The 140,403-nt window shown below is 31.2% G+C and overlaps 10 protein-coding genes, 1 long non-coding RNA gene, 1 other non-coding gene and 2 pseudogenes across 27 annotated transcripts; 4 read left to right on the plus strand and 10 right to left on the minus strand.

The window, feature by feature from the left end:
• Positions 1 to 15,942: 15,942 nt before the first annotated feature.
• On the minus strand, positions 15,943 to 21,891 carry LOC114384098 (annotated as a pseudogene). Its single transcript, XR_003660606.1, has 8 exons — positions 21,488 to 21,891; positions 20,451 to 20,541; positions 19,834 to 20,060; positions 19,226 to 19,301; positions 18,547 to 18,670; positions 18,167 to 18,333; positions 16,555 to 16,794; positions 15,943 to 16,395 (listed from the first exon to the last, which is right to left on the minus strand). The product of XR_003660606.1 is annotated as a 5-formyltetrahydrofolate cyclo-ligase-like protein COG0212 (transcript).
• A 1,190-nt stretch (positions 21,892 to 23,081) lies between these two features.
• Positions 23,082 to 28,624, minus strand: LOC114384106 (polypyrimidine tract-binding protein homolog 3-like). 2 transcript variants are annotated; one of them, XM_028343777.1, is made up of 15 exons: positions 28,534 to 28,624; positions 27,975 to 28,041; positions 27,413 to 27,484; positions 27,226 to 27,302; positions 26,740 to 26,818; positions 26,335 to 26,458; positions 25,991 to 26,055; positions 25,844 to 25,893; positions 25,640 to 25,681; positions 25,481 to 25,532; positions 25,325 to 25,370; positions 25,219 to 25,232; positions 24,469 to 24,576; positions 24,237 to 24,380; positions 23,082 to 23,951 (listed from the first exon to the last, which is right to left on the minus strand). In XM_028343777.1, exons 2-15 carry the CDS (start codon positions 28,029 to 28,031, stop codon positions 23,562 to 23,564), a joined length of 1,320 nt encoding a protein of 439 aa, XP_028199578.1. In that variant the 5' UTR covers positions 28,032 to 28,041; positions 28,534 to 28,624; the 3' UTR covers positions 23,082 to 23,561. The 2 variants fall into 2 exon arrangements, with proteins under 2 accessions (XP_028199578.1, XP_028199581.1); XM_028343780.1 differs by lacking the exon at positions 27,975 to 28,041 and having other exon boundaries at positions 28,534 to 28,621.
• A 6,701-nt stretch (positions 28,625 to 35,325) lies between these two features.
• Positions 35,326 to 41,728, plus strand: LOC114384114 (notchless protein homolog). 2 transcript variants are annotated; one of them, XM_028343787.1, is made up of 14 exons: positions 35,326 to 35,495; positions 35,807 to 36,040; positions 36,147 to 36,228; positions 36,440 to 36,529; positions 36,726 to 36,851; positions 37,417 to 37,544; positions 38,054 to 38,253; positions 38,572 to 38,635; positions 39,488 to 39,598; positions 40,342 to 40,479; positions 40,894 to 41,036; positions 41,132 to 41,186; positions 41,286 to 41,342; positions 41,438 to 41,728. In XM_028343787.1, exons 2-14 carry the CDS (start codon positions 35,876 to 35,878, stop codon positions 41,519 to 41,521), a joined length of 1,443 nt encoding a protein of 480 aa, XP_028199588.1. In that variant the 5' UTR covers positions 35,326 to 35,495; positions 35,807 to 35,875; the 3' UTR covers positions 41,522 to 41,728. The 2 variants fall into 2 exon arrangements, with proteins under 2 accessions (XP_028199588.1, XP_028199590.1); XM_028343789.1 differs by lacking the exon at positions 35,326 to 35,495 and adding an exon at positions 35,504 to 35,646.
• Positions 41,729 to 45,101: 3,373 nt separating this feature from the next.
• LOC114384125 lies at positions 45,102 to 49,587 on the minus strand. Its single transcript, XM_028343792.1, has 5 exons — positions 49,252 to 49,587; positions 47,961 to 49,056; positions 47,520 to 47,858; positions 45,864 to 47,390; positions 45,102 to 45,748 (listed from the first exon to the last, which is right to left on the minus strand). Exons 1-5 carry the CDS (start codon positions 49,372 to 49,374, stop codon positions 45,459 to 45,461), a joined length of 3,375 nt encoding a protein of 1,124 aa, XP_028199593.1. The 5' UTR covers positions 49,375 to 49,587; the 3' UTR covers positions 45,102 to 45,458.
• Positions 49,588 to 51,019: 1,432 nt separating this feature from the next.
• On the plus strand, positions 51,020 to 51,985 carry LOC114384130 (annotated as a pseudogene). The gene has a single exon (XR_003660607.1). The product of XR_003660607.1 is annotated as a chlorophyll a-b binding protein 2, chloroplastic-like (transcript).
• Positions 51,986 to 54,305: 2,320 nt separating this feature from the next.
• On the minus strand, positions 54,306 to 62,513 carry LOC114384136 (cellulose synthase A catalytic subunit 2 [UDP-forming]-like). The gene is made up of 14 exons (XM_028343802.1): positions 61,966 to 62,513; positions 61,072 to 61,264; positions 60,519 to 60,712; positions 60,325 to 60,427; positions 59,845 to 60,016; positions 58,366 to 58,632; positions 57,941 to 58,286; positions 57,381 to 57,518; positions 57,144 to 57,269; positions 56,832 to 57,044; positions 56,454 to 56,727; positions 56,047 to 56,243; positions 55,607 to 55,957; positions 54,306 to 55,296 (listed from the first exon to the last, which is right to left on the minus strand). Exons 1-14 carry the CDS (start codon positions 62,044 to 62,046, stop codon positions 54,715 to 54,717), a joined length of 3,237 nt encoding a protein of 1,078 aa, XP_028199603.1. The 5' UTR covers positions 62,047 to 62,513; the 3' UTR covers positions 54,306 to 54,714.
• A 12,143-nt stretch (positions 62,514 to 74,656) lies between these two features.
• LOC114370626 lies at positions 74,657 to 75,741 on the minus strand. Its single transcript, XR_003657887.1, has 3 exons — positions 75,662 to 75,741; positions 75,225 to 75,286; positions 74,657 to 75,125 (listed from the first exon to the last, which is right to left on the minus strand). It is a non-coding gene; the product is annotated as an uncharacterized LOC114370626 (long non-coding RNA).
• Positions 75,742 to 78,385: 2,644 nt separating this feature from the next.
• Positions 78,386 to 90,183, plus strand: LOC114384144 (sterol 3-beta-glucosyltransferase UGT80B1-like). 9 transcript variants are annotated; one of them, XM_028343818.1, is made up of 16 exons: positions 78,386 to 78,619; positions 78,718 to 78,805; positions 79,145 to 79,376; positions 80,295 to 80,443; positions 80,984 to 81,253; positions 82,512 to 82,623; positions 84,090 to 84,260; positions 84,853 to 84,916; positions 85,886 to 85,943; positions 86,021 to 86,198; positions 86,673 to 86,803; positions 87,388 to 87,490; positions 88,247 to 88,323; positions 88,563 to 88,610; positions 88,800 to 88,949; positions 89,711 to 90,183. In XM_028343818.1, the coding sequence occupies exons 3-16, from the start codon at positions 79,163 to 79,165 to the stop codon at positions 89,912 to 89,914; spliced, it is 1,929 nt and encodes a 642-aa protein (XP_028199619.1). In that variant the 5' UTR covers positions 78,386 to 78,619; positions 78,718 to 78,805; positions 79,145 to 79,162; the 3' UTR covers positions 89,915 to 90,183. The 9 variants fall into 9 exon arrangements, with proteins under 9 accessions (XP_028199619.1, XP_028199629.1, XP_028199635.1 ...); XM_028343828.1 differs by having other exon boundaries at positions 79,203 to 79,376; XM_028343834.1 differs by having other exon boundaries at positions 78,386 to 79,376; positions 84,090 to 84,107; positions 84,186 to 84,260.
• A 2,368-nt stretch (positions 90,184 to 92,551) lies between these two features.
• On the minus strand, positions 92,552 to 94,483 carry LOC114384187 (steroid 5-alpha-reductase DET2-like). The gene is made up of 2 exons (XM_028343846.1): positions 94,077 to 94,483; positions 92,552 to 93,151 (listed from the first exon to the last, which is right to left on the minus strand). The coding sequence occupies exons 1-2, from the start codon at positions 94,404 to 94,406 to the stop codon at positions 92,681 to 92,683; spliced, it is 801 nt and encodes a 266-aa protein (XP_028199647.1). The 5' UTR covers positions 94,407 to 94,483; the 3' UTR covers positions 92,552 to 92,680.
• A 7,507-nt stretch (positions 94,484 to 101,990) lies between these two features.
• LOC114384196 (very-long-chain enoyl-CoA reductase-like) lies at positions 101,991 to 103,919 on the minus strand. The gene is made up of 2 exons (XM_028343853.1): positions 103,562 to 103,919; positions 101,991 to 102,703 (listed from the first exon to the last, which is right to left on the minus strand). Exons 1-2 carry the CDS (start codon positions 103,889 to 103,891, stop codon positions 102,233 to 102,235), a joined length of 801 nt encoding a protein of 266 aa, XP_028199654.1. The 5' UTR covers positions 103,892 to 103,919; the 3' UTR covers positions 101,991 to 102,232.
• A 2,285-nt stretch (positions 103,920 to 106,204) lies between these two features.
• On the plus strand, positions 106,205 to 115,694 carry LOC114384204 (centromere-associated protein E-like). 3 transcript variants are annotated; one of them, XM_028343860.1, is made up of 6 exons: positions 106,205 to 106,459; positions 106,970 to 113,513; positions 113,596 to 113,722; positions 113,951 to 114,044; positions 114,940 to 115,111; positions 115,205 to 115,694. In XM_028343860.1, the coding sequence occupies exons 1-3, from the start codon at positions 106,318 to 106,320 to the stop codon at positions 113,603 to 113,605; spliced, it is 6,696 nt and encodes a 2,231-aa protein (XP_028199661.1). In that variant the 5' UTR covers positions 106,205 to 106,317; the 3' UTR covers positions 113,606 to 113,722; positions 113,951 to 114,044; positions 114,940 to 115,111; positions 115,205 to 115,694. The 3 variants fall into 3 exon arrangements, with proteins under 3 accessions (XP_028199661.1, XP_028199677.1, XP_028199670.1); XM_028343876.1 differs by having other exon boundaries at positions 115,000 to 115,111; XM_028343869.1 differs by having other exon boundaries at positions 113,960 to 114,044.
• Positions 115,695 to 118,652: 2,958 nt separating this feature from the next.
• On the minus strand, positions 118,653 to 120,750 carry LOC114384224. The gene has a single exon (XM_028343886.1). The coding sequence runs from the start codon at positions 120,286 to 120,288 to the stop codon at positions 119,152 to 119,154; it is 1,137 nt and encodes a 378-aa protein (XP_028199687.1). The 5' UTR covers positions 120,289 to 120,750; the 3' UTR covers positions 118,653 to 119,151.
• An 8,330-nt stretch (positions 120,751 to 129,080) lies between these two features.
• Positions 129,081 to 137,022, minus strand: LOC114384232. 2 transcript variants are annotated; one of them, XM_028343891.1, is made up of 13 exons: positions 136,784 to 137,019; positions 136,636 to 136,701; positions 135,848 to 135,913; positions 135,675 to 135,750; positions 135,481 to 135,558; positions 134,950 to 135,047; positions 134,449 to 134,522; positions 133,798 to 133,885; positions 132,927 to 133,084; positions 132,696 to 132,738; positions 131,765 to 131,830; positions 131,222 to 131,299; positions 129,081 to 129,532 (listed from the first exon to the last, which is right to left on the minus strand). In XM_028343891.1, exons 1-13 carry the CDS (start codon positions 136,880 to 136,882, stop codon positions 129,455 to 129,457), a joined length of 1,068 nt encoding a protein of 355 aa, XP_028199692.1. In that variant the 5' UTR covers positions 136,883 to 137,019; the 3' UTR covers positions 129,081 to 129,454. The 2 variants fall into 2 exon arrangements, with proteins under 2 accessions (XP_028199692.1, XP_028199697.1); XM_028343896.1 differs by lacking the exon at positions 129,081 to 129,532 and having other exon boundaries at positions 131,235 to 131,338; positions 136,784 to 137,022.
• Positions 137,023 to 138,960: 1,938 nt separating this feature from the next.
• Positions 138,961 to 139,045, minus strand: LOC114404477. Its single transcript, XR_003664996.1, has one exon. It is a non-coding gene; the product is annotated as a small nucleolar RNA snoR118 (small nucleolar RNA).
• Positions 139,046 to 140,403: the final 1,358 nt, after the last annotated feature.

Genomic DNA, 140,403 nt, shown 5'->3' on the forward strand with positions numbered 1-140,403 from the left:
AGAACGTGAAATTTCCCCTCTAAGATTCAAATTCCGTACCTACACCTTTGACACCATATTGGTTTCACAATCACCTACAGTTATTTATTACACAAATTCTTTACCATGTATTACCTTTTAAGTTTAGGTAAATATTTTATAGTTTACTAATATTTATATAGTATATTTTGTTTACCAATTCAAACTTGAAAAATTAAAGACCACAATCGCACATATTCCAAACTTAAAAAAAAATAGCGAACCCTTTGAAACTGAGGATATCGAATTTAAGGGCAAAATCCAATGTCTGTTTTTTTTTTTTTTTTCATTTTATCAATTTGCACTCTTGTTTATAATCATGGAAGATCAGACATGAAGCGATAGATATTCAACTTTGTAACCTTTTCACACATAAGCTTGAAGCACTTGAGTAGTTGAGTTGATGTTCATGCGTCAACTTAATTGATACGCATGTTAACATATAAGTTTAAACGTAATTATATTCTTTCTATTTTGTTTAATATGTGTGAGATATCAGTTCCTGAGAAGAGGGAAGTTTGATATGCAACGGATTCTTTATGCATCTGCAGTGGGGAAGTTTGATATATGCAATGGTATGCACAAGTAGTACTTAGAGCATGTGAGTTCTAATGACTATTATAAAATATTTGTGGATGATAATGACTTTCATTGGAGAGAGATTATCATGTGGAAAAAGACTCACACTTGAAAAAGAGATGGTTAAAGTATAAGTATGATATGAAGTCCTACATCAAGTAAAAATAAAAAAATTGAACAACATATATATGAGAAGAAGACTGATAAATTTGAGTCTTAAGATTTTGGATTAATATAAACATGACTTAAATTTGACATAAAGAATTAATACTTACAAAATAATAAATTAGAGCTTAAATTTCTCGCAGAAGAGACAATCACATTTGTACTTAAAAGAAAATGATCTCTCATAAAGGTGTTAAGGAAAGAGAAAAGAGTAAGCATATCTAATTTTCCAAAGTGTCTAATCATTTCAAAATTTGTTGAGTGAAGAAGCTGTATGACAGACAAGTAGCCAAACAATTCTTCACAAATTGAAGGGTGCAAAACGTTGGGTATAAGTATAACTACCAAAACACTCATTCTTTATTTGGCCACTTTAATTTTCCTATTCTTCTAAGTAGACTGATAACTAAACAAGTCAATCCCTGCCTGACCTTTCAAAACCAACAACCATCATTGGTCCACGCGTGTACATTGTGGTAATTTTTTGCCCTACAAAAGTCTAATGTTTCATTTTCATGACCCCATAACATGTCTTCGTTTTGTGTTACCTCTCTTTCATTTTGTTGATTGCCTTATACACAAAGAGAATTAAACCAAACTCATGCTTATCACGAGGGCCCTGAAAGCATGCGGTTGTTATCATTCTCCGTCTTGCGTAATTTATATATATGCTTTGATGTTATTGAAATAAAATATGTTTAGATTGATTTCAATTTAAACGGAATATGATTTACAAAATAAAATTATTTAATGTTATTATTTTTACCAATAGTATTTCTATACATTATCCTTTCCTTTTCAATTTACTTGACATTAAAATATGCATAAATTATCGAATACTGCTGGATGTTCCCAAAAACAATAAAAAGTTTTGTTATTTAGTACAATTTTTTTAAAGACTTTGAAAATTAATTTACCAAACAACATCCTAATTCATATAAAGATTTTACAAAAAAAATTGTAATGACTTATTATTATTATTATTAATTTATAACAATACGATACACCATTTTGGCTTATATTTTCTTTTACTATTTTACTCTTTAATTACAAAATATAACTGATTTTACTTTTTTTCATTGTCTATTTAATCTTCATGTTCTCTCTCCCCTGTTTCTCATTTTCGATTCTTAACTTTCCATTTGTTATGACTAATTATAATTATGAGTTTAATTTAATATATTATTATAAAAATATTTTTTAATTGATTAAAAATCATTTTAAATATAATAGTATGATTATTACAAATTTCAATAAATTTTAATTACAAAAAATTATGATCAACTAATAATATAAAAATTATTATTAAATTATTTATTTATTCATTCTTTTATAACCGTGGCCATTAGAATTAAATTTAAAACCTTAAGTAAATTTTTTAAGTTCATATTTACAAAAACAATTCAAAAAACGCTCTTTGAGAAGAGATTAATTGGTATTGTGAGAATCGATGTGCAATTAAATTTAAGTAGGTGTACATAAAATTCTTGTAAATATACCTAAAATTAATTATGGAATACGCAAGCAAATAATTTATCTTCTTAATTTAGACTTTCAGTTGTTTATTTCGTAAGAAATTTGTTTTTTTTTTCTTAAGTCTAATTTTGGTATTTTAATTTTAAAATTCATAATTTTATTCATTCAATTTTAAAATATGAAGTTGATAAGAAAAGGAATTCTCTTAAAAGACATTTATATCCAACGGACCCTTTATTTGCTATACAATTTGATTAGAAAAAATGAAGGAATAGGCTGAGGGATGAGGGCTGAGCCAGTGAGACAACTTGAAAATTAGATTAGGAATATAGGGTTTCTTTCCTTACTAATTAATATATATATATATTAGGATAGTTTTGTAATTTAACAAATAACGGATACCTATGAGTACAAATAGCCCGCTACTATGATACACATGCATATTGTATCCTTTAACTATCAGGTAAAAACTTACCTTTTACTCGTTAATATCCATTTAAATTATTCATCTTTTATACATGATGAATTTTATCCAGGGACTTAAATTTTTTTATCATCTATAGATGGAGGAAGTAGCTAAAAATTATTTCATGTTTTTGTCAAATTGTTTTTTGTTTTAATTTATATATGTCTTAAAAGAATATTATTGAAAAATAAACTTATACTTATTCATTTGTAAAGGCAATATTCTTTTTTTCATTTTCTCAAAATCTGATTTTAATTAATGTGAGTAATATTTAAATCTCACACGCGGGTGTCTGCTTTCTTCCCCCTTCTTCAAGGAATTGGATTACATTGGTAGTTAATTACTAGTACAATGTAGGTTTGATTAAGTAGTTGAATTTAGTTAACCCATGTGAATCTTTCATACTTATTATGACATGACCTAAACAATCAAAGTGACTGCTCCTGCTAGGAATTGTAGCTAGATTAAAAAATGAACCCAATTAGACGTTTCACACACTTAATCATGATCAACATCATCAACGTTTAGTTTTAAAATCAAATTACATAGTTAAATTATTTTGATTCAATTAAACTATGTCGTCAGAAATACGGAATGAAAAGTTTGTTGAACTTATTAATATGACCAGTTAAATTAAATTACTATAAATTTATTATTTCGTATATTAAATACGTGTCAACGAAGTTAAATCGGTTTGCTGTTTTTACAACTCCCTTTTAGTTTAATTTTAGCAACAGCGCTAACTTACATAAATATTAATTAATTAAATTATAGTACATTGTAATATATCAATATTTAAAATACAACAATGACATCTTTAAAAAGTAATCTAAACTCCCGAGTGATGTTTCACATGAAAAATATTTTAGAGACCTAAACATATAGTACAAGAACTATGAAAACTTTGTTCTTTGAGTTTTACATAGTACAAAATCTTTTTAAGGTTTTTTATTTGAAAAAGTAAGTTATTTTTGTATATTTTTTCTTCAAAAAAATTAAAATGAGAGTAGAAAAGTAAATTTGGAGGGAAAGAAAGGAAATTTAAAACAAGTCAATTACAATGATTAAAATATTTATACATGTTTTTAAATTTAAAATTATAAGAATGAAAAAGTAAATTAATATTTAAGATCTCTTTCATGTTTTTGTGTATTAAACAAGATTTGTTTTACCTCCCTCTTCATTAAAATCTCTCCCCTCCCTTTCCATCAATTAAACAAAATCTCTTATCAAAATTCATTCATTCTCTCTCATTCCCTTCCCTCAGTTGTTGTATATAAGTGTGGATTTTTTTTAATGTAGATACTCTTCTTTTTTTATAATACGAGCGTATTAACACGTTATACTTTTAATGTATTTTAAGATAATCTTTAATTTAATTATAACTTTCTAATACATTCATACTAAAAATAAAAGTATGTACATTAATAAATTCTATATATATTTACTAATATACATACACTTATATTTTTTAATATGAATACATTAATAAGTTATAACTAAAAATCATCTTAAAATAAAAGAACATGGTTAATAAATGTGCTTTTAACGAAATTGACAGCAAACATTGAGGTATGAATTCTGTAGAAGCCATCTTTGATTAAATTTGGGGAAAATACACGTATGTCCATTATTTCTTTTATTTTGAAGACTTTCATAATTATTTTCGTTTTAGATTAGGATGATTAATTAAAGTAAACACAGCCACTTTGTTTTTAACTTGCATTACGGATAACTTAATCCCCTTGCTTTGCATCTATGATCTAACTAAAAAGTAATACAGTCACGCGGTGTTATGAGAGTGACTAAGATTTGGGGAAGAGAAAAGGAAAAAGTAAATGACGACATGGATAAGTACATATATTGGTCCTCACACATATTAGTCACCACCAAATATTCCACGGAAAAATAAGGTGCACCCAAAAATCTCGAAATGGGAATGGGGTTATTAGGTTGTAGCTTTGGTGGCTTGAAAAGAGAGAATGAGGCCAGGTTCAATGGTGATCTAGAAGGGGCCCATAGCAAGATCAATAGGGGGACCCACAACTTGGCTTGATAGTATTTTTATTGCATAATTAAAATGTTTGATTTCTCAGTAAGATTTTAAAGTATTTCTATAAACTCTAATTCTTTGGATTAGTTATAAAACTAAATTTTTATTTTAATTCCACTTGTTACTTTTCTTTAAAAATATATTTTGTGAGAATCATGCTTGATGATGCATACTTTTATATTATAGTGATTGGAACCAAAGATATATGAGACTAAAACGTGGACGCGTGGCCAACACCCAATTCTGAAAAGTTAGTTGCCAAAGAAAGAGGATCAATGAAAAATGAGCCAGAATATATTGGCGGCAAACGGCAGGGAAATCAGGACAAGAAAGCGCGTTTAATTGCTTTATTTAGTTGCTAATTTTCTTTTTATGAATAATGGGGATGTTGATAATACCCATTACAAATATGGTAATGCAATATGTACGGAATTATTTGGTTTATTTTACACGAGAGAATGTGATAGAGTTGTATTTGGATGGAGGTGCTGATTAGACAAATTAATTGATACATTATTTCATGTTTTACTTAGAGAAAATATGTAACGCCAACTTCAATACAGTTTCTTAGGTTGATTTTTAAAGTTAAATAACTTAAAAATACCATAAAATCAAATGAGCTGTTATAAAAAAAATATTGAAAATGTTTATATAAATAATTACAATTAAAGTTGCTTGACTATTAAAAGTAGTTTTTTTAGTTAAAATGAGAGTTATGAGTGAAGAAATTAAATAATCAGATACTTAAGTTTGTTATGAATTTTTTTATACTTATTTTCGATTCTTAAAAAAAATAACAATAAATAAGACTCACTATAAAAAAAATTAAGAATTCAAGTTAAATTCTATCTTTGAAGTAAAGATGAATAAATGTTCTTAAATCTTATGAGGTAAAAAGATACCAACTAAAAAAATCAAAATTGAATTTTTGCAGTAATGATACTCAAAGATAAGATTTTTCTTTCGTAAGGGAGGGAATGATTTTAGATACGGGTATGATTTCCAATCATTGTGTAAATCTCACCCATAGATAAAGTTAAATTATATTTTGATGCAAACATATATAATTGGTTTGAATTTTTAAAATTGCACGGGATATTTTGCATAATATTAATTAGTGCATAAAAATATTGGTTGAAAATTTTGAGCGTCAACTCATAAAACCAATTAATATAACTGGCTCAGAAAAACAAATTTCACCATAATCAATCTCAACAACTATATGACTAGCCAACAACCACAGGTAGAAAGTTAGTTATTCTATTAGATGAATCTAGGGCATTTTCTTGATATATAGGATCCGAGCTAGGCTTTCATTGCATGAACAACATTCTCTCTGATTTTCATGGCAAATAATGCTCACAAATTCAACTGCAGATATTTTGGCAAAATCTATTGATCCCACTTTTAGATCCGAATGAAAATCCATCTACGGTTTAGGTTCCCCTGATCATACATGCATGATCTATCATTCGTATGTGGTCCAAAAGCCATGAAGATTGTTGTTATGAAAGAACATGATGGAATTTTTTAATTGGTCGATTACTCCTTTCTAATGCCTATGATGGATTTGACAATAATCTCATTCTTCTTAGCCTAGTTAAGAGGGAAGCAATAGTACGTTCTCTCATGCTTCACTCATCTTAATTACTAGTTGTTATCACCTTCAATTGCTAAAACTTTTCTGTAATGTATGCAAGGATCTTTGAAATTAATTGGACAAATTACACTTAATTTATCCCCCACCCCCCTAGTTAAACATTTTGCTGACAAAAAAAAATCTTCTTAAACATTTTTGTCTCTATTTTTTTTTTTAAAAAAACTGATTTTCTCGAAGGGATAATTCTTAGATTTTAGATATATAAGAAGAAAATGTTTTCAATATACATAGAGGGATATTTATTTATGAGGAGCTTCATTGGATTAAGGCTTGTGAGAAGAATTATACAATTACTTTTATTAATCTTTTATCTCTAAACTATTTTAGATTTATGTTTTTAATCATTAATCTAAATTTTGAGCGGTCAAAGTCTTTAACTATTTTCTCCATTATTAATTTTAGTACTTATTGTTAAATAATTAATTTTGTGAATCTGACAATATTTAAGACATGACTAGATGAACCCGACTTGTTAAGGCAATATAGTAATTTTAACACAGTAGATTCTTGCAAGTTGGAAAATATTATTTACGCTACTTGTTTACTTTCTTAGAGTTTTTGTTATTGTGTTACATTCCCCGTCAACATCAGCTAACAAATTAAGTTACATCTATCGTTATTTTCCTTTTCAAAATTAATTCCTCAAATCTGTAACGAATCTGGAGTTGTAAAATGTCCCATTGAAAGATACGTAGTACCAAAGTTCTCTTTTGTACTGGTCAAGTACATTTTTTTAACTTCCTTTAAATCAGAAATATTCTCTCGATTAAGCATATAAAAACAAAAGAAACAATAAAGAATGCACTTGTGACACAATATATGCTCTCAAATTGCAATGCAAAAGTCAATCTAATGATTATGATTTGTGCGAAAAAACACTTATAAGATATATTCAACTATGACAATTAAACAAACTGTTTTTCAGTCATGGAAAGCTATGGTAGGTGAGTGTGCACTTAAGCACGCGAGAACAAATTCCTTATATATATGAAGCATGCATGTGTGCTTTTGGCTTCCTGTGTTGCAGTCACGCTTCAAGGTCTTGAGAATAATTAGAAAATCTTTGGAATATAAACCCTATGAATTGAAGTTGGCCGTTGTGCAGTACCACTTTCCAAAAAGAAACATTCTCTTCCTTCGTCTTTAGCCAATACAAAAGCTTACTTTCATTCTATATTCTCGTAAATTTAAACACCTAAATGAAAGTGAATTTCAATACTGAATAATTGCATGGTTTTGTCTCACTCATAATAATTGCAATGCACTTGATGAGTTGATGTTGAGTTTGATTTCTAATATATTTTGTTTCTATTTATGACATTTGTGATTGAAAGCAAAGTAAATGTACAGTTTATTTGATTTTAGATTTTCGAACACCTTAATATTTTCTATCAGAGGTCTGTCTAGTACGATCAAACACATAGATTAATTGACACAACATTATTTCTATTTAATTAATAATTTAATTTTGAGTTTAAATTTTATATATGCAATTATATTAAAAATTTTAAGAAATTTTTTTAACCTCATAGTAGTCTCACTTAATTCAAATATGATTGCCTCTAATGGAAAAGATTGTAGTCTAAAAAGAAGACTAATACTCATACTTATTGTAATCAAGTTGGTTAATTAATATAAATTCTAATTAAAAAAAAAAAAACTTTGCCTTCATTTTGATGAGTGATCAAGTATTTCTCTAAAAGAATATCCTTCCCCAAATATTACAAATAATTAATATTAACAATTAAGACTAAAACTTCTTTGAAAAAATCCTTTAAGAATGTGGTAAAATAAGTTATTATAATATTTAAGAAATAATCTATTGTTTTTACTAACTTATTTAGTACATGTTTAATGTGTGTTTAGTGTATGTTTGGTTTAATTTATTTTTTGGATATATAATAATTTTGTTTTTACTAACTTTCAAGAGAGTTTTTTAAAAAATAAATAAGTAACAGTAACTTTTTAGAAAGAAAAACTCAACATGTGCTTATAATACAATACAAACAAACTCATACATAATTGAGTTCACTTAATCTTAAAATAAACTTCATTTAAAAGTGAAAAACAATGTGAATAACCAAACGTACTTTGATTAGCGAAGATGAAATTAACATGTAGCACGAACAAATTAAAGTTGTCTAGAAAAAGAAAAAGAAAACGGTGGGATTTACTTTGAGTTCCAGGATATATAGTATCTTACAAGCAACTAATTAAAACGTACAAATGAATCATGACAATGTGGAAATATGCACACGTACGTGATATTCGAAAAGAGATTAACTTTTGGTGATACTGCTACTATTATTCTTCCACGCAGGTGGACCATGATGAGTTAATTATGCATGCATGGGTCCTGCAAAAGCTGCTTGGCACAAAGATCAAGCTTCATGTTAAAACTACTTCACTCATAAAGTTGCCACGTTAAGTGATTCGTATGATTATTGAAGTGCTTTTCTTTTCATTTTGCCAACATGTGCAAGGCTTGATGATACTTTTGTCACGCACGTTCGATACTCAAAATTCACGTGTTTATATTTTTGCGGTTTTTCTCCCAGTTGGATTGCCATGTTATAGATTTTGTATTTTGACTTATTCTCCAGCATAATTCTTTTTTTTTAATTAATCGTAAATATATTGTAATTATTTTTTTGGACATAAATATTATAATTATTTTTACCAGTCAACTTTTGTTTAGACTAAAAAATGAATTTCTAAAATACTTTTGTCAACCCTTTCAACAATGAATAATACTTTTGTTAACCCTTTCGCTTAAGGTATATAGTTAAGGATTCAATATCATGTTTGTCCCTAAGAATAAATATTTGTCAGAAGAAATTAACCCCTTAAATAAATAATAACCTCTGAGAATTTGTTTTCAACTTCGGTTAGGGATAGCTTGGGTCACCCAAAATAAAAGAGAGCAATATTATAATTTTTACAATTTTGTCTATAAATTATCTTACTGTATAACGAATTCCTAAAAAAAGAATTAATGAAAAAGTAAATTTATAAAATGTCTTAGAAATGGAAAAAGAAAAAATACATTTAATAGTAGTACTTAATGACCATACAAAAGAAATAAGATTTATAGTAGTAGATTTTAAAACTATTCTTTTTACGATTGAAGGAGCAAATTGTTGAATCAATAAGCCGATTACAGTCAACTTTTATGCTTTGGTATTCCACAATACTCTCTTCCCAAATCTAGATTAATACTTTAAAAAATAAAGAATGGAATAATAAATTACTTTTTCTCGATAGCCTTGTCATCCAAAACCTTTCGGTTCACTCTTTTTCTAGACATAGTCTACAAAACCTTTCCTTTTCTAGAATCATATTAGGGTAGATGAGTTCCCCTTAACTATCATTGTCATTCATGATATGCTACGCCCGCGATCTTGTCTGCCTAAGGTCCTAGATCAAACTAAAACTGATTATATATGTGCATCTAAATTGAATGAACTTAATCCACTTTTAATCTCATAAGGAAGTTTCAAGTCCATAAAATGGAAGAGGAATGAATTATAGAATTTTAAGTCAAAAGATAAGGTGCATACATATTGAAAATTAAATTTTTATTATTAAGATTTAGATGACTTAAATGCAAAGTGAAAGATTATATTTTATTAAGTGAACCTTAATTAAATGGATGTATTTAAAATTGTTTTTTTTTTAACTTTCAAGAAAGCTTATTTATTATAGTTGGTAATAATTTTTACTATAAATAGAGAAGAGGGAACACACATGTAAAGAGAGTGTGTGAGAAGATAAATTGTGAAACAAAGTCACTTTATTGATAAAAAAATGTATTTGTGTAAGAGTGTTATCATTTCTTGTAACAATTGAGTGTGATATTTGAGTTTGTAGAATGATACATTATTTGGAGTGAGTTACAATTTTGTAATCATTTTTATAATAGTGAAATACTTTTTGAGTCGGTTCCATGACGTAGGCAAGAAGTGTCAAACTATATTAAATTCTTGTGTTTGTTATTATTTTTATTTTTGCTATCGTGTAATTTTTGTGTGTTCTCACGATCCTTTATGGATGTGAATAATTTATTTATAAGAGTGTTGATTACCCAAACCGTGTAACATCAAAGCGCTTATTTTCCATCAGCAATATCAACGTTGATTTTCCAACATAACCTTAGTAACAAAATATAGAACAAAATTGTAGTTAAAAATAAACCTAGTACATAAAAGAATCTTGGTCAGAAAACTATATATTGAGGGAAAGATTAATTAACTCAATGTCTTGGGCATTTTTTATATATAAAAAAAGAAAATAGTAAATCTAACGAACTAAAATGTATATATTAATGTTTCCACAAGATGAACTTGATCCGCTAGTATCGCATGATGGAGTTCCAAGTACATAAAATCAGCTAGAACGTGACAAATTCCGTACAAAGTTATAGTTAAAATTAAAATTAAAAATCAACTTGGTAGTGGTACTTACAGACACACACAAAAAAATTGATTCCATAAACTCTCTTTCGGCATAAAATAACTCAATTTTTTGATGCTTTAAAAAAAATGAGTGTAATGTAGAGTTTTAATTAAGGTAATAATCAAAGAACTAAAAGTACTTTTTGTTATAATTTTTACTGTAAATTTTACCAAAATTTTCAACAAATTTATTATTTATTATTTTTCTAATGAACGTTTTTTTTAAGAAAGCTTGTCAGGAACAAAAAAATATTGAATTGAATAAGCCCTGATGTATTACTGTCTGTCTCCACAAGTCGGGATTAGAGCTTGAAAATTGTTAGAAATGAGATGAATACAACTTTGTTTTTTTTTTTAGAGGCGTGCCTACGTCTGTCTGTCATTACAAATCTCTCTGTCATTACTTTCTTCAGGAAAATGTATCTGTCTCTTTTTTCTTATATATAAAAATTAAAGATAATAATAAAAGAAAAATTCTAGCAACCCATTTTGTTTAATTGTTTGTTCTTCAAAAATTTATGGCCAGTCAAAAGCAGGACAAACTTCTCGGATTCAAAGAACGTTTATATATTACAACATTATTCTTTTGATACATTTCATAACACTTGAATACTATTATATGGGTCATCATGTTGCAGATGTAAATAAGCTTTTATTGTTTCTTGAGAAATTTGATTAATCACTTTTTAGTGAAGTATTTTTTTTAACCACAATTTTTATCTATAAAATATAAACTCTCAGATATTTTATTTAACAATTTTGAATCCAACTTTACTTAAACAATGACGTGTTGATTATATTTTTTTATTATTAATTAAATTTATTAAAAATCATTAAATCTTATGAGTCTAGCTTTAAAAATTTCAGTCTTACGGTAAAAAAATCTTTTATTTTATTTTTGAAAGGCCATCTAACTTTTTATTTCATGAGTCTTACACATGATTTTGTAGATTTTAATAAATTTTATTAATAAATAATGTGTTAGAAAAAATATTAAATAACAGTATATTGTTTGCACTTCTCTTAAAAAACAGTATCCTTGGTTTCAATTTATGTAAAAGGAATATATATATATATATATATATATATATATATATATATATATATATATATATATATATATATATATATATAGGAAAACAATATTGCAATTTACAAAGATAGTGAAACGTGGAGCATGAATAGATACAGTGTTTCCAGCAAACCTTCTTCAGGTCCTAAAAAAAATATTCGAAAAGATTTATGTATATTTGTGGATGGATTCACAATTGTATCCATGCGTCTTGGGAAATACGGAAGTCTGACTATTATATTAACATGAATTTGTTTGTATCTAGGTAGGTAGATGAATATGAATATTTAATTAAGAAAAAAGATTTAGAAAAAATAACAAAAAACAATAAATTAAATTGTTGAAAATTAAATCAAATAAGAAAAAGAATTAAGCATAAATTTAAATTAATTAATTAATTAAAGACATGAAAGATGAAAAAATTCAATCTAAAAGGAAATTTCAAAGATGAAAATGTTAGAAACTTAGTCTATCAAAATTACTTTTTATTTAATGCTAATGATTTTTTTATTTATAATTATTTTAATTTCCACAAGCATCTATTAGTATATTGTAACTTTGGTCCTCGCATAAAACAGCCTAATTTATTTATTTTTTCTCCTAAATTCCTTTACAGAGTTAAAATAGTAAATTACATTAAGAATAACGTTTTCCAACGCTACCACTAAAACTTACCATGCAAATGGGTAATCAAACTACCAAGTTTCCAACAAAGGAAGTTTAGCATCTCATTGTTATGGATGTTTTACATTTGAAAAAGGGAAATATTTAGTAAAAGAGAAAAAGATAAGAAAGAGAATGAGAAGGAATAATTCTCATTACTAGTTTCTCTTTCTTTTAGCTTTCTATAAAGAATTGTATTCTCTTAGAATTTATGTGTTTTGTCCTTCTTCTATCTTCTTATTTTATAGGTGTAGATTAGTGAGTTTTTCTGAATTAGTCTGATTTTCTTAATTAGTCTTTCTTTTCTTAGTTGGTCTTCTTTCTTTAATTAGTTTTGTTTTTTTTAATTAGTCATATTTTTCTTAATTAGTTTACTTTCCTTAATTATCTATGATTTTCTTAAATATTCTTGCTTTTTTGTGTTTTATTTTACTCACTAAACTTCATAAATTCATCACTTTAATATTTTCTGTACAAAAACTTAAATGTTGTTAATTTAATAATTATTTATTCAAAAAGAAAAATTTATGGAAAAAAATTACAAATTCTTATATAATTTAACCCCTAAAATATACTTATAATTATCAATTATCAATATTTTGATTCAAATTGCCATCTTTTTTTTTTCCAACATATTTTTAAAATAAACAACCAGTTCGCTCTATAATGTTGTCGACTTTCGGTAGTAGTAGTAGTATTATTTATAGAGACTTCTCATGCATGCTGAAGTCTAATATGTGTTACTATATATATATATATATATATATATATATATATTCACTTTGTCTATCCTTGTCTTACATGTTTACATTTATTACGTATTGGAGTACTTTGTACTTTCTAATAATTTCTTTTTCTTTGATGATAATATATATTCACACACCGACACACGTGTAGTGTACTATTTAACAGAAGGGAGTGTGTACGTGTGATATTTCAATAGAAGTTTTAAGAAATTTGATGATATCAGACCAGGACCACCTGTATGCAAAAATATGCTTATATATGATAATAATAAATAAAAATGTTATACACACCAAAGTGGCATTGCTTTTACTATTTTTTTTTATTTTACAATTGTTAATTTATTTATTTTTTATGTAAAAGTGAGATTTGAATTCTCTTGAGTTTATAGATAAGATGGTCAAGGGTAGAGAAAGATCCATTCAAAACTTTGAACAGAACCACAATTTTTTTTAATAGAGGTCCACATAGGAGACGTGCGCCTCATCCTCCTTCCACATTCTGCAAATCTAATACTATTTTCAAATATCATAAGATAAATTATTGCAATATTTTGCACTCGTGACAATATTAAAGGAGTTTGGAAGCAAAAATCGAGTTAAAGCCTAGAAAGTTTGAAACAAATCCATGTAAATAATTAAGTGGAAAAGAAATGGAAACAAAAAATCTCTAAAAGCTATTAATTAATCAAGTTTTAGCTATTAATTCTACATGATACTGAACATAGGACAAACATTGTTAGTCGTATTGTCTCTCAAATTTATTGTCTTGTATTTATGCTTTTCTTTTCTACAACTACTTTCAATGGTTAGATTCTTGGCTATCTTCTTACGCACGAGTATGTTTGATGTTGCCTCTTCTTTACCAACTCATTCGTTCACATTGTTCAACGGAACGAGCGTGTTATAAAATTAATTGTCATAAATTTAGAGGAGGGATTGTGACAAAATTAAGTCAAATTGTTTGCGGAGATTTATGATCTAGCCCGTAACAAATCTAGATCATGTTAAACCTATTTACTAAATGTTTTGAATCAAAGCCTTATAAACTCTGAGAGATCACTTGCATTAATGCGATAAATTCCCAGAAAAAACCAAGAAATTAGATACACTTAAGATTAGGCTTTGTGGCATCCAATTATTTATCTGCTCATAAATGTAGGTCAATCTTAAGTTCTTCCTAAATTCTCCGTATTAAATATGCTCTGCTAATCGATCCCAACAAGTATTTTGTTTTTTTTTTAAGAAAACAATATACGTCCCTTCACTTTGAAAAAAAAATGGAAAGTAAAAAAAAAAAAAAGGTATTGAACTGTAAATTGACTTTAAATTTATTTCGCCCATGCATATATTGTCTGGTGGCAGATTCATTGGAACTTAAACCCCTAACACAAGATAAAGATTTTCACACAACCAAAAGGGATGAAAATACAACCAGTTCTACTTGGGCCTTAAATAACGACATAGTTGTGGTGGGTATCTACATACTTTAGAACCAGAATACAAAACAAGACAATTACCAAGTAGCAATCAAAATAATCAACCAATGTACTGCAAAAGATTAAATTGAACACTTCAACATCATGAATCAACGTCAACTATAGCCATTGGGTAGAAAGTATTGCAACTTGTCCTTTTTGGCAGTTTTCACGTTTTATCTTCTCAAACCTTTTTATCCGGTTCAACAAACACCCCAGTAAAACAACTTAGACTTATAATGTGATATTTATTATATGATCACATCCTTTCACCCCACACCACAAAAGTCTTGTCTTCCTAGTGTATCAAATTGCTTATTTCAAATGTCGTATCATATCATATCTCTTCATCAACCTGTAGTGATTATATTTTCTAACACAATGTCTCTTAACTTTTTGTACGAGGTGATCAATAGAGATTATCACTTGAGTATTTAGAAAACAATGGGTGAATTATTGTGGTAGTGATAATAAAGTATCACTTGTCTAGCTTTTGAACTCACTTCAGAACTATAAATTTATGCACAAAATTTGTGATCAATCTAGTGGACAACTACATAGCCAAAATTGTATTTATTTTGAACATTGGCAAAACATGGCAGGGTAGAATCATTGATCCTCCTAGCACTCAAAAATCTACTTTGGATAAATAAATAAAATAAAAGCATAGTTCAAATAGAGCAAGAAACCTACATTGACAAGTGACAACTTTAGCACTCCCAATTGTACAGTATACACATGATCTACATCTAAGTATAATAGTAACTTGGTGCCTTAATGGGGCCACTTGAATTTAGATGAAGGTAGTTGTACATTTCAGCATAATGGTGAATGCAAGTGTTGTGTGAATAGTATTATTCCTTGTAGAATAACTATTAACAAATGGAAAATTTCTTTAGGAAAAGGATAATGTATAGTTGCTTGTGCATTTGACCAATTGAAAATGATTATTTGTCTGACGTTTTCAAAGTTGGATTCCACCAAATAGATTTTGTCAAACCAGCTAAATTCACTAACTGATCCATGCACAAACTAACTATGCACCGTGTTTATCTATAAGCTTGTTCCATGCAACTAATATAATATTTATAGCAATGATGTCTGTAGAAGTAAAATGAAGGGGTAGAAACTAAAAACTTGGGTAACATTTATAATTTTTGACGCAGTGCAGTACCTTTCAAACTCAATTCTTATATGCCTCAAATGGCAAAGTTCCTTGGATACTTCAAGATAGATTTTGACTACTATACGTTTAAGTGGCGAGTCTTTTTACATTCCACATTTATGCTTCAAAAGCATGATAGATTTGCCTTAACAATATGATATCAATACATTTTTATCGTACAACTGGAACCCAGTGGACAATGATAGTTGAAAAAGGCTTGAAGAGCATTCTATCTCTGGTCACATCATGAAATTTTTTAATAGATTCACGTGTTTGTATCCACGTCACATTTGACTTATGTAATAAGATCTTAAAAGAAATCCAAGTCGTCGTAAAAGACATCCAATGATATTCCGCAGTCGGTTTGGAGTGGACAAATGAACCATTACGTGGAGCTTCCTTCCTATCATTATCAAAGCTTCAAAACTTTAGAACTCATCACATGACTTCAGTTTTAAGAAAAATATCTAACCACAAAAAGTAAAATAAAGCAACAAAAAATTCAAATGAAGGAAAAGAAAACAAGCTGACAAGAAAAAATATTAGCAGGAATGAAACGTACCTTTCATGGGGACCAAGGAAATCTGTAATTCATTGTATATAACTCTCCACATTTGACTTCTGAACAAAAGCAATATCCTTCCACTCAAGACCCATCATTCTCATGCACCAAAAAAAGTTAAGAAAAGTAAGTCTTGCATTTTTGGCCCGCTCTAGCTATGTCTAAAGTACCCACACCAACCAAAGTACCAAACTGGTGTGATGACCACTATTTCAAGCATAATTTTTCAAAGCTCACTTCCTTCAAAGAATACATCAGTTATCAATCTCATATTCTGATTATAGAGTGTAATTAAAGGAAGAGGATCATACACTTATAATGTGCTAAATTACGTAGAAATAGAAAGTAACTAACAGGAAGTACAGGATATGATCATTTCAATAGGAGCTCTAATAATAATGAAATGGATTAGTCCAAGCTATGTGACACAAGATATAAACAAGTATTTTTCAAAGACCAGTTACACCAAGGTCCAAGGTCAAAAAGAAGCCTTACAGAGAATGGTCTATGAGTTAATAGATTTTGATACCGTGACTACACATGAAATAATTGGACTGAAAGATGCTCAAGAAAGGAACACAATGATTGTCACAAACCATGTAACAGGAATTGCATTCGACACTGATAACTAACAATCATGGTCATTTTAACCCAAACAGCAGAAAAGGAAAAGTTATGCTTCAAAACTATTCCTAGTTTATTATATGATGAACAATGATTTTATATAAGTGTCACTTATCTTGAGGGAGCACTACCTTGGGAAGAGAGAGGGGGGAGTTAGATTAACACCTAAAATATTTCCCTTATTATAATTGATGATTGAACAAAAACGACAATTTGGATTTTGGCTTCAAACATATTGACTCCACAAACTGAGATTCTGAAGTTAAGCACTTAGTAGAGTGAATTGAAAGAACTGTTGTGGTCTAGAATAGTTATTACCATTGGATATTAAGTTCCAATGATTGTTGTTTTTATTATTGAAGTTCATTTACATTGTTTTAAGCTGTTACTCTAAACAAAACCCCTATTTATCCGCATATTTTTCATATTTGTGATAGGTAAGTTTAAGTAGAGTGAAAAAAAGTTAAAAGTACCAAGTTCAAGTAAAATTATCTTAAAATCAAATATATAAATAATATTAATGAACCAAATTTCAATTGTACAATAAAATTCTAAATAAAAAGATAATTATCATAATTTTTTTTTTACTTTTTAATGCATTTTATAACTATTAATTTTCTAATTTAAAAATTTGAAATACATGTACGTCTATATCTATATCTAGTTTAGGTAAGCTAAATGATCCTATCAAAATTTGAAATTAGGCAGAGACTAAGATGAATTCGTCCCTACTTGCCTAAAGAACACATTTACAAATAAGAAAGGGAGTCCCCCCCGCACCCCTAAATTTACAGTCAGGCTTCATAAGCAATATTCAGATAGGTTAAATGCCTGAATGGATTTCTTTAGAATTGGTATTCTTATAGCCTTTATTGCTAAAACATCAAGACCATATGCAGGTAAACAATTTTAAAATTAATCAGTTACTTTTCTCAGTACATAACTCGCTAAACATCTGTAATATATATACAAATCCATCAAAACTTACATGTACATGATCAACCCCTTCTACTTCGTTGAGCAATAGGGGGTAATTTCTCTGATGGACCAGTAGGAAGCTTCTGTCCAGTCTCTTGTTCAATCCTCTTCTTGAACTCCCTCAGTATACGAATTTGTCCCAACTTCTCAGGAGACAACTTGTCCCAATAAATTCCTGCAGCAGAGATAACATGTTGGTTAGTTTTTTAACAAATATCATAAGTTATGAACATCCAACAAGGAAAAGAGAAACTGAAGCTACAGCATTCAAGGTTGAACACTTGTGCACAAATTACATCTTTGCAAGGGCTTCTCAATGATTTACAGATTAAAAGGTAATAAGAAAATGTGAAGTCAGATAGGTACTAGATAGCATTGTTTAACCAAACTTGAGGCTTTGGCATAAATGTATTTGTGAAAATGACCTGTGTTGGAGTACAAATGATATCCACTGGTACGTCATGGATTAACAGCTTTTCAACAGGAATATCGTCCACCAATTGGCAGTCATGCACTGCAAGGGTAGTTCTCAATATGTTATATACCAAAAGAAGACAAATTGCAAATTTTACACATGGCAAGAATAAGCAGATAATAAATATGACTGCACATTACAAAATGGTATGGAGGGACTGCCTAGGGCATATACTGCATTAAATTCAGTTAGCATATCAGTAATAGTGCAAGGAAATTATTTTACTTTCAGGCGCTTACCCTGCCCCACTATCACTTTCTAAAACCAACCAAAGGATCATTTTGCAACTGAGATAATGTTCAACCCAAATAAACCTTTATATAATATTATAGAGGCTAGATAATCATGTGAAAAAAGAAATAATATCAGGCATCCAGTATTTTTTTTTTAAAGAATTATTTTTTTAATAAATAAAAAACGAGGTTCCATAAACAAGTTGTGTCATACCAATGTTTGAAAATTGAAACATGAAATAAGTATGTATATACATGAAGTTACTCTAGCTGTTGGAATTGTGTTTCCAAAATGTTCAAGAGAAACTTTTAAAGGAAAGGCTAACAAAACTGGTAAAGGCAGGTTAGGAACCAAAACTACCAGAGGTAACAACTGGTGTTGAATCATCGATGGCTCCCATGTACCTCAGCATACCATATTCAAGTTCTGCAATTCCCTGCACTTCAATCCTCTTAGTTGAAGGAAAATTCGAGTTCAAAGTCCATTTATAGATTTAAAGTTCGCCCATCTGCTAAATTAACTATTTGTACATTACTATTGGTATACAATGTCAACCCAACACGAGGCTCACTACTAGTGAGGTCTCAGGAGGGTAGATATACTCAGCTCCACCCTCGTAAGCTGAGAGGCTGTCTGTAGGATTTGAATCCATGAGCACTAGGTCACAAGGCAGCAACCTTACCGTTGCACCAAGGTTCACTCATGCAATGTCAGAGAAAAGTAGGGAATCTATTTTCTGTTTCATAGGAGGCCTTGAAACTAGACTGTGGTTGGTTTCCTTCCACAAGCCATATTTGATTGACTAGAAATATTATGATATCTAAACAAAGTCAAAGGGAACTTTTAAACCCTGGATCATAAAGGTTCCCAAGAAATATAAATCTAATTTTATAGTTCTAGCCTTTTAATGGATAAGTAAACAAAGATTAAACATGGCCATAAGAGAAGTAAAAGACATGTATCTTTACCTCTCCCTTTCCCAATCAAGCACCTGTCCTTGGGTCAACAGCAACAGATCCAATAACAATAAGATCTACCTTTATCTTTTTGTCTAACCCAATCGGCTGTCCATGCTTGGCAACCCCAACAGAAGTGCAGGCTTCCTTGATGGTATCCAAAGTTAACATATTGGAATCAAGTACAGAGAAGAAACCTGTTCTCGGCCGAGGTTGAGGAGTCAACAACTTCTTGCCATCTGCAATATATTGAAGATACAGTCAGAAGAGAACCAGAGAAGAAGAAGACAAGAACCACACAGGCTTTGAATTAATTAAATTCTTAAAGTCTTATTTTATTAATTATAATTTTTTTAAATTGATCACAAATTCTGCTTTAGCCGGTTAAAGTTTCTTAGTGTTATTCTCATTATGCATTTATGCTCAGTTTAGATCATAAAGGGACAGTAGCAAATTAGTCTCATACAGTTACTTATCAAAATAGTAAGGCAAATCAAGTGCAAGTACAGCAGGCCATAACAATCACCAAAAGTTAAATATAACCCTTTCAACAAAAAAGACAGAAGGAGAATCCTGGAACAATAAAATGTTGGACAACTTAAATCTTATTCATTGCTGTAGTATCTGACCTGAAAGAGTGAGAAACCTGACTTGTTTCTGAGGAGAGTCTGGATTAACCTTTACACATTGTGCTACCTGAAACACATCTAGCTCCCTCATCTGCCAAAACCCACATCAAACAATTCAACTAACCTGTTTCAAATCCAGAGTGAATATATTCTTACTTTTTTTTTACTTCATGCGCTTCCTTAGCACTGCTAAATCAAATCAAATTCTATCTCATTCATTTCCTGTTACCCTATTTTAAACAATCTCATTTCATTCAATTTCCATATACTTGATCCTATAAGCATGTTTATTTTCTGAACATCAGTTACATTTTGTTTCAAAAGATGCCTCTTAAAAAGACAATTTTTTTAAACTAAGCATTCAACTAATCAGACTCTAAATGTTAAGGGATTAGGATCCTCTCATTATATTCATGTAAACTCCATCAATTAAGTTAAACTTGTTGCTGCATTGTCATTTCCCTACTAATACGAAAGTAAATAATTATAATAAAGAGTTTAATTTCTGTGGTACATATGACTTTTAAATTAGTTATTATAAAGAGTATAAAGTCTGTGTAGTGTCCGGGTAAAGAGTTTTTATATTATCATCTAATCACAAATGGGCATGTCTAGTAAGTTTATTGATTTTTAGAATAACTATCTTCAAATTTATACCAACAATCATGTCTGATTGGTTGAAAGTTGTAAACTTTTTTAAATTCACAATGCATACAAAAATTTTCAAACTGACTTTAGGTTATGCACTGAGTGTAAAGCAATTTTATAGAGATCCAATCAAAAACCAAAATTCAACCTGTATGACAAGTTTGTTGACTTTTACAACAACTACCTTGCAGGTTATACCAATAGCGATTTTGATTCGTTGACAGTGTATTACACTGACAGTACATAGCCATCAACTCTTATTATAAAAGCAAATAATCTCATTTCATATAGAAAAAAATAGCTTATGCATGAAGGTCTAAAGCAGTGTAATACGACTTTTACACTGAATGCAAGCATAGGATACTTGCTACTCTTTATTAAGAGGGTACCTTTTCAGCCGCAACAGAGGCGCCAACGAAATTGGGAATGCGGTGGTGAACGGGCCGGGGGTTGTTGGCGAAGTTGCGAGCTTCCATCACATCCCATATTCTCTTACGGATTACCCATTTCCAGGCCTTGGGGTAGGCAGCCTCCGCCATGGCTCGCCGGGACTCCGCGTCGAGGGCCAACCGCTCCGCCTCGAACGCCGCCGCATCGAAGGCCTTGTTGCTGTTGTTCTTCTGGCTGCCGGCGGCGGCTTCCACCTTGAACCAGCTGCTGCGGAGAACGAAGGGTGAAGAGAGAGGAGGGGTAGGGGATGTTGGTGCTGAGCATCCATTTTACCAGAAAGAACGTTGGGTTGTATGGTCGAGTTACATGTGTACAACTAAACCAACATTTAGACTCAGTTTCTCTCAAGTTTGAGACTTCAGAATCAACAAAAAAAAGTGCTTAAAGAAGAGAATTAACAATTATTTCTCAGAAAAAAATTATCATTAACAAATTTGATAATTTTTAATTTAATAATAAATAATAAATTTAAATGTTTTATATCTTCTCCTTTTTAGTTGATGGCTAGATAATTCCATTGACAATGAAGTATTATATTTTTTCTATTTATAAAATTCAAATTCAAAACTTGCTTAAAGAATCTGGGCTCAATTCATTCGCCAACACAATGGTTGTAAAGCTGCATTTTTTTAATTTTATGTTTTTATAAAATTATATATTGTATAAAAAAATCTGTTTTAATCTTTCACGTCAAAATGATGATGTGGTAAACAAAAGTTTGAAATACACTTAATATTATCTAAATAATATCAAATGAAATGAAAATCTAGTAATAGTTTTTTTTGGTAAAGAAAAATCTAGTAACATATTAAATAACATGTATCAAAAAAATATAATTTTATAAGAATTGAAACAAGTAGAGGAAAACAAATGAAGGAAAAGAAGAGAAAGAGATCAAGTTAGGGAGAATCCAGGCTAATGAATCAAGTGTCACGTCAAATTTTTGTTTTAAAAAAATAAAGATATAAAAAGAAAAAGAAAAATGCATATTTTATAAGACCTTAAAAAAGCCTTCAATTGTTTGCTACTGACTAAGCTACGTTTAGATATACGTTTCTCAATTAATATCATGCGATGTGAGTAATCAACAAGACATTTGTATAATCAAAACTTAAGTGTGCCTATAGTGGCCTTGATCTCGTAGTAGGGTAATTAATTAACTTTAAGCAAGTTCAAAGATTAAAGTTGATTACCTCATTTTGGAAACAATAGGACCACGGTGCATATCTGCAAAGATTGCACCTACTTAAGAATCTCTGGACAAGACTACATAAAATACAAGGTCCCTTTATTTTTATATTCAATGTCATTTTTTTTTCCAATCTTTCATTGAAGGTCAAAATGCTCGTATATGGAAAGAAGGAAGGAAGAAGGAAGGTAAGATGGGAATATCTACAAAGAAATAATGCAGCATGTTCTCAATCCATGAGCATACAAGGTAGAAGAAAGAAAGGGGAGAAAAGGGAAGGAGATGAAAGAAAAGGAGGAAGAGAGAAACATGTAGCTGCAACAAAGTACAGATAGGAATAAAAATGAACCAAAAACAAAAATGTAGTAGCATTTTACTTAGTTGGACAAGAAAATTGAAATGGATTGAGAATACAACAGAAAAGGCCTACTTAGCCTGAATTACAGAAAATATACAACAATCATTATAAAAAACCCTAAGGCAATCCCTCAACCCCGAAGAAGGTAGTAACTTCCCTCCTCCTTTTTCTATTCTTTAAGACTACATCCATCTGCAATAATAAAGCTTGCCCCACAATATTATGTTAGAAACCTAAATATCTAGTAGAGGCAATGGAGATGAAAAGATAAATGATTCAAAGAGAAAAAAAAAGTAGTTCAGGTTTTATCAGTAAATTAGCAAGCAAAGAGACCATTACAATGACAATGAAGGTGACATTATCTGCATAAAATTATCCTTCCCAAATTCAGAATTCCTTGTCCCTAATAAGCCGAGCAAGTTGCAACCATAAAACTGTTTCCCTTCAGCCCTTATCAAAGTCTGGCTCATATATTCTGCAACTGGGAAAAGGAGATGCGAACAACCGATCCAGAAAGTGGGCTTGCATGCTTGCACACAAGGGCTTCAGTAGCCTGCTCCTCAGTCTCAAACTGAACAAGTGCCTGCTTTTTTCCATTCATCTCAAAGACCTTGCTGTTGACAATGGTTCCATGCTCCTCCAAAAGGCTCACAATCTCCTCTTCGGTTATGTCTTGCGGGAGGGTGGACAAGTGGATCATCTTTGTTGGAGAGCAGCAATACCGGTAGTTCTTAGCAGCATTACGATTGAATCGATTGAGATTTGAATTGGCGTACTCGTGTGTATCAGCACCTTGGGTTATGTTTGCATGCTTTGAATAGTTGACCTCCAATCGCTTTCCAAACAACATGGCTCCCTATATTTCAAATTGACAAGGTTTTAGTGACCAGTTCAAAACTAGAGCAGAAAAAATACATAACGATTAATCTGCATGCCACAATGAAAATATATGCAGAATAAATAATATAACCTAGTACTCCTATTTATACTAACATTTAGGTCAAGTACTAGTAGTAAAACCATAATTATAAAAATAGTAAAACCATAATATATCTTCAGGCACAATTATAACAAACAACAATAACCTTTCACATTAGTAAAGATATCACATGATCCAGCATAAGGTGTACAAGAAACAAACCTTCAGAAAATGTACTGCCAATTCAGCTTGAAAACCATCTCCCATCTGGATAAGTGCATGATCTGGCTTATTTCGGAGAAGTTTAATTCTGACAATGTTCCCATAAATGGAGAACAAGTTGAACATTTTATCCTCATCTATTCTCTGGAAAAAAATTCAAGCCAAATATATTTAATAAAAATGGAGAGAACTTTCTAGAAAAAAGGCAGAAATATCAAGGCAGCATACTCACATCGGGATTGAGATTTGCGACAAGAACTGTACACCTTTCATTTGTTCCAGTTATGCCAGGAGGCAAACCTCCCCCAAAGGCAGCTGCAATTGCTGCAGCATTGGCCATCTAAAATTCAAAACAAATTAATACGCAGGATTGATTTGTCATATTTTGTGTCCGGTATAGCATATAATCAAAACCTACAGAGAAAGCTTAAAATAAAAACTGATTTTCTTTTTTACAAACAATTAAGATAAGCCAAACATGCATTAAATAGAAATGAAAAGAAGAATTCATTTACATGCATGTCAACAAAAAGTCATAGCAATAGGGTTTTTTTTACACAAATCATAGCAATAGGTTAGTAATATAATGATTGTCCTTTACCACTAAATGGAATCCCAAACTGTTAAAAAAGAAAGCCCAACAAATTCCTCTTTTCTAATGAAACTCCATTTTTTAAAAAAATTAAAAAATATAAAGTCCCATCAGGAAATTATTTTGCTAAAGATCAGCAAACTCAAATTCCACCATTTGGTTGGGTACAATCATGCAAACCCAAGTATTCAGATTTAAGAATATATATATATATATATATATATATATATATAAAGTAAATGAAGAGAAAACAACTACTAACTCACTAGACATTTATGGTGCTACTTTTCATAAGATGCAGATTGATAATAAATTAATTATTTCCTCATATATTCAACTGTGTATCAATAATTGCAAACAAAACTTCAACTTGGCTTGAAAAACATCCACCTGAGAGAATCCACCTGTAAAAGGAAAATTACAGATATTAGTTATACCAAAAAAACAATAAGATAAACAAAGCAAACCAACCAAAGCAAATTAAAATATGTAGCACCTGCCCTGGCTCCAGAATGCATGCCTCCTGCATCACCATATCCAGGCTATTTCATAGGAGACAAAGAATGAAGTGACAAAGTATTAGAAACAACTTGACAAAGGTCAACGAGGAGATCTGATTCATAAGTACACAGAAAAGTATCATAGAACATACTTGTGAAGATCGACCTTTCTGCTCTGTAGGCAGATTAGGGTTTGTGAAGTCCCTGTGGAACATGAGTAAACTCAGTAATAATTATTACAATGTTATAAAAGGGATCAAGTTAAAAAAAATGAATGAATGAATAAATAAATAAAGAACCAACTGAGTCACCTTGAACGGTCATTATTGTAGTTCACTTGTAGTTCATCAAGGCTGCAATAAACATGAATTAATGTCCAACCAAAAATAAATAAATAAATGGCAAAGACAGATAGATGGGGGATACAAGATTGATCAACTGCATAGAAGCATAACATAAGTCTCTAAACCCAGAAACGACTAAAGGATGAAATTTCTGAGATAAATTTAACCTACTTTGAGAACTGAATGTCCAGCTGACAACAACCATCATAAATATTGCGTCCCTAGAAATTGCAAGAAGTACAATCAGCATATCAGAAAAATAATATCAGAATTAACTAGCCAAGTAATGCCACAAGCTCCATGTAAACGAAAAACAACCTGAAGAGTACTTCTGGCAGTAACAGCACTTTGACGGGATTGATACTGGATGAGAGCCTGAAAGCCTACACAGTTTTTAAACATGGGATGAAACAAGTAATAGAACACGTGCACAAATCAAATATAAAGATAGTCTTCTTCCATAAAAAGCTAGAAACATAATTTCGTCAATATCAAATAACTCATTTTCCTATTTATCTAAAAAAAAAAGGATTTATATATCTCAAAATAAATTATTACATGAACCAAATATATCCTCAATTCACCCCGTGAAGGCCCCTAAGACAAAAAAAAAATCTTAATAGGAAAAGAAAGAGAGAGGAAGAAATCTGAGAGAATCTGACCAGCTGACTTCTGGAATGTTACAATCTTTTCCACAAATCCATGGGGAGAAAACACTTGATGTAGCACATCCGCTGTTATAGGATACAGCATGTGATGAACTGTAACTAAGAGAATTCGATTTGGCTGTGCATCCAGAGAGTTGCCGACAGCAGACAGCATAGAGAAAGAGAAGAGAGAGAGAGAAAGGAGAATAAATAGAGAAGTTTGTGATAAAGAGAAAGAAAACTACAGAAAAAAAAAATTACACTAAACTTGTTGCAATGGAAGTCTAAGAACAATGTAAATATTATAGGGGCGAAAACATCACATAAAAAAATAAAGAATACAAATTTTCTGTTTTTACCACAACAAACAGGTTGAGGCATATATTTTTCCATTTAAAGAAAAAACCACAAAATACCAACCTCATCTTCTCGTGCTTGATTTTGATCCATTGTAGTTAGTTCTTGATGTGAGGAAAACTGGACATAAACATTTCTCCCCCTAGAATGAAACAATAAGATAAGATAACTATGTAATGAATAATGATTTCTTAACATCAACAGGAACCAATATCCCTTTTACAAATCTCTAAACAAGACATCCAAGATCAAGTTATCAAAACACTACCCTTTTACTATGAGTTTTTATTTTAATTATGAATAGCTTTAGTTTATCAATTTTGACTATTTTTTAGTATGTGTGTGTTAAAAATATTAGAATAGCAGTTGTCCCACTATCCGCGGTGTCGCTATCCCATTTCCAGAGTCGGCAGCCCTGTGCCACTATCCAGGATTGACAACTATTCATTTGAGAGGGGGCTATGTTTCTTATAATTAGGCCTAGAGGTAGTAGTATTCAAGGCAATCACATAAAGGTTTTAAAAGAGAAAGTACATAATCTATTAATACCTTATGCTTGGCTGGACATTTGCATAAAATTGTAAAGCATTAACTGCAGAAGGAATATCTTGCATTTGAAGAAGAGCCTGCAAGAGCAATAGATTATACAAATAAAAGAAAATATTTAGTAATAATTCAGCCTTGAATTCTAAGAATCTAAGGAAAACAGAAAATACATTGAATGCATGAAGAAAACCTGATTTTTGGCACGCAACATCACAAGCTTTGTTATTACTCCAAAAGGCTGAAATAGTTGAAGCAAATCATTCTGCAACCAGATGAGTTATGATTTATAAATCACTGAAGAAATTTGAAAAGTAACATTTTATATGTGATTAGCAGAATTTTCTTTTCTGACATGATCTTGCAGCTTCCTTTTATATACACATAGCCATTAATGTTGAATAGAACAAGCAATTTTTTAGTTTATAATGTCCAACTTTGTTTTATATACCCAATACTCTACACAATATAGAAGGCTCAGAAATCAAGGATTGGTTTTACTTTTGCATCTAGAGATCCAAAGTAGAGCTAACAAAAACTGTTACAATCAATAACAGAACCAATAAGAGAAATAGAAAGTATAGAACTGAAGACAAGAAGAGCTAGAAATGTCACTTTCTTTCCCGGACGAGTACATACTACAGAAATTACCATTCTGGCCATGACAGAGCTAAAGCTAGTGCAACTGAGCCATGGTAAAGCCATGACACAATCATATAACAAAAAGAAGAGTAAGAAATAGAGAAATAATATACTTCAGATATCTCATGCCCCACATTTCGAACGTGAATGACCTTGGAAGGTTCAGCCATTGCAAATTACCTAGACAAAACAAACAACAAAAAGTTTTAAAAATTAAAATAAAAAACATAATCAATATTTTTGCATCTGTTGCTGTTTTGTTTTCATTACAATTCAAACATGCAAGAAAACGCTCACTCAGAAACTCAACAACAGTCATTCATTCCAATTGTTTTTCAAAACCCAATTCACAGCAAATCAAGATTCAAATGGATAAATTTTGGGGCTTTCTGAAACCAATTGCAAATCGCGTAAAAAATTCAAACTTTATCTCCTACTCAATCGAACTCACGAAAAACTCAGATACCCAATTGAGGAGGTGAATCTACGAGTGAGTAGAACAAAAAGTGATAAACAAAAAAATGACACGCGGCAAAAGGGCATATCCGAATCACAAAAAAGAGCACAAAAAGCTCATCAAATTCGCATCACGTTGGCACACGCTGCAAATCGTACAGAATGAGAAGATAACACTCAGAAGCAGATAGAGAGAGAGAGAGAGAGAGTACTTGCCTCAAAATATTGAGTGAGAGAGAGACGGAGAGAAGGGGGAAGAGAGAAACAGAACAAGGTTAACAAGAGGAGGTGCTAACGGTGTCGTGAATTTCTTGCCCTATGTATGTAATCATATTTAAGCCCAAAAAAACATAAGAATTGACCGAAAAATAATTCCTATTTTTTTAATTTCTCATTAATTTTCTATAAAATTTAATACAAAACATTTATACTAATATTTTGATATCTGGATTGCATAAGAAAAAAATATTGAATTATCAATTAATTTCTTAAAATTGTAATGGTAGCTCAAATTAATTTCTAAAACTAGTAAAGTAGTAAAATTATGTTTGAACCCATTAATTTAGTCTCTAAAAAAATTGTAATGAATGGTCAAACAAATATTTATTGAGTGAATCATAAGTTTATTTCTTGAAAAATTGTTGGTCAGATCTCTAAAATTAATAAAATGACAAAAAAAATCTCTAAAATTGTATATTATCAATTATTTTAGTCTTTAAATTATAATGGATCATTAAATTAGTCCCTAAAATAAATGAAATATAAAAATAATTCCTAAATCAATTTATAGTAATATTTTAATTCAGGAATCGCATAAGGAAAATATTTATTGACTCAATTATCAATTTATTTCCTGAAATTATAATGTCAGACAAATTGGTATCCAAAATTAATAAAATGATAAAATAATTCTTAAAATTGTACATATGGTTATTTTAATCCCTAGATTGGTAACTAACATTCAAACAATTATTTATATTTATTGGGTGAATCATCAATCATTTCTTGAAATTATAATGGCCAAATAAATTCATCTCTAAAATTATAATGGCCGGTGAAATTGATTCCTAAAATTAAAAATTGCTATAAAAAAATTTCGCGCATTTTGTCCATGGACTTATATATATATAGATTTGAAAAGTTTATCCTAAAGTTTTTATTATTAATTGTCTTTTGATTTTGATGTGGTACTTCGTTGCTGAAATAGTACTATAGTAGTTTAGACCTCCAACTTCTTCTTTCTTCACAATCAACAAATTACTTTCTCAGTTTATTATATATAAATGCATTGGTAATTGTATTCTCCAAAGGTATGTTTACATTTATTATGTAAAAAACATATTAAAGTTAAGTTGATAAATTTATTTATAATTTTTTATTGTAATTCTACAAAATTATTCATTACATATAAGAAAATTAATTATTAGTTAAATTAACAAAATCTTACGAAATTATTTATTAAATAATTTTATTTCTAAATAACTATCTTGGTAATAAAAGTTCGAAATTTATACATAATAAATAATTTTATATGGTTAGATAAATAAAATTATATAGAAATATTTAATAAATAAATTTATCATTTTAACGTATAATATTTTTTATATAAATATAAACATATACTTAGGAGATAAAATTACAATTAACAAGCACAATAATGATATTACAATAGGCAAAATATTCTTAATTTGGATTATATTTTTCAATTTTATTGGGTGTAATTTGATAGCATGATGCATGGAAAATCATTAATTGAACCTATGGGTTGCAAGTGGTTGAGTTTGTGCACAATGTTTGTATGAGGCATATAATGGTTAAGCAACTAAAATATTGGTTATGAATATTGATTATTTTTTTTTATGGAATCCATTGGCATGACCATAACTTTATGACTTCAGTTTTTAATATGTAACTAGAATTCTATTTTCCTTAATTTTCTGTGTGAATTATAACAGTTTTTATATTATATCATATTCATTGAAGAGATAAAATCGAGGTTCATGCTTTATGGAATGAATATGTCTCCATGTAATGCGTTAAATATTTTATGTTATTTTGGAGTGAACTTAAGGATGAACTTGACAAACTTGAAATGATATTGATTGATTTAAAAGAGAGTGATTAAAAAAAAGTCTAAGAAATAATTGTGAAATGATTCCAACAACAACAAGATTTAGTTCCCAAATTAGACTAATAACTAATGTTAGTAAATTATACATAAAACTAAGGTGTTGTGTTTATATGTTGATAGGTTTTCCCATAAAGGGCTAGTCTAGATTTAATTTTTCTTATTTGCTAAATTTTTCACACCATAGACTTGTTAAAATTTTAATAAAATTTTGGTAAAAATGGAAACAAATTCATCATAGATTGAACTTTATTTTCACTTAATCAAGTTTTTACTTTTGATAAAATTTTCATATTATTGATTATGTATATATATTAAACTATTGTGTTATAGAAGTATAATAATTATTATTTCATGATTTGATAAGTAAAATTGAACTACACATTACTAAGAATATTTATTAAAGTTTCATGGAATGTTTAATATATTCTCTAATTAAGAAGTGAAAATATCTTTTCAAATATCAATCAAAACATAACTATTATTAATATGGTTTAATTTCATCTCTATTTTTATAAGTACACAAGTTTCTTTTAGAAGATTGGAGTGGGATGCTTTGAATGTGAAAGTGAGATGGTAAGGTAAATTCTATGAGACATTGTTGTAAACTAACTGTATAAAATGTATTGTACCATTCATTAATAAAGAAAAAGAGATATAATTCTCTTATGCATGATATGTATAAATTTTGACAATTTGTGTGATGAAAACTAACATTTGCAGGCATCGCAAAGACTCCGAGTGGGAGGAATATAAGCACAATATATATTGAGAGTGCACAAGTATTTCAGACTAAGAAAAAAATAAGAAAGAAAGGATAGGATTAATCTTAAGATGCATAAGATATAACAAAAACTTCAAGGACAATTAGGGGGAAAATTAAGTCTAAATTTAATATATATTTACTTTCTCTTTGTGAATTAACAAAATTAAAATTTAGATCTACTTATCCTAAAGATTACTTGTACCTATTGGTGCAACACCTAATAATGTAAAAAAAAAGTCGTTTAACAATGCAATATCATTTTTGTGATAGTAACTAAATATTTTTTTTATTAAATTTAGAAATTGATTTTCATCAATATGTATACATTTATTATAGTGTACAAACTTTTTAAAATGATTAATATTTCATGTAAATGTATCATTGATTAACTCATCACTCTCTAGTATAAATAATTCTTTTTTTCTTTTCTATTGATTTTGACTTCTAAATTATACATTTGAAACAAAAAAAGAATGATCATATATATGTTATGAATATTGTTAGTTCTTAAGACTAATATGCAGTTTTGAAGTTGTAACACTTGCATAGGTTAACTATATTGTCAACCTTTTAAACAATGTATTTATGCACATATATTTTGTGTTATAGTAATATGTCTATGTGATTTGCAAATAAACATATTTATCTCATTTTTTATTTTGTTTTATGAATCAAAATATAAATTATTACAAAATGAAATACTTAAGCGGATATATGTTAAATAACTAAATAGAAATCCAACTTTGTAAAGGAATAAAAAAAAATGGCTGGGGTAAATTAATAATAAAATACATTTTTTCATCCAAATCCCTATAAACATATGCAACGTCTCAAATAAGTCATTTTTCTCCCAAATTATGTGAGGAGCCGACTATTTTTTTTATCAACATGTGCAATTAGGAAAATTGTTGATTCAAAAGTTAAAGAATAATATCAAGGAAATATGACAATTGGTAAATCTGATTATTGTTAGGCATTTTTAATTTTTAATGGTGCGTTGGGACTCTTGAGACACAAATGTAATCATTCATGATGGATTCCAAGTTAGAATTCAAGGAAACTTTGCGTGGATACAATTTTAGTAGTGCAAGTTGGTAACAATCTTTTTATACTTAAATTAACTTGTTTTTTTTCTATTTTTATGTAAATTTACTTTAAACTTATTTTTTTCCTCTTTTCCAAGCATTATTTCTGAGTTAATATCCAAAATATAGGACAGTAGGAAACTCTAACACATACACTAGACATGAACATCATGACACAATTAATGTCCAAAATATAGGACACTTGGAAATTACATATGTGTGAGTAGAGAGATAATTAAATTTTTATGTATTAACTTTCTAAAAGCAAATTTGTCAAGTTTTACAATTTTCATATGACAATGACCATCACAAAAATAAATGAAAATACTAAGAAGGGGTTGAGCAAAACAAATTGAGACATGACGAAAATGTGTTTAGATTCATGAACAAACTGTGTCGAAAAGTGTCCAAGTCGGGTCGTGTATGAGTCAACAAATATATATGTTTAATTATGACACAGAGAAAGGGTATTTGACACATGTTGAAGGCATGTCCAACAAGTGTTGGTGTCAAACATGCCAATACACCATTTAATAGGTGTGTATGTGTTTCATAGATTGCACCATTTTGATTATGTTATACTCATGTATTCGTGATTTCACATACTTCTTTCTTGTTTCTCTTCTTAATGTCTTTCAACAATTTCATTTCTTGAGATATGCTCCAACAATGTATGCATTAAGTATTACATAAAAGTAGAAAATATGTGTGTATTTAAAAGGAGTCAAACTATTCTCCAACTGAGATATGCAATTCTCAAACTATTTTTCTAGTGAAGTGTGCATTGAAATTTGCATGCGCAACGCAATAATATGAATCGATTCAGTGCATTGTATAAAATTGATGTGAGATTGCAATTTTGGCATGTCATGAACTTGTACTATACCTTTTAATTGTATTTTTTAGTTAATAGCATTAAATTCATTAGCAATTTATACTTTTTCTTCTCTAACTACCCTTAAAATTATTGGGACTCGTCATCTTTCTCTTCCCACTGAATTACTCTCTAACCTAAATAATTATTGTATGTTAGTCTCATTCTTCAATCCTTATGAGAGAGAATGCAATTATCTTTTTAATTCATAACATTTTTTGTAAAGTAATTAATGATATTTTGGTAAAAAAATAATTAATACAAAAAAAACTTGAAAAGAGTCCTATAAAAATGACAAATAAATGTGAGAAAATAATATTATATTTAGTGATGGGGAGTGCATGATATAAGAGTTAGTTAAAGTAAAACTAGATAAAAATACAATAAGATCATATTATCCAATATTTTATGAATTAGATAATTTATTTGTTTTTAAATAGGGTTCCTCCATTAGGGTTTGAGACCTTTTACTATAGAACAAAGTATTTTTGTCCATCTCTTTGAATTGAAAGTGGAATATATAAAGCTCGATAATTACACAAAGATCTAATCAAGATATGACTAATTAGGCAAGATATGACAAAATATGGTTAAGATACAATCAAAATATACTTAGATTGGACTTCATTAATTCAAGGTATAAGATAAGGTATACACCCTGGGTTGAGTCAATCGACATTTGACCCATCAAAATAGATTTAGGGTTTGATTTATTGGGCTCGACTTAATGAAGACCAAATGATACATAATCCTGAGACTGAGTGCAATGACATGAAGAGACTAAAATATAGAGTTCTTAACCATTAAATTCAACTTGATAAAATTCAAATGATACATTATAAAATAATACATATTATTTATAATTATAATTATATATAAAATTATTTTCATCATGGTGTATACATCTTTTTATCCCATTTTATCCTTATGTAACTATCTTCATAAATATAATTTTTTTTTTAAATATAACTCTACTCTTCATGCAACTAATACCAATAGTTACATCCTACAAAGAACTCCTACCAAAAATACTATAATAAACATATCTAATATTAGGTATATGCAATATTTATTAAATATAGTGGTAAATTACAAAATATAGTAAAGAATGCAGGAATATATTATAAGATATATTATTGTATTTCTTTTCTTTTACCTGATCTCTAATAAAAAAGAGAAATTAACTTATAATTTTGGTCTTTATAATTTTCTAAATATATGATTTTAATTCCTCTATTTTTAACTGTAATATTTGATTCATTTATTTTATAAATTATCAATTTTGGTTTCCTTGATAGATTATTAACTAACAATTATTATTAATAAAATCATTAAGTTAATTATAAATTAAATAAAATTATTAATCATTAAAAAACTTTAATAAAAATACTATTAATTCTAATGTGATGTTAATATTGATGGAGTGACATGTAATGATGAAGGTGGAAGAGGTAATTATGAAGGAGAAGAGAAACATGATGTTTTGAAGGATTAAGATTAATAATTTTTTTATTAAAGTTTTAATAATTAATAATTTTTAATTAACCAAATAACTCTATTAATCATAATTTTTTATTAATAGTTTATCAGAATATCAAAATGGGAAATTTAAAAAATTAGGAAAAAATATTATAATTAAAAATCAAAAGGATCAAAATTTTAAATTTGAGAAATTAAAGAGATTAGAGTACAATTTAGTAAAAAAATATATTACAAAATATACTCATTATCTCTAAAAAAAAAATACTCTTCTAACTATCTCTTTGCATTCTTTATTTGCGTTGGATTTTGATTGTAATAACTTCCATTATCTACGTTTAAAAAATATTTCTTTTGACGGAATCTACGTTTGAAAATATTAAAACCAACGTTATCAAATATCTCTTAAGAATATAAACTTATCTAAAAGTATTAAAAAATATTAAGTTTAATTATAATAAACTTACAAATAAACTGTTATCAATTTAAAAAAAATATAAATTAAAATTAATTATCCAGTTTCTTTATAAAATTAATAATTAATTATATAAATTTAAGGTTAACCAACAACACAGGTTCGAGAGACTAACACCTACAGGTTTGATCGAAGCAACAGACCCTCCTACCTCACTCCACATCACTTCTTTCTTAACGGGACGGATGTTATCGAATCAAAGCCATCGAATTTTTAATAATTATATCTGACGGCTTAAATTTGAAAACACGGGGTCCCACCGTGGTTCTCTCTTTTGAGGTACCCACGCAAGAATTGGCCCTGAAACCCTAACTAAAGCATCAACCTCAGTCGTCATTGCCGTCGCACGGTGAGACTCGCACCAACACCAGGCAAGTTTTGTTTTTGAATCTTCGTCGAAGAATATCCCAAAAGGAACAATTTTGAAGCTTTTTTCTCTAAGAGTCAGAGAAACAACAAATTTTAGAAGAATTAGTATTTTTGTTTTATTGAAGAACCGAGTGGCAGTGCTTGCTTAGTTGGGTTGGAACAATTTTCAAGTTTTTCTTGTGAATTTCTGTTTTAACATTAACAAAATGTTTGATCCTAATAACAGTATTAGGATATTGGCTTTTTGCAGCTATGCTATTGCTATTGCTATTCATACACGTTATTAGATATTTGGGAATTTGTTTTGTTTCAGCACTTCAAAGAAGACAGAATCAAGCAGAACTTGGAGTTGGAGAGAGAGAATTCCGACCCTAATTGTAAAATGGAGGACGAGACAGAGACTATGGTGGAGAAGAGGGAGATAATCAACAACGTAATGTGTCTTTTGACAGACCCTGATGGAACTCCTTTGGGTGCTCCTATGTACCTACCTCAGAATGCTGGTCCTCAACACCTCATCCAGATTGTTAATAAGCTTCTAAACAATGTAACTAAACCCCTTTCTCCTATTCCCAAATTTTATTTTACATTTATTATTTTTATTTTTATTATTATTAAATAACATTGAGTAATTGTCTATGCTCTCATTTTAGGAGGAGAAATTGCCGTATTCTTTCTATATATCAGATGAGGAGCTCCTCGTGCCACTTGAAACATACTTGTTGAAAAACAAAGGCTAGTCATGTTTGGTTACAACAAATTAGTCCTTTTTTCCCCCTTAATTCATTGATTTCATTCACTTATTTGCTCGACTTAACACACATTTGGTTTGACTATTTTTCATAGAAATAATTCCTTATTTTTCTAAAGAATTGAGCCAAAGAAAAGACACACTTATACTGATGTTTTTCTTTTCCTTTGCAATGTTACTTTAACATTATTTCAGCCTCGGTGGAGAAGGCATTGCCTATAGTTTGTCAACCTCAAGCTATTTTCCGGATTCGTCCTGTGAATCGCTGTACGGCAACTATTTCTGGTAAGACATGATGGATTGTGTTTTCCATTCAAATAGTGGCACAATGTTGTATGCAGAATTTTTATCCTAAAAAAAGATTATGCATGCTAAATTGTGAAAACAGCAATGTGGTTTGGTTGTTGAAGATTTAGCATGAATTTGTCTTATTGTCATATTCTCTGGAATTCATGTTGTTGGGATTGTTTGTATTCTATAGGTCATGCTGAAGCTGTACTAAGTGTTGCCTTCAGTCCTGATGGGCGACAACTGGCAAGTGGTTCTGGTGATACTGCTGTTCGATTTTGGGACTTGACCACTCAGACACCATTGTACACTTGCACAGGTTTGACATTTAAAGTTAATAAGTTACTCCAGTATCTGCTAATTAAATCAAGAAAAAATCAATTGATGTTTTGTTATCCTTCTCTCAGTACAAGAATAAAAATGATCAATTTCACTCATGCAAAAAATAGTTAGAATTGTTGGAGGTTGGTAATGCCCATGATTGCGTTGCTAGAAAAAAAAAAATCTCAATAGATTGTGTAATCTGTTATTACCCAGTACTATGCTACAAGGAAGGGGATGAGAATGAACAATGGGTAAGGAGAAAAAAGGGGCAATAAAGGGAATGTTCATGCTATTAAATCTTGGGCATTACCAAATGCTGAGCTGGCAAGGAATAGTGGGAGGTGGGATTTTGTTTGCAAAGTAATGAGAAAATAAGAGGGAAGGATAGGGAATGTGAAGGCGGGAAATTACAGCATAAGGATTTGGTATTGGGAACTGTAGAGGTCTATCTCTGCTGTAAGGAGCTATTCTTCATGTTCCTTAAACTATTATCAGTTTCTATAGTTTCATGATGTTTAATGAGTCATATATAGCATTATAGCTGTTTACATTTTATGCAGGACACAAGAATTGGGTCCTTAGTATTGCATGGTCACCAGATGGAAAGTATCTTGTAAGTGGGAGCAAGACTGGAGAACTTATTTGTTGGGACCCACAAACTGGAAAGTCATTAGGCAATCCACTAATCGTAAGATCTTCAACCTTGAATACCAATTTCTATTAAAAAGCTTGTTTCATTTTTTCCTCTTAATTTTACATTGAAGTTAATTGAGATCATGCCAAACTTCCAAGTTTCAACATTTGAAGATTCAAACAAAGATTTAAAAACAAAGAAACTTGAAGCTCTGAACACTGAATAGTCAATTGTGGTAGTGAAGTAAAGATTGAAAACAGTAGTGGGCAATGGAGCAGTGGTTGCACCAGGGCAGCACTCATTTAGTTATAAGAATTACTCAACTCTGGTTAATACTGATTGAACTTCCCTCCTCTTCCTACTCCAATTCCAAAATAAATAAAAGAACATCAAGCTTTATTGTGGAGATGTTTTAGATGAATTGCTATTTATTTATTTTTGGGTGCATAGTGGAAACATTATTTTGGTTTGTTGAGTATTTACTTTGACAACTGATGTTAATTGAAGAGTTTTGTCATTATAATGTTTCTTGGATAACAAAATTCAAAGTATACTAAATGTAGGGCCACAAGAAATGGATTACTGGTATCTCTTGGGAACCTGTCCACCTGAATGCTCCATGCCGTCGCTTTGTAAGTGCCAGCAAAGATGGGGATGCTCGTATATGGGATGTTTCTTTAAAGAAATGTGTTATGTGTCTCAGTGGCCACACACTTGCAATAACATGTGTAAAATGGGGTGGAGACGGCGTGATTTATACTGGGTATTCTCTCCCTCTTTCCTTCCAGTTTCTGTGATGTTTAGTCTGAGTTTTTATTTGTACTAATTCTTATTGTTATATTGCATATTCCTGCATACCCCTGTTGGAAATAGAAACTCGTTTAGGTTAAATTCTCATTTTGTGATATAAACTCATGTTTTTATCTAAGAGATCTTATTTTCAGTCCCTTAACTCAAATGATCCTAATGTTGACTAATGGTATGCAGCAGGGATTTCCCCCTTTTAATTAAATTGATGTCTTAATTATCATTCTGTAATTCTGTTCACTGCTTGGAGCCTAACTATGTTGTTTTATTGCAGCTCGCAGGATTGTACAATTAAAGTCTGGGAAACCACACAAGGGAAGCTAATCCGTGAATTGAGGGTGAGCCTCATCCCTTTGCAGTTGAATACTTGAACTTTTTATCTTCATTTTTTTAAACATGGTTTTAGTTATGCATGACTCATGTTTCTCATCTGGTGTCAACTTTTTCTTCATTTGAGTTATTTGATAATATCTTTCATGTCGCTTTTATGCTTATCAAATGTAGCTAGCTACCAATTGGTATTTTACTATTTCAATCTTGAAGGAATTATACTTACTGTTTTAATTTGATTCATTGTTAGAATGTTAGTGTAAATTTTTTATACAATCATTTATGTGTGAATACCTCTTTTAAAAGTTTGATTCTCCAGGTATGATGACCAAACTTATGTTCATCCATGTTGCATATGAAACTTTTTTATTTTAATTTTATTTCAATAATTTTTTTTGTGTGGAATTCTTTCTTTTCTTTTCCTGAAATTTTAATAAGTTATGTTGTATATTTTTTGTGTGGATTTTTTTTTATCCATGTTGAGCGATTGGGTAATTTTGCATTTTGCTCCTTTGAATTTCTTTTTTTTTTTCTTGGTTGTTTTCTGTTTGTTCTTTTGTTTAGGAGGATTCCACTACCGTCATTCTCCTTGTAATATTTTCTTAGTCTACATGAATTTCTTTGTTTATGAAAAAAGAAAGGAACTCCATCATGAAATAACAAAAGAACAATTCTGGTATAGATGGATATGATGATTGATAGTGAGTTTTTTATTCTTATTTTTGCATCAGATACATGCCTTGTATTTTCTGTCTAAAACTTCCTGCTGATATTCAACTCCTATTTTGTTTTAGTGATGATGTCATTATACTGTCTTTACTTTCCAATACTTTTTTTTAATACTTTGGTGTTAATTTTAGGGACATGGCCATTGGGTTAATTCGTTGGCATTGAGCACTGAGTATGTTCTTCGCACTGGAGCTTTTGATCATACTGGAAAACAGTATTCATCTCCAGAGGAAATGAAGAAGGTAACTGTTATTTTGTTTAATGGTATTGTTTGCCCTTTTAACAATAGTTACTAGACCTGGCCTGCCTTGACTGGTCAGATTGATAAGCCCAAACTCTGACTATGCGTCTGTTGAATTGGATCACGATTCATGTGACCATGCCAAACCCTGTGGTTTCGGCAGGCAGGGTTGCATTAGTTCTACATGCAACTTTTGTATTGAATCAATAAAATAAAGATTAAGAACTAACATTCATATTCTTGCTTATCCCATAACAGTATTTTCGATAGAGCTTGATGACATTGTTTTGGTCATGTATACAACTCCATGTAATGGGATTAGGCTTGATTGTATAAAAATGTTACTTCAAGTTACTTTGAAATTATTCATAATAATTAAGAATTTTAATAACTAATTTAATGTTATTCAAGTTTGTAATTTTGTATACTTTAAAGTTTGAACTATTGTTCTGCTTCATACCTTCCATAAAGTGATTTGCATGGTTCTTAATTTAGAAAGTTGCTTTTTGTTCTTTTATATTACATTTTTCTTATGTTGTTAATTAATATGTTGGACCTTTGGCGTAAGCTGATTTATCTCTGAATTCATTTCTCCTTTTAGTTGTGTATTTTGCATTCATAATTATTATTAGAGTAGTTTCAATCCATTTTTTTTTCAGGTTTTAACCCTTACAAGTTCCTTCCTCTCGGAAATTCTTCCATCTCTGTTTTATTAATACCCGTTTATGCTGCTGATGAATGTAGGTTGCTCTTGAAAGGTATCAAGCAATGAGAGGCAATGCCCCTGAAAGATTGGTCTCTGGATCTGATGATTTCACTATGTTCCTTTGGGAACCTTTCATCAACAAGCACCCCAAAACTCGCATGACAGGTCATCAGCAGGTACAACTTTTTTTCTTTATTTTTCTTTACTTTTAAAGTAGTTAAAATGTTAATGAGAATAAGCCAAAATGATCTTGAAAGTGCAATGCAACCTCTGTTTGTATCAGTGTTATTGAGCATAGCTAAATAGGCTTAGAAAGAACATTCTCTGATATCGGACCATTTCTAGGTACTCAAAAAATGGGAAAAAAATTCTAATAAACCTATTGAGATCCTTTTCTTGTCCTGCTGCTTGCTCTATCCAAATTATAATGAATATTTGCTGATGTCCATTTCTTAGTGTTCATTGCTGCTGGTTTAAATTTGTTTTATTGTTATTCAGATCTTATTAGAAAATTAAGTTATGACTTTGTTTGTATGCACATTCCATCTTTTAGGCTTAATGATTAAGTGTTTAACTTGGTTTTCTGACAGCTTGTGAACCATGTCTATTTTTCACCTGATGGGCAATGGGTGGCAAGTGCATCTTTTGATAAATCTGTGAAGTTATGGAATGGCACCACAGGGAAATTTGTTACTGCCTTCCGTGGTCATGTTGGGCCTGTTTACCAGATCAGGTACCGCATAAGTGATTCCATCTTACTTAAAACTTGAAGCCAAAGACATTTCATTCATAACTGTAATCAAGTGTGTATTGGGTTTTACTGTACAGCTGGTCTGCGGACAGTAGACTTCTTTTAAGCGGCAGCAAAGATTCAACACTTAAGGTAAGCATAGTTTTCCTTTAGTTTGGTTTGTACACCAGAATACATCAATTTTCATTTGGAAAACTTGAACTTGACCTTTCATTATGTTTGGTTTTCAAGGTTTGGGATATTCGAACTCGTAAGTTGAAGCAAGATCTTCCTGGTCATGCTGATGAAGTATGTCTATTCACATGCCAAATGCCTTAGTATTTATTTTTCCAAATATTTTTCCTTTCTAGTCCCTGACCTAAGTCTATTTTCTTGCTGTAAAGGTTTTTTCTGTCGATTGGAGTCCAGATGGAGAGAAGGTAGCCTCTGGTGGTAAGGATAAAGTGTTGAAGTTGTGGATGGGCTAGGCTAATTTTTGGATGAATATTGCATAGGGTTCATTAGTATGAACTCAGAAATTTTTGGGCATTTTGACCCAGGATGATTTTTTGTTGTCCCTGTCACTATAGTAGTGTTTAAATGGAGTATTTTAATTTAAGATGGAAGAAAATTAAGTTGTGTCTACTTAGTTCTTTTCATTTTATAAAATTGTGTTTGGATTGTTATTTGTTAAATTAAAACTCCATACATGAAAAATAAATGTGAAAAGGCTTGGAAATCTAGATCTCTTGCATAGTAGTGAGCAAGGGCTATGGATGCTCCTCAAGGAGCCAAGGCAACCATTCTTTCACCAAATTGTAGATGACTGGTTGGTAGAGCATCTTGAGAGGATCAAAGTTGAGGCTACACTAGTTCATCCCTTAGATGAAGAGTAAATATTGCAAATTAAAAATTGAGTAAAAATTTAATAGATTTTTAAGTTTGATTTGACAGAAAAAGAGAAGTACAGCGGAAAGGAATTTAAGTTTTCTTTTCATTTTTTGGTTAGATAACATGAAAAAAAAATAATATAAAGATGTTTTTGGTTGGATCAACTTACACTAAGAATAATTTTTTAGAGTAATTCTTTTGAAATCTAATGGACGTAATAAATCACTAATCTTTTATGATGTAATATAATATGTATTTATTGTTGTTTTTTAAAAGTAATGTATTGTGAGAACATTTTAAATAAAAATCACAACTTTCAACAAATCTTTCTTCATCAAGATAGATTTTATTTTTGTGGGCCTTACCCTCTTTTTTATTACTTTCCCTTTTCTTTTGTCATCCAAATAAACAGATTTTCTCTAGTCTCTCGCACTCATCTCTCTGTCGTGTCTTATGTTCTCTCTTCTGTAAAACCAATAGCACCATAAGTGAAACTAACTGATATCTTGACCAATTTCTAACTTCCTAATCAATTTCCATATCCGAAATACAACTATTGCTAAACTCTAAGTCCACTCTATAAACATGCATTTCATATTATTGTTGGTGCACACATTTAGTATTTGCGTGCCGTCGAGTTTGGGAGATCTCCTATATATCACGGAACATGTCAACGACTTGCTTGCTCAAATTAGTGCCCAAATTCTTTTATTTTGCAGGCTAAATTATTGTAATGTTGAGATAAGATTATATATATATGTATGTATATGTATGAAATTTATGGTTGTAAAGATTAGGTTCATAACTTTTCAAGTGTCTGTCTTGCAAGTTCTAAAACAGGCAGCACAAAATGACCAACTATTTCGGGTCTTTTGCACAGGTTTTGGCTCCCTTGCACTTTAGACAATGCACTTTGGTACTAAATTAGACTGACAAGATGCTTGGTTATTTGTGTCTTATGTTATTAATTTGCTAAATGTGTTCAGGGATTATTACGCATTCAGTGATTATTAATTAAATAGGTGAATAAAGTGCATAAACTATACAAACTTGAAGAGTGATCAATCAAAACGTTCCAAAAAGATATATAATTCACACTCTCTGCAAAGGAGCGCATCCAATATATGTTACATTAAATAACAACGTGAAATTCACACTCGTAGTTTCTCATTGTGGCATAGGCCCAGGCATTGTTGTTTACTGGATTAGCAAGGTGATTAGTAAGGTTCTCTAAAGATCCCTTTCCGGTTACAATGGCCTGAACAAAAAATCCAAACATGGAGAACATAGCCAACCTACGATTCTTGAACTCTTTCACCTTCAACTCGGCAAAAACCTCTGGGTCATCAGCAAGACCCAATGGGTCAATGCTGCCCTCTAGGTAAATTGGGTCAATCACCTCACCAAGAGGCCCACCGGCAATAGGGGGAAAGCTTCATTGCTTGCCCAGCCAATGATGATGAAGAGAGAGCCATTGTTGAAGCAGCCATTATTCTAGATTTAGTAAAACAATGAAAAACTATGCGGCTGAAATATGCAGAGAATGGTTATTCTTGATGCATTTGTTGAGCACTATATCTGAATTCTTATTGGTTTGGAGCATCCATTTTGTCCACTTGTTTCTTCTCCTAGCGGTTAGACACTTGTCGGATATTTAATCGTTTGATTTCCTTCCCTTACCTACACAGATCAAATATCTCAAAAAAATATCATTAAATACCTATTTTATGAGTAAGAAATTGCCATTTGTGATTTTGGATAGGCTATGTGTAATGAATAGATATCTAAAGTGGTAACCGTTACAGAAGCGGGACCATTGTGCATTTGTTGCATTGGTAATAGTACCAAGTATCTCTAAAGTATTGCAAAATATACGTATTTGCATGGGCAAACATTTGCACTATATTTTCTTGGTTGTGAAAATTATTTGCGGTAGTTAGTTCTTATCATATGTATTGGGAAATACCTAAGTCTCACATCGGCTATCTCAATCCTTGGAGTGTAGCTTATATACCTGTTATATATCTGTTGGACAACTTCATTTAATGCCAATTAGTTTTAAGATGAAATCTAACAATATGAAAATGAAATAGACTCTAGGAAAATTACTTCACTGTCTCAAGACCAATGAATTAATTTTCATATAATGCTACAGCTTGCAAAGTATAACAAGGAAAATTAGTGTAACGTATAGTAGCCAGACGTTTCTCTTGTGAGCTATTACCAAACCAAATGAGTGTTGGTATTCACTTAACATTCAATCATGTGTCTGTAAAAAAAAAAACATTTTATCATGTGGGTGGTTGTATCTAATTTTTACTGGTTCGGAAAAGTCAATCATGGCAAGGACAATTAAACTCAAATATGTACCAGTTTGAGGAATAATATTCAAAATTGTATTTGATTTGTGAAGCAGAATGAAGTGCTAGTAATATTTAAGAAATCTTCATCTCAGTAGTCAACTTCTTTTTGTAATTCATACTAATTTCATCTTGAGAAACATCATAGAATCACAGAGAAATGAGATGTGAATTGGAAAAGTAATATTTACAAGTTTTCTCTTTAAAAAAATCATGTAATTCATATAAATAAGGCAACAAATTATTCAAAGGGGTTTTGATACCTCTGTTCCATTTAAAAAGATAAATAGCTAGATCCTGCAAATAATGAGCAAAAACCATTTCCATTGGAACTTCGTCATGATTTATTATAGGGTAGATACGTCGAACCCTCTCTTACCCACAAGTTTTAATTAACCATCAAATTCATCCCTAAAGTAATACTCTATCTCATAAATTGTCCCCAAAGTAAACAAATCATATCAAGTAATCCCTCAAGTATTAGAAATCATACCACACAGTCCTTCAAATTAGTCTATGGAAGTTAGTAAAATGTATCTCATCGTAGAGGGTAATAATTGTGGGACAAAATTGATGGTTTACTTTACATTTTTAGTACACCTGAACCAGCTTTCCAGTTCCAAAATAATATATAAATCCCCTTTCCAGACTCCAGTTACAACATGACAGCAGTAAACCAATCACTTAATGCCCCATCTATAGAAACTTCAGAACATTTTCAAAAAGATTTATACTGCCAGTGTAGGAAACTTCAGAACATCTTTAAAACTGTTTAAAGACTAAGGTTTAGTTGTGTAATAAACTGGAAATCAAGAAATAGAAACAAAATGTGAGAATTTTTTTATAAAAGAAAGATCATGTCATTCCTAATCTGCGTTACATGCCAAATAGTCATGTATATTTCAATATGACACGTTTCAATTTGTGCCATGTAACAATTTCAATCCGATGTATGATAAAGGCTACAGGAAACACAATGTTTATGCAGAGAAAAGTTATTCAAGCATAAAAGAATACACTTGACACAACAGTTATCATAAACTAGCATTGTCTTCTCTCATACTAGATACCGTAAAGCATTTTGGTCATCGAGTTAAATATGTAACCATCAAACTGAAACAGTATCATTCACTAAAACTGCAGACAGAAATCAAAACTTCACAGGCTGTGGAGTTCAGTTCTGTTGAAGATCTTGTAGAGGTTTCCTCTTAGGAAATGCACTCCTTGATATGATCCTGCCACCTTGTTCCTTCTTTGCAATTTTAATGTTTTCTTTCATGTCACTAGCCCCAAGTACATCCCTTGCACGTTTCATGGGCAGACTCTTTACAATCAACTCTTTCTTCATTGATGATTCAAGATTAGTATAAAAAACGACACTGTCCTCTGAACTTGGAATTGGTGTACACTTTGTTGGTGTTTCCAATTTCTCTTGAAAAGTACCTTCATCTCCAGAAACAGTGTCTAGAAATCAAGATTAAAAAAAAGTATCAATTGAGTCCTATATATAAGCAATCACTTTGTATTGGTAAACTCTTAAAAAGATGTTGCACTGTTTTAACCAGAACTTATACTTTACCTGATGCAGAAATTTGTTGAAGGTTAAAAGTGCATGACTTCATTTCAACAGAATGGGGCACAGTTGGAGCATACTCATCTGAATTTTGTCCATCAGTATCATCAATAGACTGGAAATCATTCAGCAAATATTTCTCAATGCTATCCATGTCGCTCTTTATATAGTGTTGATGACTTTTGTCTTCTGCTTCAGTTCCATCTGCATCATCATGGTCATCAGAGTTGTCAAACAACCTTGTAACTTCTCGTTCCATTGGATCACTCTCCTCCATAGATCTCTGCAATTCATTTGCCATATTCAAAACTTCCTGACTGTATTCTTTTTCCATCTGATCACTCTCTATGCTTTCTTCTATGTTGCAGGTTCCCACAACATCTCCAAGTGTACTTGAATCAAAATATGTTGCAGCCTGAAAGCCTTTAGTTGCTGAAGGCTCGAGGTTATTGGGCATATATCCAATGCATTCCTCTGAATCAGCAAGCAGACCTGACTTCTCAACTTCTTCCTTCAACAAATTATCTCCAACTTCCACTGAAGCAACCTGTACAAGATCCTCATTGTTCAAGTCCATTACACTAGATGCTGCATGCATAACTTGCTCCTTATTGACATTAATCTGCATGTTCTCCTCCAAATCACAAATTCCAATATCAATTTCCTCTGAATCATTAATCAGACCTGACTTCTCAACTTCTCCCTCCAGCAAATGATTTCTAACTTCCACTGAAGCAACCTGTAAAAGATCCTCATTGTTCAATACCATTACACTAGCTGCATGTATAACTTGCTCCTTATTGACATCAATCTGTATGTTCTCCTCCCCATCACAAATTCCAATATCAACTTCCTTTGAATCAGCAATCAGACCTGCCTTTTCAACCTCCAACAAATGGTCTCTAACTTCCCCTGAAGCAACCTGTACATGATCCTCAGTTTTCAACACCATTACACTAGATGCAGCATGCATAACTTGCTGACTGGCATCAACTTGCTCCTCATTGACATCATTCTGCAAGTTCTCCTCCGCATCACAAATTCCACTATCAACTTGCTCCTCATTGACATCATTCTGCATGTTCTCTTCCACATTACAAATTTCATTATCAGCTTGTTCCTCAATGACATCATTCTGCAAGTTGTCCTCCACATCACAAAATCCAATATCAATTTCCTCCGAATCAGCAATCAGACCTGACTTCTCAACTTCTCCCTCCAACGAATGGTCTCCAACTTCCACTGAAGCAACCTGTACAAGATCCTCTTTGTTCAAGTCCATCACACTAGATGCTACATATATAACTTGCTGATTGTCATCAACTTGCTCCTTATTGACATCAATATGCATGTTCTCCTCTACATCACAAATTCCAATGTCAACTGCTGGTGGTTCTGGGAAAGAAATTATTTCAGACTGAAACACTTTAATCTCTGAATTATTTAGCTGCTTCGGAGAAAAACCAATCATTGTCTCTGAAGTTGGGCGTAAACTTCTTTTTCTAGAAGATACAAACTTAGCATCAGATATATCTGCATTTTCAATCACATAGAACGTCAAGGTTGGAGAGATTATAACCTCATTCTTTGAAATCATGGGAGAAATTTTATGAACTATCACTATCAAATATCAATAAACATTTAGAAAAAAATTCACTATACCTGAAGCAATCATTTCATGAATATTAAGATCAGACTTCACTTCATTTAATGCATCATTTGTCAGAAACTGAACAGGTGTCCCATATGAATCTTTAAATGTAGATGAGTGAAACTCATCTATAAAATGTTCAACTTCCTCCATCTTGACACTTTGTGTTCTTTCTTTCATGTTACAAGTTCCCTCAACATCTCCAAGTGTACTCGGATCAAAATATGTTTCAGCCAGAAAGCCTTTAACCGCTGAAATTTCAAGGTTATTGGGAGAAAATCCAATGCATTCCCCTGGATCTTCAATGGGACCTGTCTTCTGTGGTGTTTCCAACTCCTCTTCACAAGTATCTGTATGTACAGACAAATATTTCAGAAGCCAGCTATAAAAGATTGTGAAATCACACCTAAAAGACATAACCAACAAATTTGAAAAACAAAACTGCACTATACCTTGATGAATATTAAGACAACTAGAATTGGATTCATTTTCTGGATAAGTTCCCTGAAATTGATCTAGTGTCCCACCTGGTATATTTAAACTAAAAGAAACATCATGTGCACAATATTCAGCAGTAAAATTAGTCTTTCCATCAGTATCCTTGGCATCAACTTCAAATCCTTTGTTTATGAGATTGTAGACACTACCATTATAAATATTGTCATCAGATTTCTGAACTTCTTCCACCATAGGATAACCAGACTCCTCTTGAGAAACATGTAAAACATTCACATCTTTCATGCTTGATGATCCTTGAGGGCTACTGTTGTCACCTTGTTCTACAGCTTCTTCTTTATCCACCATAGGGTAACCAGATTCCTCGTGAGAAACATGTAAAACATTCACATCTTTAATGTTTGATGCTTGAGGGTTATTGTGGTGGCCTTGTTCTGCAGCTTCATCTTCTTCCACCATAGGGTAACCAGATTCCTCGTGAGAAACATGTAAAACATTCACATCTTTAATGTTTGCTTGAGGGTTATTGTGGTGGCCTTGTTCTGCAGCTTCATCTTCTTCCACCATAGGGTAACCAGATTCCTCTTGAGAAACATGTAAAACATTCACATCTTTCATGTTTGACCCTTGAGGGCTATTGTGGTTGCTTTGTTCTACAGCTTCATCTCTTTCCTTTCCATTTTCACAAAGATCTTCAAGAAGATTATTTTCACCACCCAAATGCTCGCCTTCTCCCTCCACCAAAGGTTTGTTAAATTCCTCTACTGCAACTATAACTGGTGCTGAATGCAAACCTCCCTGACTGTTAACAACTTGTTCCTCATTGAGTCCACTTTTCATGTCTTCCTCAACTCCACAAATTCCAAAATCTCCCCTTGTTATTTCCCGGGAAGAATTCGTTTCAAACTCCAACCTTTCAATCTCTGAACTTTTCAAATTCTTGACAGAAACAACACTCCTTTCCTCTAAACCCGGGCCAGGAGTCACCAAATCAATCATTTCCACATTTATGTCTTTGCCACTAACACAACGGGGGGTGTCTTTCATTGTTCCAACATTACCAGAACCTACAGGATCTTCTATTTCCTTTCCCTATGTGCAAAACAAAACTAAATTACACAAACCAACAACACAACTTAGACGTAATTTCTAAAGTGTTTTTAGTACTATTCTCCTATTAATGTTTTTTTTTTTTACAAAACTCTAATTCTGAGCGAACAACAACACCGAAAGCAACAAAAAAAAAATCGTACTTGAAGAAAAGGGTATAAATATAATGATAAGAACCTTAAAAATGAGGGAGAGTCTGTCTGCCATTTCCTTGTTCTTCAAATTTGCAGGGATGTCATGTTTCTTGCACAAAGCCTGCAGCCTCTTCCTTTTCATGCCGTGAAAATCCATACCCATCATCACTCTTTCAGTTTTGAACAAACAGCAACAACGTCTGCAAATCCAAACCTTTGAAAATTGAAAATCACACAGAAAAGTAAGGAACGTGGGTGTGGGCTGGTTTCTGGAAGTTGAAATGAGGAGTTTCCCGCTACTTTCGATACATTATTTTAACGAACAACGTTATGGTATGTAATAATTTAAAACACTATGTTTGATTTTGGTGCAAACAAGTTTGAATTTGAGTTGCCACAGCATTACCCGTTTTGAATTTGAATTTTTTTAAACTATGAAATAAGCCAATGGTCGGTGGCTTTACACGTGGATCACCAATGACCCCGCTACTGCACGTGGCGGTAAGTGGTAACGTAACTCCTTTTATTCTGTTTAGCTTTTGTTTTGAGCAAGGATGTTCTATTTCTGGGGATTCTTTAAGTTGATGTAGTCTCAACTCTCAATCTATTTTCAGGACCTATTTTTCCCATGAAATGAGGGTAATTAAGTTATAATAATACTCCTAACTATCAATTACATGCAGTAATAATGTTTTGTATTTTGCAAATAATTTAATAAATTTTCAAAAAATTAATGGGTATTATTTAGATAATTATATTATTAATTTAAGCAATGATGCATGGTGTACATGAAATCTATAAATCTAAATTGCAACTTATACCTATTTATAATTATAATTTTCTTCACAGAGAAGAAATAATTATAAATATAGAAGTAGTATATTTTTAGTATAATGTAAAAATTATAGCATTTATATGTCATTGGCATCTTGGCAATTTTTTCAGGACTTCTTTTAGTCGCATCCGGGGATTCTCATTCTATAACATGCTTCAAATTTTCAAATAATGTGATTCTCATTCTCATTCTATAACATCCTTCAAATTCAAAGCATTTACTATTAGTTAAGTAAAGTCCCAAAACAATGACCCACTCACTCTTTGATCATTGTTTTGAGATTTTTCAGTTTCCTTTTATTTCATATTCTCTTTCTCGAGTTCTAAAAAAAATGTTCTCTTTCTCAAATTAACGAGAATCCGTTTACATCCTTAATTAATTGAAGCCTTTGTTTCACGTTTTTCATCCTAAGCTAATTCTAATCATCATTTTCATTGAAAAAAAATTCTTTTGACGTCCTCTTTCTTTCTTTCTTTAACATGATGGAGAGTCTCGAACAATATTTTTTTAAAAAATACTATCCAACATTTTCTCTGACACTCATTTTCTAATTCTTTTTTATAATTGATTGAAATTTATTGATCTTTTAACAAATTTCAGCACACATAAAAAGAGAATGTCACTAATATTTTTTATTTAAAAATTAGATCGATCAAGTCATTAATTTATTTTTACTAATATTAAAAACAACTTTAGTTTGATTTGAATATGTAACCGTGACATTATTATTTTTAAATCAACCGGCCACGTGATCAATATTGCACTATGGTTTCTCTTGGGTGAGACTTGGTAATATTACACATAATCTATCCTAAATCATACGTGGCAGATTCTTACTGGATAGAATAGGTACTTAATGATATTTTTTGAGATATTCGAATAGAAATTCAGATATAGATCTAGTAAAGATAAGTGTACCCCTCTCTTCTTTAAGCTATATATTGTGCACAAAAAAATATAAGTGTACCCCTCTCTTCACTTTGTAAGTTACAAAGCATTTCATTGTTTTACTAAATCTAGAATAATGGCTGCTTCAACAATGGCTCTCTCTTCATCATCATTGGCTGGTCAAGCAATGAAGCTTGCCCCCTCCACCCCTGAGCTTGGTGTTGGAAGAGTTAGCATGAGGAAAACAGCCCCCAAGACTGTTTCCTCAGGAAGCCCATGGTATGGCCCAGACCGTGTCAAGTACTTGGGCCCATTTTCCGGTGAAGCTCCCTCCTACCTTACTGGTGAATTCCCATGGGCTTTCTGCTGATCCAGAGACTTTTGCCAAAAACCGAGAACTCGAAGTCATCCACTCCAGATGGGCCATGTTGGGAGCCCTGGGCTGTGTTTTCCCCGAACTCTTGGCCCGCAATGGTGTCAAGTTTGGAGAGGCCGTATGGTTCAAGGCCGGGTCTCAGATATTCAGTGAGGGTGGGCTTGACTACTTGGGCAACCCAAGCCTGATCCATGCACAAAGCATTCTTGCCATCTGGGCCACCCAAGTTATCTTGATGGGTGCCGTTGAGGGTTACCGTATTGCAGGTGGGCCTCTTGGTGAGGTGACTGACCCAATCTACCCAGGTGGCAGCTTTGGCCCATTGGGCCTTGCTGATGACCCAGAGGCTTTGGCCGAGTTAAAGGTGAAAGAGCTCAAGAATGGTAGGTTGGCTATGTTTTCCATGTTTGGATTCTTTGTTCAGGCTATTGTGACTGGAAAGGGACCCTTAGAGAACTTGGCCGACCACCTTGCTGATCCAGTAAACAACAATGCCTGGGCCTATGCCACAAACTTTGTCCTGGAAAGTGAGAAAAAAATAAAAAAATAACATTCAAAGAACAAGAAATGACTTGTGAATTTTATGTTATTTAGTGAAGTATGTATTAGATCTATCAAGTGAGAATGTGAATTATATTGTTATATTTTATATATCTCTTTTAAGTCCATTTGGATGTATCTCCAAGGTTCTACTTTTATGCACTTTATTAACCAAACTAATTAAAGCTCAAATGACAAGTCTTAAACATTAGAAGCGAGTTAGCTTCTAAAATTTAATGCAGTAGGAGGAAGGTGAGAAACAGAAATCACCAAGGCAAACAAGTGCTTTAAATTTTGCATTTGATTCTCCTCTTGTGGATCACGATAATTAATTTTTATCATATGCTTGATTTGGTTTACTCTTTTTTGACTTTCAAGACTCTGGACTTTTTTCTTCAAGGTATATTAGTCAGTAAAACCAAGCTTTACAAATTACCAACTGATAACTGTAAATTATTATTGTTTTAGTGAAACCAAAATGAAATATTTTATTTTACTCTGTTTCCTTTTTAATTATACTCTTTCAGTAAAGATAAAATAAAATATGCCATGTTTAAAACCTTGTATCCTTATTTTAATTTTAATTATAAAATACACCAGATATAAAACAAGACTTACATTCTGTCATTTTATAACACCTTCGGGCATATATGAGAAGAGGAGTCTGCGTTTTGTTTTACGCAGCTACATACAAAAAAGGCCATGTTGTTCAGTACGTGTCTGTACTGGCTTATTCGGTTATTTAATTTTTTTTTTTAAAAAGAAGTTATTTACTTGGAGATTGAGTTTGCAAAGTGCAGATAGTGACCATTAATATTGTTATGAAAATTGTGATTCAACTCGTAAAATCGTATAAGTTTATAATTTTATAGTATCTTCACGAATTAAATCGTGAGTAAAATCATAAATCAAGTATAATTGGTAGTAAACTCGATGGAATCATAGTAAATTCGATAGAATCAGACCAAATTAAGAATTAAGTTATGAACTTTAGTTTTTTTATGTTATTTATAGGTTCATACAAAGAGGAGAAATCACTTGCATTAAAAGAAGATGAATGACTTAGTTTATGTGATGTATAACTTGAAGTTGAAAAGTAGATAAATAAGAAAAACTATTACTCGATCTTCCATTTGAAGATATGAAATTTAATTATGAGTGGATAATAAAAGAGGAAGATGATATTTTTTATGAAGATAATGTCCAAGTTGAACAACCTCTAGATAAAAGTGGTAGTGTAAGTAATATTGACTTGGTTGAAAGAAGTGATCTAACTTTAGATGTATTTGATATTAATAATTTGATTTTGAATGATCATCACTTCAACATGAAGATGATTTAATTAGAAGATTGATGATGGTGATGATAATGGTAATGATGGCAATATTGAAGATGATTTAATTAGAGGATCGATGAACATTTAAAATATTTTTATATTTTTCAAATATTTTTATTTTAAGAATTTATGTTTTATATGGTATGAATTTATATTTAATTGGGTGTGAATTATATTTATTTATTGAATTATTATTAAATTTTATTATTTTAATTTATTTTAAAATTGAAATATTTAATTATGATTTTATATATACGAATATTAATATATTTTTTAAATTAAATAAATTCTTATAAATTTAGGAATCGATTCTATAAATGAAAATTTACTGAATTTTCACGGATTTACAAAAAATTTGCAAGTTTGACAACTTGGATCACGATTATTCAGCTTTCACGAGATTGGAGATGTACGCTTCTAAAATCAGTTCTCGTGAAATACTTGTGCATGTGCTTTTCAGAGACAAGTAAATAAAGTGAAAACATTTAATTAGTTGATTTAGCATGTACAAAAAGTCTGAATGAGTTACCAGTGAATGGTGATAGTTTCTATGCTGGTCACATCAGCATGAACTATACGATGTTGACAGTTTAACTACCTAATCAATTTCCTAGTTACTACCAATTTAGCATTTTACCTGAGTAGTAATCTTATATACGATTTTTTTTTGAGTTTTAATCTTTAATAGGATCTAGGATAAACACTCATCCACTACTGTTCTATTTGATTGCGAGGAGATAAACAAAATGAATGAAAATAAGAGATAAACATGAAAAAGAGAAATATGGTCAAAATAAAATTTAATGTTAGGTTGTTTAATTTAAGAAAGGAAAGAATTAAATAAACATATAAAAATACTATTATACCCTTATTATAGTAAGTCGAGTTTCTTTCAAAACAAACCCAACAAGATTATAATGGTAAAAACGCCTCTCACTTTTCCCACATCACATGAACATGAACCACAAACAAACAAGGCATGGGTTTTTTTTTCTTGTGAGACCCACCTTCACATAAATTAATTCCCTCATGAATCAACTCCACCAAACCAACGGCATAATTTACGTTATTAATATTGCACAAACCTATACTTACCTTTGCATAATTTCAAGATACTAAAAATGGATTTGAAGATACTATACATTGTAGACATTTTATTCACTTGGTGCAAAAGTATCGAAGCCAACCATATAAATCCCAACTTATAGGGAATTTCTAAAAAACACATGGGCACACTTTATGATTACAAATGAGAGATGCCTTATTCCGAAGAAGTTATAAATAACATCTCACCTGTGATTTCAGACTAATTTAGATAATGCACATGTATAAAAAAAAATAATGAAACCTCTCAAAACATATGTTGTATCTACAAACACCACCCACAAATAACATTTTTTTTTGCAGTGGCAGTTCTCACCAACAGATCCAGGGATGTGTCATGTGTCTTTGACCAAAAACTTATGCATGTTGCAGATCTTATCAGTGTAAAACGTCAAACCATGGCATGCCCTTCCATTTTTTGTTACCTTTAGTCACAATTCAATCCACAAATTTCCAACACCACATCACTTTTGGCCAAGAATGGGTTGATTCTCACCCAAAGTAGGGTTAAGATTGAAGACAGGAGAATAGCCCAGACCAAAATGATGGTAGGAACACCTTCTTGTTTTCCCATGACACCCTTGAGGAAAGGGTAAAGGTGTACAATGACCCAAAGGGCAAAAAATAGCCTCCCAAACAAAGGACCCCATGAATCATATCCATTGTTTATAGCATCCGAGACACCGACAATGACTCCGATGATGTTTATGATTAGTAGGGTCAAGGGAGGGATCAACAAGGATGTCCACTTGAAGATGTAGAGGTCAGCAAACTCTCCATCATCTGCTGCCTTGGATGTGACTGTGAAGTTTGTGTTGACTCCCGCCAGAACTTTGAGCAAACCCTGAAAGAGAGCAAAGAGATGTGAGGAGGCACCACCAATGACCCAGAACTGCTCGTTCCTCCACCAGTCATGTATACCGACACCTCCCCACTGCATTTCCAGGATGCCAGTTGCAGCTATAGAGATGAAGAGGGCCATGAAAATGATACTGGCATAGTTACTTATCTGTGAAGAAAAGAAAAAAAAAAGCATTAGTTTAAAGCACCATAAAGTGCATCACATTCTATGTTTATTGTTTAGAGCAATTCTTGAATTTTGTCTGAGCACAGTACCTAAAGCCACCGGTACTACTAATCGAAAGTTAGAGATAACTATATCTATATTATGATTTTAATACATCTTTAGCTTTTTGGGTGGTGGTGCCTAGAGGCACTGTACTTATGCAATAATTGCTCCTTGTGTTTATGTATTCCTAGGATGTAACTTGAACTCAGTTTGAGGGTTGTACTTAAAAGTAAAGAAAAATTAATCCTACCTCGGGGACAATGAACTTCCCAGTGAGCAGACAGACAGCTGGCAATGCACAATAGGCAATTAAGGGAATTGAAGTCAGAGGATAAACAACTGAGTTTATGTAAGAGAATCGTTCCAGCGATTTCAAGCCGCCACCATAGCCATACCATATGGGACAATGCCTACTGAAAAAGATCTCAACAGATCCAAGAGCCCACCGAAGAACTTGATGCAGACGATCCGAGAGATTTATAGGAGCTGAACCTTTAAAAGCAGGCCTTTTTGGCATGCAGTATACAGATCTCCAACCATGACAATGCATCTTGAAACCTGTTAAAATATCTTCGGTAACTGAGCCATATATCCACCCAACCTGAAAGACAAATGTAGCAGAGGTCTAAGTACAGGAAGACCAGAGCTTGAAAGAGCTTCAAGGCTTTAAATATGAAACAAATAGCATACCTCTTTCCCCCATTCTGTCTTATCTTCATAACCACAACTAATTACATGGATGGCCTCTTTCAAGAGTGTAGCAGAACTTGCTGCTTTTGGAACACCCCCATCTTCCAAGAGTGTCGAAGCTATGAAAACAGATGATTGCCCAAACTTCTTCTCAAACTTCGATTGAGACATTAGTGATGACTTCTCATTGTCAATTCCTGTGATCAAGGTTTCAAGAGGAATACAAAATGCCATTAAAAAACTATTAAGTTTTGTAAGCAAGCGAAGACAGTAAAAGTATGCACATAAGTACATTATAATAGTGGATCAAAGCTCAACCAAATGCATCTCAAAGTATTATTTAGAGTCTTAGAATGCATATGAATGTTTTCAAACGAAACACATGGCCAATTTGAGGCATTTCGTACCTTCAATTCCCTCTTCAATATTTTCTAGTGCATGCATTTGCTTTATATCATCCTTATTCTTTATCTTCTTTTTCACACTTGACTTTGCTTTAATCTTTTTCTTCTTAGATCCACAACACAGACAGCAGCACCATTTAGGCCAACAGTTACATGTCTTTCTTGGTGCTTTCTTCGATGTAGGGGCATCATATCCATAGAATGCCTGTCTCCTGAAGACACACCCAGTTCCCACATATATTGGTCCTTGGATGCCATCTAAACCTTTCATATTGATCTATACACATTGAAACAAATATTAGCTTTTCCTTCAAAGCAAACTGCAAGGTATATGAATGTATATTATATATGCACAAACAACAGTAGCAAATTCTTACTTACATCAAAGAATACAACATTGCGATTCGAGTATCTATCATGACGATCAATCCCATCAAATCTTTGAGGAAACTGTACGTAGCATATTTTTTTCCCTGATGTAGGATCCATCATGAAGCACATGGCTTCACGAAGGGCCTTACTGTTATTTATGTAGTGATCACAATCAACATTCAGTACATAAGGAGCATTGGTGATTATTGCCGAGACTCTCACCTTCACAATCAATCAACAAAGCATTAGAAAAATGGTAAGAAAAATGGAGAAAGAAGAAAACTGAGAAAGTTCAGTTTTATAGTGAGAAGGACACTCTACCAAAGCATTCATAGCTCCAGCTTTTTTGTGGTGATCATATCCAGGTCTTTTCTCACGAGACACATAGACAAGACGAGGTAATTCATTTCCTTCGATGTCACGAACACCATTTTGACCAAGGAAAACCTGTAGAATAGCATCACAGTTTAACACTTAAACTCATACAAACATGCCATGTCAACAAAGCATTTTCAATCTACACAGAAGACCAAGATTGCATCATAACATGGTACTCACTTGTATCATTCCGGGATGATCTCTGACATTGTTCCCAGGCCATGGAGTACCATCCTGCATTGTCCAACCATCCTCAGGAACCTTTTGTGCCAAAGCCACCAATGCATTAATCCTCACTTTGAACTCTTCATACTCCCTCTGTGTCAACACAATTGAGAACACCAAATGCAACCTCTTATTGCTTGAAGCCAAATAGAAAAAAATGAAAAATTATAGATAGCAGCAAAGGACAAAACTTACATACAACTCTTAAGGTGTTTCTAATGTTATTCTTCAATCAGAATTGAAATTTCACTTCAGTAATCTATATTGATTTTTAATGCAAACATTTGTTAGGTGAATTACCAAGGAGAAACTCCAGTTTTGATAGTAGAACACCACCAAAAACACCTAAGAACCTACATCTAAGTTTTGTCTTAAAGCAGAACTCTGCAATAACTCGACTTTCCTTTGGTATAAACTATGTTTCTCAATTAGTCATATTTCATGCAAATTTCAAATTTGAAGTTTATGGCTTTTCCTTTTGGTCTGAAAATGACATGATAGGAACAATTTCAAACCTTAATGGCACGACGTTCTCTTATAAATGTTGCATCCACTTTATCCTTCAAGTAGTCAACCTTCTGAGCAAAATACCATTCAGGAGCCCGTGGTTCAATGCAGAACTTCTTGCAGAATGGAACCCATTTCCTTGCAAACTCAGAAGTCTCGGAAAGTGCTTCAAATGTAAGCATGGCAGCTCCATCATCTGAAACATAGCATGCAACCTTGTCCACTGGATAATCCACAGCAAGGATAGACAGAACTGTGTTTGCAGTAATGAGTGGAGGTTCCTTCATAGGGTCCACTGTACTAACGAACACGTCTATATCAGCTAACAGAGATGGCTTTCCTTCTTTTTCATATCTGTGAAATTGTAAAGCATTAATGAATAATGCCTTATGTCACAAACACATATAAGGATAGTCAGAGAAAGATCAAATACCTTAGAGATAAACGATCAAGGTATGTTTCTCTAAGAATTGGGCTCCATTTTGGGAACTGATCAAAAATCCATGAGACAGCAAACCAGATTTCACATATTACTGAGGTGAGCCACAATGCGTATGCATCATTGACTGGATGGAGGATTCTATAATGAAAAAAGAGGCAAAGAATTGCAATCCGAAGTACTATTATGATTCTGTATGGATTTATCCTGCTTGAACTAATTGGCAACTTTCTCCAAAGTGGTTGTCTGCCTTCATCCATTCTGTTAACAGGAATTCAGATTACAAAATCATAAATTAAACAAAAAAGCAAATAGTAAATAAATATAGCAAGACAGTATGACTGCAAAAAAAAAAATTGCAGATAGGGGAGGAAATAAATTTTTGTTGTTATCCACAAAATAGATAAATAAAATTAGTTACTTAGTGGATTAAATAATTATTACATATTTTTACATGGTGGATTAAATTATTACAAATTGATGGTTTTTAAGGAATACTTATACCAAAAAATTTAGAAGAAATTTTAAATAACAATAAAATTATAGATAAAAATTAAGTTTACATAAGAAAGAAAATAATGATGATTTACGGATATGTTTAAGGTGGAGACTAATCTTTGAATATTAAAAACTAATATTTAAAAGTAAAAATTGTTTAATTATCTTTAGTATAGAAAGATTTATATACAGATTAAAATTAACCTTAACTAATTGCAAAATTAATAAAGAAATCTCAATTTAAACCTATTTAGGTTAATTGTAATTTTTTGAGAAATTGCAAATATAGGTCTAAACACCAGAAAGATGATAGAGTAAAATTACATAATAGTCCCTACATAATTGCTAATAGGCTCCGGGAAAAATCTAGAAAATTGTTCATTTGTGCATTGCTAATAAATTCCTAATATATATAATTGTTAACATCACAAATAAACCCTTTTTGTTATATTGTACAAACTATAAAGAAAGCCAAAATATTGATAAAATGTTATTTTTACAAAATAAAAATTAAATTTTCATCTTATGTAACTAGGTTGTCTGAATTTTTTTGTCGAGAGAATTTGAGTGAGGAATATTGATTTAGTAATATTAATTAAATCACATTTTCTTAATCATATTTATATAAATTTTATTATTAAATTTAGAAAATTAATCAATAGCAAATATTAGAAAATAATTTAATTTTTCTTATTATTTTACATATTATAAATTGTTGCCTTTCTAACTACCTGACAACGGTTTAAAACTTTTAATCAGTAATCTTGCTATCATTTTCAGTTTAACATTTGGTTGTTTGTAAGAACCAAAATAAGTTAGACATGCTCTCTGATTGAAGCAGCCAATTTTGGCTTTAAATAAGTTGAAAAAACCTTAACAGTTGAAGTTGACAAATAAGAACCACAAATAAAATCCAGCAAATTTCATGATTAACTTTCAATGAACAAATGATAAGAATTAGACAATATCACCTACTTTGGTAAGTCAGGATCATCCAGCTCATCACTATCTTTACCCCCTTCATGTCTAACAACCTGAAGTTTTTCACTTTGTTTTTTCTTCCAATCCTCCATCCGTTCCTTCCATGCAACACTTCCATATCCATAAACTGCAATATCCTTTTTAGGATCCATAGGTCTTGGTTGAACTGCATCACCATCATTAATTGTCACATTAAATAAGGACACTGAAACCAGGGCCAACTAGGAGCAGCACAGTCTAAACAATGTGCACATGCAAACCAAGACAAATAATTGGACAATAGCAAGGTGTAGTTAAGTACTTTAAGTGATATTTTTTTTTTATTAAAATTGGAGTTTCACCTCGGTAACTTGAATAATAAAACTTGAACTTTAAATTTGGCATTGAATAAATCGGTGAAATTCCAATTTTGATTGAAGAACAGTACTAATAGCACTTGATTGCTACTATATTTTGTCCAATAAAATTACTTACCAGGTACAGATGAATCAGGAAAAGGCATGGGATGAACTCGTTTCCCTCTGGCCGTGAATGGAGGAAGAATAAGAGCATGTTTATCAGCAGAAATGCCAACATCCTTAATTGACAAAACCATCATCAGTCATATTCAAATTCAGAAAAAAAAAAAAAAAAAAGGCAACAGCCACGAGTGCAGGAAATCAACTAACCTCTTGACCATATGTCAAGAGAGGGATCTCAGAAGCCACGGAAGCTGCATCAAACTCCGATGGTGCATGGATCACCGAACCATTCACCTGTGAACCATAGTTAAGGCGAGCAGAGAACACGCTCCCAATATCAAACTCACTTTCCAAATCATCACTATCATCCTCTTCTTCATCACCCTCAACTCTAGGACTACCTGAAATCAGTTGCAGTGTTAGCCAAATCTATCAACAGATTATGTTAATAGAACAAGAGGAATGCTAACAATTCAATCTCTAATACGCTCTCTACTATTTGTTAAAATTTATTGATAACTATACAATCACGAGTGAAACTCATTAAATAAGTAGGACCCACAAAATTCAGTGATTTTTAATGAACTTCTAATAAATTTCCGTCAACAATAAAGAGTTATTAAAAAAATATGTTGTTAGCATTCCTAAATATAACAAATGGAACTAAGGTGGAAAAGAAACATAAACACGTACACAGGTGAAAAAGAAACATAAACACACACAAAGAGATCTAAGTAAAAATTGGTTGAAGCTTCTTCACCTTTGATGCGCTTATATCTGGTTTTACACTGAGGACAAACTTGGTTACCCTCTCTTCTTTCATACTCATAGCAAGGTCTGCACACAGGGAACGCACATTCATTGCAAGCAACAAATGGCTCCCCATTCACAGTAACCTCCAGCTCATCCCCACAGATCTGACAAATTTGACCACTTAATTCTGTGACAGCTACCTGCAAATAACAGTGATAATGTAAACCTTGATCAGATCATGAAAATTGGATGGTAGTGCACTATGCGAGAAGATGGAAGAAGGTCCACTTTTTTGTGCACATCAGTACACATGAGCTTTATTACTAAATGTGCAGCATCAAAGTTTATAACTTTCATGCAATAAATCGACACGCTCTGGCTTTTATAAATCAGAGCTCTGAATTATATAAATCAAGGCAAGAAAATCAAGAACAAGAGACACACAGAGAACATCAAAAGGACCAAGTTGAATGAACTCAATTTTTCAAAGGTAAATAGGGGAAAAAAGTATTTTTCTTTTCCTGTTTATTTCACCCATAAGCTGGAGAGAAACTGATAAGAGTTTGGATTGGGAAATTTCCACAATTTAACACAAAAACAAAAACCCAAGAGAGAGAAAGAGAACTAGCTCAATTTAACACCATGAAAGTGACCATATGAATGAAATGAAGGACTCAAAATTCAAGCAAGGGAACCCAATTGGGTCAGAAATTCAGCATGGAAATCCAAGAAAGAAAAGACCCCAATGGGGGTATTTTCTTCTTCAAACTCTTGACGTGGCTTAGTGAGATGAGTTGAAGAATAAGGACAAAGATCAGAAAAGAGACACTTTTTTGGAAAGCTATGTAAGTTCAAAACTCTTCAGATGAACTGAGAAATCAGGGAGATAGAGACCACTCACTCTTGCAGTTTCATCAGCATTGATAAGAACAAACTCATTCCTGTTATGAGACCCAGCAACTAATCTCCCTTTGGTGTCCATTGAAACCTTAACTCACCACTCTTCAACACCTCAATCTTCAAATATCAAACACCCCACTTCACAAATTTGCCTCTTCCATGCACATATAGTGAAAGAAAAAGAAGCAAAAATAGAAAGGTTTTTAAACTAGGAGTGAAATCAAAGAAAGCTGTTTCCTTTGGGGGATATAGTGAATGAAAATGATTCTTTACTTGAGCAACCAAGTTTTCTAACAGATGGGGTGGTGCCAGGCTGCTACTACCACTCTTTTGTCAATTGTGAAAGACACAAGCTTGCAGCATTATCAGAAAACCCATTATAAAAGGGTAAAAAGAAATGTGAGTATGTGTGGAAGAAGAAAGAGAATCTAGGCAAAGCAAGCACGGGTTGGAAATTCAACGGAGAAGAGAGATAAGATGAGAGTATGAGACAGAGTCAGAGACAATGTGGGAGAGTGTTGCTGTGTACGTGTGTATGTATATGTGTGTTTGTGCAATGTGTTGTGTAGTAGACTAGTAGTAGTTGGATCCATTATTGTTGATTTTCCTAATAATACACTCGGGGTACTATAGTTTATGAAATGAAGTAAACTAAAGTTTTTGTTTTACCTATGAATTATTAGGTAATGTTAGCTGTATCTTGTGTGTAATGTGCAAACCTTCATTTGGTTTCATAACTTAGTGAAATAATTTTGATATCAGAATTGTTTTTAAATTATTGAATCTAAATAAGATATATGTCTAAATTAATTTAAATTATATATTTATATTAAAATGTGCATTTTTGTTAAAAAAATAAAAAAAGTTGAGCGTTTAATATATTATTATTATTATTTAGTTGAGTAAAATATGTTTTAAACCCTTCGTTTTAAAAAAATAGTCTTAATTCTTAAATTTTAATTCTCGTTTATTTTAAATTGGTAAAATTCATATCTGACCATAATGTCTTAAATTTTATAGAGATAAAATTCTTCAATTATAAAAAAAATGATAATCATAATAATATATTTTTAAAATATAAGAACTAAGATAATTTTTAACTCAAAATTGAAAAACTAAAATGCGTTTCATCCTAATATATAATGACATGACGTCAAAAATAAAAGCCACTGACTTTTCTTGCAAGCCAAAGCCGAAGAGCGAGGAGTAAAGTCACGTGAGGCAATACACCAAAAGAAAAAGAGTCACGTGAGGTTCGTGCGACTGGCGTGTGAGATGTACAAAATCTCGCGATACATTGAATTAAACTATCATACGAATTTTGAAACAGTACGTACAAGCGTATCATCATCATATGTAAGAGTAAATTCTCGTGACTGTCTTTGAGACAGACAAAATATCTTCCCTCGAGTCTATTTTTGAAATTATAAATTTACTTTTATAATTTGTACTTTTATTTTTCTTTTTCTGAAGTTGCACTGAAGGTCAAGTTAGTCATAACTCACGAGGGTTCTTGATGATGATTATGGTACTAAGTTTTTTTTTTTATTGGTGGGGTAATTATAGTACTGATGTATACTTGTTGATTTACCAAATATTTCAAAACAGACAAAAAGACCATAATATTAGAAAAGTAAATTGTCTTAGAATCTACACATATATAATTACTTAATTGCAGTAATGGCAATGAGTTTTGAAAATCTATAGATTTTGAAAAACAAAACCTGACTATGTTAAAAATAGAATCAAAGAGTTTATAATGCCAAAACCCCATCATCATTTTCTTAATATATTATAAACTCCACTTTATCTTCATGGATCATTGTACATATTGAAGTAGAAAGTTGCATTAGAAGTTGAAGTTTTGTTCCCGAAATATATAATTAGCTAGTATTTTTTCTGATATGTTGGCAATTCCATCACATCATAGCTAAAGGCATCAGACATTTAGACTAATAGGAGAACTACCTGATAAAGAGATCCATTAATTCTTTTCTATTTTGTTCTTTCTTCCTTAGCTATAAGCCAAAGAAATCCATTTTACCTCATTTATTAAGGAGTTTCATTATTGAGAAAAGAATTGGGGAAAATAATATAATAAAATATAAATTAAATGTAATGATTTTAATAATATTTTAAAGAATGGTTTTAACAATATAATATAGGCAAGTTTAATCATTTTATAATAATTTTTATTTATTATTTATTTTCTTAATTAATTGCCTTTTATGGTATTAAAATATCGTTTTCCCCTTTTTGTTAATAACATTCTTAATTTTTGTTATGATTTTTATATCATCATTTGTTATTGAATAAAAAAAGAATTTACCTGTAAATTTTTCGTAAAATATCTATAAGAAATATTAAGTTCTTTTATAAAAAAATCATGAGAATATATAGATAAGTTTTTTTTTTAATTTTCAACAAAATTTAAAGAAATAAGCATACTTTAATCAAAATCATAAAAAAATTCTAGAAAAAATATCAAGAAAAGCACAAAAATTCATAGAAAAATCTGCCTTAAATTCCATAAGAAAAATATGCACACAAGAAAAATTTACAAGTTCAAGTCATATCGTATAAATATGACACAAAAGTAATTATTCTGACATAATTTTCAATAAAATTTATGTTGGAACAAAAAACATACTATTTTTTAAGGCTTAAATATATTTAAATTCTGATAAATAATCAAATTTTATTTTGAGTTTCTAATAATTTTTTTATTCTTTTGAGTTTCATTATATTAAAAATTTTATTTTAAATTTGTACCATTAAATGATAATAGGTTATTTTACAAATTAATCTTCCTAATATTATCAATGATGATATCACGTTATTATTTAATTGATAACAAAAATTTAAAATAAAATTTATAATATATTAAAGATTCAAAACAACAAAAACATTTATTAAAAATTCAGAACACACCATAATCATATTTAAGCTTTTTTTAATATTTAAATTTCATAACCGCGTAAACAAGCATTGAATATATGAAAGATACATAAAATATTAAAAAACAATAGAAATATTAATTAATAATTACAAATAATAATTGCACCGAAATAACTAGCCATAGTTTAACAAAGCTTCGTAGTTTAACAAAACTTCTGTTACATTCACACTAACCCGAGTAACCCCCACAACAGCATGTAACCACATTCAAATGGTTGCTAAAAAAACAAAACCATGTGCACCAATTTACAGTCACTACTTGATTGCAAATGCAATGCTTTCACCATTCAACCCAACAACGTGAGTTACTTACATTCCATTAAGGCATTATAAGCATATATCGCCAAAATTTTCACCTAGATGAATGGCCACATTTCTGCACCTGCACTCAAGACTAGCAGAAACTTAACTAACGACGACGAAGAACCTCTTATGGACGCCATGCTCCCCTATTCGCTGAACAACATCCAACAATGAAGAACCAGTTTCTCTCTCACAAACACGACCAACATTGTTCGGAAAGAATGAACAACATTTTTTTGGAAATTAAAGCATAAGACTGAAACCCTAATGGAGGCCTACAACAACTTTGTTTGGGAAGAAGATTCAACCCTAATGATGTACACCAAAACGACACCATATTCATTAAAAGGGCCCTTAATCTTTCATTAAATATTTTTTTTATCAAAAATTACTACAACTACGTCATCCACAACCCTCATGCTTACATGTCACTATTAACCAAACACATTAGCACAAAATAAACTACCACTAACTATGAAGACTCAAAGCAAAACCTTTTGTTTTTTTATCATACCAAAATTTAAAAATTTATTAAGTTTAGGTCAATATAACATAAATATCTCTAATTAAGAAACAAAATGTGATAATTAATCTTTTCATAAAAATATATTTAGGAGAATATTTTTTACACAAGTTTAATTTTTACACAATGATAATATAAAAGTATATTATCAATTAATTATAAATTATCATGAGTATGATTTTAGAGGAAAAGTAATGTCTAATTCATTTTTTTTTACTTTCTATCCAACTAAATAAGAGGGAAAAAATCAAAACAATATTTCATTTCCTTCTTTTCATTTTCTATCTTATCAAACAACTTAAACAATATTCTTTTTTCTATTTTTTTCTTTCTCTTTCCTTCAAATCACTTTCTTCTCTTAATCGGAAGGGGGGTTGTTTGTTATGTAGAAACTAGAAAAAAAAACACGTATTCAGTTTAATTTAATGGCTCAATAGTACAAAACAGAAAGTGAATATTCAACTCCTCTCGTATTACGTTGGGTAATAGTAATAGTAATCTATAACAATTGCGTAAGTTGAACATGAGTTTTCCAACCCAAAGATGCCCAAAGTACAATTAAGCTAGAATAAAGTCGGTACAAGATTCCATATAGTATAATAATGCATGGCATTGCTTTCATAAATCGTCACGATAAAAATGAGAAACTATGGAAAAATAAGACTTAAAAGACAAACAACTAGCATATCCTTTCATATAAAAATATAACATCAATTATTATACAAGTAGTTTCTTATACTAATAAACTAGTTGTTGTGCCCTTTAAATAAATAATGTCAAGCGCCACCGTAGAAAAATATTGTCCACTATTTTGATGCACCTACTGCTGCCGACAGTTTCTTGTGGTCCACATTCGCATCTTTAAGCTGTTAGAACAACATTATCTGCAATATTTTGCATTCATTTTAGACTCGTTACAATAAGATTAGAAAAATTAAGCTGGGTTATAATATCCATATTGATCACAAAAAGATCTGATTCATTTAATTATTTATTTCAAGCTAACCCTTTTAAATATAATCTGTACACTTTTGGACAGATTTTAATATTTTTGGGACTAGAACATTTATTCCGACGGACTTTAGGATTAATTGCTGTGAACATTCTAATTAATTATTTTACTGAGTGGGTTGTAAATTTCAAGGACCTTGAAAATACGTTCTTTATGTTGTTCGAGGCTGTACAAAAAGAAGAAAGAAAGATGATATATGTAGCATACGCATAACTGAATACTATTATTCAATATTCATCAAGCCGGTTGGTGTAATAATAAGGAATTTGGTTGGTTTGAATTTCATGAATTAAAATAGAATAAGCGTTGACAAAATTTCACTCTTTTAAATATATATGTTTACCTGACTTTAAAAAAAAAAACGTTTACCTGATAATCTTTTAAAATAAAAGTGTTATCAATATACTTTAATTTCCAATACATTTTTTACTACAAAATCACCAGTAAAATTCATTAAATAAATTACAAGACCTATAAATTTTACAATTTAAAAAAACAATTAATATTAAAAATGTGCTCGAATAAATGTATTAAAGAGTATGTTATCAACAATTTTTCTCTTTTAAGAAAACAAAATCTGCATATTATTTTAAACTTGTTCTGGGCATGTGAAAGGGATTGAGCAACGGATACAAACAACAAGAGCAATTTTCTAGTATCCTTTTTTTATTCTTTTAAAAGTATTTGGTATACAGTCTCATTATGGACCCAACTTGTTGGACTCAAAAGGGATCAGCAACTGAAGCAATTCTAATGATATGCCACTATAACAACAACAGCAACAAAATCAGTTTCATTATACCAAATAATATACCCTTTTCATAGAAGACATTTAATAACTTCACACCCTCCGCCTATGGTACTCAGTACTCACATCAGACACACAAAGATAAGTAGTAGTTTACAGAAAAGCAGAGAAAGGAAGCATTTGCAAAGGGAAGAAGAAGAATCTCAAAGGGGGAATTTCAAAGATATTTTCAGCTACATGTGTACCTTATTGCATCACATGCATATGCTTATTCCTTTGGAGGGATTATTATTCTCACTTCTAGAAAAGAAAGAGTGGGCCAATTTAGATTCCTCTTTTATGCCTCAGCAGGCTGTTACCATCCATTAATTTATTGAATACAAACGAATCAGACATGGTCACAGATCTCCTAACGAGAAAAAAGGATTATATAAATCTTTTACACCAATCAAGTCTCATTTGAGCCCTACATTATTTGCAATAAATTTTATTTTTGATGGCTAGGATTTTAGTTCGGTGTATTTATTGTTGCTTAAAGTGGACCTTCTACCAGCTAAATTTTGGATTGTATTCAACTACTAATTAATGTGTTTATAATAATAATATGGGGTTTATTTAGCAATTCCATCTAAAATAATCGAGTTGTCTTTTTTCTTATATTTTATAATTTTGATTAAATTAATCTTATATATAACCTTTTTCATCAAAACTTTGAAATTTTTAATCAATTATGTAAGTTTTTTCCTGATTATATACATAACCTGACATAACTTCTTTTCTTTTTTGCAATGTAATAGAGCTACACGTTTTAGATTGTGGGGGTGAAAATGTAGAAAGGAAAAAAAAAGTAGGTGATGTAGAAAGAAAAAATAAACAATGAAGATAGAGAAAAAAAAATTGAAGTGTCAGAGGGGAAAAGTTGAATAAAATGACAATTGTCTTGAAATTATATATTATTATTTGTATAACATTAAATTTTTGATAATAATAAATAATAAATTTATTTTATTAATTTTCAACAATGATTAAAATAATGATAATGGTGATGGTCACCATAAAAATGACGATTGAGATAAATATAATATGTATGGTATTGATAATAATGATATTAGTAAAACCATAATGATAATAGTAGTGTGGTATTTTTTAACCCAACTCTCCTTTTATAATAAAATATAGACAACATCAACAACATAAATTAGTTAGTAGAATAATTAAATCGTATTTTATTAGTACACTAAACAATTAATTATAACAAGACATGATCATATTTTGTTCATTAAACATATCCTAGCATTACAAAATTATGAAAAAAAAAATATCAAACCTTCATTTATTTTTATATATATACATTTATAAAAGAATGAGAAAATTATTTATATCGTGTTTCTTTTAATTTATCACTTTCTCACTTTATTTCTTATTCTGTTCGCGCGCTTGTCACTGGGCTTCATTAAAATAATAAAAAATGGTTAATTTTTGTCAACTTTTTTTAAGGAAATAATTAGTTGCAATTATTAATATTAGATGCATTGATCTAAGTATAATGACACAAAAAGATTAGTTATAAAAATGTAAAGTATAATTTATTTCTTAAAAGATTTACACAATCTAAACAACTTAATTGATGAGTTTTTGGAAGACGTGTTAGAACGACATAGTGTAATATATATGTAAGTTTTCCTCAATGTATTTGACACATTAAAAGTTGAAATAACTAAGTGAAGGGGACCGTTTGATCTTCAATATTGAGATAGGTTATCATCTCTAGTATATATGATTTGCCACTCTCTTAACGTGGTATTTGGAGAATAAGCTTTATTGGGCCTCCATTACTAACTTCATCCAAGTAAGGATAGTATTGTCACTTTCTGATATATGGTCATATGAAAACTAAGAATTAAAAACGTACTAGCCTAGCACTCCTCTTCCTCTTAATTAATTGTTTTTTCCCCCTAGACCTCTACAAATTTGGAGGACATTTTGTTGGATACTTGGATTGTACTTTTTTGTTGTCTCATTTCATTGCTCATTTAAGGTGAAGCATACGCCTTAAAAAATATTGACTATATCAATCTCCATAATAAAATAATCTTATCTAGCTTAAAATAACTTTATTTAATTTATTGTAGACTAGTTAAATAGACAGTAAAAAAAACTAATAAATGTATTACAAATTGAAATATATCAATTAATAAAGATATCACTAAAAAATAATATCTTCTTAATATTCTAAATTGAGATTGAGAAATATTTTAAATGTGACAATTAAAGAGTACTGTCTTGCCTTCGTAGTAATTTGCAAATAGCAATATTGATGTATGAGTTTGAACTTCCAAGTGTCCATTCTGCAAAACCACTAAGCCCAATGGCCTCAGTCAACGATCCCTTCTTTAATGCACTCGCGCGCCTGTCACAAACAAAAAGAAACCATTTCTTTGTAGCAAAAAGTTTTTTGTTTTTATCATATGCTGCTGCATGCATGTGTAACCATTGTTTGAAAAGCAACACATAATGAACTGATAATTAAAGAAGCAAAAGGCTCAAAGCGGATTAATAATTGTAAAGCATGAAGAATATTAGATCACGTAGGTGCCCTCAATGTAACTCATGACTAGTTTAACTTGATGAGCTTTATACAAGGAAGTTTTGAGTATTATGATGATGAGCCAAGTTTCCACTGATAGGTAACTAGGCAAGATTCCAATAGCCATTAGGTGCATTTACTGGGTGAATTATATTAATTGTAATCTTTTGTAATACATAGTCAAATGAAAGAGAAATCTAGATAATCTTTTAAAAAGAGATGCAACAATTAACCTAATGGATTGTTCGAAGTCCACATTAAAGATTATCCTATGATTGACCTCTTAAAAATAGAAACAAATGATGTTATTAAAAAAAAAAAACATGGAACTTCTGTACCATCAATTATCATGTTACACTGAGTATAAAAAAATATAATCATTTTCACACTCAAAGCTTGCCTTTTATGTATAATAAAAATGATTTTGAGAGAGAATTCAATGTTCTCTCTGTTCTTCTACTCTCTTTTTTAATACATAAAAGTAGCATAATAAAATTTAAGAGTAAGAATTAAGTATTCATCACGAAGTTATACAGTTTTGAATTATTATTTTTGCATTCATCTTTATACTCTAGCTTCTCACACTTTATTTTATTTTTCTCCATTAATTTTTACCACACTATTTATTATATTTATTATTTTTCCCCCTATTTTTCATGCGTGTAATTGTGTAAACATTATCTCGGATCGGAGCAAATGATGATTTTCCGACTATAAATACCTAGTGTCCTTTTCATTTAATCAACAAAATGTCATATATATATATATATATTGTTTGGGGTAATAGTTGCTCCGATGCATTGGATCCTGAATGTTCCTACCTAAAAGGTCAAAGCACACATAATTGATTACCCCCGTCGCAAGCACAAAGATGGATCGATATTAATCATTCCCACATCTAGGGTTATTCCAAAGTAATTAATCAATCTTTCTTTCCACAGGGAAAGAACCAACAGCCTTCTAAATTTTGCCGGTAAACCTCGAATGATGAATCAACTTAACCTGACTATACCTAAGAAGTTTTATTATGACATGAGTACCGAATCTATAAGCTCAATGAATAATATCAAATTGGATACTCTTTGCAGTCCAAGACAATAAAATAAAAAATAAAAATATAAAAACAAAAAAATAAAGAAAAAATAGATAAAAATCATGGAAAGACAAAGAAAAATTAAAGAGATAGAAGAGATGAGAGTGAAAACTGGGAAAGAGATGCACAGGAAAAAGGATCCACGCACATTCTAATATTGTTTTATGTTATACCAAATTTCTATAATTTCTTTATGAGTTTTAAGTTCAATTTAATTCTAAAAACTAATTACAAACGTGAGAGTAACATACTACTTCTCGAAAATGAATTTTATAAAATTGAATATCTAAGAATAATTCAACGACTTAATAACGTGTAACATGTTAATTGTTAAGTTCAATTATTAAAATAAACTCTTGTAAGATTCATTAGAGCTATAAAATTTAATGTCAAAATTATTCTATCATGCCGAATTAAATAGATCGCATTGTATTAAAATTTTGAGTTAAGGCTTAATTCAATTCCATATGTCCTACTTGTATCTAAACCTTATAAAATGTATTTAAGCTAGTTGCTTTAAGTTCTCAAATAATTAAAATGAAGATATTTGTTAAGAAAATTAGGATAAAAATGACATGTAAAGTATTCGATATTTTTATACACTGTTTTAGCAAATCATTATTATTATGAAACAGCAACATAAAATTCAGGACCCACATTACCCTAGGTAGGCAGCCAATGTGGCCCCCACTATACCTATCTATGCTTAAAGAGTGAATCCATCATGGCCAATATATTACCGTATGATTATTTGCAGTGAATACTGTCCAGATAATAAAATATAAATGATTAATTATTCGTCAAGGACAATAATGTGTCACATTGCCACGTGTGCTAAAGACAGACACGTAAGCCTACGGGTCCCCCTCTCTTACGAAAGCAAACTGAAAAGACTAGACACGTAAGCTTATGGGCCCATCTTCAATTATGAAGGTAAGCACAAAGTTTATATAAGCATGGCCCACATTAGTGGGTGACAGCTTGAGGAGAGAGACCACTATTTTCGTCGGTCGAAAGCGAAATATCTCGTAAATATGACTAGTGCACGAACAAAATATATTTATAACTTTTTTTTTTTAAAAAAAATAAATTAAAAATTCTTCAATTTACAATATACTTATCAATTTTATAAAAAAAACTGTTATTTAAAATCACTTAACTACTTATTTATTTATACCCAATTTTAAAAGCGTTAAAGCCGAGAGAATTAATTCTAATCTCATTGCTTCACCTTAAGTTCTCAGTGATTTGAGGTTGAAGTCTATGTAGATAAATTATGACTAACTATAATTATTTAGTTGTAAATAAAATGAACAAATAGGACGACACTAATTCCTTATTATAAAAAGAATATGATCATATTTCAATTTTGAATATGTAAGAACGTGATTACCAATTTGCCATTATGGTGGTGGTGAAAGAGACACGTGTGAAATTGTTGACATACGAGGAGCAGTTCCTGTTGGATGTCGTTTTCGGGACAGCAAAAGCGCGACATTCGTTTTATTTAGCGTTGTGTTTTGCATTATCTCGTCTTGTGTAGTTTGCATTGTCGGTGGGGATCGTGTTTGAAACGCGTTGTAGTTTCGTACTTCTCGCGTGCCGCGCCAGTTTCTCGTACGTCATCAATAAAGCGCGCGAAGATACGGCGCCAAGTTAAAATTACTGAACAGCGCTCAAATTTTTTAACTCCCGGGCTTGGTGCCGCAAGCCGAATTACAAGCCATGAAGGTACAGTGAATTTTCTGTTTTCTTTTTTTAATTTTATCATATGTCCTTTTATTTTGCTATAAAATTTATCATTTACTTATGAATTGGGAAAGAGAAGAGAATTATCTGTAATGTGTTAGGCTATATTTAATTTCTTTCTCACTTTTTAATTTTAAAAATGATTTTTTAATAATTTCATGTATTTAATAAACATTGCATCTAAAATGTAATGATTTTTTTTTTACTTACAAAAAATATTACTTTGCTTGTTTTTATTATTTTTTTAAAAAGTTTCTATATAAAGAGTAAATAAAGAAATAAATAATGAGGTTAATGGCAAAATTGAAAGTCTGAAATACTGTAATTGAACTAATTAATTATTTTATGTAAAAAAATAATTAATTGTTTTGGAAGAATGCCAAAAGATGATATAGAAAAAATGCCAAAAGATTTTCCAAACAAAAAAGGACCAAAGCCCAAAAAGCTATTAAAACTGAAAAAAAAATTGTGGCTGCTGGGATTCGAGCCCAGGTCATCACGGCCTCTTTGTTGTCGGCTTGTTAGCAAATGTGTTTAATGACATTTACAAACTAACGAAGCAATCTTTTTTATTAACTGAAAGGGAGGAAAAAAAAAAAGATTGCCATTTTTCATAAATCCGCATGACTGAAAACAGAATATTTCATACGATAACAAAAAAAAAAAGAACAAAATTAGTTTGTGTGTATTTTTTTATGAATGACTTTATTATACCACCCTAGAATCCCCTAGGAAGCAAATACAAGCTGAATCGGCACAATGAAGGACTTTTATTTCTCTTTTTATGATTAGAACTGTTGGATAAGGAGTCTCTTGTAAATCTTTCTTTTGAACTTGGTTTTTGTATTTGGGCCGGGTTAAGATTATCCTTATATCCAGGCCTTTTTTCTAATAAATAAAACACTTATCATTACAATATGAGATTGAGATTAACAATATGAGACTGAGATAAATGATGACATTGGATTGAATTTTCAATTTATTACTAAAAAAGCCTTTCATATGTACGAATACAAAAAATAATAAAAAGGAAAGATGTTCAACGAATAAAATGTTTAAAGCGAGATAAATAATCCCAAGTGAAGAAAAAGGAACAATTGAGAAATGGATTACCTTGAGAAATGGATTACCTTGTATATTAAGATTGTAGACTTGTATCTATTACTTTAGACCATGAGATAAATATTTTACATATAGGGAGACATGAAAGTCAATACAAGCCTATTATTGCTGAAATTAATTACAAAAGTTTAGCATCTTTACCACCTGATGGGTAGCAACGACTGTTTCCAGGTGAATGTAGTTCTACGTATTTTCTTATGTCCGTACCCGATCGACGTTTCGCGAGTTCAAGTTATTAGCACGACATTCTAACCAATTGAGTTAATATGCCAATTATATTATAAAATAAATAATATTGGTATATATAACACTAAAACTTCTAATGTATATTTAATGTGCATGTAAATTTAAATAATAAATTTTGTGACAATTAATTTTGATATAACTCATGCGAATTATTTAATCCATATATTTTTTATAAATGAAAAAAATATTTATTATTAAAAAATTAATTTATTAATAAATTTAAAAAACATATTTTTGATTTTTTTTAAAAAAATACTTAATTCATATGAGTCATACGAATTACGTAATCCGTATGACTTAGGTGGTAATCCATGTGAGTATATGAATCGCACAATATCTTTCATTATTTAACCTTCCATATAAAAGTTATCAAGAAAACTAAGAAAGAAAAGTTGTGTAGTTCTTCAAAAAAGTTGTGTAGTTCTTCAAACCCAAATGCAGATTCTCGAAACAAAAGTGAATACCCATCCCTTATTGCTCCTGTTCAGAAGATAAATCATACACAACATTTCTTATCTTCCCTAGGGACTCAGCAATCTTGAAGCACTGTTGTAAAATGCCCATAATAGAACACAGGTGGATCAACACAAAATCGTGCTGAAATAAAAAAAGCTTTCGGTAACCCAATGAAAAGTATAAATCAAATACGAGATTCATAATCCAGAGTAAAGATCACCAAATAATGTAATAAGAAAAGCAAAAATCATGGAGAAGTAAATCAAGAAAAGCTCATACAAGGCCAATGAAAAGTAGAAACTGTAGGAAAAATCTGAGAAATCAGAGTCCAGGGAGTAGAGATCACCAAGGCTGTTACCCAAAACTACACAAAAGAGGTAGGTTAACGACTCAATCAATATGCCCCCATGATCAAATTCAAAACCTAACAACAGAGATCCCATCGAAGAAAAAATAAATTTACCTATACTTGTTAGCCGTTCTACTGTGTAAAGAATGAATGCAAAATTGATATACTCCAGCATACTGCAATATGAACACCATTTCAACAGAAAAGATCTTGAAGATAAAGTGAAGAATAATATTAATATGATTGAAGAGAAAGACAAATATCAGTTTCTTCAGATCATCAGTCATTATTCGAAAAGGAAACTTTATGAAAAGCGCATAAATAAAATTGAGAAAAGAAAAGGTTTAATATTGGAAAAGTAAAATTAGGGGAATAAATCCTAGAACTAAAATAACAAAGCCAAGAACCATGAAATTGAAGAAGGCGTTACTTGAAAACATTTTCAAGGAAACATATGAAGCAATCTTTTAAGGATAGAACCAAATTTCAAAAAAGCAATAATTCTATGAAGAAGAATAAAATAATATATGCATATGTATGCATACACTCACAAACTCTTAGAAATTACATGACCAGTCCTGCAAGAGATGCCTTTGGATTTTGATACAGAATATAGAAAATAGGACGAGATGTTTTCATATTCATTGTGTACATAAGAATGCGGGTTAAATAGTAATTTGATCTATTTTTTTTTTAAAAGAAAGGAGTGCAAGAACAAAAATAAGGGTGAGAATAGCAGCTCCTTCTTGCAATCGTTTTAGCGACCTTTAAGCCTCACCAAGAAAAAAAAGTTTCATGCACTTAGAGTTTTGTTTTTTATTCATGAGAATCAACTAAGGTGTGAAGAGATTTATAATATTTTTTTTAGTTTATTTAACCAATTGAGATATATTTTCTTTGCTTATGTGCTGAGAATGTATGAATTAATAATGATATTATATACATATTGACTATTTGATATTATTTAATAGATCGAAATATATATTTTTCTTATAATTTAATATTTTTTTCATTTTAATCTTTGCAAAATGTATTTATTTTATTTTTTGTCAAGTGTTTTAGATAGTGCTTTGAATAGTAAAAAAATATTTTGAATAATAAAAAAAATGTTATCTAAAGTATTTTTGGGACAAAAAATAAAATAAACATATTTTATAAGAAATAAATTAAAAAAATAAATTACATGTACAAAAATGAAAAAAAAAACGTTAAATTACATGGAAAAATGTATTTAATTCTATCTAATATAATAATGAATAAAAATTCATACAAGTTACAACTAGTAAATCGTTAGTGAGTTAGATACTTTTGACTAGTTTTGAAAAGAAAATTCACTTTTTAAAATAAATGCTTCCAAAATAAGATTTTAATTATAAACTAATTTAAAATGTAAAATAAGTTATATTTAACTAAAAATTTACTATATATTTTGTCAACTTATCAAAACTGAATGAAATTACTTGGTTTTACAAATGTACATCGCTAAGCCATGTGGTGGTTTAACCGCACCAATGTTGAATATTTATGATATATCAACCAAATTTAATGCATCGAAGCTTCTTGGATAAGAACAACAAATGTGTGTTATCTCAGTTTGGGAAGACACCCAAAAACTTACGTCCTCAATAACACATTTTTTCTTCCCTGCTTACATCATTGATCATATATTGTGTGTCTATTAAATTAGTCGCCCCTCCGGGCCACAGATGAAAAAATAAATAAAATTCTTGACCGTACCGAAAATTATCATTAAAATCAGCATGATAAATTAATGTTATGATTTGACTATCTGAATCGAAGGTCATTTTCAACTTTTTTTTCCTTCTAAATTTCCTAATTATAGTAACTTAACCGTTAAGAATTCAACATAAACCCAATTACAATGGTATTTCATAATTTGTTTTTATCAAAATGCTAGTTATTAATTATTATTTTTTTGTTAGAAAAAAATTAAACCAACAATTTTTTTCTTTTTTCCTTTTTCTTTTACCATGCACCACATCAATCTTATAATTTTTATTTCATGATTTCGTGGACCATATGTCTTAATAGTTAGTAGTATATTAATATTAGTCAATTAAAGAGTGTAATTCAATTAATTGAGTAATAAATGTGACTTGTTCTAGTATAACGTGTGAGATGACTTATTCATAGGCCTTGAATGTGAATCACTGACAAACTTGAAACTCAAGCATAGCCATGAGATAATTCAAGCATAGAACTAATCTAGTAACCACTTAATGGAACCCCTGACATGTGAGTTATGAGGATTCAACAATGATTTAGATTCTCTACTTTTTAGTGTAAGGACTAATTAAGGAGTATTATGGCACAGGTTTCAAGGGGTGTATTAGACTTAACTCTAAGTTTTGTTTTTATTTGAAGTAATGGCGAGCTTCCTATATAAATCCAAGTTCCCCTTCTTCACAATCCCTTAAGTCTGTTCAAGGGAGAAAAAGTGGTCGAATAGCTTATTCCAAAGGAGGGTGCAACTAGTGTTTCCTAAGGGAGCGACAAACAAGAGATCGATTATGTAGGACAAATACAAACAACTTCTTCTTACAACTCCTACGGTTTCCTATGCCATTTTTTCTTCCCTACCCCCTACCCGCTCTCAGTCTCTCTGTCTCCTTTTGTAATTAAAATGAAAATCCTTTTTTTAGTCTTATGGTTGCAGAGAGGATGAAGGATCTGGTTAAATTTGCAATATGCCGTTTAAGAAGTTATAAAAGGCCTTTTCTTTGAGGAGTAGATGCATGGTTTGGCCATGACAAGGAAAATAATAGAAATAATGAGTTTGTGGTGAGAGTCTGAGAGAAGAAAGTGTTGCAATGATTCAAGTTTAGAATTTTTGGGCCTTAAGTGTTAGAATGGATTCCAAACGTCATTAATTAAATTGATTTGTGTGAAATAAAAATCCTCCCTATGATGTCTCTAGCTATTCAGCCAGACTTAGTGTGAGAGCATAATTCAAAATTTGGCCAAATTGATGCAAAGGCAAAATAGTTGAATGCATGGTGTTTAGGATGGGTGTATCACAATAGGAAATAAAAGATAATATTTGTAAATTTATAAAGATTAAATGTGTAATTTTTTACTGAAACTAAAATAAAAAAATCTTTAAAAGATTAAAATAAAAAATCCCCATTTGACTAAACTCTAAAGTATGCATAATACTAATAACTTTTAAATTGTTGCTTCTTTTTCTTTTCCCTTTTCTTCTGAGATATTTTTTACCCTACGTCAATATAAAAGGTCACTTTCATAAAATGACAACTCGTGTTTGGATTCCATGGGATTTCGTAGTCTAACTTCGTTGTTATGTGTCAGACACTGAGTGAAATAACTTCCTTCTCTCACATAACTACCACTTCAATCCCATTAAATTATACTAGTACTTTCTCAATCTTTCTTTTCTTTTTTTCATTTTTCTTCTTAATTGTCTAATTTTCCATTGGAGTTGAAGCTGCGGCAATGGCACAATTGGTGTGAAGTGAAGGGTGAGCAAGGTGATTGTGATTCTTTGCTGTTTCAATTTCCTCTTCACAATTTTGAGCTGTGAAGCTTTTCTGGGCACTTCCACTACTCTTGTTTTGGGTTTTCTCAGCTATAGCTTTGAAGCTTGAGATTGTTCTTGAGCTCAACGTGAATTGTGGGTTGATACTTCAACTGGGTCCAGTTAGGGTTCCAAAAAGGTTTGAACTTTATGCTTACCAAACTTTCTTTATCCTTAAATGACTGGTGGGTCGTGCAGTGCTAGCTGTCCAAGTATGGTCTTTTCAAAAGCTTTCAATTATTAGGTGATTATTTGGTCTTCTTCGGCCCACTTCCCATGTGTTTATGAAGAATTAAAAAGGAGAAAATGGTTCAAGTTCTTTTGAGCTTAGCAGGGTTTGATTGCTATTTTTTTTTTATGTGGTGAGTTTGAGTGTGTTCAGAGGGTGCTACAGATTTGGATTTGGGGGGGAGGGGGTGTTGTTTGTTGTGTATGAGTTTGGCCTAATTAAAGAGTTACTGAGAATTTGAAATTACAGATTCTGGGATGGTCAGTAATGGGATTGAATATTTGTCTAACTTCCATGGAATCATTAGAAGGTTTTGATTGCAAACGAAAGAAAGATCTTAGTCAAATGAGCAATGATGAGTTGGTGACACTTGACAACATATCCCAAGACGAGCTTGAATCAACTTCATCTGAGAAGGAAGAGAATTGGAGGGAAAATTTGGAGCAGAAATCATCAGAGGTTAATTCTACAGCTGGAGTAGGTTAGTGCTCATTATATCTTCGGCAAAGATTCTATTATTACTCCTATTAGGCAGTTGATGACTGTGAAATAGACATTAGAATTGTTGTAAAGTAGGTAAATAAAAGTGTTTTTAGTCCGTGTCAGCCTCTTAGGTTGTTTTCAGTTGAACTAATTTTTTTGCCTAGGTATGGTTGGCAAACTTTATAATTTTAAGGTAGATTCTGATGTCACAATGCAAAAGTTTTTCTGGCTTTGTACATTTTAAGGCATTTTACCCGTATTGTACTGTTTAATGTGTAAATTTCAGAGACTACTTTGGCAGTAGGAGAGCTGTAATAGTATTTGTGGATTTGTCCATGACAAGGGAAAAAAATGAAGAGTTGAAAATGGAGGAGTGTGTGAAAGTGAGGGGCGCGCATGAAGAGAAACATAGATTGAGAAAGTGGAGAAGGGGAAAGGATTCAAAAAGAGGTCTATAGGATTAATGCCAAAGTTTGGAAATTGCTTCATGAATTAAAATCCCCTAGTCAAATGCCTTTATGCATTTATCATTGTTTTGTTGGGTCTAGGACTCCAATTGCTTATGTAAAATGCCTTATCCAAAGCGGAACTTTTAGTTCTATAAAGTATCCAATTTACTTTGTTTGACTTCCATAAATTTAAATGCCACATTTTGATTAACTTATTTTCAACCTCAAAAGCTTTATTTCCTTTAAAAAGAATTGTGGTTTTTGATATATCTTAATTTCATTGACTGATTCATGTAGCTGACCCTCCTAGTGGAATAAGACTTGATTATTGTTGTGCATGTCTTCCTCCTATCTTGGTTATATGCTGTGTTGGTTGTATTTGTATATGCTGTTGGCCTTGTGACTATTGTTTCTTGGTTCTTATGAAATATTAATTTATTTTATAATGTTGAAATTTGCTCTTGAAGGTTTGGACCATTTCATCCTAGAGCCTACTGGAACAGAGAGGAACCTGCTTGTTGCTGACCATGAGATTATATTTTCTAGATCAATGATGGAGAAATGTGATTCTCCAAGGCAAGACTTAATATTGGACAGGCTGTCAGAGTGTGAAAAGGTAGACCCGCATGTTATATCTTATGGTGGTTTTTTACTATGTGCTTGGGCATTTCATTCAAATTAGTGTAATGCTCATATATTAATGGTTGTTTGTATGTTCTGTTTAATATTGTTTCAAAGATACAATTCGGGGCAATTGCTATTCTTACATTTTATTGTCTCTATTAAATTCAATACATATTATAATTCACAATTAAAAAATTAATATGGCAATTTGCAATTTCAATCTCAATTTTTTTTCCTCTTTTTATTGGGGAAGATGCTGTCTCTCCATTGGCATAGTATCCAAATATTTGAAATTTAGTTAAATATTATCTCTTCATATTAATACCTAATAGCTTCTCATCTGTAAATGTATAATGTGTTCATTTTGTTCTCCTTTCCTGCCAAATCAAAGCAGTGAGTTTGTATATGTCTGAAAGCCTTTATGTTACATGCCTATGTAGCTTTCTTCTTGACATTTCTGTGCTTGTGATTTATGCATTAGATTTGCCAAATTCTTCTGATTTTGTCACAACACTTTTATGTTGTTTCTCAGCAAAAGCTGTTTAACCTAGTGAAGATACAAAGTGACGGGACTGTTAAAGTTGATCTAGAAAAAGATGCACCTCTTGCATCAGAATTGTTGAAGTTCCAATCTTTTGAAGAGTCAACAATGAGTGGAACTATTATTTCTGAATCAAAAAAATCAGCTCCCTGGTTACAAATTGTCATACTTGTGGTTGGAACTAGAGGCGATGTACAACCTTTCCTGGCCATTGCAAAAAAACTTCAGGCATGTTTGAACATTTCCATCCAATTTATCCTGGTGCGCATGAGAGCAGAAATGCCAAATAACTATGATTTTTGTTATTGCTTATTGTATTTAGATTAGAACAAATGTTTCTGATATCTTGACATTACATTTGCTGTGAGTGAGTAAACTCTTTCTACTAAATAGAATCTTCTGTGCTAGATGGATATATTTTGACTTTTGAGTTTGAGGTCATTATTTTTTCCCCATTCAATAATTAAATCCGTTGCCACCAATGCTGGTTATCCATAAGCTAGCTTTTTTCTATTCCATTCTTTAACATGATCAGGGTTACCTTTTGTTTCTACTGTATGGACTACAAGAAATAAAAAATATGTAAACTGAAAATGAATAAAATTGCTGACATGTATGCTACTTTAATATGGGCCTAAATGAGAACATGGGATATCAATCTCCAGGGAACCATGCCATTTTTAGGTTTCCTATTCTTTGCTGTGAATCCATCATGCGCGGGTTCAATTCCTGATGTCTGCCCATTAATATATATTTATTAATATATGTTTATTTTTCTAAACTTAGATTTCGTGGTATCTCTTTGCTTTATGATATGGGTGGATAGAATACAATGTGACTGAAGTTCATATCCCTTTCATATTCACATTGTTTGATGCTACTTGTATATTCTCCTAATTTCTGTCATGAGATTTGTACTACTGATATTTTTTGAGAGTGCAAAATCATGATTTCCCAGCTACTGTTAATGAATTGGCTTAAATACAATTTTGATTCCCCTATTTTTAAAAATATGAAATTTTGGTCCCTCTATTTTAAAATAGAGACATTTAGTCCTCCTATTTTTTAAATTCTGCAATTTTAGTCTCCCTATTTTAAAATAAAGACATATTGTCCTCCAATTTTGTAAAATCCGCAATTTTGGTCATTCCATCAAATTCAAAAAGCGTTGATTGGTAAAAAATTAACTTGGTGTGATTCAAATTTAGTGATGTGACACGAGATAATTTATTTAATCTACGTCATAGTCAATGTTAAATTGTTAATCTTTTAATAGTCAATGCTTTCAGTTTGAGGGAAGGACCAAGCAGATTTTACAAAATTAAGAGACTAAATGTCTCTGTTTCAAAATAGGGGACTAAAATCACGAATTTTAAAAAATAAGAGGAGTAAATGTATCTATTTTAACATAGAGAATCAAAATTGTAGATTTTGAAAAATAGAGGGACCAAAATTGCATTTAAGCCTAATGAATTCTATTTCAAAACAATTAGCTTTCCTGAATTCACACTTTCTGCAGGAGTATGGACATTGTGTTAGGCTGGCAACTCATGCTGATTTTGACACATTTGTAAAGTCTGCTGGTGTCAATTTCTATCCGTTGGGTGGCGATCCTCGAGCTTTGGCAGAATGTAAGAGGTTCCTTTTTAATACTGCCATTAATATCTAATATTTCTTATTTCAATCTATACTTTGTTCTTAACATGCCTAGACTTTCTTTTTTAAATCCTTAATAATCTTTGGTTCACCTGTTCAATTTGGTATTTAGAAAGCATGCTAGAATGCACTGATATCTTCTTGGTTCATAAATAAATTCTCAAGAATTAAGGATTCTTTTCAATCTCGTATTTTGGTAAAATATATACTTTAGCTTTTTTGTTCTGGCCTAGAACTGCATATGGACCGAAAACAGATTCGCGGAGCAAGGATTTCTATTACTAGTCAGGCATCTTAACTAATTGCTTTGTAATTATTGAAGTCTTATAGTCTCATCTCATGTACTCTAAATACAATTAATCCTTGTAGTGAGTGAATTCTTTAGTGTCTAGTTGTAGTGAAATTATGAAAAAAATATTTATTTCTTTCTCCATAAATGCCTAATAGCTAATGATTTACAAGATCATGGAAACCCTGTTTAACAAGCTAGTGCTCACAGTGAGTGATATTTCTGGCTTTGACACTCTTGGCATTAGCCCAGTCACATTATTTTGAAGCATGCTAAATGAAATAATCCTGTGCTCATTTAGATTAACTGCAAAAAAGAAAACTATTTTAATAATCAATTGTATCTATAATTGATTATTATTTTAATCAATTATATCAAGTAAGTTTCATATTTGGATATGTGAGGTCAACAGTGATTTTAAGATCATCTGTTTTGCTTGAATTGTCTAAAAGAATCACTTTCTCATACTAAAATTACTATGAAGTTGTTTGTAATTGACTAGTTGGTATTTAAAATAACTAATTATTGGGGATAAAATGGGAATGCAAAAGTTACTGAGAAAATAATTTGATCGCTTTTAATCATAATTCATAAGCTTCAAACTTTTGCTTATGATGTAAAAGCTGTTTCTTTTGCTAAAATAATCAAAGACTATATTCTAAAATTGATCCCATTGCCAACTACCAAATGCATATGAACATTACAATTATCAGAGCTTTTTTTTATTTATTTAAAAAGCTTTTCCTCAAGAAATTCGATCACTGCCTAACATAACACACTACATGTGTCTGTCTTATTCTTATGCCTCTTCTTTCTGCTCAATGTATATATTTACAGAATGTTAAATATAAAACCAATAATGAGCCTTTGTTTGAGAGCTTAAATTTTTGGGATATTTTGTTCTTAATATAGGATGAGAGCCTGTATGGCTAAATTGTCAATTTTGTATCTGTGTTGCTTCCATTTTTCCGATAAAAACTTGAATTTCAGCATGTGATAGAGTGGATATGCATTGTTCATGTTTTAAGCCCAAAGGTCTTTCACATGAAGGGTCTTCTTAGATACAAATCAATCATAAGCCTTCACATTATAGTTTAAGCTTTTAGGAGAATTGGCCCTTGCCATATGCTAATTGAGTTATTTCTGTAATAGATATGGCGAGGAATAAAGGTATAATCCCATCTGGTCCAACTGAAATATCTATCCAAAGAAAGCAGCTGAAGGCTATTATTGATTCTCTTCTTCCAGCATGCATATCACCTGATTTGGAAACTGGTGTTCCGTTTAGAGCTCAGGCTATTATTTCCAATCCTACTGCATGTGGTGAGTGGTTAGAACTTATAAGAATATTGCATTGTGTATTTCTTCACTTCATGTCTTGATTACTATTCGTTTATCTTTTGATTTAATTGCTATTATTATTTTAGTGTGACTTGATAATGGTATTACTTGCTTTGCAAGTACGATGTTTGATGGTTCCACCATTTGACTTGGCTCTATGTTTGATAATGTTATTTTATTGTTATCTTTTTCTAATATCCTTCACTTATGCATTGTACTCCAATTTATATTAGCATAAAATGTTTAGTGTGGACCCTGTGCTTCATAAGGAAAAAAAGAGACTTGGACTCTTGGAGCCTTAAAAATGACTGCTAAGACTAAATTCTGGAATTGAGGGGCATTCATTTCAAAAGCATGAAGAATGATGCTAATTTTTTCTAAATGTCATTTGTCAAATACTCAAATTCATCAGAGTTATTGAATAGCATTCCTTTTTTTCCCCATAGAAAAATATTCTTTTCATTTTACAAGAGCATGCTTGTTTGTTTATTTCACAACTCTCTTTTGTGAATTGGTCTGTTGCAGGATTTTTGGAATAAAATATATAGCACTAATGTTATGTTATGTCTTTCAGGACATACACACGTTGCTGAAGCTCTTGGGGTGCCCCTTCACATCTTCTTCACAATGCCTTGGACGTGAGTTTAAATTCTTTATAACCTTTGAGTAGAAATTTTAACCTTAGGTCACTTTAAATATGGAATTAATATAGGTTTCGTAAAAAGATTTAAGAGTACTTTCTGACTTTTTACTTTAAATATTAAAATTTAAAACAGTACAGGTTTCTTGTAAGAACTAAAAGCAGGAGTAATGGTGTTTCCAACATTCAGATAAATGCAACAGTTTCCTATCAAATAATTACCCATTATCCAATTGTCAAGGAAAGTGCATTATCTTTCAAGGACCGCAACACAAAGTGGATCCCTTGAGCTTTGCTTTGATAAAAAAGTGACTATCCTCTCAATCTTTAATTTTGCAAATTATCGAGGGTCAGGGCATTATTAACATACCTGCAGTTTTGAAAGTTTAAAGGGAGGGGCAGTGGATTATGGGAGCAATAGGATTGAACCTCTCAAGTTGCATCCTTTTCATAAACTGCCTCCAATTTTATAACTAGTTGAGGGTTTAATTTTGATATAAAATGTAAAGCTATTTTACTCTGTCATCTAATCATGTATTCAAACATTATTAGAAAAAGGTTGACTTTTAAACACTTTTAATGACATGGCAATCCATATCTGGATGCTAAAAAACTCACATCAATAGTGGCTGAAAATTAAATCCTAAATTAGAATATGGTTTATTAAATCGGATGCCTTTTAGTTTTTTCTACTTCACAATTCAAATCAACAATTGATTATTTTAATGTGATTCTGTTGGTTAGAAGTTTCAACTTTTTACTTCTAACTTTTAAATCATCTGATTCAGAAGAGAAAATATGTTTAATTGTATCTTCAAGATAAAAACCCATAGGATAAACCCAAAGTTTAAAACATGATCTAGTAAGTTAATGCTGTATGTCTTTTTAAAATTATGTCCTCTTTTTATAGTTATTTCTAAATTTTTTAAGAGGTAGCTTGTTACATTTATTTTTTTTCAATAGGCAGGCCAACATATGAGTTCTCACACCCTTTGGCACGTGTTCCTCAAAGTGCTGGTTATTGGGTATGTCCTTTGGTGAAACTATTTTCTTCTATCTGTATTTCATTAGTTTTGTGAATTTATATCCTTGCTGAATCCAGCTCTCATATATAATTGTGGATCTACTGATTTGGTGGGGGATACGAGGAATTATCAATGACTTCAGGAAAAGAAAATTGAAGCTTGCTCCTATTGCATACTTCAGTATGTACAGTGGATCAATATCTCATTTACCAACTGGCTATATGTGGAGTCCTCATGTTGTTCCAAAACCAAGTGGTATGGACAAGGATGTAATCCAGTAGCATAACCTTTTGACTTTGTCCTTTAGTGTTCTTTAAATGAATAATTTTTTTGTCATTAAAGTTATTGAAGTATTAGATAAATTCATTAGTTGCTACAATCAAGAGTAGCCTCAGTCCCAGAGTAAATTTGACTTGGGAGGAATTGCTTTGCAATAGATAATTTGAACTGTGGATTTATAAAGTTATCTGTTGTAACTAAATAATTGGATAAATTTTTTCGTATTATTATATAAAGTTTTATCAAGGAGCTGAGGACAATCTAACTACTATGCTTCAAATTAGATTCCACTAAAGTCTAGATCGAATTATGATATTGAGTGCTGTACATAATTTCTGTTGATAATATTACTATTTTTACATAATACCTGTATTGAAATGCTTAGTAGATGTGTTTTACTTTCTGTCTTAAGTGTGTTTCCAGCACTAATGGCATTTAAAAAATTTGCAGACTGGGGCCCTTTAGTTGATGTTGTTGGTTATTGTTTCTTGAACCTTGGATCAAAGTATCAACCACAAGAAGATTTTGTTCGATGGATTCAAAAAGGACCAAAACCTTTATATTTTGGGTTTGGGAGCATGGTATGATAATTTCACCTAAAGTGATTCATTTTATATGGTAAATTTTTTTTATTTTTTATTTTTTATGTTTTGGATATTAAGAACATTACTACTGCTCATAGGATTTTAATACTTGCTACTTTCTTGGGAGGTTAAATCTTTCTTAAAAGAAAATAAAGCAATGGACAGGATTTGCATGAAAAAATTATAGGTTATGTTTGCCTTCAAGACCTTGCGCTAAAATTGCAACTAGCATCTCTGTCCATTGCATGTATATTGTAGTAGTTTATTTTCTCTTTACCATCTTAAGAGCTGCTAAAAAATGGAATCTAGGTAAAATTATCCAAAATTCTTGAAATTCATGACCTGTCAAATTTGAACATGATGTGTGTACTATCGGATGACTTGGCATATTAATATGAACCTCTTTGCATTTATGCAATAGAATCAATCTAGTTATTTATCTTGTCACAAATAATAGTTTCAGGTATACACTAAAGCTAGAAAACTCGACATCTTTTACCTATAAACTTATACCATTATCAAATTTTAAGAATGGAATTTTGGAGTTCTCTAATGAAAATATTGTGTTTCACTTTTTTTAGCCTCTTGATGATCCTAAAAGAACTACTGATGTTATAGTGGAGGCACTAAAGGATACGGGACAACGGGGAATTATTGACAGGGGCTGGGGAAATCTAGGGAACTGTAAGTATTTTTTTCCCTTTATTCCAAATAATCATTGTTTGTAAATATCCATCTGAAGTTTGTTGTTGGTTTGGTGTTTCGTCATTTGCCTGTATGTTGTGACTTGTGAATGACTGTAATATAATGTTTAATACTAGGATAGGGTTTTCTCTTCTTTCTCCATTTACTTTCCTTTTATTTGTTAATTGTGGTTCTTCAATGTTTTTGTGAATTAGTATATATGAATATACCAAAGTAATTTGAAGTACATGGTTATCCGATTGATTTTCTCATTCTGATGTGTTGGACTCTTGTATTATTTTGAAGTAAAAAGTTCTCCTTTTAAGGATGACCTATTGACCTTTAACATAACATTTAGTGATTATACAACTTTATAAGTATTTTTTACTTTATAGAAAGGCTAAAGCATACAGCCATTTCCAAAGTAACTTAGAGATTGAGCATTTAGGAACTTATTGATATACCACAGCAACGGCTCTTTTTTTTTTTATTAGTTTCCATATCTTGTGTACATCCAAGACTTACCAGCCAATTTTTCCTTATCGTTACCACTTACCAGGTTGTAAACTTTTTTTCTTTATTATCATCCCCTTTTTGCTGTTAATGATAAATAACTAAAGTGGACAAAAACAATTTTGTTGAATTTTCTACTCTGATATTCTTAATGAGAATTGATAAAGGTGTCCATAACATATAACGATACATTATTTTTAGATAATTGTTAGTTTCACTTGCATTATGTTTTCCATTACTCAGTGGCAGAAGTTCCTGACAATGTTTTCGTGCTAGAGGAATGCCCTCATGACTGGCTGTTTCCCCAATGTTCTGCCTTGGTGAGTTCTAATTTATATTTTCTTGTGGGTTATTTTGAAGAGAAAAAAAAGAAGAAAATGCTTTAGAGCGTCCTAGAGGGATTTCTTTGATTTATACTTTAGTCCCTCGGCTATAATTCTTGCTCTATAGTGAACCCCATTTAGGTGTCAACAGTTCTTCCCACAGAAAGTTAAGAGAAAGAAGGGAAAGGGAGGTTGGTGTGGAATATGCACTTACGTATTTTGGCACAAAAATGCAGGTGCATCATGGTGGTGCTGGAACAACGGCTACAGGACTAAAGGCTGGGGTAATGTTCAGTTTAATAGTGTCATAAGAAACGTTTTTATTTCCATTAATCCAAGGATCTGTATTAATGTCTCAGGATTTTCTTTTAATTGCACACGACTAGTCATTATAAAAAAAAAAAAAAAATTTAGTATTTACTTTCTTTTTCTCATTCTTCTTTTTTTCTTAATCTCAAAACCATAACTTGCAGTGTCCAACAACCATTGTTCCATTCTTTGGAGATCAGTTCTTTTGGGGAGATAGAATAAATCAGAAAGGGCTAGGACCAGCTCCAATTCCAATATCTCAGCTCAGTCTTGAGAATTTATCAAATTCCATTAAATTCATGCTCCAGCCAGAGGTAATTTCCAATTCTATGCAATATGCATCCCTCCTAATCCCAAAACATGTGAATAGGCTTTGAATTTAAATATGAAAAAATTCATTGACAAATGAAATGCACTCCTTGCCCCTTTGATGTGCTTGTTCAATTAATATCCTTCCTCTTATATACTATTGAAACTTCATGACAATTTAGGTGCCCAAGTGAATTGATGGTGACATATACACTATGATCCTATTTGGTTAAACTTTTCAATAAATACTTACAGAAGAAGAAAATACAAAGGTAAAATGAAATAAGTTTCTCCAATAAATTAAAATTAGCTTATGCATAAGTTAGTTTGTAAAAGTTCTCCTATGTAGCTTCTCCAAAAAGCTAACTTATGTATAAGCTAATTTTAGCTCATGGAAAAAGCTTAATTCATTTTACTTTCTTATTTTCTTCTCCAATATATACTTATTGAGAAGTTTATCCAAATAGAATCTACATCTATACCTTATTTGTGCAGAAACTTGTGTGTTTCATATTTTGTAGAATGTAATAGCATATATCAAAATTCCTCAAGATTTGAGAATGAATTGAAGCAAGCTAGAAAGGCATTTATTCGCGAAACTTATCTAACTTAAGTTGGGAATCATGAACAATAAAATAAAGGACATGCAATGTAAAATTTATAGTTATCATTTTCACTTTTCACCACTGGCTTCGGATATTTATAACTATGATATTGTACTTGTGCTTTACAAAGTTTTAGTAGTAATGAGATACAAAATCTTCAGGTAAAATCACGGGCAATGGAAGTGGCAAAGTTGATCGAGAATGAAGATGGTGTTACTGCTGCAGTTGATTCATTTCACCGTCATCTACCTCCTGAACTACCACTACCAATTCCATCTGCAGTGGTGGATGACCATGCAAATCCTTTGCAGTGGTTTTTTCTCCAACTAGCAAAGTTTTGCACTTTACCTTGTGGGGGTGTATAGTTTTTTTTTTTTTTTGCTTTGAGTAAATTCTTTTTTTTCTTTTATTGATTGCATAATTATAGTTTATAGAGCTTTCCATTTTTTGGTAATGGTAGCAGTGTTAAGCTTAATATTCCATTCATTTCAGTCAAAGTCTCTTTTGTGAGGGTTTGATTAATAGTAAATTAGTAATATTGAAGTTTCTCTTGTCATTTCTCGTTGTATGAGATCTCATAGATCATAGATATCTATGTTAGAGTGATTATAAGAGGGATTCTATTTGCACCTGACTCAACAAACTAGACTCTATATATATATATATATATATATGTGTGTGTGTGATTTTATCATTTTGAAAATTAAATTTTGGAACCATATGAAATTAATTTTAGTCACTATAAAAACTTAATATATTTTTATTTTTATTTTATTTTTACATTTATTAAAAGTGTTATTATTTTAGTCTTTCTAAAATTAAAAACAAAATTTCTATTAAAATCATATTAAAATTTTACTGGGATAAAACCAAACTTTAAGATATTCAGATGAAATCATTTATATTTTACCCTTCTTTATAGAATTATAGTATAGTAGTAGTAGAGTTGCGCTCAGTTGATGAAGACTATTCGTTTTTTTTTTTCTCTTTTTCTCAAAACACGTTAGTCGTGCTATGTAACATCGCTTTCGAATGTGGTTTGGCATCACCCCACCCCAAGTGTGATTTTAAAAATGAATGAAAATTTAATTAAAAAAACAGAACACAGAACAACATATCCAATTAAAAAATGTCCGTATCCACGGATTTTATTTTAGTGCCCCTAATAAATATTGCCTTACCAATTTTATGTTATGACATTCATTTCCCTCACCGCAAAGCCTGCTATCTGCCATGCCGAATTGCCAACAGGACAAAAAAACAATATTATCAATACATTCTCAAATGATTTTTTTTAAAAAAATCATTGTTTATAATATTAGATAATTTTTAGAATAAATACATTAATTTATTTCCAATAATGATAGATAATATTGATTTAATTTAGTCCCAAAATAATTACCTGTATATAATTTTTTTATAAAAGTATTTAGCTTTTTGATAAATCATAGTTGTTTAATGTGAAATTAAGTAACATCGGAAATTAAATTTTTGATGGAATCAACAAATTTAAGAGCTAAATTATCAAGAAATTAACAAATTGAATGATTAATTTGACAAAAAAAACTAATTTATCATGAAATTGGCATGTTCAAAGGGTTATGGTATGTAGCAAAACCATTAAGGAATTGGATACAAAAGTCTTTATGAGAAGAAACTGCTAATAAAGGCAAATGTAGTGTTTGATTGGTGTCATTTTATAATATTAAATTCAAACCTTTCATTGTTACCCGATCTATTCCATATCTTTTCTCCTCTTTGTCCTCAATTCAGTCTCTCTCAAATCTTATACATTTTTCTTTCCCAACCACATCTCCTCTCTTTGTTTATTACGGATTTTCTAAAAGGGTTGCTTTCCTCTTTCAACCTTTTCTTTCTTAAGCAAAACACTATTAATTAATTAAAGTTAACAATCCAATTATCATCTCCCCATAATAGAAGAGAGAAGAATGATAGAAGCATGGCAAGGCGTAACGTCAAGCAGTGGTGGGTACACGAGCAGCAATGCTGAAGAAATTATTTTTTTTATTAGGAAAAAAAATAATTTAGAAAGAAGGATCAATTAAATAGATATTGTTCTCAAGAAGTTCCAAATTCCAAAGTCTTCTTATGCACCTTTTACAAGGGACTAGAAGTTCAAGATACATCTACTTGATCTCATGATTGAAAACAAGACTGAAGCTGTAAAACAAGATCAACCATACATATTAAAAAAAGTCAAATTAATCTGGCTCTAATAATAGAAATAAAATCTAAGATGGCTCTAAGAGATGATATTGCAATAAGGACTGAGCTAGTTATAGAAATGATGTAAGGATATTAGTTCATAAACTATAACACACGGGTGTTATTGGAGCTAAGTGGGCCTACATAAACAAGTTAGACTAAAAAGATAAGGTATTAGAAATAAACCTTCGGTCTCATCATTCTCTTAGCCAATTAATACAACTTTGACATGAAGAAAATTTCTTACACCCTTCACCATAAATGGCAAAAGGCCTAGATCAATACTTTTTTTTTCTACTCAAGCAACTTTTGACTGCAATATATGCTTTTGGTGTACAAGATTAATGTAACAAAAAGTTGAAAGAAATTAAATTTCTTTACCATTGTGAGAATTTAATAAGATGTGCAATTAGTAATATATCCTTGTCATCAACTTTCTTATTAGCAACTCACATTTTTGTGTTACAATTACACCTTGATTATTTTCTTACTCTTGATCTAATTTTTAAATCTTTTGAGACTTTGCATTACAATTACAACCCGAGTAATAGAATGTGCATGAGTATAGGCTTTTGGAGTCTAAATTTCCCTTATTTTGTATAAGCTTGGTTAAATCTTTAAAGATATGTTATTTGAAATGGTTGACAGTGCAGAAGAGGTCTCATTGTGTCAACATGAAAATTTTGAAGGGTTGCAGTCTTTTCTTAAGCCTCCAGATGACATATAATAAAATTAAGCACTTTTTACTCCTCTTTCTTCAGTAGCTGCACTACAAATAATCAACCAAAGTTAAAAAATAGTTTATTAAATCACTCAAACTTGGATGTTGGAGAGCTGCAATTCCAATAAACACAATCTAGCAGCACACTTACAACTCAAGTAGAATTAGATGTTCATTACAACATTTAGAAGACAAATGGGATGACAGCCTTAACATGCTTAGGGAAATCTTCAAACTTAGAAAGATACCATTTCCTAGTTGAGTAACTCCTACCCACCAAGTACATAGTAGTGCCTACAGCGAAAGCGAATGAATATAATGTCTGAGAAATGAAGAAGATCCCATAAAACACAGTAATCTCAAAGAAGTAGTGGGGGCAAATCACAAGCTCAAAAAAGCCACCCTTTGGAATCTTGTACTCCTTTTCACCCTTTCCCCTCAATTTGGACAGAAGGTAATGGTGGTAGAAGTTGCCAATGATGCCAACTAGAAACAACACAATGCCAGGGTAGAACAGATTGATTGGTGGTTCTGGAAACCCTTTTGTTAGGTGTTGAGAATAGACCATAGTTACAGCTGAGAGGAAATAACTCAGAGTGATGGGGATTGCAGATTCAAGTGTCATGCCTCCACTATATTTGTGAATAAACAGAACCTACACATTAACAACATTCTTAATTGAGCTGAAATCCATTTAAAGAACAAGAATATGACACTAAGGGTTGTTTAGTGTTGAAAAATCAAGAATAGTGTCATCAGGCTATGATTGTGGACTGCATCAAATCACAACAACCGCAGCACAATTGTGACCGAAAACCATAATTTGAAATTCATTTGCATCATAATCCAGGCATACAAAGAAAACCATAACTGGTCTGCCACAACTCCAAGGTTTTTTTTAAATTGTGGTTACGGTTTCATCGTGATCTTTGATATTATGGAAAATTTCAGTCACTGGTGTAACTACAATTGTAGTCAACCCGAAAAACCTCGTGGTTGCGGCATACCAATTTTTATAGCCTTGCTAAATTCTATAAACCATCATCCTAAAAAAATATCAAGATAGATTTTAAATCTTTTTTGGTATAGACCAAATATATTTTTCACTGAAAGTCTGGAAACAATCTTCCTCGAACCAAGTAGAACTATTATAAAAGACAATTAGTTGCATATCCGGACTCAATCTTCACACCACTAATTAAACTAGCACAACTTTATGTCAATTGTTTCAGGTGACATGATCTTTAAAAATGACTGCAAACCTAAACTAAAAAATTACTATAAAAAAAGAACAATTTTGCACTAAAAATTCTCCTAATATTCATTTCATCACAACCCAATCTATAAGTCCACCCTAAAATATGGTGGATTGATTGGGAAAAAAGTCAAAGATAGGTAGAAAAAAAAGAAGAAAAAAATAGATTGAGAAAATGATATATGTGAAAAATGATATCATAAGAAAAGAAGAGAGTTATAGAAAGAAAACAGGATTATAATTAATAAACCTTAACTATTTCTTCCATATAATCTCTTTTTTTTTTTTTGCATGCTTGAAGTGTAACAAAGCAAGTGTTACTTACCTCAAAGACCCTCTTGAAGTAGTGCAGAGTAACAGCAGATTGAAGGATGGTGAATCTGAGCCCTTGATGAGGAAAGACCCAGAAGGATGCAAGGCCAGCAAGAAAAGCAGGAGTGTACAGCAAAAGCATGCCAGCTTTGCTAGACAACTTGACCTGCTTTTCTGCAGAGGGATTAGCATTCCAAAACTTTGAATAGTTCAAATGCTTCCCTCTAATTTCTGACAAGAAAGCATTAGCCAGTATCAGGAAGCTTGTCACAGTCAACCCCCAAACCACCAGAGAAGGTGGCGGGGGGAAAATGAAGCTGAACAACACAGACTTAATCACCATGGTGTTTGCTTGTTTTGTTACCCTCTGTTTAGGTCTGTTTCCATTCTCGGACCTAGAGCTAAATAAAAGGCATGATGATCATGCACTTGTATAATAACATATTCTGTTGAAATAATTGTAGTAGTGGGATCCACATCTACTGTGTTTGTTTCTGATTAATGGACACGTGAAGAAAGTCCAAGTAATGAGAGAGAGAAAGAAAAGAAAAATAAGATACGTGATAAGGGATTGATCATTGATGTTAAAGAAAGAGAATAATAATATTTTTTCTTGCAATTTGAAGGAAATAAATTTGGGAGAGATGATTACACATTACACTTTAATTTAAAACTTTAAAGTTTAGATTTAAATTTTATTATTTTTAACTAATGTAGAATTTTACTAGTAACACTGATTCTAAAAATAGATTAGTAAAAGATGCTGTTGCTTCCTCTGTTAGTATTTTAATACAAAATTGCCAGTGGATCCAAAATGCCAATGCATCCATGTCTATTTGCTTCATGGCTTTGCGATCACATTCCTCTTCCTTCACCTTCGATGTGTTCCTCAGCTTCAGAGGTTCAGACACACACATGGTTTTACTGGCTATCTCTACAAATCTCTTCATGACAGTGATCATGAAAAGATCTGATGGTTTTTTATAAAGTGTATCCTTCTGATCTGCAACACCAGAAGGGTAGTTATGGAGAAGCATTAGCTAAGCATGAGGAAAGGTTCAAGCATAACTTGGAGAAGTTGCTGAAATGTAGCAAACATGTCTAGTTATCATTTCAAAGATGGGTAACCCACTAGTTATGGCAACCGGGATCACCACGACTAAAATTTTTATTTAAAAACATCTCAGGAAAAACATTAGAAAATTCTTAAAAAAATCTTTGAAATCATAGATGAGTTCAGGGCATGTATGTGCCTGCTAAACGGTATCTTTAATTAATTGCACAACACCATTAATTTTATAAATATTTATTTTAGTCCAAAAAACATATTCTTGAGTCTCATTATAAAAAATTCATTTTCTTATACTCTATCAAAACTCAGCACAAACAAGAATTTAAACTAAAAAATGATTAGTTATCAAATCCTCACAAACGTCATAAATTATTGTTTATTTTAATAAAATATATATTTTTTAATTTTTATTTTTTAAATTTACTCTAACCTATAAATTTATGATAGCAAATGATTATTCTATAAACTCTTATTATTTGAAAACATTAAAGATAAAATGATATCGATTAATGTTATCAAACAATTGCATGAAATAAAAAAAAAGATTATTTTCTATCTAATATTGCAAATATTATGAATGATGTGAATTAATCAAAAGACAGATTTTTATTTTGCAACAAACTAAGGAAATATGATGGTTGCATCCTAGATTCTAACCCTATGATCCAGCATAAAATAAATGAAGTGATGCACAAAACATCTGATGACTTTTAGTTGTCTAGCGCGTGTGGAATTTAACACCTTAGACAATATAAAAGAAAGATACCCGTTAAGATGCTTGTTAATATACCTGTTAAGATATGGATGCAAGGCTTTTAGTTTAACTTCACTAAAACTTTCTTTTTGTTTTTGAAACAGAGATGGATATGAATACGAGTTTATTGAGAGGATTGTTAAGTCAGTCACCAGGAAGATTAATCCTGTTAGTTTACATGTTGCGGATTACCCAGTTGGACTAGGGTCACAGGTGCGATTAGTCTGGAAGCTTTTGGATGTTGGTTCTGATGAGGGTGTCCACATGATAGGGATCCATGGAAAGGGTGGGCTAGGAAAAACAACACTTGCCCTAGCAATTTATAACTTGATTGCTGACCAATTTGATGGTTCTTGTTTTCTTCATAACTTGAGAGAAAAATCAAACATCTGCAAAGCATCTTTCTTTAGAAAATACAAGAAAATTAAGTTAGCGAGTAAGAAGGAATTTCAATGATACAACCTAGGCTCCAGCAAAAGAATTCTCTTGATTTTAGATGATGTCAACAAGCGCAAGCAATTGCAGGAAATTGTTGGAAGACGTGAATGGTGGTGACTCAGGACAAACAACTACTAGCAACTCAAAAGGTTAAAAGAAGATATACAAGAATTCCTAATAATGAAATCCTAGAGATACTTAAACTCAGCTTTGATGCCTTGGGGGAAGAAGAGAAGAATGTTTTTCTTGATATTGCTTGTTGTTTGAAAGGATGTAAGATGACAGAGGTTCTGACTCTTTATGATGACTGCATAAAATATCATATTGGGGTGTTGGTTAAAAAATCTCTCATAAAGGTTAGGCATGATAAGATTTACTTGCACGACCTGATTCAGGACATTGGTAGAGAAATTGAACGACAGGAATCACCTCAAGAGCCAGGAAAGGGCAGGAGATTATGGTTACAAAAGATATAATTCAAGTTTTAAAAGACAACAAGGTAAGTAAGATTCGTGAATGTTTTTTTTTTTTTTTATCTTGATTCATCTATTTTGTCTTTCGTGTGTTTTTTTGAACTTTTCAAATTAATCAATACGAAACTCTGTCTCATTTGTATTTTGTCATATTAATCAATATCATGAATTGCATCTATGGAACTCCCCTTTTGTTTCTTTAACTTTGTAATGTGTGGTCACATCAAATGAACTTGCATCTCCTCTCAATTTTCTGATATGGTATCGGAGTTCTCTGATGGAGAGAGCAATGATGCCCCTGCCACAGAAGATGAGAAAGAGATGAAAGACATTCAAGAGAAACAGATCAAACAACACAAATTATTGAATGGCTTATCGAAGGCAAGTTTGAAGAGTACATTTTCCACATTTTGTAAATTATTGAATTAACTTTAAGATTATTCATTTGAGGCTTATTTCTTTGCAGAAGCTCGAGAATCTAACAGTTTTGAATTTTGACTATTGTGTGCTTCTGGTTGCGCCCCCACTCTCACCCCTTCCATGTGTAATTTCCTCTATTCTCGTATCCGACCTATATTACCTTTAGCACCAAAACTCAAAAATATTTGTAGTAGGAAGAAAAAAAAACAATTTATAGACTAAATGACCAAATTTATTTTATTCAAAATGATAATTTATTTTAAAAAATCACTTCAGTTTTTTTTTTTATTTAAAAAGTTTAAAACCATCATTCATCTTTTAAAAACATAAAGAATTAAATTAAAATTTTTAAAAGATAAGAAATTAAATTAAATATTTTAAAAATTATTGTTTCGGAAGGATTATTTTTCTTCTTCAATAAATTTCTAGTTTGTGACAAATGATTGATTAGGCTCTAGGTGCTAATTTACTTGGGAACTTTGAATAATGACTTGTTTAGGTAATTTTTCTATAAGTATAGAAGAAGAAAATAAGAATATATATATATATATATATATATATATATATATATATATATATATATATATATATATATATATATATATATATATATATATATTAACAATCAAGGCCATAACATTTAGACTAAAATATCAATAAATTTCATTATTTTATTAAGCTTAATTTAAAGATATTATAATTCCTTTTCATTTTCTTTGATAAGTACAAGTTTTCTTTGACAAATCCATATATGCGACCTCATGTTGATTTAACAAAGAAATCTTGAAGGCAAATTGAAAGAAACAACTACTGTTGCATGATTGATTTCAGTTTGTTGACGCAATTAACCACGTCCAGTCAAAGCATGTCTTGTAGCTTCTGCGTAAAATTGAAAATGGACGTGAAAATTGGCTAACAAACACGTTCTTAGTTGTTGCTTTTACATCAATTTTAATTTAACCGTGATTATCAGTTGAACATGGATCCGAGATGTGCAATCAAACATACACTATATATAGGTGTGTTTGAATAAGCATTCACACACATTACAATGCCCTCAAACGGGAAAATTACTCTTCAAATGGATTGAAATAAACAACCGTTTGAGGTGCTGAAACAAAAACCCAAACACACATATAATCCTGATTCTGTCCAGATTTGATACAATTTTTATAATCGTGATCGCACCCATGTGCAACAACAACGTCTTCAAATCAGAGACACAAAGCATTGTGTGTAAATCAGGACGGATAAAATAAATGTTTACTCTCACTAACGTCATGCAATTTTATATGCTATAGCCTATAACTGAATGCCTGAATCATATCGAGTGACAGATCCAAGACCCTAAGTCAGTGGGAACAAATTATAAAAAATAAAATCAATGGTTCAATTATATAAATATAGATGGAATAAAATATAAAAATATAAAATTTTATTTACAAATTTAATGAATTTTAAAAAAATGAGAAGGTGTAAGTGCACCCCCGGACTTAACGTAGGTCATATCCCTCCATTTCACACTACTAAGTGCCAACACTTTCTCACCTCTCAAAACTCACTTTCATCCCAAATTAGATATTTTAAAGAAAAAGAATATGGGGTAGAGAATATTCTTCAATGAAGATAGCCTATGGGGTAGAGTTCTTATTGCAAAATATGGAACTTCTTATAGAAGAGGGGAGGGTGAAAGACTTAGTAAAGTGTCAAAGTGGTGGAGAGACATTGGGAGCGTTTGTTGAAATGGAAGGTTGAGTGGAGGAGGAAAAGATTTGTGTGGGAAAATGAGTTGGAGGAAAGATTTTGTGATGATTTAAAGTTGGTGGTGATGAGGGAGCAGGAAATTGATAGGTGAATTTGGAGGAAAGATTATTGTATAAAAAGAAGATAATGTCATTGAACAACATTTTTCTTCTCCAAAATTGACCTTACATCAAACTAAATTCTTTCTTCTTCTAACTCATCTTTAGTGGTCCAATGCTATAATAGACACCTCTCTTCCACAAAGATTTAAATAGAATTAAGAATCATTATTTGTGTTAGATTTTTTTTATCATATTTCTGTTAGATTCAGTTTTAACTATCATACATGTACAAAATAGATTTATAATTTTTTTAGGTAAGAGCTTATATTCTATAAAAAAAGGTAAAAGCTTTTATTTATATATATATATATATATATATATATATATATATATATATATATATATATATATATATATATATATATATATAAAACAAACTATCTTAAATCATAACTTGATAATGATTCTTGATTGTCATTTTTTCTCCTATTTCTTTCTCAAAATCTGGCAGCATAAGAGGACAAACTATCTTATATAGAAGGATGAATTTGTCACAGTGTGATCGCTAGATCGCTCTAAATGATAACATAGAAGTATATTTGTCATATAATATTTTTTTTATTTTTCTTCTTCTTTCCACTTTGCTCACAAATGTGTACCTGACCGATGAAAATATAAAATTTAATTCTTGAAAGTGTAAAAAGTGCGATAAATATACCTGAACGTTAATAGTAGATTGTGATTAATTATTATAATTAAAAAAATTTATAATAATTACAACAAAATGATCGAATTAGTAATTTAATATTTTTTTAACTAAACTCATATCAAATAACAAATAAAAGTCGATCTCCATTTAAAATTCCGATTAGGTTGTTAACTGAAATTCAGATCATAGAATTAAGATTAAATAGGTGAAAGTAAACAAAATTAAATAAAAAATATAATAAATAATTATTTTTTTTATTTTCTTTATTAACGTTAAATTAATGATAAAAATTCGTAAATTCAATTGAATTTAAAAGAAATAAACTTGTAAATAATTTTTTATACTCTCATGCTTAATGAAATGTTAAAGTAAAAAAAAAAATACTTTTTGTGAAACATTATAATTAAATCAGATCCATGAATAATTTTTAGGTAAAATTGTAATTGTAATGACATTTTTAATTTGTAAAAAAAATCATCTCCTAGTTAAAGATGTTAAAATTGAGAAACTTCTAAAAATATTAAAAAATCCAATGAGAAAAAAGAAAGCTAATGACCCGATACATTTGTTGTAATGTTTACACGTTGATTAAATTTTATATTTTTATCTTTCAGTGACGTATTTGTTAGGAAATTACACAATTTCATCATGTTTCATGGATGCATTTTCATCTTTTCATACACTTTTTACTAGTTTATGATGTTAAAATTGAAAAACTTCTAAAAATATTTAAAAATCTAGTGAGAAAAAAGGAAGACGTCTTTTTTTGTTAGGTCATGTATTTGTATTCTTCATTTATTTATTTTTTTCATTTTCGTTTCCTTTTGTTTTTCTTCCTTCTTTGCATTTTAATTAATTATTTATTTATTCATGAACTTTATTTTAAATTCTAAAAAAAATTAATGTGATTTTTATTTAGTGATTTATCGGACATGTATTTATTTTTTTAATTTTATTTTTGTTTATTTTCTTAAAAACAGGTTATATAAATAAAAATTAAATATTTAGATACATTAAAATTATGTTTATTTTCACACATGTACATTAATTAAATTAAATGCATTAAAATTATGTTTATTTTCACACAATGTACATTAATTAAATTAAATGCATTAAAATTATGTTTATTTTCACACATGCACATTAATTAAATTAAATACATTAAAATTATGTTGATTTTCACGCTTATAATTAATAATTAATTATCTTTCAGATAAATTATAAATGTCTGCTTCATTTTGTTGATGAGAATTGACTTAGGATGGCATGATAGCTGGTTGTTTTGAGATTTATGTGATATGGAATTCCAGTTTCTCTGACAATATGACCTCAGTGATTTAAGCCTGCTAAACATCAGATTGGCTTATCTCTCTTAATAATTTAAGTGAAATTTATAATATGCTTTTCATGCCCAGAGATTGCTAAATTTCAACAAAAAATATTATTTATTAAACCATTTAGCTAATATTCATATCACAAACAACAAATTTATCTTATTTCTTGGTGAACTAAGAGATGCATATGCTTTGCTACGGTTGAATGTTAGCTACATAAAGTGAGAAGAGGCAAGCACGAGTTTTAATTCTGCATGTAGACATGAGTTTAATTCTGCTGGTATGGCAAAATCTCGCAGCAGTTTCTACACAGATTGAAGAAGTAGCCATTGCCTTTCGATTTGATAATTGTTACTTTGGGCAACAATTTAATAGTATGTAGATTCTGAAAGCAAGAGTGGAGCCTAAGGATCATACAATGAAAACATGACTAAACTATTTAAAAAAGTATATTGTCCGGGCTTGATTTTAACTGAGTCCTATTTCAGTGCTTTATAATGTGCATCATGTTTGCTTTTAGCTGCTTTTGGCCAAAGTGCCAAAGGAAGGTGATAGTATTGTTTTTATTGCAGTTATGAATCACACTATTAGATAGGAATAAAGTTCACATTCTGGAAATAACAAGTGTTAGAGGGACCTCTTAAGAACGTATTTTTTTTAAAAAAAGTTAATCTCACGTCAGAGGCATATATGTCTTTTTAACTCCTAAAAAAAGGACTACAAAGCTCAACATTGTCTGATCTATTGTTTGTTGTCTTCTGTCTTTTCTCAATATGGGGGGGTATATATAGGAGAATGTCACTAATTCAACGTGGCAAATTAGGGGTTAATGCATATTTTAGGTATTTAATTGGCAAGAATCTAGGCCAACAGTTGCAATAATTGATTAAATCACCCAAATTTTGATGTTGGTGAATTGCAATTCCAAAAAACACAATCTAGCACATGTATAACTCAAGAAGAATTAGTTGTTCCATTCTAACATTTAGAAGACAAATGGGATGATAGCCTTTACATCCTTAGGGAAATCTTCAAACCTAGAAAGATACCATTTCCTAGTCGAATCACTCCTACATAGCAAGTACAAAGTAGCGCCTACAGTGAAAGATAATGCATATAGCGTCTGAGAAATGAAAGTAAAATTAGTTATTCCTTCCAACATTTCTAGAAGACAAATGGGATGATAGCCTTAACATGCTCAGGGAAATCTTCAAACTTAGAAAGATACCATTTCCTAGTTGAATAACTCCTACCTAGCAAGTATAAAGTAGTGCCTACGGTGAAAGAGAATGCATATAGCGTCTGCGAAATGAAGGAGAACCCATAAAACTCAATAATCTCAAACAGGTAGTGGGGACATATGACAAGCTCAAACATGCCACCCTTTGGAATCTTGTACTCCTTTTCACCCTTTCCCCTTAAGTTGGATAGAAGGTAGTGGTGGTAGAAGTTGCCAATGATGCCCACCACAAACAAAACAATGCCAGGATACAACAGATCGATTGGTGGTTCTGGAAGCCCTTGTGTTAAGTGTTGAGCATAGATCATAGTTGCAGTTGATAGGAAATAACTCAGAGTGATGGGGATTGCAGAATCAAGAAGCATGGCACCACTATATTTGTGAATAAACACAACCTACACATTAAAGAAAAAACAACATTCTTAATTGAGGTGGAATCCAATAAAAGAACAACAACAGAACACTATGGGTTGCTTAGTAAAATTCCCTCTACCAGGAGTTAGGGACTAATCTCTCAAGTTACTGAATGCATTGACGAAGTTGATCTTGTTCAACAAATGTTTTTCTATACACATTAGCTTGGAGATCAAAATCCCAAACTACATGCTTAAGAGACACATTTATTTGTCAATCATGTCACACCAAGAATCAATCATTTCCAATCAAAATGCAGCTGCAATTCTTTGTTATCAAGTATTTGATAGGGGTACTAATTTCTAAAACTTCCTTAGCAAAAGCAGTAAGACTGATTCTAAAAATAAATGAGAAATCAAATTAGAATAGTACTCTTTTTCCGCAACCATGATTTTAATCACGGCATCAAGGCTTTTGAACTCTTTTTCCGCAACATATCAAGTACATGTTAAAACCCTGTTACAGGTTACTAAATTCCAAGGTTTTAAATTGCCATTAAAGTTTGTTACAATCTTCCACGTTGTGAAAAATTACAAACAAATGCACTGATGCAACTACTATTGCAATCGTTCATACCCCAAAAGGTAGCAGCGGACCAAAATTTAAAACCTTGCTAAATTCTATAATTCATCATCCTAACGAAACATCAAGATGGGTTTTCACTTTTCAAAATGAATGGAAACCTAAAGTGAAAAATTATTACAAAAAAAAAAGAAAAGAAAAGAAAAGAGAGAGAACAATTTGATGCCAAAAAAGTCTCCTATTATTCATCCCATCATAACCCATAACCCAATCAATTAAGTATTTTGATCTTTTTATCTATTATAGAAGTTACATACCTCAAAGACCCTCTTGAAGAAATGCAGGGTAACTGCAGACTGAAGGAGGGTGGATCTGAGGCCTTGATGAGGAAAGATCCAGAAGGATGCAAGGCCAGCAAGAAAAGCAGGAGTGTACAGCAAAAGCATGCCAGCTTTGCTAGACAACTTGACCTGCTTTTCTGCAGAGGGATTAGCATTCCAAAACTTTGAATAGTTCAAATGCTTCCCTCTAATCTCTGAGAAGCCAGCATTAGCCAGTGACACAAGGCTTATCACTGACATCCCCGAAACCACCAGAGAAGATGGTGGTGGGAATATGAAGCTGAACAAGGCAGACATAATCACCATCGTTGGAGTTGTATGCTAATTGCTATCCACTGGTTTTGGTGAAGATAAATTGTTCCAGTGGGGTCCACGTATAGCTGTTTCTCGATCAGTACAGACAAAAAGAATATAATAAATGTGATACATCATTAATTAAAATAATGAAACAAATCAGAAAGAAATACTATACTGTGTTGATAAAAAAAAAAATGGAAGAGAATGAGTTGAAAACCTCTTATCCTTTTATTTTTTGTCATCAAATCTGATGAAGTTATTTATTTAAACTTGAAACAGATTGCCATGGCTCATGATATGATATTAGTACATGATAAGTATTTATTAATTTTATTATGACTAAATTCTCCTAAACAACTTAATTAATTATTTTTACTAGAATTTTTTTTAATTACATTTAAGAGTAAATTATTAATACGAAATCTAGATCTCGTATAATGCGTTTTTTTTTTTATTATATACAAGGACTGTTAAAAACTTAGGTACCATGCCGCAGCTTAGGAGGTCCACGCTAAATTTCGTCTAGTTTGTTAATTATTTTTTTCATCCCTGATTATAATTCTTGCAAGAGACTAAAAATAAGGATAAAAAAATTAAAAGACTAAAAATTAATGAAAAAAAGAGTTCAAGTACTGCAAATATAAATTTTAAAAAATTTAAGGACTAAAAAATCTAAATCCTTTTGTATATACAACGTTTAAATCAAGAGTTGAAAAATTCAAGTTAGTTCGTACTTTGATCAACCAGGTATTTGTTTAACACAGTTTATTTATATAATATATTCATTTAAAATTATATATATTTAAATTGTAAAGTTAAGGAAAATCTAGAATTACTATTAAGATATGCTCTCCAATAAATAGTTTCAAATAAATAATTTCAATCATATATAACTATCTGAATTATTTTAAAATAATTATTTTAAAAATTAATAAATTTATCATATATAATGTATTGTGATTTGATGATGGTTTAAAAATTTTACACTAGTATATAACATTTTTTCTCATATATAATATATCATAATAATTCAAATTAATAATTAATATATTTTTTTAAAAAAGGTAAAAATTTTAAGCCTTAAATAATTTGGGAAAGGTCTTAAGACAATTGTCTAAATGGCCTTGTAGTTATCGCGACCTGCTGCTTATGTACCCTTTTTCTTTTGTTGAGTACTTGCCGACGAGGTTAGCATTAATATTATGGATTTGTATTCCGAAAATTCCGAACAATTGATTTTTGTTCTAACAGATATTAGTTTCACACTATTATATATACATATTCAACAAAAAATTCTATTAGTAGAAGAAAGTTTAACCAACCTTCATTTTTATTAATTACATTTTGTTGGAGTTTAGTATACAAATTTATTTGCTACTTTTAACATATATTACATTTTTTTTCTCATACGTCAGCCAGTTATAGTTTCTATTTATATCCTTAATTACATGATTCTTGATACCATGTGCTGGCTTGAGAAGTAGAAATAAGCTCTGATATGTTGGATACTTTAGTTTTAGAGTCATGGTGAGAGGGTGCATTGGTCCTTGTTATGGTGCCCTCATTCAGAAAGTCCTAGGAATCTTCCTATCAACCCAAGTTGTGAGAAATATGTTTTCTATATATAAACCTTAAGCATGTTGTTAGAACAAATATTATACAATTATTAAATGTAATAATTCAAAGTATAAGTTACATTTCTTAACCAATAAATTAAAAAGCTTTATATGGATTATTTCCATGAAAAATGGCTTCCACTTATTAAAGTTTGTCATTAATTTTTATTTCTTCCATTCCTCTATTTGAGTAGAAGTTGCCTAGCTTCTTTTTTCCAATTGATAAGTAATTTATTCCTTGAAATCTGATTGAGTTTTATGTGAATTACAAATATGATTCTTCCAATCTATGGCATGACTTGAGTTAAGCCTGACTGTAATAGACCAACACAAAAAAAATCATTAACAATAGTAAGTGAATCCTAGTAGTGGAATTTCATTTCAAGTGGCTCCCACCCACCAAACTTTGGTGCATCTGTTGTAAGAAAATAATCATGAAGCTCATCTGATAGGCTTTCACTTTATTCAACAAAGGTTTGACTTTAATCAAGAGAGCTTTCAAAACTAGTACATTATAAGGTTTTGATATCTTTAAAAGGAAAGGAAGTACTAGCTTCCCGCCAAAGAAAGAACAACACAAACCGTATAAGCATCCTCATATTTGGAACCCACAAGAGCTACAAGTGAAAGAAAAGAATAATACTTTTCTCATTTGTTGAAACTAAACAATTATGATGAGACAATGATAGAAGCCTCAAACATCATATTTCTGTTTTGTTACTCATTTAAAAATTCAACAATTTTTTTTTTATTTTAACATCTTGCACCACATTTTTTTAATCCTTGTTCTGTTAAGAAAATATTATAGCAGCAAAATAGATGGACCTGGAATTGGGGCTCAAAATCACTAAAACTAGAGATGACATTGCTTCCATCTCTGAGTATCGATTAGCAAAGGCAGGACCTATCTTTCAATCTAGAGAAACAAGCACTATGTTCATCCTCTCTGCTCATCTTAAAGGTCAGTTTTCATTACCGAATACCACTTAAATTAATTTCTTATTTCTTTTATCTTATGTGCTGCTGCCAATAGTTGTCCATAGTAGACATGCTTTTCTGCATAACGTATAGATTTCTGAGTTTGTAACAGTTTTTGTCTTTTGGGTGCATCACTGTTGTATTTATTCAGACCCCTTTGTATTTGATATGATTGAATAATATGAAAAATTCCATCCCTAAGAGTCTTCTTGTCACATTTTTACATAATTGATTTATTCTTTAGGTAGAGACCACAAAGCTCTCTCTATGAGTATTTAATGTAGTTGCATAGCATAATTAGGACTCAAACTTGAAAAGTAGGAGCAACACAAAAAGAGTTTTGCAGTCCATATTAGTTTTATTTGACTCAGCAGAATTGAGAGGATACCAATGGTCTAGTATATAACTGATGTATTTGTCTGTCTTTTTCTTGCTTTCTTTTATCTTTTATCCTTTATGTAATACATTATGGTAAGTATCTATGCAAACACAGGTTATAAGAGGAATAAAATTAACATCAAGATTAGTGAAGATGGTAGTAAGATATCAATTAGTGGAGAGAAGCCTGTTCAGAATATTTTGATGATGGGATGGTTAATGCATAGGAAAGAGGTTGATGTTGTAGGGTTCAACAAGGTTTTCAAAATTCCTGATGGGGTGAAATTGGACGGGATCAAAGCAAAGTATGATGAGGAGGAATGGACATTGAATATTTTCATGCCAAAATTGGTTAAAGGAATTTGTGGGGTTAGGATTGAAGAGATCAAGGAAGAATCAGAAAAAGGGAGATCAGAACTAGAGAAAAGTGAAGCTGATCAAATTCTTGGTAGTGTTGGAGAGACAAGCCAAAAAGGATCTAAAGAGTCTAACTCTAAAGTTGATGTAATGGAGGACGGTGAAAGTTTCATGGAGAAGAACGAAGGAGGAGTATCTGACAAGATGCTTGATGATGCCAATAGGGAAATAATTAAGGAGAAAATACAGAAAGAAGTAGAAGAGTCTAAGTTGGGAACTGAAGAAGGAAATGGAGAAAGTTCTGGAGAGAAAGGTGGAATGGAAGGATATGAAGGAATGAAGGCATCAGAACTAGAGCAAAATGTTGTTGGAGACACCTCACAGAAAATAGGCGACACAAGCCAAAAGGAAATAGAAGAATCTAAGTTGAGGATTGAGGATGAGGGGGTAAAAGGCATGGGAGGAGAGGTTGGAAAGACAGCTTATGAAGCGGTGAAAACATCAGAAAAGGAGAACAGTGTAGGTGAAGGTATGCCACATAATATTGAAGATACAAGTCATGATAAAGAGTTGGAGGTTCAAGAAATGGAGGACAATGGAGGTTTTGTAGAGGAGGAAAAAGTGGTATCTGAAAAGATGCTTGATGATGCCAATGGAAACAAAATTGGAGAGGTGATCCAGAAACAAATAGAAGAATCCAAGTCGGGAATTAAGGATGGAGATGGAGAAAGTGTGAAAGAAAAGATAGGGAAAGCAGGATACAAAGGAATGAAGACATCAGAAATAGAGCAAAATATTGGTGCACATGTCGCACAAAACATTGGAGATACCAGCCAAGAAGTATCTAAAGAGTTTGATATTGAACAAATGGGGGAAGCTAAAAGGACTGCTGGGAAGATTGAGAGAGAGGAGTCTGGAGATATGCGTGTTGAGGTCAATGTGTCTACCGAGGGAGAGACACTGGAAGAGTCAAAACAAAAACAATTTGGAGAAGAACCTAAGCCTGAAACTGAGGATAGACTAAAAGAAAGTGTTAAAGAAAGTAGTATGGAACTAATGAAGGCACCAAAACTTGATCAAAATATAGATGATCATATTCCTAGCAACATTTGTGGTACAAGCCAAGAATTCAAGAAGTCTAGGATTCAACAAAAGGAGAAAACTAAAAGCATAGAAGAAAATATGGAAGGAAGGGAAACTGGAAGGATGTCTGTTGAAGCCAGTAAGGATAGTCAAAAATGCATATTTGGAGATAGCATGAAAAAAGATATAAAAAAGCCTAAGATCGAAACTAAGGATGGAGATCAAGAACATGATGGGGAAAAGGCTGGTAAGGAAGAATTTGATTCAATGACAATAAGGGAAGTGTTTCCTAAGCAGTTACCAGAAGCTACTAATGAGGAAAACAAAGGGTTGAGTGCTTCAAAAATGCAAGACACTGAAAATGTCAAAGAAGCGATGATCAAAAGAAAATTGAAAGAGATTGATTCTTTTGTGTATAAGAATGAAGGTGAAGGACCTAGAAAGATGCACATGGAAGCCAAAAAAGACTTGACAAAAGATGTCAAAGAAGCAATGGTCAAAAGAGAAGGAAAAGAGATTAAATATGTTGTGGATAACAGTGGAGATGATGAACGCGAAAGAATGCATATCGAAGCAAAGAAAGACTTAACAAAAGAGACAACACAAGAAGGTGAAGATCTCAAAGAGGAAATGGTCAAAAGAGAAGGGAAAGAGATTGATTATTTCTTGGATGTGGATGAAGATAAAAACCCTAGAAGGATGCATATGGAAGCAAACAAAGACTTCACAACAGATACAATGCAAGAAACTAAAGATGTCAAAGAAGTAATGGTCAAAAGAAAAGACAAAGAGATTCAAAATTTTGCAGATGAGGGTGAAGGTGAAAAACCCAAAAGGATGCATATGAAAGCAAAGGACTTAACACAAGGAAGGATGCAAGAAAGTGAAGAAGTCAATGAAGCAATTGACAAAAGAAAAGGCAAAGAGATTCAACATTTTGTGGATAAGGGTAATGGTGAAGAACTCATCAGCATGAAGATAGAAGCTAAACAAGACTTAACAAAAGAGGCAATGCAAGAAAGTGAAGACGTCAAAGAAACAATGTTCAAAAGAGAAGGCAAAGAGATTGACTATTTTTTGGATGAGAATGAAGGTGAAGAACCCAGAAGGATGCATATGAGAGCAAAGAAGGATTTAATAACAGAGACAGTGCAAGATAGTGAAGATGTCAAAGAAGAAATGGTCAAAAGGAATGACAAAGAGAATGAAAATTTTGCAGAAAATGGTGAAGGTGAAGAACCCAGAAGGATGCATATGGAAGTAAAGAAGGACTTAAAAAAAGAGACAGTGCATAAAAGTGAACTTGCCAAAGATATAATGGTCAAAAGAAAAGATAAAGAGATTGATAATTTTGCTGATAAAGGTGAAGGTGAAGAACCCAAAAGGATGTATATCGAAGCAAATAAGGACTTAGCAAAAGAGATTATGAAAAAAGGTGATGTCAAAGAATTAACAGTCAAAAGAAAAGATAAAGAGTTTGATAATTTTGTTGATAAGGGTGAAGGTGAAGAACCCAAAAGGATTCTTATGGAAACAAAGAACTTAAAAAAAGAGACAATGCAAGAAAGTGAAGATGTCAAAGAAGAAATTGCCAAAAGGAAAGACAAAGATATTGAGTATTCTGTGAATAAGGGAAAAGGTGAAGAACCCAAAAGGATGATGGATGTGGAAGCAAAGAATGACCTTACCATAGAAGCAATGAAAGAAGCTAAAGATGTCACAGAAGTAATGGTCAAAAGAAAAGACAAAGAGATTAAGAATTTTGTAGATAAAAGTGAAGGTAAAGAACCCAAAAGAATGCATATGGAAGCAAAGGAGCACTTAGCAAAAGAGACAATGCAAGAAAATAAAGATGTCAAAGAAGCAATGTTCAAAGAAAAAGGCAAAGAGACTGAATATTTTGTTATTAAGGGTGAAGGAGAAGAACCCAAAAGGATGCATATGAAAGCAAAGAAGGACTTAACAACAAATACAATGCAAGAAAGTGAATATGTTAAAGAAGCAATGGGCAAAAGAAAATGTGAAGAAGAGATTGACTATTTTTTTAATGAGGGTGAAGGTGAAGAACCCAACAGGATGCATATGGAGGCAAAGGACATAACAACAGAGATAATGCAAGAAAGTGAAGATATCAAAGAAGCAACCATTAAAAGAAAAGGCAAAGAGACTGAATATTTTGTGGGTCAGGGTGAAGGTAAAGAACCTAAAAGGATTCATACGGAAGCAAAAAAAGACTTCACAAAAAAGACAATGCAAGAAGTTGAATATGATAGTGAAGCAATGGTCAAAAGAAAAGGAAAAGAAATTGATTATTTTGTGAATAAGAGCGAAGGTGAAGAACTCAAAAGGACGCATATGGAAGCAAAGAAAGACATAGCAAAAGAAACAATGCAAGAGGAAATTGAAAAGATTAAGAATGGAATTAAGGATAGTGATCAACAAAATGTACTGGAGAAAACTGGTAAAGGAAAATTTGAAGTACCAACTGAAGAGTTGCCCAAGCTAATTGGGAGGCCAGATGGAAGTAGAGGACTCAAGGTTGCAAATATGGAAGAACAAAAGGAGATGATCAAAGAAGAAATGGTTGAAACCAAAAGTTCAATGGAAAAAGTGAAAGGAGAAAAGTCCAACACAACAAGCAAGGTTACTGAGAAAAACATGGCAACTGAGATCATACAGAAGGAAACTGAGGAGTCCAACATTGAAAGAATGTCTAGAGATGGACCATATGTACCAAACAATATGGTCAAAGTAGTATTTGAAGTGTTGGGGACTTTCCAGGCAAAGCTTCCCAAGCAGGTGATTAAAGCAATTTCCCAAAATAAAAAAGAAAAAAATGAATATGTTATTGTGAAATTGAAAGGAGAAGGATCTATAAAGATGCATGTTGAACCAAATGACGCTTTTGATGAGGATGAAATTGAGGACATAAATCAGAAAGAAATCGGAAAGCCAAAACTCAAGTCTAGTGACCAAATAAGCGAGACAGATGATGTTGATGTTGGGGTATTTGATGGAAGCAAAAGACCAAAGTTTCCAAAGATGGGGGAAACAAAAGATGTCAAAGAAGACAGTGCAAAAATTGAGGAGTCAGTGGAGAAAGTAAATGAAGACAAATATGAGAAAATACAAGTTGAAGAAAAAGGGGGTATGAGAAAAGACACAACAGGGGAGTCTACTCAGACAGAAAGAGAAGGTTCTAAGATCCAAACAATGGAAAAAGATCAACATTGTTTACAAGAAACAATTAGTAAAGGAATATTTGAAGCAAGCACGGCTGCAAAAGAAGAGTTTCCTGTGATAACGGTGGATTCACTAGCTGATAAAAGAAAGGGACTAAAAGGAAAAAAGATAGATGAAGCAAAAGTTGCCAAAGAAGAGTTAGTCAAGCAAACAAGTGAGGAAAAGAAAATAATTATCAAAGAAAAGGGTTCTAGAATTGAACAATTTGTGAAGAAAGTACAAGGAGAGAAATATGAAATGATACAAGCTGAAGCAAAAGAAGGTTTGAGGAAAGATATAACTAAGGGAAAAGATCAACAAGGTTTGCAAGAAGGGACAAGTAGAGGAAGATATGAAGCAAACACAACAAGAGAAAAAACTTTGAAGCCAGAAATTCCTCTAGAAAAACAAATAAAGAAAGGAGAACCAATCACAAGAAAAGATGAGTTTGCCAAAGGACAAAAATTCAGGGAGACAATACAAGAGGAAATTGAAGGGCATAAGGATAAAATTGATGTCAGTGATCAACATGTGCAAAGAGATGTCGTCAAAGGAGTTGGAAAAGTAGACACTATAGGAAAGGAGATGATCAAAAAAGAATATGTAGCACATCTTGGCCCAGTAGCTAAAAGGATGGAAACAAAAAAAGACTTGAAAGCAACTCCTGAAAAAGAGAAATACACAATAGCTCAAAATGTTAAAGATGAAAAGCCAAGGATATATGAAGAAAATATAAAAGTTGATGTTGAAAAGGTGGATAAGAAAGGATATCAAACAAAAGTTGTAGAAGAAGGGATGTTAAAAGGGGAACACAAAGCAGAAGTAGTTCTTGAGATAAAAACGGAAAGGCCAAAGGTTGCAAAGAGAGAAGAAACTAAAGAGGCTTCCAAACTACCATTCAAAAGAGAGATGGGAAAAACAATTCAAAGTGCAGAAGATAGGAGGCCTAAAACAGGAGAAATAACTTCAGAGTTTGAAAAGGTTATTGAATTCAAACAAGCTGTAGAAAAAATGCATGAAAGTCACAACGGAGAACATCAAAGAGACTCAAAAGAAGTCACACCTAAAAAGGAGGTGAAACCTCCAACAATAACTCCAGAGCAAGGAGTTGAAAAGTCAAAGAAGGAAGATGTGTCACCTATGCCTATGGCAATCCAAAGAAAAGAACCTCATGAATTATCATTGCCAAGCAAGGACTACGAAATTCCAAAGATAGAGGGAGTACAACAAGAAAAGGAGGGGAAAAGATTCACTCATGCACTAGAAGCATTCACTTTTAAAAAAGAAGAAAAAGAACTTGCACAAATTTCGGGTACACATTCAAAAGCAAAAGGTGAGATTGACGAGCCACAAGTAAATCAACTGCCATCTCCATCTATAGAAATGTGGAGCAAAGAGTCGCGTGAATTAGAAAAGAATGGTATAAAAGAGGATGACTCAAAGGCTAAAAGTTTAGTGAATATGCAAGAAGGAAAAAAATCTATTCATTCTTCAGAGGGTACTACAACATCAGAAGTAGTTGCAGATGAAGCGGCTAAACCCTCAAAATTTTCAAGTTCATCTTCCACTCAACCATTTGAAGTTGAAGGCAAGGATAAGATAGATGCTAGTAGTGACGAAGAATCTCAAGTTTCCAACAGGGACCCTGAAATAGATGGTCAAGAATCAACCAAAAGTGAAACAGACGAAGAAGTTGAACAAAGAGAAACACTTCAGCCAGAGTCCCCTGAAGATCAACAATGCATAAACAAAGATCAAGAAGAAAGCCATGAAACACATGAAATTGAAGAAAAGGTTTATGAGCAAGTAGATGAATTCGATCAAGAACACTCTCAACTGTTAGAGGAGCAAAAAGAATGTGAGGAGGAAGCCACTGAAGGGAAGAAGAACGACCAAAAAGGATCAAAGAAACTGTTTGTTTCGATTATCATAGCCGGATCAGGCCTTCTTGCTTCTGGAATATTTCTCTTTATTCGACATAGAAGAGCCAGAAAAGGGTAAAAAAATGTGTTCGTTAATCTTGTTTTTCCTTTTTTGCTATGAAGAAAATCTTATGCAGTGTGTCTGTTTTGCTTGCAGTGGTAAGTGATACTCAAAGTGAGCAGAAATTCACATTATTGATCGCTTTTGAACTCAAGGAAATTGAATGGAAAAGTGCATGAAGTGGGTTGTTCATTCTATACATAGCAACATCTTTGTTCTTTTGGTAAGCACAATGGTCTGCATGACTTGGATCTTCTCATGTTTCAGGCTATGAAAAAGAAAAATATATTGGCATGATTAATCGTCAACCTTACGCAATTAATAGTGGTTCATATATTGCCAATTAATTTTTTAAATTTTTTTTTCTTCATTCCTGTAATTGATAACTATTTTTATGTTGGCAACATATTAATTCATAGCACTGATCATTTTAAAAATCCTGGCAATGGAGTTTTACCAGGAATTTTGCTTCCGTGTGAGAGTGAGGAGGATGTGTTCACTTTTGATGAAGGAGCTTTTCGTGCCCAAATGGAGGCTTGTACCTGGTAACTATTTTGTTCCACAAATTTATTTGTGCTTACTAGTGTCTTGTCTGTTTTGGGGATATTTTTTATCCTTTTAAAAATCATTTCTAGTGCATCAAAATTTACTTTTGATAATAATATTTATATTCTTTCGTTTTGTATGATCTGATAGAGCTTTATAGAGCCTATCCCTATATACATGTGCTTCAGCATTAGGCTTTGTGTCTATGCAAACATAAATGTTGAGTCATCACTCATTTGGGCAACCTGGTGTTTTCACAGCTTAAAGCAACATATTGCTTTGAAGCATGTATGCTTATTTTATGTGTTGTAAATATATGGTTAGATTTATGGTCTTATCCTTACTGCATTTGTCCTGTAGGTGGTAAAGATAATGGTACTATAGTGGTGTAAAGAACAATGCACTTGATGATTTTTTCATCTTTTGAATCTTTTATTACTTGTTTAGTGAAATGAAATATGAAATGTCTGATGATGCATCTGGATTAATATATATATTTTCATAGGCTATTAATCTGTTTATGTGCGTGTTCAGAAAACAAGCAGTGGTGATGAATTACTGGCCGGAATAGCATTTGGTCTATATGCTGCTTCTATGCTCAACCAGACTTTCATTTGTGATGTATCATATGTGAATAAATTACTTGAATTATTTTGTAAAATTAGGTTAAATCAGTTTTCTGTTAACATCAAATTTCTATTACTGCCATCAATATTTTTATTACTCTTTAAATTTTTCTTTTTCTTTTTGAAAGAAACTGTACTGCTGGAAATTTATTGTTCCATATTGTTCATTGACTTCATTCTACATCTTGTTTCGTGTTAATTAGAAGGAATGAGAGGTCATTCATTGTTATGTATGCCATAATTGAACTTCAAAACATTGCAATTGCAGCAAATTCAATACTAGACCCCCTGATAGAGATACATGCCATTGTTCTTTGGACATAATTAGATTCCGACATCCTTGAAGTTGGAAATGGAAGCATGATGACCTAGGGAAGAATATCGTGCCCCTGCTTCAGCAAAACAAATGTCAAATTTCTCAAGCACTTCTTTATAGAAAGGTACGGTGGCAGGTGTGGACAAGTCCTCTCAGTAATTTTTATTTTTTTTTATGAACAAATGTTAATGATTAATTTGTTAATTTTTATTAGCAGGAAGAATCCAACCCATAATTTTCTTTTTCTTTTCCTTTTTTCATAAGCACCCAATCAATCGTATATCTCCATTAAGTCCTCTCAGGAATAACATGGTATAGCAATAGCCTTATGGAATACAAATTCATCAAATGCAACAATATTGGGGAGGATTAGTTAATCATAAACAGAAGCTGTATTGGAAACAGGATACTTGGCTTTTGTTGAATTTGGAGCTTCATTGCTATCGGCATGCAAATGCAAAGGGATGGTCCTAATGAAATGAAAGTAAAGTACCTTAGCTAGTTAGCTACTACATCGGAAGTAGATGGTCAAATGTATCAGTGTTTATGAAGTGGAACTTTTACTTGTGAGGATTGGTTTGCTATGCCTATTATATCTTAAGATTGTACTAGAACCAGAACATGGTCATAACCAACTAATCACACTACCTGTAATAGATGTCATGTCACTATTAGCAATTCAGATGAATAAGCACCGTTTATACTTATATTAACTTGTTCATAATTTAATATAGGCTTTCAATGCAATAATGAAAAAAGTGAGTTATTAAAAATGTTTAATTATTCATTCCTCCTCATAATTTTATTATTAATATCTTTTTAGTTCTTATAGTTTGAAACTAATTATATTAGTCTCTATTGCTTATATTTTAATTCTCTTTTAGTTTTTATAATTTATATTTTAATTCTTTTTTAGTCTCAGTTTAAAAGTGATTTTTTTAGTGCTTATAATTTCTATTTTAATTCTCTTTTAATTTTTATAGTTTAAAAATGGTATTTTTAGTCTCTATATTTTATATTTTAATTCAATGTTAGTCCTTAGTATTAAAATATGAGTAATATTGTCAATTATAATTAATTATAAAAATATTAGCAAGTAATTCATAACTAATTTATCACAAGATAATTCATAATAAAAAAATAATTGATAATTTATAACAAATTTGTAACTAATTATTTTTATATATTTTTTCAGTAAAGATTAAAATATAATTAAAATATAAATTATAAAGACTGAAAAAATCACTTTCAAATTATAGGGACTAAAAAAAATTAAAATATAAATTATAAGTGTTAAAAATATCACTTTTAAATTATAAAGACTAAAAAAAATTAAAAATAAATTATAAGGACTAAAAAAATCACTTTCAAATTATAAAAACTATAAAAATATAAATAATGAAACTATAAAAATCAAATGATTAATTTAATCTTAAAAATATAAGTCATGTACAAGATTAAGAATTATTAATGTTTTTAAATAAAAGCTGAGATACCATAAAAATGGTGTGGGATTGACATGTGACACGGTCTGATGGAGGGATGGAGCTACGTGAGTATTTTTAAAATTAATCGATATGTCATATAACATGTCAAAATTTAATTAATAAAATATACCGACATTATAAAATAATTTACATTTTCATTTAATATTAAAATTAATGACATTTTCAATAATTTTTTAAAAGTTATTTGAAAAAGGAAAAAAAATACACTCATTATAGAGTAAAATCGCGGAGTGATTTATTGAACATTATATTTTATCAGTTTTACGACATTAATTACTGCTGAAAATTTTAGAGACCACCACAATCTGTGGCAGAAGAAGTGTGATGTTTACCTGAAAACACGAATTCCAATGGCACTACAAAAGAAGATACTATTGACTATTGAGTATTGACTTGATGAAGAAGTCATACGTTGATCAAATCCAAGAACAAATGTCATGAGTCATCTCGCAAAGAAAATCAATCCCACTTTTACTTTTTTACATTTTCTCCTTTCCTTTTTTACTTTTTTAATCAATTCTTTTTTTTTCCTTTCTTCCTAAATCATCTTCTTAGTAATCTAATCGTCTATTTACTCTTATAAAATATATTTTTATTCGTAAAAGTTGAGTTGTTAACCTCTTTATTCAATCACTTTTAGGACATAAGTAGTGGGAAAAAATTGTGGAGAGTAAAGGCCACAACATTTGGCAGAACAACAATTGTGATTTTACGTTAGCTACCTGAAAGGACAAATTCCAATAGCGCAACAAAATATATTATTGACTTGTGATGAATAAGTCACACCTTGACCAGATCCAACAAATAATAATGTCATCTTAGATAGCAAAGAAATTCAATTGTAGATGATGTTTGACCAAGTCAATGTCAAAGCACTTTTATTAGCTTTGACTGGAAACTCAATCTCATAACAGATTCATCGAACTCAGTCTCGTGACACATTCATCTCTAGCACAACCCTGCGCAGTTGCAGTCACATCTAATAATTATAAAATAGCGAATCATCATCATAACCAGGGAACAAAGATCCAAATAAGACAAATAAATACTTTAATTATTTATTAGTATATTATTAGTAAATTGGCTTCAGGGACTTTTATTTTGTTTAGTAATTGAGTTTGATGAAGCATTTATACTAAAACTTGTAGTCCAAAATGCAGCACCAGAATCCTTATTTGAACCTATTTTCTCAACTCAAATTGTGTTGCTAATACTTCATCAGCGATATCTTGATTAACCTGGGTGAAAATTAAACAAGCCCTTTAGAACACTCTACTATGACCAAATACATTTGCACCAAATTACAGATAACATCATCTGATGCAGTTGTAATATATTACATTTATAATAGTGTCTATCTCCATCGCGTACCAATTACAGAATGATTATTATTAATAATCGTAACAACACGGCTCATATTAGAACATTTATAATCGGGACAGCATCTAGTCACAACACCAGTTTGTTCTATTTTTCTTTAAGACCAAATATTTGAAACATTTTATCATTCCAAACATTACTACCTCAACAAACCCCCAAACACTCACCTTTACCTCTTCGTGAACTCAAATGTCATCTACCTCTTCATACTATTCTCCTCTATATAAGCTCTTTGTTTCTCTTCAAATTTGATGTTTACCAGCATTTTGTATGCTTGGTTGCTCTTTTTTGGGTTATTGAAATTGAAGATCTAAAAATATATGGATTGGCATTTCACACATTCTCACAATCAGTGAATCAGAATTGTTAGATGAAAATAGGACAATTCATATTGTATCTTAGTAACTTAGACTTGAAACAGTTCTTATTGGCTAAAACACATTCGAAATTTGAATCATCTGATCTTCACCTAACATTTCTGTTTTGCTAACAATATAAGTACGTGAAATCGCTGACTGCAACAAATTTGAATCTTCTAAACAGAAGTGGATAGATAGACATGTCATAACAACATAAAAGCTCAAGTCAAGTACATTCAATTTGAGGGAACAAACTCAACCCACCTCATTTTTCATTTACAATAGGTTCAATAGATTGCTTAAACAAAGCCAAACTTCTTTTGCATAGAGTTACAGCTTTCACTTTTGGGTTATTATAATTACAATAATAGAATTTGCTTACAATTTATGTAAACAACTAAACATTTAAAAAAAAAAAGAAAGAAAAGGCCTTGTTACAATGATTGCTATCTGAAGGCAAAGGCTGCAATCGCAGCAACCACAAGTTTGCAAGTACAGGATCTACTTAAGGAAAATGTATCATTACACATACTCGCGATCAGAATCAACTACAATGAGGATGTAGCAATGCAGCAAAACACTGAGAAAACTGATTATACAATAAGCCACATCACAACACAAAAAAGAGAAAAAGAAAACACAGACCACAAAGGTCCACTTCAAATTATCCTAAACTCTATACATTATTTTGTGCTTCATACTTCATACATACAAGAATCCTCCCCTTTATATACCATACTATTATCATGATCCTCAACTTAAATCACCATATCCTCTTACCACTCCCTGGTTATCCTCCTAGTCAACTTTAGGTCATTCTCAAATCGAACTTATCTAAGAAAGCAAAATCAGGCTACGATCTCAAATGGCAAATGTTAAGCATCAACAAACAAACAATAGTTTTTTATTTTTATTTTTTACCCTCTACCATGAGAGTCAAGCCCCTCGGTTCTGCCGCGCACAATTCTATGGAACACCTCCCTCACTTGGCGTTCAAGAGGGTCCAATCCATCTTTCAAGGCTTCACAAACCTTTGAAACATCTTGCACTCTCTGTCTGACCTCTTCTGCCTTCTCCTCACTCAAAGGAAACTGCACAGAATCAGCCAAATCATTGATCACCCTAGCACACTTCTCAATCTGGTGAATCTCCTTCAGCAAGCCACAGGTGTTCTTTCTCTCCCTCTTCTTGGACTCCTCCAAGATCCGGTCGTGCAGCGCCACCACCGGAGCCGCCCATGGGAGCTGCCTTGGCAACGAGAAATGGAGCCCCAGCCCACGGTCCTGGCAGGGAATCGCAGCCACAAGGGCCCACATCACAAACACCAGAACACAACTCATTGTATAAATAGGCAATGCAAGGCCATTAGTGGCAACGATATCATTAGCCTTAGGTGGGGACAAGTTGTTCCCAAGTGCTTGAAGCTGCCTAGCAGCAGACCAATTCCTTGACACACTCCAAGAAAGTGACCTAAAATGACCAAAGGAATTATTGTGGTGATGATCCTTTGAAGCATTGTTTCTACCAAATGACCTGTTCCTATGTGCTATAGAGCCACTGGAGCTGGTGTCCTTGTCATCAAGCATCCCAATGGCCAAATCGACCAGCGCCTTCTTGGCGCGGCGAAATTGGCCCTCACCAATGCTCCTCTTTTGATCCAAAGCGCAGAGAACAATCTCCAACAGCTTCTGCCACTGCCTAATCTGTTCAACCCCATCACGGATTGCGTTGCACACATCAAGCGCCTTCACATTACGCTCGAAAAACTCGCCCACCATGCGATCCAAGGGAGGGTGCTTCATCACCTGAGCCCTGTGGTTGTGGAGAATCACCCTGAACTCCTCTTGGCAACACAGGAACGAATCTAGCAGCTTCCTAACCCATGAAAGAGAGAGCAATTCACCACTTTCAGCCAAAGATAGCTCCAGGAATCGCTCTGTCACATGCTTCTGAAACAAATCAAGCTCTTGCTCCATGCTTGAACCCTCCATGGAGTGAACCTGAACCCCACGAAGATTCAGAACAGAACCTTGAAATTCTGCTGTAGTACGCATTATTCTCACACAAAGGTTTTAAATTGCGGTTGTTGCAGTTGTGGTTTCGTCACGATCCTTTGATATTACAGCGGATGCAACCACAATTGAAGTTGTGGTAACTCCCAAAACCTTAGAAGTTGAGGCCAAAATCACGATCACAGACCCAGTTGCGAAAACTGAAAAATTGAACCCAAAAGTTTGGGACTTTCTCTCCAAATTGGAAGCTTGTGTTAGAGACCCATTCCAAGAATTTGGAATTGAACTTCCCAGGAACGAAAAATCCACTTCAAAAGGGGAAGTGCAGAGCTTCGAATTGGGGAAATCCAGAAACGAAATCCGAATTGGGTTGGGACCCACTTGGGAATTGGAGAGTTGATTGAGAATGTGGGAAAAAGTTAGAAACTTGAGAGAGGAATGAGACAAGACTCAAGAGGGAGTGAAGGGAAGAAGAGAGGAAATGGGGATTGTGAGGAATAGAACTCTGAAGAGAGGGTATATATATTGGGGATAACTGGAATTTGGACCGCGTTGTAGGGTTGTTGGAAAATGAATAAAAAAAAACGGAAAAAGCTTAAAATAAAATATGTGTTAAAAGTTATTTCCATAGGGGGAAGTGAAAAATCGCTTAACTTTGATCCTTGGTGGTTAGTGAAAATTAAGGTAAGCTTCGAGACGCACCTTCACACGTTTGGAACACGGTGGCAAGAGTTAGTACAAAAAAAAAAAAACTATACTCGGGATGATTGATTGGTTCAATTCAACATCCTCCAAAGTGTGCTAACTTTTAACACCTAAACTTTTTATCACTTTCTTAAGATCAAGAGCATATATATTTATTAACGTAACTTATTTCTTTTTCTTATTTTATCAAACATAATTAATTATTGGAAATAATTCAAGTTTCACATCGATTAAAAATAATCTCACATTAGAATATATAAGCGAAGGACAACTCTCATCTATTATTTAACATTATCTTAAAGTACTTTTTGTACAATGGATCCACTTTTTCACAAGATTTGGTTGCTTGTATCAGTATTATTAGAGTAAGATTAACACGGGTATCATCCCATTTACATCGATTATTATATATATATATATATATATATATATATATATATATATATATAAAAAGAAGAAGTTAGTAACACGAGGAGATCCCATTTCTTGCAGAAGAAACACTGCGTATCTGTAAGAAAATGAGAGAGAAAAATATTGAGAACCAGTGAGAGTAAAGTAAAAGTGGCCTAAGCACCAACTATTGGACTAATTTGCATGCACTTTAGTAGTGATCCTTCAAAAATACCGTTGCTTAAAATACATAATTAAAATAAGAACCTGCTGGTAAAAATAATATGAAAATCTTGATATTATATAAGATTGTCTGTCTTTACATGTTTATGGTTTGATAAAAAAAATAATTAAAAATGAAAAAAAATAGTTAAAAGTTATTACGTTTGTTTATTACTTGATGAGTTAATTAATAAATGTAAAATGATATAAAATTTGTATTTATAGAAATTAAATACTTTTATGATTAAAAGAAGCAGTGTAATAATTTAAATAAATAATGTAATATTAAAAAGGATTAAATAAGAAATTTTATAAAAAAATACTAAGGATATAACCAAAAAAATTATAAGTTTAAACGTTGTTTTATGTAGTGTTTGAAAAAGGTAAAATATTTAACGAGATAAGTATAGCCAAAAAAATTTAATGAGACAAACTCATTTATTTAATAATCTTGTTTTAATTAAATAAACTTGTAAAGCCGTCAAATAAATTATATGTTCATTAATATAACTATCTAAATCTAAATACACTTTTTCTCTTTTAATGGTTACTTTTTTTTATAACATATTCAAATAAATTAATGGAAATGTGTTTATAATATTTCTTTTGTAAGAATTTCTTAATCAATGTGTTATAGACATCTATTATTATTCTATTAAACTAAATAGAAAATTATTTATATTAAATTTAAACTAAATAGTCACTAAAAATCAGTACTTTTAAAAACGTAAATGATTTTATTGTATAAATAATATATTATTAATTTAAATTTCTTATGTTAATGTAAATTGATTTGCTTCAAGATCTTGAGATTTGAAAATTATTTTTACTTTTTTATGGTATTTTGGAGGGAAACTTATTAGATGCCTTATATTGGGAAAGTGGACGAGAAGAAAGATAATTAAATAGGAGATTTGCATTGTAAAAATTTAAATGAGTATACTCATAATAATTTAAGTCTTACAATTTAATTAATTAAACTGAATTAAAGAATGTAAAAAGATTTTAAACTCCAATTATATATGCTTTAAAAAGAAAAGGAAAATAGAATTAAAAAAGTTACGAAACAATTTTTTTATTACGTAGGTGATTTCGTAACAAAAATCTTGGTATAAATTGATTCATATTTAAAAAAGAAAAGTTCCGATAAGATTAATTCTTTACTTCATAAATGCGTGGTTCAAAAATCGCATTCATTTATTTAATGAAAAAAAAGGGATATGACCCACACACACCATCATTAGGTAACGCCATAATGTTTCTTGGTCAATAATCCAGTGTTATTTTCTATCTTTTTTTTCGATGCATACCATTATTTTCTTTCCAATGATATGATATTTTCAATTTCGTTACATGAACATTATGGTATGGATGTAAAATATTTATTAGTTTTGTTGAAGATAAATTTAAGCACGATAACCTATATATTAATATTTTTACGTTTCAGTGTGGAGGTTCTCGTTTAATTTATATTACTCAATAAGTAAAAAGGAGATAAAGAAAATAAAGTTGAAAGAAAAATATATATAAAAAAAGAGGTAGATATAGTATTATATTTACTTTTAAAAAATATTTATGCAAATAAGTATAAGATTTTTTTATGTAAAACAAAGTTAAAAAATGTTGCATATTCATATCCTTATATAAGATAACAAATTACATCATATATTTATCAAAAAAATATTAAATTAGATAAATAATAAATATTCCCAAAACACTTAGATAACAAATTACATCATATCTTTATCATAAAAAATTAAATTAAATTAAAAAAATAATAAATATATTCCTATAATACGAATATTTTTTTCATCATATATACTAGTATGAAATATTTATTGATTTTGATATTGAACAATTTTTATTGAAAATTTTAATTGACTATTTTTAATGAATTCTCTTTTTTAACATGAGATTGAAGCTCTTGATTTCACTCAATGACATAAAACATTTTTAGAATATTTTTTGAGTTGAGAGCATTTGAACTCTAATTTTTCACCTTTCTTTCTCCATTCATCATTTTCTAACTATTAGATAAATCTTATATACATGTTATTAGAACATTGATATTTAAAACACTTAATTCTTTCATTTGAATATAAAAAAACAAAAGAACATGTTAAATAATGGTATAGTAATATTATAAAGATGAAAGAAAAAATAGAGAAAGTCACCAAGCAAAGATGATAGGTGAGATTCCATTATTAAGATAGTGTGTGCACACTCCTCATAAACTAAACTAGAGTTGTGTTGTGGATGAGCATAGTGATGAAATGTGAAGAGTGTCTCACGTGATGGTGGCAATATGGGGCATTTGTGTTGAGAAGTTGGGGAACTTGGGTGCATGGCTCACCACGTGGAGGAGTTGGCGCGTGTCAAGGACGACTAGTTCTAGAAAAAGAATACGAAGCGGAATGACGATGACGTGTGATGTTCTTATTCCTTGATGACTAAGTTATTGTCCTTCACACTTGTCTTATTTGATATACAATCAATGCATTTTATGTTGCAAACTATTTTCTTACTATAAAGACAAGAGACACAAACAAATGTTTGGCTTAATACGTCTCTTACTGCACTAGTCCACCAGTTTTTGTGTGGATTTATACACTTTTCAATACGATTAGTAAATAATATTTGGATTTTTTAGGGTAAGATTTTGATATTTTTTAGTGTTATTTAAAATATTTTAAGGTTATATTTCATAAAATTAGTTATTAAAATAAATAAAATATAAATAATATTTTTTTTATTCATACGAATTGAACATATACTATAAAATTTATAACATTTATCAACCTTGTTCAATTAATTAAACTAAATTTCTTTGGTCTTAAATGACATATTTAAAATAAGTAATAAGAAAATTGAATATTTAAAGATAAATAAAATAAAATATGAAAATTTAGGAGTTAGAAACTAATATTTTAAAAATATTAGAATCTACTTTAAAAAATTTATTTATCAAAACAAGTTTTTTAATTAGTTAAAAAATTTAAAATTAATCAAAATAACTTCTCAAATATAACATACGTCGTTATCTTACTTTTGTTTTAATGCGAAGATGATTGTATTAATAAGTTTCTTTTTTATTATTTTTTATTTTAATTTTTTAATAAACAGTATGTTTGTAACTCATGTGATGGATACGGTAGTTGCTTTGTCAGCTAAACCTTTTTTTTCAATATATTAAACTTTTTCTAATTTATATATTTTCAGCATTATATAATTCCAACAATTTATTGCATATGCTCATACATGCAATTGGTTTTGATCTAGACCTTCTAAGATCAGATGTGATCCACAAATTTATTTCTCCATTAAGCTATTTGTCCTCTTCAGATACTCAAATTGTTATAAAAGAAATGTTTCATATAATAATTATGAATTATTATATCTTAAAAACGATGTTTTATGTGGTGATGAAGAAATCACGATGTATGAATAATCACCTAATTTATTCAGACCAATTACTTAACCAAATACCGGTTTGCCAATCTAATTAATCCCAGTTGAACCGATTCACTGATTGATCAGTAATTAATGTATGCCTCAAGAAAATGAAAACTAGGGACCACAGATATTTCATTATCTATGAAATCATTAAATTTATATAATTCTCTTCTCTGAAAGAGACTCTGACTTGTACAGCTTCAAGCAAGCTTTAACTGATGATGATTGGCATGCATCTTATCTTCATAATCATTTGTGCTGGAGAAAGTGAAAAGATAACTAAAAAAAACTAGAATTAATTGATATAAAATGCACAATATACAACCCCACAAATACAATTATTAGATGGACAAATAAATTCTAGAAGTAGAACAGAATCTAAACAAAATTATTCAGAGAAGACTTGTTTGTTTTATTCTCCTTTGCTTAATAAGAAAATCAACATTGAGATTATTAAACAATTACACCTACACGTGTGCTGGATTGCTCTTCCCTCAAGTTATGAAAATGATAAACTACTTGGTTCTTGTTATTATCTGTGCCATTTTTTCTTAAAATCTGCAACCAATTCACTCTAGGGCTGCGTAATTTTCAGTGTGTGATTTCTTCTATATACTCGTACGTGTTTTCTAAAAGTAACAAAACAATAGTTAAAAAATAGAAAGAAAAAAAATATAGATAAAACTTGTGTGTAGTATTAGCACATTAGAATCTTTTAGTATTATTTTTCAATTAAAATTAAAATTTTAGTTTAATAACTACAAATTAAAAATGACAAAGGTTATTAAAATTTCTAATATGAATAAAAAATAACGCATGTTTAAAATGTTGCATTTAAATTTTTTTCTTAAAAATAATGAAACTCTATTTCATTAATAGTAAGTGAGAAAGGGAGATATGCTAAGTACAAATAATATATGCATTTCTAATATAGATCTATTTGACTACAATAGAATAAAAACTTTTAGAGAATAAGTATTTACTGAATAAATCCATATTCAAATAAGTTACAAAAAAATATTTTAAAGGCTACTAATTTTTTAAATTTTGATTACGTATTTTACAGATAATACACCTCTCAGTTCTCAAGGATATATGACAAATTTGATTCACTGGCTTACATAAGAAACTCATCCCATTCTAGAACACAAAATCTCATGACCCCAAAGTTAGTATCCTTACATAGAGAAAAGCAAATGTGGCTGGCAAATGAGAATTTGACTTTATAGACTAACAACATATGTTTTCTTTTAGTACTTTTTGTGGTTTCAAAAGGGAGGGAAAAATTGAATTTGGCAGCCCAAAATTCAATATCTTCTTAGAAACTTGAGTTGTTTGATAATTACATGCATGATTACGTATGTCATTAGATACTGATGATCCACCATCAAACATTATCCTTCAAATTAAACACAAGCATAGATGTGATGTAGATGTGATTAACCATCAAACAATTTGGTATGAAATTTTAAATCAATTATTTGATGGTACGGCTCAACCATATGGTACTATCATCTTTATCCACACACGTAGTTCAGAGGAAGACCTCAATTTCTAGAGCAATAATGAATGTATATTTTTGAGGTAGGTGTATATGGGTAGAAAGAATAGAGAAAAAAAAGTGATAAATAAGAGTATAACAGAAAATCAAGAGAGAGAAAAATGAGGTGAAAGCAAATCGGAAGAAAAAGTGTATATGTATTAAGTAATTTTCAAATTTTTGTGCACATTTTTAAACAAAATAACTTAAGCATGCTGAACAATGGATAACAAACGAATGAAAGAGTTTCTGTTGTAGGAGGATTCGTTTGTTTGCATGTTTTCAAGAACAATTTTTTTAAATTAAAAATTAAGATTAAAAATTAGAAATGATTAGATATTTTTAACAAACAAAAATTCTAAAAATAAAGTAGCTCAATTTTAAATTTTTTGGAAGAGTTAAAATGGGTACTTTTGTTTAAAAAAAATCTAAAAAATATATTATTAAATGTCATTTATGCTTTATTTGAAACACGCGAAAAGTATCTCATGTGTTCCTTTTTCAGTCATCTAAAAAGAGAAAAAAAAAACAGAAAATAAAGCATGAGACTCACTAATATTACGATCCCTCTGATTTTGGATGAAAAAGAAAGAAAAGGTTATTTATATAATTAAATTTAAAAGACTAAACTATTCTAACTTCTGCATACTTCCATTTTCTATTAGAAATATTTATATTATTTTGTATACTTTTTTCTTTTATTTTCTACGTTATTAAACAAGAGAAATAATAGTTTGAACTTTTTTTTTTTCATTTTCCTTCCTACCAAATCATATAACTTTTTTTTCTTTTCCTTTCAATTTTTTCCCTTAACCATAACATACCCCTAATTATAAAATGTCTCCACGGTCGTACGTGACTTTTCAAGTGAAAAATAGCTTCTTCTAGAAGAGTATTTGTTTATTACAAATACTGAAAAGAAAAAAAAAATAGCATGTCCGAGAAATGCATAATATGCAACATATTACGTGTGCGTCTGTACCCCTACGACACGATCATACTTTGCAGAGGAAAAATAATTGTATTGTATTGTATTGTATCCAGGTTGAATTTCAAATACACCTTTATACAATTTATATTTAAACTCTCTTTAAAAAATAATTTATATTTAAACTTATCAATATATGAAGCAATAATTGTTTTTGGAATGGACTTGTTCGTTTCCCATGTGTGTGTAGATGAGGTCAAACTTTTACTTAGCTCAGTCCAATTGCACCGCACAAAAGAAGTTCTCCTTGAAAAGACAATGCTGTCCTCGCCACATACAATTGCGCTAGTCTTCTCTACGATTATGAAAAACCAAAATAGTCATTGTCTTTATTATTGAGGTTATGACAGAGCCATATCGTTCATTTTGTTGGGACTCAATTTCGCACAAAATTTCCGCAATGGAGGTTTAAAATATTAAATTAGTTCATTTATACTAATAAAGCTTGACAATTTGAAGCTCTATTCATTTATCTCAAGTTTGCATAATTTAGTATTTGGGTGGGACAAAGAACGCCCCTTATTAGATTTCGATCATCTTATCACGTAACTAACATAATAATATCATCTAAAGATAAATCATAGAAGATTAATAAAACTAGCATAAATAGTAGTAGAATGATTTTTTTATTTATTTATTTACAGTACTAATAATTTTTCCTATAACTAGTGCGCCTTTTGTTTTTTGTATCATGACAAAAACTAACATAGAATCTCAATCTGATGTTTTCTTATCATTTTTATTTTATTTTGCGTTATGAGTCCCATGTATGAACTACCATCAAAAACACTAATTAAAATGATGAGTTCCATGATAGATGTACATGCACCTAAGCATAACCCTCAAACTCAAATCCAAAATAGTTAAAGTCGGTGGTAATTTTTTGGATGTTAGCTTCATAACTTTTTTTCATTTAATGCACTTTCTGGCCATAAGATAAAGTGGGGGCGGTGCCGGGATCAGGTGATATTTGATTGGTCTATGGTGTAGTTTATTTTTTTATTAGGGTTTTAATAGGTGGTTGGTTAGTTGCTTTACCAAAAGAGGGTCTAAATAAGGACCCTTCTCTTGCTTGTCCCCTAGACAAGAGATTCCCGGCGTTGAACCACTCAAGCACCCAAATCAGAGACTTCGATTTGCACTCCAGGGTCTTAAATTTCTTAGCTTAGCTTGAGTATAATAATAATTTATATATTTAAGGATAAAGTTGTCTATAATGACCCTATCTCATACCTTCGCTTAGCAATGAGCTTTCTGGTACTGATATGTTATGGCTCGAGTATAATAATAATCATTAAGAGAAAAATAACAAAGAACAGTAAAATGAAAGCCTAAAATATGGAATCTCACCGACAATGGCAATCCAAAATAATGTAAGCGTTCTTTTCCAAAGGATTCAAAGCATGGGAGACAATAAAGATATATTGAAAGAGAGCCTCCATCATACGCGGTAACATTATCAACATCATGATATTAAGGTATGACAAGATACTAGAAATTTAGCAAAGTACAAATATATAAGGGAAAGCTAAGAAAAGCTAAGAATCTTAAAAGTACTATCTGCTCATTGAATGATCATATGCTCATGTTCTGTGCCATATAGCACATTAATGGCCTTCTTTGTAAACCATACAATTAGCCTTGATATTTCAATAATTAATTTGTCAAAATAGGAACTTAAAATGAACATCACAAAATCAATACAGTGCACAAAAATAATGCATTCCGTAATCTTAAGTCACATTCTGTGGTTAGAAATGCATTATAACATGTACTGCATATGAAGTTTAATCATAATAAATCCACCACTTTTCTTTTTCCCTTCAAACATGAAACTCAACCATGGTTACATACATTGAGGTGACAATTTTCTACAGAGATGGGGAAATTACTGGACAGACACCACTTTATCAACTTGCACTTGCAACATCAGCTATAAATATGCTGCCTGAATCACACCATCCAGCCAAAACATCTTTGTCGGAGCACTGAGATGTAACATACAATAGTATTAGAAGTAATATTTCACATAAGTAAAAGCCAGTAAGTGTTTAAAGATAAGATAGAGAAAAAGCTCCAGAAGAAGAAAATAGAATCTAGCCTACATTATTTATGTGCTTGGCAGAACTACAAAGGTGAAACTCAACTAAGATGGAATGGATAAGTAAAAAACAGCAATATTCTAGACATCATGCATGTTTACATCCATTGCTAATTTTTACTCCCCTCTTTCAATTTACCATTTTACCCTCATTTTTACTCGTAACACTTCAATTATATAACAATTCTACCAAGGTTTAACCCTGTCATTTAACAGAGAAGGGTGCTCGTGCAAAAAGATTCAAGCTACGTCCCCTAATGTCAGATCCACCCTTACTATCATTTATATCTCATAGTAAAAAATTGGCTAAATCATTAATTTGGTCTCTTTATTTATTTAATTAGTTTAATTTGGTTCCTTAATTTTCAAAATTGATGCAATGTTGCCCTCTATTCAATTGCAGGAAACCGTGTTAGCTTCATGTATATGTGGAACGATAAAGAAAAATGGCATGTATCAATCACCACATAGGATACCTTTGTTAGAAATTTTAATGTGCTGACAAAAAGGGTAACATTGCATCAATTTTAAAAAATTAAGGGATCAAATTAAACTAATTAAATAGAGGGACTAAATTAGTAATTTAGCCTAAAAAAATTTAAGTTAAGAAAGAACCACAATCTTTGAGGGATCTCCATTTTTTAATGATTCAACAAAAGAATGTCTCAGTATGAAACCCAACATGGTATTTGTTAAGCACAGATGTGGACATCTTACTATCTACGCACACATATCTTAAGATGTTCCAAGCTCATATTTGTCTTAGACATAATCTTGAATAGCTTATAGTAGAATAAGACGTGGGTTTACCACCATGTGGTGGTTGTGCTGTGCTTAGTTTGATTGCATGGACATTCAGTTTTTCTCATCTAATATATAATACCATCAATGACCAACTCTCCTAAAGTTTAAGTCATTAGGTGCAGACACGAGCTCTCTAAAACACCCATTCATGCAAGAGCCATTTGTTTTAAGTGTTGACAATGCATGGGCTCCTGAATGGAATTAGTAAGGAACTGAGGATTGAACTCCTGAATGCTTAATTACATTGGCTTTGATGATATCATGTCAAAGAACAACTAAGCATTCAGGAATCAGGAGAGTTGTTCATTGACATGATATCAAAGCCAAGTGAAAGCATTCAGGACTTTGATTAATTCCATTCATCTAAGAAAAAGACTTCAATATCATGTCAAAGAACAGCTCTCCTTAAAAAATAAAAAGACATAAGAATTGGTTTTACAGTTCTTAAGTATAATTTTAGTTGATTTTTAATCTGAAATAAAAATAACTGTGGTTAGTGATGACCATACACAACTAATATAGGTGATGCTAGAAGTTCAAAAAATATAAACAACACTAAGCTGTAGAAATATACCCTTATCGATGCATAGGAAGTAATTGCACAAATTAAGTTACAAAAAAAGAAGATAGAGTAAATTTCATTTAAATGGAAAAGAGTGTTAAGATAATTTTGAAAATATCATGTGAAAGCAGATCCCAAAACAACATTTAGATTTCAGTTAGAAACCACAGTTGAGTGAAGTGACAAATCATAAACAGGCTATACGCAGACCTTACTAAAGCCAAGCCAATTTGAGTCTCCTCTAAATGAAAATATTTTGTTGTTCTCTTTCCATTGTCCACAAAAGACCTGCATTGGTTACTCCAAATTGAAGAGCATTATGAGCATCTGCATGGATATGAACTAAAAGTATAATCCAAAATATGGTTTTGTTAAGGAATAAAAAAAAAGCATTCATTACTCATCTTAATTACTTAAGAAAGTATTGAATTTTTAATTTAAGGTATTAAATACTTGTACTTTTCATTTTAGTAATTTCTATTTTTTTTATTCCTTAGCATGTTCCCTAAAGGACACATTAACAAAAGCCATTCAGAAAATGCTCACTTGGTGAGTTGCTATGTCATTTCTGCACCAAGTAGTCTAATACAATTGACACAGTAAATGCAAAATGTTCATTTTTGATTGCCATGTCTGAAGCCTCTGGCTCAAATGCCACTTCTAAAAAATGCTTTTAACATAAGCTAATTCAAACAAGTCCTAAGTATGTCCAAGTACAAGATAAAACATTGGTTAAAAGATGAAAAGAATTACCTCATAATCAACCCCTTGAATATAGATACAGTCAGGGTCAATTGTTGAGAAAGCCAGTCCTGTTATCTGCAGTACTAACGAAAACAATTAGAGTAATCTATGGCAGCAATAATACAGCAAGTAACACATGAAAACATTAGTCTTATCCCACCAAGTGAGGTCAACTATATGAATCACACAAGATTTTGGTTATTTTCCCTGTTCCTCTACAAATTTGTATAAGAAATAAGATGAAACAAGGAAGCATTTTTGTAATTATTTGTAAAAATATAGATAATGAAAGTAAAAAAAACATTTTCTCAAGCCTAATAGACCCTTAGTATTCCATTTCCTTTTCTAGTAGATCAAAGAAAATCTAGAGCTCAAATGATGTGAAAAAGAATAAGACATTGATTAACTAGCAATTGGCATTGGATAACATCATCTATTTTAATTAATCTTAACTTGAAATTGACTGCCCTATGTCATAGAACAATTTTGAGTGCACAATTGAAGTAGAGAAAAGAGAATCATAATTTGGTGTAAAATGTGTTTCAACTACACACAGGAAACTGAATATACAGTAATATGAAAACAAATACATAAATTACACTAATTCATGATTTAGTTGACTACTGTGTATCCTATGAAGCTAAACATAAAGGGGATAATAAAAAATGCGGTCAATACACAGAATGAATGAATTCAAAGGTGCATGCACATCATTTGATATATTATCAGACTTGAACTTGTTATATCTAAAATTAAGATGATAATTTGTCTTAGAAAATAAATTAAATACACAAATTGAAGAATCAGATTAGTTTAGTAAATCAAATAGCTACTTATAAAAAATACTGCAAAATCAAGCCTACGATATTCATTAAGAAACATTCTTTGAAAGTGGTAAACAAAATTGTTGAGAGAGATTGAGGCAAAGTATTAAACTGACCTCATATTTTGAACAGTGCACCAATCTAGACAATGCCGACCATCTATATCAAAATATATTTACAGGCCAAGATTAACAAGGGCAATGTAAAAAGTTTAAAAAAAGAAAGGAACAGTTGTCATAACTTCTATACAATATTTATGTTGGTTAAATGTTACTGACACAGTCACAGACTATAATGACATGCCAATTTATTGTTAGTTTTGTTCTGAAATCGAAACAGAAGCTAACCTGCGAGGATCATAAATAGTCACAGTACGATCAGCTCCACCCACAGCAACATTACCATTGGAAGAACTGCAAACAGCATAAAAGATATCGCCAGGGCTGCCACAAATCCGATGTACACAACCACCATTTTCTTTCATTCTCAAGTCCCACGTTGTCAGCTGCAATTATATTAACAGTTGATGCTCTAAAATATATACAAAATTATATATGTGAAGCATAAGGCAGAACTCATTATAAACCATGAAGCACAAACATTGACACATGGAAACAGATACAGTAAAAAGGAGAGGCCCACCAAGTGGGTTCTAGGAGGGTAGATACATGCAGTCTTACCCCCACAAACAAAGATGTTATTTCCAAGATTTGAACTCATGACTTCCAAGTCACAAAGCAAAAACCTTACCATTGAGTCAAGGCTCGCTTTGAAACACTGAGACACTATTCTAAAAAATATAGAACACTGATATGTGTATATGCCTAAGTGTGCCAAAATAAAATGAAAAGGTTGAGTGAAATTCAGTTCTAAAAAAATATAGAACACAATTATGTGTGTGCGTCTGCATGTACCAAAATAAAATGAAAAGGTTGAGTGAAATGAAAATGGTACATGACTAAAGCACTCATGCCTTATTTTCTCCTTTGATTATTTTAAATTGCTTAAAAGTTTAAAATGGAACCAAACTCCGTTTTTTTTCTAGTACTAAAGTCCGAGCCATGTCCCGCTATGTCAACACTCAACACATGTTGTCAGTTTGTCATGCCAAACATGTGTCTAATGCGTGAACATAACACCAAAATGGGGTGTCCATTCCATGATTTATAATTTGCAACATATAAAAACATTGAAGAAACCATTAGTCAACAAATTTACCTGGCTTCCTTCCGTAATAGCTAAGGTAGGACTTTGATTTCCATTGACTCCATTTTGCAAGAAGTTTAACGAAGTAGGGTACCAAAGCCTGAAAGGAAAGATTAACTAAGAGAAATACTCAAAAAGAAATATGAACAGATAAAAACATTTGTCAGACAGTATTCCTTGGCATAGTTGTCAAAATCAAGATTGCCATCTTGAAATAGATTACCATTTTGTTTGAGAAAATTCTTTCTATGTTGTCACTGAATCTATTAGTTCAGAAAGTCTAAAGAGGAATTTGAAGTCAATATTTTCGTTGCAAGCTTGGTGCATATGGCTTATAGTGACTAGCGTATCATTGGAAAGACTGAGTCATAGGAAATAGTTCAACTTTTTATTATTGTTCTTAATGTAAAATACATTTATTATTATTTTAAGCATATAAATAGCAAGGAAGCTTGTTGAGTATACAAACTCAAGCAATTCACAGAAACCTTTACTAAATCTTTTCCTGGTCTCTTCTCAAGTGTATCATATGTTTTAGAGGTGCATGTCATCAATATTACATCAATCACATGGAAGGAGTTAGAATAAGAATGAATGACAGAGAAAATACTTATTTTACTTGCACGGAATTAGACATGAAAACACAGAATAAAAATCACTTACGGTCGTAATGAGCGAATGTGGATGTCTTGATCATAAACATCAATGCTTTTGCAAAAGCTACGAGCAACAACTGTCTGGATAAAGGAACAACTCGACACAATTATCAAAACCCATATACAGGTATGAAGTAGTCATAGATCATTTTTTAAGTTGACAATGAAGTCCCTTAACTAGAAACACCAACCAACCTATTAATTTTTTAGGAAGCTTGCCAAATTAAAGTTCTGATCACTGCCACGGCTTATATTTCTGTGCTATTGATTTTCTTATGACAATAGGACCAAAAATTTAAAAGTAGGATTTACACTGTGCTTGTTTAATAATATCAACAGTGCATTATCAAGAGATTTAAACCAAAGTATAGCAAAAAATTATTCTAGGTGTCTATACAGTTTTCTCACTGTAAAACTTCCCTTTTTTTGGAGTTCAAGAAGTACTTTAAGATTTTTCTAAAAAATATTCTGCATATGAAACCATCATTAATGATACAAAAGAACTTACCATAGACCATTGATTTGGGCAAAAGCAGAGTCCTGACCAACTTCCTTCCCCGATACCATTATCATGAGGCAATGCAGAATATGTTAGCTTGTCAACATCTGCAGATTAGCAGAAATGTGTCCAACTAAACTAAGTTAGTGACTCAGTGATAACAGTTAAAAGATGAATATAAAATCTCAGAAGGGAAATGCAAACAGCCAAAATTAATTTGACAAAATAGGTTTTGTCTGGTTCTACCGATATGAGATATGATCACTAGGTGAGTTGGGAGGTGAACTGTTGTCCTAAGAAGGAGGGAGGTTTGGGTCTTGGCAGGTTGATTTCTAAGAACATTGTCTTTGGAATTTGGCAAGTATATGGCTATGGCGATTTGGTTCACAAACTCATTTGGTCATTCCCATTGATCATTCATGTTTTCTTCAGATGTATTTTAATTTTTTAAGAAGGATCTCTTGTCATTTCTTCAGATGTTAAATTTAATTCTCAATACAAGGAAAGCCAGAATGGTTAATGTAAAAGAGAAAAAAATACCTTCACCAGACGCATCTAGTTTAGACACAATGAGATGACCATGTGAATCCACACTTCCCAGCAATATATAGCCACAGCCTAAAAACACGGCAAGTTAAAATATAGAATTGCTATATCCATGCAAATTTGGATGGAAGACACATTGTGGCAAAACAAAATATTAAAGAAATGATCATGATGCAAAAATCACATACCCTCCACCTCAGCAAGAGCAATACTCTGAATTTCTGAACGATGAGGGCATCGGTTGAGTAACGAAGAGGCAATAATCTACAATAGACCATCAAATGCAAATTAACTAAATTGATAAGTAAACATAAGCAAAGATAAAGCAAGTAGATTTTCTTTACAAGATTATAGTATATACCTCAGTGTGTTCAGGTATCAATAGGCTATCTTTTCCTTCGCTGACTGAAGATTCTCCCAGAGCAATCTACAGAGTAATAAAACAATAGTTAAGTAAAACGACCATTTGTAGGACTAAAAGTGGCCAATGAAAACTCAATAAACCAGCAAAGTGATATTTAGAGTTTTACATCAGCACCACCAATTTTACTAAAGTTTGTTTGGATAAGAAAATAGCAAGGTAAAATAAATTAAATGTATGACATAAGTTAAAATAATCTTATGCATAAGTTCAAATTAGCATTTGAAGAAGTTAAATGAGAGAACTTCTATAAATTGGTTACTGCATAAGCTAATTTTCCTCGTATAAGATCACAAGTATCTTCGTTGATCTTGTTCAAGCCGAGTAGAATCACTGGACAACAAAACTCTCTAAATATTTAAAGCAACTACTTGGCTTGAACTCGAGACCACTACTAATTAAACTGGAACAACCCATGTCTGTTAATCCATGCCCTCACCGGTGCATAAGCTAATTTTAACTTGGCGAGAAACTTATTCTATTTTAGTATTTTATATTCTTCTATGGTATTGTAAGTGTTTATTCAGAAGTTCATCTAAACAGGGCATAACTAACAAACACCAAGAATTTTACTACTCCATCCCAAGTCTCACAAGCCACACCAAATCGACTTGGATGCATTTTAAAACATTATTTTTTCTGTTAATGGTTTCCTTTCCAACTAAGTGGCATTTGGCCGAAAATGTCTAGAGCAGAGGAAAGAAAAAAAAATGAAGAAGTGTGCATACGTGGAGCTTATAAATGTGGGGACCGGAGGCTATGTAGACAAAACAAGAACTTGGGTCCTCGCAAACCTGAGAAAAGGTTAGAGTGATTGATATTGAGTAGCAGAAAAAAAAGTAAAGAATGAGAAGAAGAGATAGAAGAGAAGGGTACACGGAGAGCAAGACGTGTGCACTGAAGGCTTCCAGGAGAAGGGTCCTCAATCAGAGTGGAAGGAACCACTGCTTTCTTCAGACACTTCGCCTCCAACATCTCTCGATGGATATTGGATGCTGTGTCTGTGTGTGTAACACTAACACTTGGTTGTCTTTAGTTTCAGACTCGAGACTTTAGAGATTAATGAATTCGGACGCCCTGCTACCTCTTTGCTTTGTCTTTGAAAGCAAAATTTACATGCAAGTTAACCTTATATTACCAAATTAAATCAGGGAAAATGCTTAAATAACTTTTGCTATCCCTAACATAGACTATTTTTATTTTTATAACTAAATTATATTTTTTTTCAATTTTAGTATCTCATCTTTATGTTTAATTTTATTACTCGCCAATAGTCTGCTTCTATTAATTGATGATGTGAATAACAAAATGATATGTGAACAAATCTTGTCATTTTCAGAGCAACTGCCTTTTTTAAAAATAAAATTTTGTCCACGGTCAAAATCAAGCAAAAACAAAGCTTAGCAATCATAACCAAAACATTCCTTGTTTTATGATAAGTATCAAAGAAGTTATTTAAACCTAAATATAAAAAAATTTCTTTATGTATTTTTACTTTTGTTTTATTATTTTTATATTAGCTTATAAATTTGAATAAAAATATATATACTCCCATGCTGTACGAAATTTTATGGTTAATTCAAGTGTATTAATAAAATTTTATGGTCAAATCCAACCCAAAACAACTTTTTGTTAAGGAGTATCTCCCTGAATATAACACTATTCCATAATGGACATGATAGAATATAAGTTAATTATTATTAACTACTCATGAAGTTGTTTTCCTTGCGCATTTTTTTTTTACATTTAAGTAAGATTTGCTATTAATAATTTGATTTACACTTCGTTAATATAAACAAATTTAAGTTATTTTTACCAAAGTACTTTCTTTCCATAATAAATAATTTACAAATCAAGTTATACTATTATCAAGATAGAGAATACAGAATTGAAGCGTTATTATTTCATGCCGAGGACACAAGTCTATCGTTTCTTCCCACAAACATCTCATTGATTACAAACGCAGAATAAATTGAAAATATCTATAGAATCGACATTTGATCACAAGCAACCCTTAGGCAGTAGGCATAACCCAGAATATTACACTGAAATGACTGAATATCTCAAATTTCACATTTCCTACAATCAATGAAAAATAGGTGATGATATGCTAGGCCAATAATGACTGAACAGGAGGATTATCACTATCTGCACTCCAGCAGGGTCATCCAATCTAGCATAATCTGGTATCAACAGAATTAAATAGTAGCATGCACCAGTAAAAGAATTCTAAAATGAAACTTCAGTCACTGAACACAACCAACAATAAACAAATCAACATAAAGAAACATTGAGGTACATAATTTAAAAACAAGAAAGTAGAGGCACAAGGATGAAATATGGAAGGAAAAAGAGAATTTGAAGCCCTCAGATCTCATAGCTTAAAACAATCATCTACAGCTTTTGTCACTGGTTTCATTCATAACCTTATTGCACCTTCCAGATCAGGGTTTGCTAGCTTTGCTTTGCTTCGCAAAGCACACACACACACACACACACACACACACACACACACACACACACACACACACACACAGGAAAAGAGGTATATTGAGAGAGAGGGAGAGAGAGACAGGGAGACAGAGAGAGAAAGGTGCACTTCAGGTTATGATAGATACCATGTAGCTGCTCAACAATCTATTTGTGCATCATTGGGCAAAGTAACGAGCAATTTGCTTCAATTATCACTAAGATTCAGATATAATTTTGCAGTTGAAAACAAAGAGGAATGCATACAAGAGGCTCTGCAAAAATAAAAGCAAAACAGATAGAATACAAGTAATGCAACAAGAGAAAAACACAAAATTGCTCAGAACATCATGGCACATGAGAATGGCTTAACATTCATCATACATATGTAAAAAGAAAATAAAAAGCAATATGCAACATGGACGAGCATTAAGAAATTCTGAGGGAGCTCTCTTTGCCCAACAATAAGAAAAAATATGATTTTACATCGAAACTCTTTAAGCCAGCGGTTAGAAACAAAGTAAACAATATGCAACACCAGGAACCAATGAATTTACCAATAAGTCCCTCTTTTATGTTGTGGGTAGTCAGACATAGCTTTCTAGGCTGTGCATTTCCATCAAAAGTGCAGTTAAAACTGCTCAGAGCCCAGTGCATATCATCATTCACCAAACATGAGAAAAAATCAACAGATCCAACAATAAACAAATCAACATAAAAAAGAAAGAAAAAATTGAAGTACGGAATTCAAAGACAAGAAAATAGAAATCCCTCAGATCTCATAGCTTAAAATGAAATCATAAAAAGCTGATGTCACTGGTTTCATTCATAACCTTCACGCACCCTCCAATTGAAAGTGTGATGCCTAGCATTCCTACACACACACACACACACACAAGTAGAGAGAGAGAGAGATGCAGATCGGGTTGTGAACGAAACCGTGTAGCTGCTCAACAATATAATTGTGCATCACTGGGTAAAATACAAGCAGTTTGCTTTAATTATCAAATACTAAATTTCATTTTGCAGAGTAAAATTTCTTTCAGATATAAGATTTACTCCATTGAAATTAAATAAAATAAAAAAGAATCGAACATTTACAAGTTACTAAGACCATTTGAAGGATGCAAGATACAGAAAAATCCGCAACAAACAGAAAACAAGGTTCAACACAAAGAATACAAAAAAGAAGTAAACAGATAAAAAGAAATGGCGTTAGGGTTTGACTTGGTTCGGTGAGAGGTGAGCATATATAGTGTGTTTCAGTGCAAACCAATGTACTCACCGATGGGCTTTTATCTTTGGGCCGATCAAGTAGCCTAGGACCTTTACTCATTGTTAAAAATAATTAATTAATTAAATATAAACTATTAAACCAAACTTGAATAATAAAAATTAAAAGATACACGCACATAATTCTTTTAAATATTCATATAATTTGAATAATAAAAATTAAAAGATACACGCACATAATTCTTTTAAATATTCATATAATAGTCACTAACTTAATCCAGACAAATATTTACGTTTTTATAATTCTTGAATACGTTGATTTTTTTCATTATTTACTCATATCGTCGTGCTTTTATATTGGTTTTTTTAATTGTATCTAAAAAAAATTGGTTTCTATAATTTACATTAATATTATGTATTTAGCATTTAGGTGGGACTTTATAAGACTTTATAAAAATTAAACAATTTATTCTACAGAAAAAAAAAAGCACAGTTAATGCCTTAAATAAAACCTTTACGCCAGAAACAACCTGAAGATTATGTTCACCATAGCAACTTCCTCAAAGGCCCACATCCAAAGTTAACAATAGTGAATTCTCCAACACTATTCATCTATTAATCCCGTTAACAATTTATATATATATATATATATATATATATATATATATATATATATATAAGAGAAATACATGTGAGAAAGTTAAATAGTCTTACGATAATTCAAACAAACATTTTTCCTTTTCTTTTCAAAAACATTTTAAAATTATTTTATAAAACAGATTACTCCTTTAACA

Source organism: Glycine soja, chromosome 2, assembly GCF_004193775.1.
Source record: "Glycine soja cultivar W05 chromosome 2, ASM419377v2, whole genome shotgun sequence".
In the NCBI taxonomy this organism is placed as follows: Eukaryota; Viridiplantae; Streptophyta; class Magnoliopsida; order Fabales; family Fabaceae; genus Glycine; species Glycine soja.

Coding starts and splice junctions, on each gene's coding strand:
- LOC114384106 (XM_028343777.1), bottom strand. CDS start 28,031: ATGGCTGAACCTTCCAAGGTCATTCACGTTCGAAATGTGGGGCATGAG. Junction 25,371..25,480: donor AGAAAGGTCGATCTTCACAA/GTATGTTCTATG, acceptor CCTATGAAATAG/CCTGGATATGGTGATGCAGG. Junction 23,952..24,236: donor TGGCAGTACATTTTCTGAAG/GTTTGTTTCTTG, acceptor TTTGAAATATAG/GGAGCCATGTTGTTTGGAAA.
- LOC114384114 (XM_028343787.1), top strand. CDS start 35,876: ATGGAGGACGAGACAGAGACTATGGTGGAGAAGAGGGAGATAATCAAC. Junction 36,530..36,725: donor CTGTACGGCAACTATTTCTG/GTAAGACATGAT, acceptor TGTATTCTATAG/GTCATGCTGAAGCTGTACTA. Junction 38,254..38,571: donor GACGGCGTGATTTATACTGG/GTATTCTCTCCC, acceptor GTTTTATTGCAG/CTCGCAGGATTGTACAATTA.
- LOC114384125 (XM_028343792.1), bottom strand. CDS start 49,374: ATGATGGGTATGGATTTTCACGGCATGAAAAGGAAGAGGCTGCAGGCT. Junction 49,057..49,251: donor GACTCTCCCTCATTTTTAAG/GTTCTTATCATT, acceptor TTTTGCACATAG/GGAAAGGAAATAGAAGATCC. Junction 47,391..47,519: donor TCATGAAATGATTGCTTCAG/GTATAGTGAATT, acceptor TTGAAAATGCAG/ATATATCTGATGCTAAGTTT.
- LOC114384136 (XM_028343802.1), bottom strand. CDS start 62,046: ATGGACACCAAAGGGAGATTAGTTGCTGGGTCTCATAACAGGAATGAG. Junction 57,270..57,380: donor ATCATCCCGGAATGATACAA/GTGAGTACCATG, acceptor GCTATTCTACAG/GTTTTCCTTGGTCAAAATGG. Junction 55,958..56,046: donor AGACAGAATGGGGGAAAGAG/GTATGCTATTTG, acceptor TTTGTCTTTCAG/GTTGGGTGGATATATGGCTC.
- LOC114384144 (XM_028343816.1), top strand. CDS start 79,163: ATGGGATTGAATATTTGTCTAACTTCCATGGAATCATTAGAAGGTTTT. Junction 80,444..80,983: donor GGCTGTCAGAGTGTGAAAAG/GTAGACCCGCAT, acceptor GTTGTTTCTCAG/CAAAAGCTGTTTAACCTAGT. Junction 85,944..86,020: donor CTCAAAGTGCTGGTTATTGG/GTATGTCCTTTG, acceptor TGCTGAATCCAG/CTCTCATATATAATTGTGGA.
- LOC114384187 (XM_028343846.1), bottom strand. CDS start 94,406: ATGGTGATTAAGTCTGTGTTGTTCAGCTTCATTTTCCCCCCGCCACCT. Junction 93,152..94,076: donor ACTTCAAGAGGGTCTTTGAG/GTAAGTAACACT, acceptor GTTAATGTGTAG/GTTCTGTTTATTCACAAATA.
- LOC114384196 (XM_028343853.1), bottom strand. CDS start 103,891: ATGGTGATTATGTCTGCCTTGTTCAGCTTCATATTCCCACCACCATCT. Junction 102,704..103,561: donor TCTTCAAGAGGGTCTTTGAG/GTATGTAACTTC, acceptor TTTAATGTGTAG/GTTGTGTTTATTCACAAATA.
- LOC114384204 (XM_028343860.1), top strand. CDS start 106,318: ATGGACCTGGAATTGGGGCTCAAAATCACTAAAACTAGAGATGACATT. Junction 106,460..106,969: donor CCTCTCTGCTCATCTTAAAG/GTCAGTTTTCAT, acceptor ATGCAAACACAG/GTTATAAGAGGAATAAAATT.
- LOC114384224 (XM_028343886.1), bottom strand. CDS start 120,288: ATGCGTACTACAGCAGAATTTCAAGGTTCTGTTCTGAATCTTCGTGGG.
- LOC114384232 (XM_028343891.1), bottom strand. CDS start 136,882: ATGTTGGAGGCGAAGTGTCTGAAGAAAGCAGTGGTTCCTTCCACTCTG. Junction 135,048..135,480: donor ACTAGATGCGTCTGGTGAAG/GTATTTTTTTCT, acceptor GCTAATCTGCAG/ATGTTGACAAGCTAACATAT. Junction 129,533..131,221: donor ATTGGCTTGGCTTTAGTAAG/GTCTGCGTATAG, acceptor GTTACATCTCAG/TGCTCCGACAAAGATGTTTT.